The sequence below is a fragment of the Onychomys torridus genome, chromosome 1, assembly GCF_903995425.1.
Source record: "Onychomys torridus chromosome 1, mOncTor1.1, whole genome shotgun sequence".
In the NCBI taxonomy this organism is placed as follows: Eukaryota; Metazoa; Chordata; class Mammalia; order Rodentia; family Cricetidae; genus Onychomys; species Onychomys torridus.
Genome location: NC_050443.1, coordinates 178,764,677 through 178,908,855, shown reverse-complemented (window position 1 = coordinate 178,908,855; position 144,179 = coordinate 178,764,677). Strand labels below are relative to the sequence as shown.

The following is a 144,179-nucleotide window of genomic DNA, read 5'->3' as shown; positions in this document are numbered from 1 at the left end:
TTCTACAACTCAAGTCAATATGAATGATAACATACTCATAAACCTTTCTCAGAAGTCATTGACCTACAGAGGGTCCAGAATAATAATAGCTCTATGTGTTTAGAAAAAAATGTTAACAATTATGTGTTTATAAAATATGAGAAAAAAAATGTAGTTTAAAATGTTAACATTCTGAGGAATTTTAGTCTAAACATGATATGAGAATTCTTTGTATTTTTTTTAGCTTCCTCTAAATTTGAAATTATTTTGGCATAAGTATTTTTAAAAGTCATCAATCTTGCCGGGCGGTGGTGGCACACGCCTTTAATCTCAGCACTCGAGAGGCAGAGCCAGGTGGATCTCTGTGAGTTGGAGGCCAGCCTGGTCTACCAAGTGAGTTCCAGGAAAGGCACAAAACTACACAGAGAAAACCTGTCTCGGAAAAAAAAAAAAAAAAAAAAAAAAAGTCATCAATCTTATCCCCTCAGCTTGATGCATTTTGCTGTATATAGATTATACACAAGGGAGGGAAAGATGTATCACACAAAGCCTTGATGACTATCAGATGCGAGTAACAGATTGGGGAGGGTTCCTTATGCTATCTTTTCCACCTTGTTTGAACGTTTTTTATTATGCATAAGTATTTTTGTTTGTTTTTGAGATAGGATCTTAGTAACCCAGAACAGAACACCCCTGTAGGCTCATAAATTTGGTTGGTTGTCAGTTGGTAGAACTCTTTGGGAAGGACTAGGAGGTGTGATCTTGCTGGAGGAGGTTTGTTACTGGGGGCGGGCTTAAGCCCATGGCACTGACATTCCCAGTTAGCTCGCGCTCTCTCTCTCTCTCTCTCTCTCTCTCTCTCTCTCTCTCTCTCTCTTTCTTTTGGTTTTTCGAGACAGGGTTTCTCTGTAGAGCTTTGTGCCTTTCCTGGAGCTCCCTCTGTAGCCCAGGCTGGCCTTGAACTCACAAAGATCTGCCTGCCTCTGCCTCCTGAGTGCTGGGATTAAAGGCGTGTGCCACCACTGCCCGGCCCCAGTTAGCTCTCTTACTTTGTGCTTGTGGATCAGGATGTATGCTCTCAGCTGCTGCTCCAGTGCGGTGCTAGCCTGCTCCTTGCCGTGATGGTGGTGGACTCATGTTCTGAAGCTATAAGCCCCCAGTAAATGTTCCTTCTATAAATTCCCTTGGTCATGACATCTTAGCACCGGAATAGCACAGTTACTAAGACACTCACTCTGACCCTTGAACTCATTATGTAGTCAAGGATGACCCTGAACTTCTGACCTTCCTGCCTCTGTCTCCTGAGTGCTAAGATTACAAGTATGGCCACCATATCTGTTTCATTCAGGATGCATGCTGGGTAAGCACTTAGCCAACCGAGCTATAGCTCCAGCCCTACACAAAGGTTTGTTTGTTTGTTTTATAATTAAAACAATAAAGAAAAAGTCAGCATAGCCCCTGGCTCCCAGTTGGCTCCCTACCACTTTGGAAAAAGCCTCATCAGAGCTACCTACACCTTTTGTCTGGAATAGTCGAGATATGACATATGTGCCATGCTACGGATGCTGGCATTGCCTGTGACCATTCTAGACCCAAAATGTATCCCACGCCATTTTTCTCTAACCTCCAACTATTGTAGAAACAAATATAAGAGGTTTTTGTTTGTTTGCTTGTTTGTTTTTTAAGACAAGGTTTCTCCTTGGTGTAACATCCCTGACTGTTTTGGAATCGTTCTGTAGACCAGGCTGGCCTCAAACTCACAGAGATCTAAATGCCTCTGCCTCTAGGCCTGCACCACTGCCACCCAGTGTCAATAGAGTCTTTTCTAAATGCCCACTTCAGTGAGGCCCATTGACCCAGTGTCTTCTTCCCATAGAGATTACTCTGGACAGGCAACTCCATAGGATAAATCACAGAGAAGAGATACAATCAAATACTTTGCAAGACTGGGAACCATTCAGGATGGAATTCTACTTTGGCCAAGAAAACATCTGCCCTGAGACCAGAGTGGAAAAGTTGGGGCTGGTAATGACCTTCCAAGCAAAGTGGATACATTTCTTAATGCAGACTTATTTCTCCTAGGGCTGGTGTTGGAACAGGGGTCCTAATCCACAGGCACAGAGACCTTGGCTCCTCTTCCGTCACTCATGAGGACAGTCCATCTTCGTAGTTCCTTGAAACAAAACAGAGTGATAGGGAAGGACTCTAGGTCAGGGAGTGGGTGGCAGGTGAGCTTCAGTGGCTTCCAGAACCAAGGCAGCCTCGGAGTAAGGACACAGACCAACCAGAGGCTGTCAGCAGCAGCCTTGTGTGTTCAATCTCCAAATTCTGGGAAGAAGTGGAAAATTTAGATCCCCCCATACAAATTTCTCATTTACAAATGACAGAACTTATTTTAATTTTTTTTGAAGTGTTATACGAGTCTAAAAAAATGTTAGTTCTCAGGCTGCTTCAGTATGGTGTCACTGCCCCCACCCACCCACCCACCTGAGGTCCCTAATCTTTTTAGATTAGAATTTGGAGGGCTTACTAAGTCTCTCAGAGATCTCAACCTCAAAACTTAAAAGAATTGTTAATGATAAAGACTTTAACCTATTAACTCTTAGAGAAAGACTTTTGGAACATTTTCCATGACCCACTGTAGCAGGTCCTTTTAGGACCAGTGATTACAAACATTTATCCACATATGTGTGTGAGACACAAAGAAGAGATTTGCAGGTAAGTGTTCCTACTATGCACAATGTATGTGGAGCTTTTCTATTCTGTTTCATTTTACTTCACTTGAATACTAGTGACAACAACCCAGTAAGCTGAGTTCACAGATTGTATCGGAACATTGCTTTAGAATCCATATTTATTGACTTCCCATCTGACCCCCTCTCACCTTCTAAGTTCAAGTTTCCCTTCTCTTACTCCATCTGTTTATCTACTTATTTTAGAGTTTCACACAGCTGGCCTCATAGCTGAGGATGGCCATGACCTCGAGACCCTTGAAGTGCTAGAATTCTAGGCGTGACAGCAGGCCTGACTTCTCTTAGTCTTCTCATGCAGAAAGGCAAGAAGGAAGGGAGGAAGGAAACCTCAAAGGGCCAAGTCCCAGAGGAAACTCAGTCAAGGAGAACCTTGGGGACTGGGGCTGTAGCCCAAAGGCAGAACACTTGCCTAGTGTGCCTGAGGCCCTGAGTTTGATCTCCAATCACTGAGAGACAAAAGAGGGAAGGTGTGAAAGGAGGCAGGGGAAGGGAAAGAAATATTTTGTGAAGAACCAAAAATTCAAACCATGGGATGATAGTGATGAATGACAGTGAGGACATGACCACTCCAAGGGGAAGGTTTTTACTGTAGACAGGAGAGAGAGCATAGCCAAAGGCATCTGGAGAAGTCCAGCCCGAACTGGGCCAGTAGACTGATCCAGGCCATGAGAGGAGGGGGGCGGGGGATGAGCAAGAGAGGAAGGAAAGGGAGAGGAAACAAAGAGAGCACATAGAAACCAAGAGACCCAAGAGGCCTCAGAGCCAAAATGGCTGAGTTATACAGGAATCAGAGTAGCTAGGGTCAGGGAAGTGAAGCTCAGGAGATAAGAGAGGTTTAGGGTAGGAGATGGACTGTGTCCCCTTTGCCTGCAATGAGGAGAAGGGCTCCTCTTAGCAAACAGGAACTATCTTCTTAAGTCTCTGAGGGAATGCTGACTTTTGTCTACATGCCAGACTTTGGGAAAATGAATTTCTTGAGAACTAACTATTCATACTACAAGCTTTGGAATAAATAGGCAATGCAGGAGACCCTTCAACCCTTTGTCTCTCTGCACAGTTCCTGTGGGGATTGTGATTGGCATCTTCAAGGAAGTCAAAAGTTATTCATGTGGACTAAGGACAGTCAGAGAGAGCAAAGGTTGAGCCAAAACCTGAGAGGTTGCAGATGTTCAGATCAGTCATGAGCTTGTATGTTCAGGTCCCAAACTTGTTGCTACAGGTGACTAATGGCTGCAGGTGAGAGGGAATGGATGAGTCAAAGCCAAATCCTTTTGACTTTCAAGCCTGGTCTGAGAAACACTATCACTGAACTCTACTGTTCATTGTTGTTAAACTGATGGAAGGTCAGTGCCTTCTCTGTGGGCAGAGATCACAGAGAACAAGTAGAGTTGAACCCAGGGATGTCAAAGAACAATGTTTACTGGATGTATTTGCTTTTTCTGTTTGCTTGTTTGCTTGTTGAGAAAGGATCTCTCTATGTAGCCCTGGATGACCTGGAACTTGTTTTATATAGGAGAAGCTGGCCTGGAACTCACAGAGATCTGCTTGCCTCTGCCTCCAGAGTACAGGGATTAAAGTTATGTCCCACCTTGCCAGAATACATGTTTTATTTCTTAAAATGAGTGAGTGTAGCTTGTAATTGGACCCAGTACAGAATCTAATAGTATGTTTCTAACCAATCTTGTCATAGCCATCAGTTCTGGGGCAAGGAACCTGGCATCCCCAGGCAGGGCCTTCCCTGAGAGCACATTTGGACTATTCTGCCATGGTTGAGTCTCTTCCTGTCTCTTTTCTTTGTGTCCTTTGTCTCCAAATTCATAAAGAGAACCAAGGGAAAATGAGATGCATCTTAAAAAAAAAAAAACAACCCAGCAGTAATTTCAAGCTCCAACTCTGATGCCTTTTTTGCTTTCTTTGAAGTCACTTGTTCCAGTGTGGAATAAATAGTTGCTATGCATTGTGGAAAGCCAGTGAGTCTTAGATTAGCATCACAAAAGTCAATTAACAGAGACAATTTCTTCTTTGATTTATATTTGTATATTATTAACAGCTCTAAAACCTCTTAGTGTAGTAAATTAGCCTAGGTAACCAGGGAGCAGAGTACAAACATATTTTTTTTCCTTTAATGGCCCTAAAGATTTAGCTCATACAGAGAAAACTATATCCAGGCCTAGGGAGGACTCCCTGCCCTTATCCACAAGAAAGCACAGGAGAGCCACTCTGATAAATACGATGTTTGTTTACCAAAATGTCACAGGCCATACTGGCTAGATGCCACCCTCTCCCACCCTGGTGCTGTCTTAATGACAGGACTCATTATGTAAGAAGGAGATATGGGGACCTCAGCTGCCTTTGCTGAAAGATTTGCAAGCTTTCTTTTCTAGATATTAACAATAGCAATAGTAATAATAATGAGAAGGAGGGAACCAGTGTCTTAATATGCAAGGTTTGGTTGCAATGGTGGAAGCTGTGTCCACCTTTAATGAAAGGGCATTCTCTTTGCTCTTATATACAAAAGGATGATAATTGGAGACTATCTTTTTCACTGAAATAACTATCTTAGGAAATTCTGAATGCTACCCCTCAGTGCTGTGTTCTTCCAAAAGGAATGCCATTAAGAATGAAATAGTGTCACACATAAGTTCTAGAATAATAGCATGGGGACATTTACAACTGCTATATAAACTGTATGGTCAAGGGGAAGGTTTTATTGTAGATATGAGAGAGAGAACTGCCAGAGGCATCTGGAACAGTCCAGAGCAGAGAGAGAAAGAAGTAGTAGACTGAATATGGCCAGCAAACTGGACCTAGCCATGAGAGGAGCAAGGGCGGGGGCAGGGTTGGGGGGGAGTGAGAGATGAAGAGAGTGGGGAAAGAGAGGGCATGGGGGAGACAGCAAGGCTATAAAAATGAGTAAACATTGGGAGGGGTTGAAAAGAGCTAGGTACTCATGATGCGGAGGGATCCTGGATGCCAGCATGCACTTTGGTATGCTAATTGCCATCACACATATTTGTCCCTTCTGCCAGTGATAAGAGAAATGGCTCCTTTTGGTAGAGAGGAATTAGTTTCTCAAGTTCCTGAGGAATGCTGCTTTTTTGTCTAACAGACTTTGGAGAAGTGGAGTTTCCTTTGAATCTAACAACTGCCTATTCAGTAAGTCACTCATGGACTCTACCATGCACAAAGTAGTGGGAAAATACCTGTAATCTAATAATTCCATTTACCTATTTCTAGGTAATCATGGTTCAGCCTCAAAGGGTTTGGAGATTAAAATAGAATGCAGATTAATAAGGTCTCTGGGGCAGGGCAGATGGTTCAGTGGATAAGTGTTCATTATACAAGCAAGAAACCGTTGAGTTCAGATCCCTTGCATCCTTATGCCAGGTGTGGGCCTTTGATCCCAGCCCTGGGAGGAAAAGGCAGGAAGATCTCTGAATTTGAAGCCAGCCTGGTCTACATGGCAAATTCCAGGCCAGCCAGGGCAACATAGTGAAAGCCTGTCTCAAATGTAAATAATGTAAAAGATAGGTATGGTGGCATTTGTCTGTAATTCCAGTGCTGATTGAGCAGGGACAGGGAATGTGGGGGCTGGGAATGTAAGAAGTGGAGAGTCTTGGAGGTCTCCAGAATTCACTGGCCAGCCAGTCTAGTCAAATCAGTGAACTCTGGGTTCAATGACAGACTTTATCTTAAAATCTAAGGTGGAAAGCAACAGATGAAGACACCAGGCATCAACCTCTGGCCTCCACACTTTGCACATAGATGCAAGCATATCAACACACATATGAACATATGAACATGTACATATAGCAAGAAATCCACAGAGTCTGTTTAAAGGGTGAAGGAATTTATTAGAGGGGAAAACTCATTGTACAGAATACAATAGTCACAGGTTCTGTAATGTTGTTCCAGCCACCTGAGTCAGTTCCGTATCCAAAACCACGAGGCGGAGAAGAGAGCTCGTCCCAGGGGCATGTACTTCAAGGTCATAGGCAGTTACCTGCTGCATCTCTAGAGCAGTGCTTCAAGGTCACAGACAGAACAGCTATCCACTACATGTACATATGCATATACCATACATACAATAAAAATGTGTGTCCATTACATCAACAAATATTCATTGTATAATTAACAAGTACATGCCAGATGCTAGGCACAAAACATAAACTGAAAAACACAGGTCCCTTGAAGAACCCTGTACCTGTTTGGGAGGCAGACAGGTAGCTAGTGTTTGTTTAGACAAGTAGGTTGTGATGATGTTGATGGGTATTTCCTCCAAACATCCCCTTCTGGAGGGAGGAGGGAGTCTCATAAGGCTTTGGAAGCTAAAGAGACACAAGGATCAGGATGTTCAGGTTATAAACTCAAGAGGCCCCTCCCCAAGACTATATAAACTATAAAAAGAAATTGGGGCAAATGGACAAGTAGGAGGATACTGTCTTCAGTGGAGCTGTCTGCAAGTTGAACAAGGAACTCCAAAGATGTAATTTTGGGAGTCAACACTCATGTTGTAATGGGCCTTAAGGTGATACAACTGCCTTTGCATCATCCACGCTCCTATAACTCAGTGAAACTCATTGGTTCTCTGATCTAGACTTGGATGGAATCATTTGTTTGCTCTGTTGTCAGTGTCTTATGTGAGATAAGTAGACATCTGTTCCCATCCCCTTAAGAAAAGTCACACATCAGATTGGGACATGCACCCTAGGCTTGCTGAACACAGGGAAAGGTGTGGCCCATCAGGAATGGCCAAGATGGTGTCCTAGGGAGAAGTCAGTGCCTCCTACTCTGGGTCTCTTTTTCCACATTGATTCCCTGTGCCCGGGTGACCATTTTTGTCCTTCTGATGGCTTTCTCGTATAACTGGCAGGCCTTAGCTGAGTGGGTTTCAGGTGGATAGAAGTCAGAGGAGAGAGTCTCAGTTGCACATCTCTCTATGCCTAAATAATCCCATCTATTTCCTTCAGTGACAAGACAATATGAAAAATATTTTTTTTCTGACAAAACCTACTACTTTCTGGTTGTTGGACTCTTTAGACAGTCTCTTCATGCATCATGGATAAGGCTAAGCAGAGAGAGCTCTTGGGACACTACTGGTCCCAGGATTCTACTACTTTTCCAAACCTAAAAAGATCTACACATGATTAGAGGCTGGTGGAAAGCCTCATCTACCTGTAGAACCTAACTGTCTGCTGTCCCATCCTTCACAATTCCATGGTCTGCAGGGGCATATATTTACATATTATGGCTATCTGCCTGAATAAGCATCTGCACACAGTGTTCCCTTGACTGGAAAATATCCTTCCCAACCCCACTTCCTTCTTTTACCCAATGAAACACCCACTTACCCTTCAGATCTCAGGCAAGTGTTCCTTCTTCGAGAAGCCTTCCTGGCTGTGGGATGGTTTCCTGTGGTTTTTGCTCCCACCATGTCCAGGCACCTGTCTACCTTGACCTTTTATAGCATGCAATTATGCATTCATTTGTGTAATTTCCTTTCATCTCTCCTTGCTGCCTCCAAGGTCATAAGCCCCATGTGGGAAATACAACGCACAGCTGATTCATCGCTATGACCCTCACTTGCTGGCTCCCTGCCTAGCACTTGGTAGGCATTCAGCAAATTCTCATTGGCTGATGAAGGAACACAGAGAAATATAGGACCCCTTTCTGGCCTCCTATTGTGTCACACCCCCAAATGGCCTGGATTTCTACTTGCTTTGAAACTTTGTCAATTAAAAGCACACTACAGTTAAAGGTAAAGGCCTTTAAATTTCCAATAGCTCAGGTACAACTGGCCTGCAAGGAACTGAGGAAAAACAAGTGTGAACCAGAAATTGTATTAAAGATGTGTAAAATTAAAACACAAATATAATAATAAAAAATAAAAAAAATTTAAAAAGCAAAACAAAACAAAACAATAACAACAACAAAACAAAACAAAAAACATGTAGTATGTCACATTCCTCTCAAGTGTTATTAAAAACATTGTTATTAATCCAAAAAAAAAGTCTAAGTCTTAAAAACAAGGCCAATTCTACATCAATAGTGGCACATATGAGTTGTTTCAGAAAGAAGACAGGAAGAGGTAAGAATCAATACTATTGTTTTCTGGCCAATTGACTTCATGTTTCAGGCAGGAAGAGAATCTGGAATTCTTTCTGTTGCTCTTTACTCATTAGTGATATGATATTGTTACACCAGAGATAAGGACTCAAGGGATAGAAGGTTAGAAAGCCAAGGACTTCAGCTTATTCATGAAAGAAGATTCAAGAATCTTCTGTCAAACTGAAGAATAGGGAGAGCTTAGCGGCTAGCTGACTGCCCTTCAAAACTATCTTTAGCGTTCAAGAAGAAACTGGGGTATCTGCAGACAAAAGCAACCTGAGGTGGTATTCCCTTTTGGAATAAAAAGCACATAGCTTGTTTGTTATTTTACAGAAGCCCACAGGTGTTCCTGGGTCATATAAGGAAGCTAACCAAACAGGAGCTCATGACTGAGCCATCGAGCACATCCCTCCATGGTTTCTGCTGCATTTTACCAGCTTTGAGTAAGTTCCCTGCTTAGAGGTAATACTGTGGGACAACACACAAGCCCATTTTCCAGTTCCTGCCCTGCTTCCCTCAATGATGTGCTGTGACCTGAAAGTATAAGTCAAACAAATCCTTTGCTCCCCTAAGTTGCTTTTGGTCAGGTTGTAGCAATGTACTACAGACCACACTGCTTAGGACAACAGGAACTTTGGTGTCACTATTCTGCAGGTCAGAAGTCTGAGGTCAAGATGTCCACAGTCAGGACCCCTCCCAAGCATCTAGGGGGAAATCCTTCCCTGCTTCCTTCAATGTTAGTTGGTTCTCAGGGTCCCTTGGCTTGTGGCTGCATCAGGCTAATATTTGCCACTGGCTCAGATGGTCCCTGGGGGAAGACTTCCTACCGCTATCATAGTACTCTGGAGGTAGGGCAGAGGTTCAGGAGTTCATGATCATCCTTGGCAAGCTTGAGGCCAGCCTAGGATATATAATACCCTGTCTTAAGAAAAGAAAAGTGTATGGCTAAAGTAGAGGGAAAGGAATTTTGTTTTCCTGGACTAAACACTATTCATAAAAGCTTAGTATATGATCTCTAAACTTGGAGACAAAGCCATTTATGCCAGCTTTTTGGTAGAGTAATATGTAGCCCTCCTTCACAAAGCAGAGGATTCATAACCTTCACATGCCACTGAAAGTGTGTTCATGAGAATGAACCAATTGTGTATAAAGTATGGTAGCAATTGTGCAATTGCTCTTTGTAAAAAAGACAGACAGGAAAGGACTCCTCTGTGTCATTGCCATGGACATTGAGGACATTTGAAAACACAGAGGAAGAAAAGTCTGCTTGCTAAGCACTTTTGTGGTCAGGCCCCAATACCCACCAGCCTGGGGACACTCTTAATTACTTCAGTGCTGACGGTGGGATGCCTATAAAAAGGCACCTGATCTAAAACCAGCAGGATCAATATTCTGAGGACAGTGCCAGGTCTCTTTTTAGCCCAAAGATATTTTGGTCTAAGCCAGAAAGTGAGAAACCTGAAGTATCTTCAACGAATGACCCAGAGGTAGCAAAGGACATAAAGAGCCAAGTGTGGCTTGAGGAGAATGGTTTTATGCAAAGGATACCAGAACTGTCTGGAGGGATGCACAAAAGTCCAGATCAGTTTCTATAGAGCTGCAGAAAAGAGTTTCAACCTGCATGGTTTATCTGCTCAGTGAATCCAAACACTCCAGAAAGTCAGGGCATGAGACGGATTTCTTTTAAACATGCATATACTAAGCTCCATGTGGCAGTTCTTAATAAACTAATGCCTGCCAGTGGTCATCAACTCTTCTCTTCAGTTTGTAAAAGAAAATTTACCTGCTGAAGTGCCTTGTGTGATTAATGTATATAAATTTTGAGAGTATCTTATTTCTACAGTTCACACATACCAAAGTACCCAGAATAAACACTCAACACTATTTCTTTTCTTATTTTCTTGTTTGTTTTGAGATAGAGTCTCCTGTATCCCAGGCTGAATTTACAGGGCCTAGAGCAGATAAGATTATAGTCCCTGCTCTGAGGAGCCCAATCTAGTTGAAGCATATTCACAAACTGGAGGGTCCTGTGGAGTGACAGCGGAAGAACAGAAGTATACCCACAGAATGATGAGGACCACAGGAGAGGTGGTCAAGATGCCTGAATAGGGAGGTCTAGCCTCTTCAAAAACAGGGAATGAGAATACAGTTTGGTCAATGAAGTGTTTGCTGCCCATAAACAAGGACCACAGTTCTGGTGCCCAGCACCCACATAAAAAGTTCAACTTTGCACAAAAGTCTGTAATATCTGAAACACACTGAACAGCCAATCTAGCTGAATCAGTGAGGTGAACCCAGGTTCAGTGAGAGACCTTGTCTCATAAAATAAGATCAAGAATGTTAGAGGTCAAAGACATGGAAGCCAAGGTCGACCTCTTGCTTCTACACTCATGTACATTATGTGCTCTTTCTGTCTCTGTCTCTATCTCTGTCTCTCTGTCTGTCTCTGTCTCTCTCTCTCTCTCTCTCTCTCTCTCTCTCTCTCTCACACACACACACACACACACACACAAAAAAAAAAAAAAAAAACATTATCAGTGGGGTGAAAAAGGGCAATGAAAAAGAAAGACCTCCGCTGTATTTTTCATCTTTTATTCTATATTTTAAAAATAGATGGTCATGAGATTGCTGTAAAGACGGCAGATTGATCTCATGCACCTAATTCTTCTATGAATGCATAAACAAATTGCATATTCACATATGATGGAGCATTACTGGACCATTAAAGGAATCCGATACATGTGCAACATAGTGGACCTTGAAGACACTAAGCTAAACCCAAGAAGTGAGTCACAAATAACCACAGAGCTGGTGCATCCAGATTCAGAAAATCCACACAGACAGAAAGTGATGAGGCACTTTCTGGGTTGAGAGAAACTGGGAAGTGACTTGATGTATATAGGTTGCTTTTTAGGGTGTTAAATGTGTTTTTAAATTTAGACTGTGGCAACTCTGAATATATTAAATACTAATGAACTGTACACATTAAATGGATGAGTTTTACGGTACATAAAAATGTTTTAACAAAACTGTTTAGAAATCTCATTCATGAGATAGATATTGACAAAACAGAGCTACTGCTAATATTTTTGCAACACCATGACACATTTTCCCATATTATGACACAAGACCCTTAGGTACCTTTTCAACTTGAAGTAACCTGCAAGGCATATTGGCCTTCAAGAGATGAAACAAGCCAGCACTCTGTAATTAGAGGTTCTCTGAAGTTCAGCAGTCAGTTTTTTATTCAACTAGAGAAGTAGGTCAGCAAACATTGCTTTATGATGTCTTCTGGCCTGGCTCTGCCATGCATGCTTATTAACCATTCACATGGTGTTAATGAGACTCATTTGTCTCTTGGGATGAACTTGAAGAATGGGCAGGGGAAAGATGACTGGCCAGTGGTCCTAGTGAGATTTTGGTAATGATTATCTGTATCTTTTGAAAGTGAGATAAAAAGAAGCTAATGTGCCACACTGATGACAAGGCCAGTGTCTGTACACAGGTGGACAGGGCAGTAGGCTTGGAACACTGTTCTCACCACTTAGCTGTGTGACTTTGGGCAAGCCACAAAGCCTCTCTATATATCCATTTCCTTCTCTATAATATGAGAATTGTATACTTTTTAAAATGAGAACTTACCCTGTTGTCATGTGCCTATAAATGTATCTTTATTTTTAAAGGGCTCTTCATAGGTATTTATGAGTTGTCTATCTTTGATGATTTTTCTTTTGACTTTAAGAAAAAGTTTGGGTTAGGCGATAGTTCAGTTGGTAAAGTACTTGATGCACAAGCATGAGGAACTGAGTTCAATCTCTAGTATACGTATACACACACACACACACACACACACACACACACACACACACACACACACACACACACACACACAGGGCTGGATGTGGTAGCATGCTTATAACTCCAGTACAGGGGAACCAGAGACGGGTGGATCCCTGGGGCTGGCCTAGCCTGTAGGCGAGCTCCAGGAGAAAGACTCCGTCTCAAGGAAACATAATGGCTGGGTAGGGGAGAGAGCACAGTGGGCAAAGTGCTCACCATGCAGGTGTGACAAACTCAGTTCAAATCCCCGGAACCCACATAAAACCCCCAGATCCTTTAGTCCATGTCTGTAATTCCAGAACTCCTACAGGGAGCCTGGAGGTAGAGACAGGAGAATCCCTGGGAACTTGTGGACCAGCTGCCTTGGTGTGTGCAGCAGTGAACTAGTGACTGCCTCAAGGTGGAAGGCCAGGACTAACACAAAGGTCCTCTGATTACAATACACTCCTTTGTCCTTTGAGAGGAGCATGTTCACACACACACACACACACACACACACACACACACACACACACAGGAAAGATTTTAAGGAAAATAAAGTGGACTGTGCCATAAAAGGGACAGCAGAGAGTGTCTTTTAACATCTAGACACATGTACACACAGAGAATTGGCATTTTCTGGAGAACAGATTTTTTTTCTATTAGTTTGGTTTCATTTTGATGTGTTTGTTAAGTGGCTTGTTGAAGTACTCATCTGAAACTGTTATCAATATGTCAGGAAGTCAAAGACTCAAGTACTTCATTTCTTATCAAGTGTGGCTGGACTGCTTAGCAAGAGTGTATCGAGTGCAGAATCAGCGAGAGCTGGGTGTGTGTCGTGGCCAGTGGCAGAAGCTAGGGAAAGCAAGAGGTGTTAGCCATCTCCTCAACTCCAAATTTGTCCTGTTCATTTCAGAGAGTCTTTGGAGGCTCAGTAATGTTTGTTTACAATGCAAGAGATACCTCAGTGACCACTCTCCATCAGCCAGGGAATTGCATTTTATGTTTCCCACCTCACTCGTGCTCTGGGACTCCACAGTCCGTTTTTCTGTCTCTGTCTCCCTCTCTCTTACTCACACATACACACGTTTACATGCCTTAGCAATCACAGAGGTGCTCCAATCTCTCAGCATCTGCTAACACTGGCATCCACTACTGGGTGCACCACTTCTCAGGCCCTGGGAACACAGCCATGTCTTGTCCATTGTGCCCCACCAGACCCAAATTTCAGAAAGTCTGTGGGTTAATCCTACTGCTGTGAGCTGGACACTGTGAGAGGACACAGGCTGGAGGATAGGTCCGTGGGTTAGCCCTGCTGCCCTCAGGGGGACACTGTGAAAGGACACAGGCTGGAGGATAGGTCCATGGTTTAGCCTTGCTGCTGTGAGCTGGACACTGTGAGAGGACACGGGCTGGAGGATTGGGCACCCTGTGTGAGAAGAGAGGCAAACCACACAGTCTGTTGATTCTTTCCAGAGACCAACCAGGTGGATTTGGGTAAAGTCCAGTATTCATTCCTGTAACACGGAGAATTTTCCTCTTTATCTTTGCTCCTTTGAGTGTTCCTAAAGTGCTTAGGAATTAGCATATCACATAAGTAAGTTGCCTATGAGCAGCTGAGAAATATATAATGCTGTCTTAAAATTCCATTTTATTTAAATATATATAAGTCTAAGGATAGTACAGGGGAAGCACAATACTGGTTATTTAAATTGGCAACTAAATGGAGAAAATGCGCACTAGAAATAGGGATGATTTTTTTTTTCTGGAGACTGAGTCTCATCACATAGTCCAGATCAGCTGAAAACTTGAAATCCTCCAGCATTCAGTCTCCTGAGTGCTAGGATTATAGGCAGGTGCCATCATGCCTGACTACTTTTTATAAAAGTATTTAAGTTTTGACTTCACTGTCAGAAGCTTAAATAATGAGCCCCAAAATGGCTCAGCAGGTAATGGCTTTCGGCACATGAGCCTGGTGACCTGAGTTTGATCCTCATGTTAAAGAGGAAAAAAAAGAAATAACTTCACAAAGTTGTCCTCTGGCCACCACAGTGTGTCATGGAGAGCATGCCCACACACACATCATGGATATGTGCACAGAGCATGCACATACACACACAATAATACTGCATGAAAATGTAAAAAAAAAAAAACAACAGAAATTTTAAGTTGAACTAAAAACCACAGCTTTATTCAAATAACATATTTTATAATTTCTACTTTGATTTTTAATAGTAAGAATTTCATATTTAAAACTCCTTTCACATTTTTTGATGGAAATATATTCAAATTTGATACTTATGAATCAATTACATTTTTTAAATCTTACAAGTCATTACTGTCAGAAACACATAAATTATTTATATACTTGATCATAATTAGTAATTTTTTTACTATGACAAATATTATGGAATGGATAACTCATGAAATATTTTTCATGCACCCTGAATATCCCTGGGCATTTATGCATATGCACAGTAAAACTTAAATTCAATTGTCTTTACTGAATTTACGGACTTTTAGTTGTTTAAACACTACAGCTTCTAATTTAAAAATATTTGCCTTTACAAAGTCATATTGTATTGGTGTTAAGGGAGAAGGTACCTCTTACATTTAATAGTTGGGATGGGGAGGTAACACCATTGTAGAGTGCTTACCTTTCAAGCTCAAAGACCTGAGTTCAATCCCCAGAACCCACAATAACACAAAGGCATGTGACCCGTGTTTGTAATCCCAGCACCAGGAAGGTTGAGACAGATAAGTCACTAGGTCTCACTGGCCAGCTCTAGTTTGACCTAAGTTCCAGGCTAATGAAAAATTCTGTCAAAAAAAAAAAAGCATGAAGCCTGAAGTTGTCCTCTAGCCTCCACACACATGTACACATAATCCACACATACAGGCACAAAAACACATACCTATACAAAGCTTAATGGTTTCATTTATATTACTATCAGGAATATAAAATATACCAGGCTGAGGAAAACACTCTAACTCTACAAATGCTAAACATGAGGCCAAATGCTTTACTCAATCCGATTGTTCTGTTCCTAGGAAACATTAGCTGACAGTAACCATCCTATTGACAGTTGACACATGCCAGGCCATGTGTGAAGCACTGTCTTTGTGTTACCAAATCCTCCCAAGAGGGCTGGAGAGATGGCTCGGCCGTTAAAGGCTAGGCTCACAACCAAAATCCTCCCAAGAGCCCAATGTCACCAGCCCATTTTACATGAATACACCGAGCCTTGAGCATTTGTGTAACTTGTCCCAGGTTGGGCAGCCATCAAGTCTTAGATCTGGAATCTGACCCCAGGGAAATTGACTGTCTTTGAGCAAGGGCCCTGGGGAAAGATGACCTTAGTGGTCACCTCAGTGGGGACCCATTCACAACCCATGAAAGGAGACAGGTGAGGTCATGGTGTTTGGGGAAAAAACGTTGTAAGGTGATGCCTACACCTTGTCCTTACCCCACAGTTTGACCAGAGATCTGCTCTCACATCCCAAGAACACTGCCCAGGTACTAACCTGAAGTGACTCAAAATGAAGACTAAGGAATAGCTTGTGCAATCCTTCATTTCCTCCTCACCTCTGAAACAGGCAGGCAGGAAAAAAATCCCACTGTGCTGCAGCTCCTGAACACTTGGTCATCTGTCTTTTTAACAGGCAAAGGGACTGATGCCCCCTGTCTTCCCTCCCTCCTCTCCTCCCTCCTCCTCCTTTCCTTTCTTCTCTGCCTTCCTGCAAAAGCAAATTGAACTAGTACTATGCAGGTATCACTGCACCCAGGGAGCTTGCTACTGAGTAAGGAGACAGCAAACAATACAAAGTTACCAAAAACTAAAACTGGTGAGTGCAGTGAAGGAGAGGAAGAGACTGCTTGGGATGTGCTTTCTAGGGAAATTTGACTGGGTTGCAGAAGTCAAGGAAGATTGGGTGAGAACATGGCATAGAAACAGTGTTCTGGGTGATCAATTAGAGTTAAATGTATACAAGTTGGGGGATCATGTCAGGCTGAGCTTGGAGACTGCAGTTTGGAGCTTGAAGATTCTGAGAGAAGGCTAGTAAAGCGGGACGTGTGTATGGGCATATGAGTCCAGGCCTTTCACTAGCCACATCCAACACACAGCCTGTATTAGTAAATAAAGTTTTCTTATAACATAGCCGTACCCGATTTTTTACATACTACCAAGAACTGCTGCTTCCTGCTTTAATAGCCAGATTGAATAGTTGCCATGGAAATGTGATGGCCCACAAAGCCCAAAGTTTCTGCTTCCCTTTCAGAAAAAAAAAAAAAAAAAAAAAAAAAACCCTAGGAAACCCCTGACCAAGCAGTAGAAGCCAGATGTTGAAAGCCTGTCAAGGACTTCAGGTATGCGGCCTTATCCTAATGACAGTGGAATCTACAGGAGTACTTGAAGAGGACAGGGAATAATGTGCCCCAATTTCCCAAGAAATATCCAAGAGCCAGGTATGCACTTTTATTGGAAGAATATCCCAGGTAAGAACCCTCAAAAACTGCAAAGAAACCCTGCCACCAATTCTGCTAGGAATGGCCACTAGGTGTGTTCCTTTGTGTGAAAGTGGCCTCAGTCAATTCTGCCTGACCTGCCACGCAAGTCAGAGTCGGCTGGGAGCAACATTTCAAGCAGGATGAAAAGCACACTTTTTCGCTTGGCAACAGAATAGGAAAGGATGAGAGGAAAGTCGGACGTGATTAGACAATTAGGAAAGTCAGCAAGACTTTAGGGGCAAGATGTCATGGGCCAAACTGGCCTGGCTTCAGGGCATGGACAGAAGTGACCCTGCTTGGAGAACAGTTGAAGAAATATACAAAAGCAAGTTAAGCCCTTGTCTATTTAAAGAGGATTTGATTAGAGGTGTCCAATTAGAAAGGGGCAATCAAGTAGACTCCAGAAGTCTCGCAACTCAAGGATAATTTCCGTTTCTGAAGAGGAATGAAAAAGTGCACAGCCTCAAACGAAAGATACGAAGTTTGGGACTGAGCTAGTGCAGTAATTAAAGGCAAAGCAGACAGAATTCAGTTCTCTTGTTAGACTCTTTCCACTGAGAGAGAGGAAACAATCAATCCTGTTCCCCACTGCTCCTTGAAGTGTCCTGTGGTTCTCAGTGAGGGGAACCAAGTCACTTTTTGTCTCCATCCATAAAAGTAATCCCCAATTGAAGGTGACAAACTTGTCCCAGTTTGCTCAGAACTTTTTGGTTTTACTATTGAGGGTTTTACTCCCAGAAATTGTCTAAGCCCAGAGCACACTTGGAAAGATGGGCACATCACACCCAGGACTCTCCTCAGGGAAGACTGTTTTCTGTTGCTATCTCTAGCCACAGAAATGGTCAGCAACTTTAAAGGGGTAGTTTCTTTTGTTGATAACCAAACTGAGGAATAAGTTTGAAGTCCGATGTTACTTGGTGTTCTGCAGTCTTGCCAAGGGAAGGAAAGAGTTTAAGAAAAGGGAAACGATCCACATTGTCAGAGGGTCCTCAGAGCTCTGATGGAAATAGCTACAAAGGAATCGCCAGGAATGGGTTCCTGGAGGTGGGGTGTTCTAGTTTCATCCTGTTACCACCCTGAAGAAAACTATTTCAGGGGAGGAAGGGAAGAGTTAGCTAAAAATTCCAAGTCACCATCCATCATTTTGAGGAAATCAAGCCAGAGCAGGAACTAGTCCCATCACACACACACACACAGTCAAAAGCTAAGAGAATAAACAGACCCTTACTTGTTGCTGCTCAGCTAGCTCAATCTATACAGTCATCCAGCCCAGGTCCCAAACCAGGGCATGGATTTCAAACAATGAGCTGGGGCTTCTTATACCAACAATCAAGAACACCTCCTTTCCATCCCTATCCTGCACACATACCCATGGGCCAATCTGGTCTAGATAATCACTCATTGAGACACTCTTCAGCCTAGTGATTGTGGGTTGTGTCAGTTTGATAATTAAAACTGGCAGCACATGGGGGTATTGTTCAGACAGAAGTAGGACCACTGCGGATGAAGGAACGAAGGGAAGCTGCAATCAGAGTTAACTGGTCTTTTTAAAAGGCTCCACTCTAGGTAAGAGAGTCTAAGAAGGAAGTTGGGGGGCTGAAGGTAGGATGTTCATGGGGGTTTGGTTGCATTTTGTAAGAATGGAGGAAATGGTGTATGTATGGAAGGAGAGGAGATGGACCTGCCGCATGAGCATAGTTTTGCTTTATTTTGTTGTTTTGTCTGCTGTATTCTGGGGTGGGTGGGGTATATGGGCATGTTCTTGTATATGCAGGTACAGGTATGTGCACACACATGTAAAGACCAGAGGACACCTCAGGTATCATTCCTCAGGAGCCCTCCACTTTTGTGCTGGGTGGGGGCAGACACATAGGTGACACAGTGGGACTGTAGAAGTCAGGGAACAACTTGTAAGAGTTGATTCTCTCCTTCCACCATGTGAGTTCCAGAGACTGACCTCAGGTCCACCTGCTGAGCCAACTCATTGGCCCTCTACTTTGTTTTTTGAGATAAACTCTTTTAGTGTAATGAAGCTGGCCAAGTAGCCTAGGCTATTTGTCTAGAGAGTCCCATGGATCCATGTCTATCTCCTCAGTGCTGGAATTACAGGCATGCACCACTATGGCCAAAAACATTTTTTTTTTTTTTTTTTTTTGGCCTCGGATCTGGGGCTTGAATTCAAGTCCTCATGCTCACAAGGGAAGCACTCTATTTACTGAGCATCTCTATCCCATATTTTTGTGATTATTGTTGCCACAGAAGAGAGGATTCTGTCAGTGAGTTGTTGCCGGGGAAGAAGAGAACATGGGCTGGGCTAACCAATGGGCATCTTTTTCTTCCCTGAAATGGAAGGCTTTGTCCTCTCTTGAGCATGGTGGGGAACAAGAGAGGGTGAGAGGCAAGAGACTGGTCAAGACTTGAGGGCTCTTTGTGGGAAATGGGAAAGACATGCTGACTAGAGTATGGGAGGAGGAGGATGTGGTAAGGGCTCTAACGCGTCTAAGGACCACAGTGTACAGAAGCAGAGTGGAGGTAGGAATGGTGTTTGGATTGCTCTGGCATTGACATTTTGCCAGTGGGGATGGAAGGAAATGTATTGTTATGCTCTTGCTTAAAAAAACAAAACTTTCAACACTACAAAGTCAGCAAAATAGAGCTGGACCTCTGCCTACATTTTCACCCCTCCCTAGCTCAGCTCACATCCCTTCCCTACCTGGCCTTCGTCTAATTTTCCACTGGCCAGCCCCAAGCCTTCTTCATTTCACCTTTCCCCAGGCATCCTGTTCCAATTTCCTTAAACTACATTGGATTTTCAACATGGGAGTTTTTGACTCTTTATGATGAGAAAACTCCTCCAAGCACTAAAAGGAATTCTATTTGCCCCCAAAGCCTCCCATATTCCCCAGAAAGAATCCATTTCGGGTCCTGTTTCCTATCAAACTAGAATGGTCCATCATTTTTTTTTTTTCCTTTTGATTTTTTTTTTTTGAGACAGGTTTTATCTTTGTAATAGAGTCTAGCTATCTTGGAACTGGATTTGTAGAAGAGGCTGGCCTCTAACTCATAGAGATCCATCTGCCTCTTCCTCCTGAGTGCTAGGATTAAAGATGTGTGACACCACACTGGACAACCCATTGTTTTCTTCATCCCTGTTGGGAGAAGTTGCCTCACTCTGCACTGGCAAGGCCAGAGGCACAAAGATTGATTTAGTGTAGCCAACTAAGGATTCCCTCCCAACACTTAAGATTGAGCTACAGGGTCGCGCTGGGCACCAGGCATAGGACTCTCTAGATTTAGGTCCATGGGGGCAGAAGACAGGAACTAAGTGCAGACATCTTGACAAGATAAGAAGGTAAGGGTAAAGGAAATGAGAAACAATCGTCTCGGGTGAGGGTTCTGTGCAAGACTCAAAGGAACATCATGCAGCGGAGTTCCTGGAAATATTCCAGTACCATTACCATGAATTACACAGCAGTGGTTAGCCCCAGGCAGTTTCTGTTCTCTGCCCCTGAACTAGAAGGCTCTGCTCCCACAGTATCTCTAGTATGCCTCTGCTAGAGCAGAGGCTCTGTTATCATTAGTTATGTGTGTCTGTGTCTGTCTGGGCCTGGCATCCCTGGGGGCAGGAACTCTGTTCTGCTCATTCATTACAGGTATATGCTGAATCCTCAAAAAAGAGCTGTTAGGTTTTTATCTTCACAGTTCACAAAATGCTTCAATGTATCATTTCTTAGCAGATATTCTAAACTCTCTGCTTTGCCCTAAGTTTTGCTACTGTATTACTTTTCTAAGTTTGTGACAAATATCAAATATGAGCAATTTAAAGGGAGGATTAATTTTAGCTTATGGTTTCAGAGGTATCAATACATCATGTCAGGGAAGGCATGGCACATCAGAGGCAAGCTCATATCCCAAACAAACAGGAATTAGAAGATTTGTGGGGAGGAGTTCAAGACAAAGTTTCTCTGTGCAGCTCCAGCTGTCCTGGAACTCTGTAGACCAGGTTGGCCTTGAGCTCAGAGATCCACCTGCCTCTGCCTCCCAGTGCTGGGATTAAAGGCATGCACCACCATGGACTGGCCAGAAGAATAATTTAGAAAGAGGTCAGGACCTATCTCCAAGGACACTCCCCTACTGACCTACTTCCTCCAACCAGGCCCTACCTCCTCGTGATATTACGGACCCATAGAGGGATGATGCCAGAGTCCTCAAGACCTAAATCATTTCTGCAAATGTCCTCATAGACACCCATAGAAATATTCTCTAGGTGTTCCTTAATCAATCTAATTGACAAGATTTGAATTATTTTACATAATTTTTATTAAATTGGCTTTCATATGGTCCCAGCCCCCCTACCTAACCACCACCACTGCCAAATTTCATAAGCTTTGAATTTCTCCTATTTAGAGTTCAATATAAAGGATTCAGAGTACAGTGATATTAAAAGGCCCTGCCTCCATCTGTTGGTGAGGTTGTGGGTCTTAATAGGAAATCTGTCTTCTAATTGCCTTTATCTCTGAGATGGTTACTTCCCAGGAAAGCTACTGAAAAAGCTTCCTTCATTTTCTTGAAAATAGATTCTTTTCTCAAACACTATATCTTGATTATAGTTTGCCCTCCCTCTACTCCTCCCAGTTCCTCCCTACTTCCCCTCCACTCTGGATCCACTCCCTTTCCGTCTCTCATTAGAAAAGAATGGGCTTCTAAGAGATAACCAAACACAACAAAATAAAATGTGAGATAAAGCAAAAAACATCATATTAAGATTGGACACAGCAACCCAACAGGAAGGAAAGAACCTAGAGAGCAAGCATAAAGGTCAGAGACCCACTCTTTTTCACATTAAGGAGTCTCATAAAAACACTAACCTGAAAACTATATTATATATGCAGAGGACCTGGTGCTGACCAGTGTAGGTACTGTGCTTGCTGCTTTAGTCCCTGTGAGCTCAAATGCACTTCGCTTAGTTGATCCAGAGGGCCGTGTTCTCCTGGTGTCCTCCATCCCCTCTGGCTCTTACACTCTTGCCACCTCCTCTTCAGTGGGATTCCCTGACCTCTGAGGGGGCTTGATGGAGACACCCCATTTAGACTCTCTCTTTCCATGTAATATCTGGCTGTGGGTTTCTAAATCTGCTCTCATCTGCTGTCAGAGAAGGCTTCTCTGATAATGATAAGAGATTGATCTATGCGTATAGCAAAATATCATTAGGAGTTATTTTAATGTTTTTCAAGACAATGTTTCTCTGTGTAACAGCCCTAGCTGTCCTGGAACTAGGTCTGTAGAACAGGCTGGACTCAAACTCACAGAGATCCTCCTGTCTCTGCCTCCCAAGTGTTGGGATTGAAGGCATGCACCACCACTGCCTGGCCACTTTTTTTTCTAAGACTAGTAGTGTTTGGTTTTACCCTAGGTTTCTGGGCTATCTGGTCTCTGATTCTTAGTTACTCAAACAATGTTGGGTATGGGTTCCTTCTCATGGAGTGGACCTCAAGTCAAATCACACATTGGTTGGCTATTCCCACCAGTTCTATGCCACCGTGGGGCAGCTTCATTTCAATGATGTCCTCTGAAGCACATCAGTGGGTCATTAGTGCATCTCCATATCTACTCAGAATCTCAGATTTTCAGAGTCAAGGATGGTGGTCCTCAGACTTCTGAACATTTATAAACTGGCATTATTATTAAGATGAGGGCTGCTGGATTCATATTCTAATAATAGCATTAAAAAGCACCAAGTGTCTATAAATACTGCAGTGTTTCATAAAAGGCATATCACACCCAGATTATTGTGAGTACTACCAACTAAATATCAAATACATTTGACTGTAAAACCATTTTGACTTATAACCTTAAAAATACATATTTTAAAACAATAAAGCATTTAACATTCTGCCTGACACATCAATGCTTTGTTGCATTAGTTACTTTTATGGCCACTATGGCAAAACATCTGACAAAGAAGGAAAGATTGATTTTGGTCACTGTTTCAGAGGACCACCATCCATCATGGTGGAGAGGGCAGGGCTGAGAATGCAAAGTGGCTGTTATGGCGGCTGGTAGGAAGCACAGAGACGAGACAGAAATCAGGGTCCTACTCCTGTGACATACTTCCACAAGTCAAACCAATCTCCTAAAAACTCCAGCCTTCAAAATAATAGTCCATAAATCTGGGAATTCAGTGTTCAAAACATGACCCTATAGCAGTCATTTTAGAATCAAACCACCACATTTGTATTGCTGTTATTAGTGTTTAGCTATTTTTTCCCCTGAATTTTTCTTCCTATTTCCTCGAGGTTTGCTGAGCTCCTTAATAGACTGGAGTGTGCCCTTTGAGGACAAGAGTTACTGATGAATTGGATGACTAATAGACTGAGAAGATACTGGATTCCGAGAGGCATCCTGGGGAGTAAGGAAGATGTAGAGATGGAGTGAGATTGAAGACTCATTTCCATGGGGCTCACCAACCTTGCTAGTAAGGGGAGAGCCACAACAGATCAACACAGAGTCTTTTAGCTTTGATTCTGTGCATGTGTATGTATGTAGAGGCCAGACACTGTCATCAGGTATCTTCCTCACACTCCATGTTAGTTCTTGAATCAGTGTCTCTTACTGAACCTGGAGCTCAGGACTCAGTAAGTCCCAGGAACCTCCTGTCTGCTTCCCAAGTGCTGGGCTTACAGGACTGTGCTGCTGTACCCTGCTTTTTAAGTGGATGCTGGGGATCCAAACTCAGGCTCGCGTTTTGAATGACAAGCACTCTAGTGATAGAGCCATCTCTCCAGCCTCCTTGTTGGAAATTTTAATCTCTCATTAATGTGAAGAACTCCCCACCCACCCCTTAGTGTAATGTTTGGCACAGTAGTATAAGATTTCTGGTGATTGAGAAAGGGCTTATAGTTCTCACTTGAGTTGAACTAATTTATAACTGAGAAGGCAGTCCGGAAGCAGAAGCAGGGGGTGACTATGAAAATGGAAGTTGTCTGAAACTTCTGGAAATGTCAGCTAGGTTGCTGACAGATGTTTGACACAGTCTAAAGAAGTTGTTGACAGCAAACATCTGTCTTATAGACGTGTTCCCATTTCAAAAGCCATTCTGGTCTCAGATCTGGCCACAAATAAGATGAGATCAAAATTGATTCCAAAGCTCTATGCCTGGCCCAGCTGGGCCAGAACTCTGCTTTAATTCTAGAATCACCCAGTCAAGACAATCCTTGGCCTAAATATGTTCAAGGGCTAGAAAGGATACCTGCACTGATGTCTCAGAGCCATCCTGAATCCTTGAGACTTTTAGTACTGGAGTACCTGACCACCCTAGGACTAAAAGGTTCACTACCTGGAAGGGTATGAGTATGATACAACAGTTGAGTTGTCGGAAAGCACCAGAGGAAAATTGTTGCCAGGGAACACAAAGACTTCCAGCTCTATTGGTTTGGTCCTGGTGCTACCCTGTGCACCTCTTTCCCCTGTCTCTGCATCTCCAATTCTCCTTTTTGGAGCATCAGGGACCTGGTCAGTTTCTTCCCCCCAACAACTCCAGCACTCGCCATGTTATTGTACCACGTAGAAACAAGGACTCAGGGCTCTGCGATGTGACCCCAACAACTTCTTTAGACTGTGTCAGTGTTGTCATCTGTGAAATGGGTGGGTGCGAAAAGAAACTGCTTCAGGGATGGGCTCAGTGAGTGGGGGGGGGGGGCGTGAACAACAGTTGGAAGGGAGTCACTAAGGCATCTTCCAATCTGCAGGAAAATTGTTTCAGACCACCTACTCCTCTCAGACCTCTTGTAAACGTCCTTCTCATTTAAAGCCGACTATCCCCTAAGGCGAGAAAGTTCCTTTCTTCCCGCGGCTCTTCTGGGTCCCTTCCCAGGGCCCACCCTCTGCGGACTCAGAGTCGCCGCTGGTCCGAGCGGACCAGCCTTGGCGGTCTCTGAAGCAGTCAGTCCTCCGGCCGGCTCGGGCTCTCTGCGGCGCTGCCCTGCAGGGGAGGTGGCGACACGCTGCGGGAGGAGGGACGGCCGCCGCAGCGGTAACCGGGCAGGGCCCAAGGCCAGCGCGGGGGATGGGCTCGGGATAACGGACGGCCGCGCCAGGCCCCGTCCGCGCCCGGCTCTCCACTTCTCCGGGTCACCCTCCGTTCTCTCCCGCGCTCCTGAGATGACCGACGCGCGGACTCTGCCGTGGCGGCACTCGTGCGGGCGGGCGGTGCAAGCGCGCCCGGACAGGCCGGGGAGGACCCGCGTCCGCGAGCGCCCGGACGCTCGCCGCCGGGGGCGCGCCCGCTCTGACGTTACGCGGCGCCCGCCCAATCAGCGCCGTCTCTGCGGGGAGGCGCCGTTCCCGCCCTCGCCCGCCGCCGCCGGTCGCCGCCGCTCGGGCCGCCCCCGGGGGAGCGTCTGAGGAGGCGCGGGGCCGCGGCGGGCTGAGGCGCCGCACCAGCAGCGCCGGGCTGCGGACGCGCGGGACGGGCGCGGGGAGCCGCTCCTCCCCGACCGATGTCCTCAAGATGGAGGCGGCGGGGGCGACGGCGTGAGGAGGGCGGCGCGGAGAGCGCGGGAGCAGGCCGGCGGGCGGCGGGGGCGGCGGGATGGGGCTGCTGCTCATGATCCTGGCGTCGGCCGTGCTGGGCTCGTTCCTCACGCTGCTCACACAGTTCCTGCTGCTCTACCGCAGACAGCCCGAGCCGCGGGCGGACGAGGCGGCCCGCGCGGGCGACGGCTTCCGCTACCTCAAGCCGGTGCTGGGCCTGTCCCTCAGGGAGTACCTCTATGGCGGCGGCGGCGGCGGCGGCGAGGAGCCCGCGGCCGCGTCCTCCGAGGCCGGCGCCAGCCCGGCCCCGGCCCCGGCCCCCGACAGCCCGGGCCCGCCGACGCGGGAGACCTGCTACTTCCTCAACGCCACCATCCTGTTCCTGTTCCGGGAGCTGCGGGACACCGCGCTGGCCCGCCGCTGGGTCACCAAGAAGATCAAGGTGGAGTTCGAGGAGCTGCTGCAGACCAAGACGGCCGGCCGCCTGCTGGAGGGGCTGAGCCTGCGCGACGTGTTCCTGGGCGACACGGTGCCCTTCATCAAGACCATCCGCCTGGTGCGGCCCGTGGCGGCCCCGGGCGCCGGCGAGCCCGACGGCCCCGACGGCGACGCGCCGCCCGCCACCTGCCCCGAGGAGCTGGCCTTCGAGGCGGAGGTGGAGTACAACGGCGGCTTCCACCTGGCCATCGACGTGGACCTGGTGTTCGGCAAGTCCGCCTACCTGTTCGTCAAGCTGTCGCGCGTGGTGGGGCGGCTGCGCTTCGTCCTCACCCGCGTGCCCTTCACCCACTGGTTCTTCTCCTTCGTGGAGGACCCGCTGATTGACTTCGAGGTGCGCTCCCAGTTCGAGGGGCGGCCCTTGCCGCAGCTCACCTCCATCATCGTCAACCAGCTCAAGAAGATCATCAAGCGCAAGCACACCCTGCCCAGTTACAAGATCAGGTGAGGAGGGGGAGGGAGGCGCCGCCGGGGGCGGAGGCCGGGGCTGGGCCGGCACGGCCCGGGCCGCAGTGCGCTCCCGCCCTGGACAGCATGAAGAAGACGTTTCCTGTGCTGCCGAAGACAGCAGTGGGGGCTGGGAGCCCCTGCCCGTGCCCCTGGCTGCTCAGTGCCTCTGATCCTCGGGCCTGCTGGCACTGTAGACAGACAGACGCACCTGTGTGCGGTTGCTGCACCCTGCGGGCAGCGGCTGGGTCCCTGCCTTTTGCAGCGTCTCCTGGACCAGGTGAAGTTGTTCCTGTGCTCGTCGCGGGCCTGAAGGGCGCGCTCACAGCCCAGGTCTGCTCTGTGGGGCACAGGCTTTAGTGCCCTGGCAGCTCTCGGTTGGGCAGAGGCAGGGGTTGTTGCAGAAGGGTGTGACTTAGAGTTGAGTCCTGCGCCTGGTGGTCTGTCTTCTCTGTGAATTTGGAGTAACTGCCATCTGCACCACAGACAGACCCAGACTCCACTTCTCAGGTGTCTGTTCCTCACCCAAGTCTTCTTGAGGATAGTGTTTTAAAGACAGTGGTTTTGAGTTTTTTAAAGTCCCTCTCTATCTGGTGACCTAGTTTTATGGGGATGCATTGTTTTGATAAATTAATGTATGAGTTTTCTTTTACTGACATGGAAGTGCAAGGGGAAATGGAAATTTGGAAATTTAGAGGCTTCTTCATATGTGGGCCTTGGAAGGCTTGAGTAGAAAGGCTCATGTCTCTTTTAAAACAATTTTTAAACTTCTCTTTCTATCCTCCTTAATTTTGTGTTCACCAAATTGAGCATTTTATATTTTGTTCTTCACTGTGAAACTATCAATCTAGCCCTTTAGTGGGAACTGAATGTCTCTGGACATTAGTTTTCTATCACAGTCTCAAGCCACATAATCCAGAAATAGTGCTGATTTGGGATGAATTTTTGATTTGCGAAGCTTGGACTTCACTAGTTACGTTCTGTTAAACTAATAGACCGATGACAGTCTAAGCTGTTGGTGACAACAGAGCGACTGTGTGAGGCACATGTCCCCGTGGATCTGCAGGCATGGTGAGCTGGTCATCACCCTGCAGGATCTCTAGTTCTGTAAAGTATGTGCAGTCTATGACACCTGCTTTAAGTGACCCTTACATTATGAGTTGTAGGTTTTAGCAGTGATGTGTCTATAACAGTGTGTTGCCAAGCAAGTCCTAAGAAAAAGCTGTAACAAATTTTGGTAATTCATCACAGTTCATCAGTGGATCAGAAACTGCTGCAGTGCATCACTCAATGTATAGATAATTTGGGGGCGTTACTATATCCTCCTTGCTCTTTTCAGTGCTTGAGAGTCAATACTGATCAGAAATAAAGACTGCCACCACCTTCATAAAGCGTAGAGTTTAGTGACAGTTGAATTATCCGCTTGATAACATTTAGACTACTGTAGGTTTGATAGAGGGTGGAAATTACTGGAAAGCTGCTTTTAGATTAGTGAAAGGAAAATGGAAATGTGAGGATGAAACATACCTGCCTGAAGAAGTGCTGACATGTCTCGTGTAGCTACTTCTCCAGAAGTGTGCTACACTGGTGATTCTTGTGGGGCTGATTTCATACAAGGGAATGATTGTAACACATCTAAGATGTGTCATCATTCACATCAAGAAATCGTAGCTAGTATTTATCCTGTTTTATTGTTGAAGGAGTGAAGCACAGAATAGTTAAATAACTGGCTTAAGTCACACAAGCTGTCGGGGTGAAACTCAGCTTGGATAAAGTGAGGCTTCCTTTTAATTTTTTGTAATGTAAAGGAATTTATCTCAACTTCATTTACTCTTTACATTTCTTGGACTGGGAATTAGCCACCAATAAATGCTTATTAGTTTAAATTTTTGCTTCCTGCTTGTAAAAATGTATAAATCATTCTGATTAAATGAAGAGAAATACACAAAAAAGTTTAGAATTAAAAATAACACTTTACACAGTTCAAACCTTTAACCCAAATCCAGAACTAAGTCCCATAAGTGCATCAGAATGACCCCATTTAATTATCTTGATCATTAGTAATGTAAAAAAAATGTAATGGCTCTCAAAGCAGATTTAGCAAATGGGAAAGGTTGTCTTCTTTGGGCACACAAAGTTTGGATTTTGATAACTGTTGTCACCACCACTCGTGGTGCTAGGGATGGAACCTGGAACCTAGAGCGTGCTAGGAAAGCATTCTGATACTGAGCTTCAACCTCAAGAGTTCCACATTATCTGCCACCACCCCCCCCCCCCCCCGCCTTTTCTTGTTCTTAAATGATTTTTTTCTAAAGTATGATATCATAACAGTAGGTTAGATATTTTTCTAAATTAACCTAGATCTCTGAGTAAAATGTAGCTATGAAATTTCCTACCTGACTTAAACTGGAAATTTTGAGAGGATCTTTTAAATTTATATTGTAAGGCTAAATCTTTGGGTGTTGCTCTGCACAGCATTTCTTTTTTAATCCCCCAAGATTGTGTTTATCCGTTTGAACATCTAATCTTCTTAGTAAGAGCTAAAATAGTGAAGAGAAGTATTTTGAGTATGGGTTCTTTGCTGCTTTAGTCATTATATAACAAGCATCTTGTTGGTAAACATTGTTTTTTCTAAACTTTTGTTTTCCTTTTTCATGTTGCTGAAATGAAGTAGACTTTTACAACTGCCAGTTCCCAGTGTTTGATGTAGAAATAGTCAAGCTTCCTAAAAACTCAGATGATGGATGCTAAAATTTTGCCCAACTAATGCAGTCAGTTTATAAAACACTAGATTTTTAAAAATGAATTGTAATATGCTGAAAATATATTCTCTATGGTATTGAAGTTAAGAGTCGTTTCTTAATTCAGCCCCCTCATTGTTTTAATCTTTTTTTCTTAAAATGTGTACTTTAAAATAGTGCATAAAGTAGAAATACTTTTGAAACTTTCAACTTCCAAATTCATCTTATCACTGTTCTCTGGTACATAGAGAGTCTGTCTTATAATCTGAGTTATAGTCCTGGGGTGGCAGAGCAGGGATGTCTAGGGTTTGGGAGTCACATATTTGAGATTCTTAATAATGCACTTGCTTTTAGAGTAGTAGTACTCAGTCTTCCTAATGCTAAAACCCTTCAGTACAGTTCTTCATGTTGTGGTGACCCCCCCCCAACCATAAAACTATTTTCATTGCTACTTCATAACTGTAATTTTGGTACTGTTATAAATGGTAATGTAAGCACCTGTGTTTTCCAATGGTTTTAGGCAACCCCTGTGAAAAGGTTATTTGATTCCCCTTAAAGGGGTCTTGACCAACAGGTTGAGAACCACTGTCTTAGCATGTTCTTGGCCTGTAGCTGGCACCAGTTGCTCACAGGAAGGGCTTTCAGTTTACAGGCACCTGTACTGATTTCCTAATGCTAAAAGATGGGAGATTTTTCATGAAGTCAGTTTCTGGCTTCTGATTTCCTTATCTGCATTCCTCATAACAACAGAAGCAAAAGGAACTGTAGTAGTAACTTTGGGGTGAAACTTGTATGTAAGCGTTGTCCTATACTTCATAGTCCCTACTTACCTGCCCAGACTGAGCTGGTTTGGACCCTTTCTGCAATGGTTGCTAGTGAGACTTAATGGAGGGTGATTGTTTTGCCCTTTTTAAACTACATTTTTGAAAGAACTGCCATTGAGCAATTTTACTTTTGTTAAAGAGTCTATAATGTTGAATTTTAAAAAGTCATTATGCCACAATTAAAAACCTTGAAAATTTTCCACTTGATTTGTTGAGTAGTAATAGTAAATAGTAGTGTCTGCCTTTTATTTGAATTTGGAAAACGTTTTGCTTGAGTGGATTTGGTCGGTAATTCAACAATTCTCAGCTACAAAAGAGGAAACAGATACTTAATTGGCATTACATTTGAGTTTATTGAATATGGAACACATGGGGAATCATTTATAGGTATAGAATATCTTTTGAACATGACTATTTTTGTTGTAACAGATTATTTTGTCCTATCTCTTTATTCCTGTAAACATCCTGAAATATATTTGTAGAAAATTTTCACATATCCTCAGTGACTAGAAAGCAAATGAAGACCACTATATTATCCCTGCTAAGGTTGAGGGACAGGGCTATAAAATCATTGTTTTAATGTAGACACCATTGATTTCTAAGAACTAAATTAGGCTTGGTCTGTAAAACCTCCTACATTATGATGTAGTTTATACATAATTTACCTTTTGGTCTAATGAGATGAAGAAGAAAAGCATTTATTCTTAATGTCAATTACATTAAAATTTCCCCCTAATTATCTGAAATAAAGATGACTTTAAGTAATCCATGCTCTCTTCAAAACTTCCAAGGTAAATTCACAGGAAACTGACAGAGCTGTTTAGAAAGTATATTGTACTTACTCTTTCAATACTTTTCTCTATGTATAAAGATAACTTTAAAAGGTTATTTTCCCTTTAAGGTGGCTACTAAAATTCCTCAGTAGTTGTGATAATCATTAGCTTTACTTACTAATATTACTAGGAAATGTAACTAAGCTTTGATACTTCATGATAATAGAAACAAGGGCATAGTGTGTTACTGAAGCTATCCTGAAGTAATGATGTAATATAATAGCCAATTTTCATCTGCTGTACTTTTTTTCTTGTATTATGACTCAGAGGAAATACGTTTTCATGTCTTTTGTAAATGGAATTTCAAGATCATTTTCTCAGAGATGAATCATGAAGTCATTTAAAAAAGTATTTATTTTTCAGTAAGTGCAAAACATACTGCATATACCTAGTTCTTGTTGGATATTGAGATGATAAAAATATTTATAAGGTATTCATGTTCTTATGCTGTTTGTTTTTCTAGCGCAAACAAATAATCAAGGTTCATAATAGCGGCGGCATTTGGATATATTGAAGACCTTCAGTTTGTGAGGAACAGGAAGAAGAGAGATCAATATCTTTGCTTAAGCAATCAGATGATTAGTTATTTTCTATATAGTATAGTATGTCTAGGGAAAAACTTTATATATAGGGTTCAGTACTATTCAGTTTCATCTATTCACTGGAGTTGTAGGCTGTTGCCTTCATGGATCAGAGAGTTCTATTATGTAAGCTACAAAGAGTAAAGTTCTCTGACTTAATGATAGTTTTATTTCTGGCACGTTGGATTTCTTCAAGATTCTGTTCTTATGGGAATGTATTGATAAGTCTGCTTTAGTAATCTGAGGATAAAAGTGTATGAGGAGGAAGTTAGGCTTTAATCAATAATATGTATTTGTATCCCAGAGAGCCACAGTTTATTCCTGAAATAAAGCATGTCATGTTTGAGGAGTGGCCTTATCAAACATTTAATATTGATATATAAGTATTACTAACAGTTCATTAGATGAGCTGGGCAGTAAAATATGTTTCTTAATCTGTCTGCCAGGCACTGCAGGCAGTCCAGACACTTGCTATTTCTCTCCCAAGTGAGAGAGGAAGGCATCTTCTTTTTACAGATGCAGAAACTCGGGTTTAGAAGCGATCAGTAACTTTCTCAGAATCCTAAATAAATAAATAGGAAAAACAAAAAAAAAAAACAAAAAATCAGGAATCCCAAAGTCCCACACTATATTTCTGTGGCAATAAAACAATCATTACACTAAGTTCAGAGGGCTGTGCCTGCTAGATTCTTCTAGGCCTGAAAGTTCCAATTTGTGTGTGTGTGTGTGTGTGTGTGTGTGTGCGCGCGCACGCGCGCGCACCAGCGCGCGCGCACGCGCCTGCTTAAATTTTAAAAGATGAGGAAACTATCTGCGCCTGAAAATCCTGAACTAGTCACTGCCTGACCTTCTTCAGGAGAGCTTTACCAGTCCCTGATCTTTACCCTCAAAAAACAAAGACTAAACTAACATTTTTTTTCTCAAAAATGCTTCTTAGCCTTTTTAAGGGTCTTTGGGGTTTTGTTTAATGGAAAGCTAATGGGGACTGTGGATAATTTCTGCAGAAAAATACAAAAACAAATTTTCACTTAATTTCATAAAATTAGTTTGTTCCATTGAAGCATATGTAGGGTTCTTAGACTTTGGACTGAAAAGTAAACACTGACAGGAGACAGTTTTGTTGCCATAAGTTAAACTAATAAAATAGCACATAGAAGATACTTCATAGTCTAGCTTAACATCTTAGAATGTACACAAGATTGTATGTAGTTGGAGTTTTCTCTAGCCACTCAGACCCAAGTAAACACACAGAGACTTATATTACTTATAAACTGTATGGCCATGGCAAGCTTCTTGCTATCTAGTTCTTATTTCTTAAATTAACCCATTTCTATTAATCTCTAAGTTGCCACATGGCCAGTACTTTTACAACTCGCTTCTCATGGCAGCATCTCCTGACTCAGCCTTCGTGTTCCCAGAATTCTCCTCTCTGCTTGTCCCACCTATACTATACTTACTGCCTGGGTACTGGCCAATCAGCATTTTATTTATCAACCAAATCAGAGCAGCACATTCACAGCATACAGAGCAATTGTGTGGCTCAGACTTTTCTAAGCAAACTTCTATATAACTCAGTGTTCTCTCTCTCCCTTTCCCTCTTTCCTCCCTTTCTTTCTCTTTTCCCTCTTGGTAAATTTCCCTATAGCTTGCTGAGGCATCAAATCCAAGTTTCTACCCTTCAACATCAAATCCAAGTTTCTACCCTTCAACACAAATAATGACACCATCAACTTCCTTCCACCCATCTCAATAGGTAAATGCTGAATTTTTTGACAGTATTTTGTCAGACTTTTACAGATACTCAAATAGTGTTGAGTAATTAAAAATATTTGTAAGTTAAAAATCTATTCCTGCTATCCCCAATATTATTTTGGAGTATACCTAAATGATCAAACACACAGACACCCAGTCATTTTGTACAAAGTAGATGCCTCTCAATTCTTTCTCTTTCTTTTTTGCTCCTTCCATCTTTTTAATAATAAAGTGTAATATTAATGTGACCCTGCAGATGCATTTATAAATAACATGGATATCCTTCCCAATAGTATGTATGGATGCAGCTCATTTATTCTTCACTCTTTTATTTATTTTTTTAACTTAGGCAGTCTTTAATGAAAGTTGTGCATGAGATTCCTCTACTCCTGCATCTTCTCAATTGTTTCTTCTTGTACTTATTGAGACTTGGCTTTTCTCTCCAGGATCTTTTTGCAGTCTTTGTTCAGCTTTAGCCTGGTGATAACCACCTTGCTGAAGTGGATGCCCACATGGACAGTTATACCATTAAATGCCTTTTCTTGCTGTACTTATTCAATATAGATGACATATTTCTTCCTGTATGCCAACTTGGACCACTTTGCCAGTCTGCTGGCCTTTGTAGCATCCTTGAACAACCTAACTCCATCATCCTTTCTAATGGACATAGATCAGACATTATACTCTGTCTTAGCTCTTTGGCAAGAGGGGAAGCCATGATCTTCCCCTGAATGTAAGAAGGTGACATTTGTGATTCTTGCTTTGGTCAGAAGTCACAAAGGAATTAAACTTCATTTTGGCGGCTGTGGATCCAATGATGGCCACAAAAAGCAAGAGAGCTTACTCTTCATTCTTGATCATTCTCTGTATTTCTGTGGGTTTCTTAACTAGAATATATGGTGTTTATTTAACTCCTCCCTTTTTTAGTTGTATGCACACGCACACACACGTACATTCATATACCTGTGCATGTACAGTCCAGAGTTTGGTGTTTGGCAGGGTTTCTGTGTAGTTTTGGAGCCTGACCTGGATCTCCCTCTGTAGACCAGGCTGGCCTCGAACTCACAGAGATCTGCCTGCCTCTGCCTCCTAAGCGCCTCCCGGCAATACCTTATTTTCTGAGATACGCTCTCTTACTGAACTTGGAGCTTGCAGATTTGGCTAGACTGTCTGGCCAGCTAGCCACAGAGGTCATCTGTCTCTTAGCCTTAGAATCTACCCTGGCCGCTCTTTAATATGTGGGTTTTAGGAAATGGAACTCATTTTCCCATGCTCGCAAGAGCACTCTACTGACTGAACAATCTCTCCAGTCCTAACTTGCTTTTTCCCCCTGAATGGTTAAAGATTATTGTTGACTGCTGGTTTATAAACAAATACCTTTGTATAGTCTCTACAGAGATGTGTGCCCCCTCTTGCGATATACATGAACACTGCTGTGTAGATATCAATCTAGTACAAGGACTTTGAAGTCTATCCTAGCCACATATTAGATACAGGCCCCTCCTTTCCACACACAATGAAAAACTAAGCACAAATGTTTTTGTAACCTTCTCTAACATTCAAAAAGCCTTGGCTTTTAATTTTACATTCTTAGAAAAGTCAATATTGATTAATTGTAGGTTATTTTTTCCTTAGCTGATAGAGAGTAACAATAAGATTTATTTTCATTAGTCTAGTTTGTAATTGCCAACTTTTGTGAAATCAGCAGAATGTTTTAGAACACATTTCTCTTTATTCTGTAGTCAGTACATTGGGCATCATGAATTCTTCATGTATTATAGGGAGAATGAAGCTGATTATATGGTGAGTGGGATATGGAAATAGCTGGGCTCTGATTTCCTTAGTAAAAGAACTAGAAACTTCTATCTCCCCAGCATAATTAGTTCTTGTTGTTATATATTTAAAAATGATGTGGTTACTGTCGTAAAAATAATTGAGGAAGCTTTATTGTTTTGCATTAAGTACTGTCTTAGTTACTTTCCTATTGCTACGATAAGACACCATATCCAAAGGCTTATTAGAGTCCGTGACCATCATGGCAGGGAGCATGGCATGAATAGCACTGAAGCAGTAGCTGAGACCTCACATCTCATGACACAGTCACAAGACTCAGAGCACATACTCCAACAAGGTCACACCTCCTAATCTTTCCCAAACAGTTCTACCAACTGGAAACCAAAGTATTCAAAAGATGAGCCCATGGAGGCCATTCTCATTCAAAGCACCACAAGTACTTAATGTGTTTACTTGGGTCATTGCTCAGATATGTACCAGTTAAACAGGCAATTGTGACAGGAATGATGTAGCTCCTAGAGTAAACTCTATAGCTACCTCTACAACCTACCATGTGTGACTGCAAATTTTTTGCTGGAAAGTTTTTTGTAGCAGTAGTAACTCCATGGCACATGTCTGTATTCCTAGCACTTGAGAAATGGAGGAAAATCATCCTTGGCTAATATAGTAAGCCTAGGCTACATGAGACCCTGTCTCAAAAAACAGGCAAACCAAGGTCTTAGGTAGCAGTAATGAGCTCATCATTTCTGTTTGATGGCTGAAAAAGAAAGATAGAGAGGAGAGGTGAGAGAGAGGTGGGGGTGGGGGATTGTATTATTAAGGACCAGGAGTCTACATCTTGAAAATGAACTTGTATTCTTGTTCTTAGACAAGTGTTGCAGGCAGACTATCTAGCAAATCATGCATGTGGTGTTTGTGTTATATGCAGTGTTTTGTTTGATTCACAAATGTGTTTCTTAAAGTCTGTCTGTCTCTCTGTGTGACACTGCCTCCCCCTCCCCCTCCCCCATGCATGCGTGCATGTGCATGTGTGTGTGTCTGCGTGCATGCGTGTGTGCCATGGTGGGTACAAGGAGGTCAGAGGACAACATCCAGACTATTGTCACCTTCCACTTGGTTTTGAGATACACTCTTTGTTTGCCAAGGCCTATAAGCTCCCAGTGATTCTCTTGTCTGCACCTCTCATCTCACCATAGGAACACTGGGATTATAGACAGATGCCACTGCGTCCAGCTTCACGTAAGTGCTAGGGTCCCAAACTTATGTCCTTAGCCTTGCCTAGCAAGTGTTTTACCCATTGAGCCATTGTAGCTGCCTGATGAAATGATTACCTAATTTGTTCTAGTATAATAAAACCTTGGGAGTCAGAAATTGAGCTGAAGACCCAAAAAATCCAAGGAAAGCAGAGATATTGGCTGACCCACTCTGGTTTACCCTCTCTCCATCTTATCTGGAACCTCCAACCCCAGAAATTTTCCCAACTCCTCCTGTCCTCTCTAGTCACCCTGCAAAGTTCTCCAAGACCTTTATGGCTAATCCCAGTTAGCCAATTCCTGACTCTGTCCTAGATTGAAGTTGCTTTATTGGCATCGTGAATTGGCTGTTTGGACAATTATTTCCCACAATAGTTTTTCATACTTATTAGGTACAATAACACTCAGTATGAAGGATGGTTATAGTTGCTGACTATATACAGTCTTACTACCTCAGTCATTTGGTAATATAAGTAACTCGGTCAGGTCTTTCTGTTCTCTGTAATTTGCTAGACTAAGGTATTCTCATATGGTTGTATGAAAATTATTTTTAGAATGCACTGAAAATCTTTTGTTCTCACTATTATTGAATATATGCTTTTTCTGTAAAAGTTAGCACTTCAGTATTTTGAAAGATTTGTTGTTGTTGTTGTTGTTGTTGATTTTTTCGAAGCATGGTTTCTGTGTGTAGCTTTGGCTGTCCTGGTACTTGGTAGATCAGGCAGCTGACCTTGAACTCAGAGATCCACCAGCTTCTACCTCCCAAGTACTGGGATTAAAAGTGTGTACCATAACTGGTTTAAGATTATTAATTCTTTTTTTGTTTTTCAAGGCAAGGTTTCTCTGTGTAACAGCTCTGGCTGTCCTTGAACTCACAGAGATCTGCCTGCTTCTGCTTCACAAGTGTTTGGAGTAAAGGCATGAACTACCACTGACTGGCCAAGATTATTAATTCTTAATGTCCAACTTTTTGTTTTTTAAGTAGACCATAGTAGCAGACTTTTGACATCGGATGAATTAAGTTAAATATTTGTAGTAAAATGGTTTCCTTTTGTTTACTGATAATGATATGATAAGCAGTATAAACCAAATTTAGTTCAGATTATTTTGAGATGAATAAAGAGAAAAATTTAGATGATCTTAATTTGTAATAAACTCTGAGAACAGTACATCTAAGTTATAGTCTTTTTAAAAAGTAAATTACTTAAAATATCTGAACACTGCTTTAAATATCTGAATAAACAAACAGCTGAGTAAATTACTCTAAACGTGAAATTTTTAATAACTTCAGAGTTAGGATTTCAACTCAATTCTGAGAGTCTTGGAAGTCAGTGATAATTCATTGAACCAGACTGTGATAATAATTGTTGGAGCTTAAGAAAAATCTGTGCTCAGGGTTGGGGATTTAGCTCAGTGGTAGAGCCCTGGGTTCGGTCCTCAGCTCCACAAAACAAAAACAAACAAACAAACAAAAAAACAAAAAAGGATTAAAGGCATGTATCACCACTGTCCAGTGTGGCCTTGAACTCACAGAGATCCAGATGGATCTCTGCCTCCAAGTGATAGGATTAAAGGTGTGTGCCACCACTGCCTGACCTCTATGTATAATCTAGTGGCTGGCTCTGTCCTCTGATCCTCAGGTAAGCTTTTTTGGGGTATACAATATATTGCCCACAGTTAAACATGCTCACTGAAGTGATTAAACCAGACTTTGAACCCTGTGCATTTGGAAGTAGTCTTTCCCTAGCCTCGTTGTTTCACCACCAGAGTCCAAGCTGTATTCATTTCCTGCCGAAGTTATTTACTGCACTAGCTTTATCACTCCTGACACTTTTAGTTCCTAATATGACAGCCAGAATAACCTTTAAAATGCAAATCTAATTGTCACAGGCCTTTTTATCCTGCTTCTTTTTCACTGTCTTCTGTTCAGCCCCTCACTCAGTGTGTCAGCTATGCAGGCTTTCTTTTTTCCCCCCGGAGCTAAGGACCGAACCCAGGGCCTTGTGCTTGCTAGGCAAGGCCTCTACCATTGAGCTAAATCCCTAACCCTTATACAGGCCTTCTTAAGAGAGGGTTTGACAAGATTTTCTATAAAAAGCTAGGTAGTAAATGTTATGGGTACTGTGATTTCCCCTAGTGCCTGCCTTATCTCCCCAACTCTGCTATGTATTAGTCACAGGCAATGTATAATGGATGGGTCTGACATGTATTGAAGTACTGTGCCTATTTTTTAACCACTTAAAAATGTAAAATCTATTGATAGCCCAAATAAAAAAGACAGTTGCCTGGATTTGGACCATAGCCTGCCACTTTCAGCCTAGATGTCTTAAAAGGACAGCTTCTTACTTGCCTGTCATCTGCCTTCTTGGCCCATATTGCTTCATGCTTTTTGAAACCAGCCTGTTTTGGTACTCTCAAAAGCATCCTCCTTAATGTCTGCTCATGATTCTAAATACAGTACACTGTCCTTGGGCTACATTCTTGTGATACTTGATTATACCACTGACTACTTGCCACTTTTAAATTTTATTTCTAACTCATAATACAAATGAGTACTTGAGTACTAGGGTTATATTTTGTACCTAATACACTTGAGTCTTTGCAAATAGATTAAATCTGATTATACTGATTATATACTAACTCATTTTCTCAAGTCCTGTGGTAACTAAGGATTATGCTTCATTCTGTCAGAAAGTCTTAACAGGAGTCTTTAATTGAAAAAAGGAGGCCAAATATGCTGTGTATATCATAAAAGGAACCATAGTGTACAATAAAACAAATACCATAGTACAAGGCTAGGTATTTAGAAAAAAATTAGTTCTTCTGCCAGAATGTTCCTGGAAGAGCTTAAGGGTTGATTATGTGTCTGTTGTGACCATTGACTCTGCCTTTGTTCACAGTCCTGCTGTGCCTAAGCTGCTCCTCACTTAAAAGCCTTGCTAAGGAATCAAAGGCTGTGTTAGGCATTGAGAAAGAATAGGTAGGCATTAATACAGGCCATGTTGAATTGAAATAAATGATACAAAGAAAAGTACTTAAAATTTGTGGAGTATTTGTAACCCTCTGTATTTTAATAAGGAACTGCTTGCTGAATCTCTGAAAGAATGTAGAAGAAACCAGTAGACTTATTCAGGGAAGACTGAGGGAACTGGGGTTTATAATGATGGACAGGGGCCACTGTGTCCCAAACTTTTCACTGTAAATGTTTTTATAGTTCATTTTTGTGACTGTCACTTATTACAAATTAGATTGGAATTTTTAGAGTACAGAATTGAGTTAAAAGGGAAAAGTAGGGAAAATGGTTTATCAGTGTTCTTCTGTTATCCATATTATGCTTGGAATAGTACTTTTAAGTAGGTATCAGTTTCATGTAGATGTAACCGTCTTGTTAAATAAGAAACACAGAACAATTGCAGAGTTAAAAGCCACGAGGTCAGAGTGAGAGCTGAAAACCTTACCCTTCACTGCTGATCTGTGCTCTTAAGGGTTCTCTTAAAAGTAACTCAGCCTCTGGCCCTAAAATAGTAGGATTAGCAAGCAGATAAGGAATTTGTGTTCTGTTTCTATAATTAGTATTGATTTCTTGGTTTAGTTTATTCTAGGACAAATCATGCTGCTTATTGTTTTTGAGACCAAATAAAATGAAAATCTAGTTTTTAAAGTTGAGAGAATGAACTACATGAATATATGATTTAGCAATTGCTTCTCTGTTTTGTAGTTTGCATCTTCTCTTAGAATAGACTTCAGGTAGATTTCTCAAAGTGCAGACAGGAGGTTGTTAATCTTACAAGTATTGTTTAATTAGTTCCAGCTTGAATGAGTGATTATTATAAACAGACATGGAGATACATGCAATATTAAAACCAGTTATACTTCAGAAAATATTTTGCTTTTACTTGAGAGAGAACAGTTAAAAGGCTGGGCGCTTGGCTGGACAGTGGTAGTGTAGTACCTTTAGTCCCAAGACTTTGGAGGTAGAGACAGGTAGATCTGAGTTCAAGGTCAGTCTGCTCTATAGAGTGAGTTCCAGGACAGCCAGAGATCAGCCAGAGATACACAGAGAAACTTTTTCTATTTAAAAAAGGAGGAGGAGGAGGAGGAAGGAGAAGAAGAGGAGGAGGAGGAGGAGGAGGAGGAGGAGGAGGAGGAGGAGGAGGAGGAGGAGGAGGAGGAGGGAGAAGGAAGGAGAAGAGGAGGAGGAGGAGGAGGAGGAGGAGGAGGAGGAGAAGAAGACTACTGGACAGTTATAACCTTAGGGTATAATCTTCTCCTCATTGCTCTGTTCATATCTCTCTGCCTTCCTATCTGGAGTGTAGCTTGTTTTCTGTCTGATGTGCCTAGACTAAACTTTCATACTCATACTTTATTGTCCCTGTCTTTTCCACAGTTGGGAGGTGATAATTTTCCCTTAGGTTGTTTTCTCTCTCCATTCCACAAGAGTTTAGTTTATTCAATAAAATTTAAATACTGCCTTGCCAAGGATACTGTGCAGTCCAGAAATAATTTGTGATAAAGGGAATAAATCAAAACAGTACTTTTTAGAAGTTCTTTTTTTTTTTTTTTTTTTAATCTAGTAGTGAGAAACGTTGTAATTAGTAAAGTACCTCTCTAGTGCAAGCATGAGGACTTCAGTTGGGATCCCCAGCACCCATGTAAAAGCTTAGTATGTATGGTATCAAGTACCTGTAATCCCAGCTCTTGGTCATAGACTGTGTGGACAGGACAGAGAAAAGGTGGATCCTTGTAGCTGGAGAGTTTCTCTCCAGCTCCCGCCAAGCCCCACAGTCCCATAGCCCATGTATAAAGTAAATACACAGAGACTTACATTGTTTACAAATTGTGTGGCCATGAATTCTTGTTATCTAGTTCTTCTATCTTAAATTAACCCATTTCTATTAGTCTATAAGTTGCTACGTGGCTCGTGGCTTACTGGTATCTTAACATCTTCTCATGGTGGTGGCTGGTAGTGTCTCTCTGCCTCAGCCTTCCACTTCCCAGAATTCTCTTCTCTGCTTGTCCTACCTATACTTCCTGCCTGGCTACTGGCCAATCAGTGTTTTATTTATTAACCAATCAGAGCAATACATTTGACGTACAGAACATCCCACAGCACTTCTCTTTTTCTGTTTTTCAAAAAGGAAGGTTTTTAACTTTTACATAGTAAAATTACAGATAACAAAACAATTATTAAGCAAGAATTACAGTTACAATATCTAGTCTATTTATAATAACTAGTCTATTTGTATTGGGCAAAATTAAAGAAGAAATCTATCTTATATTTGTGATTTTAAAGTTTTATATCTAACTTATTTCTTATCATAACTAAGGAAAATACCTGAGAAATGGGAGAAGGATGTAAGCAACTTTTGGGAGTCTTGTATGGTACACAGAGACAGCTGGCAGCCTAGACAGTCACCTAATGTTTTTTTTGTAAAGTTGGGGCATCTATCTTTAGCCCACAGGCCTAGAGTCTCTCAGTCACTTTTTTCAGTGTCCTGTAGAATGTCTGGCAGTTTCCTCTGCAAAGCAGGAACCTGAAGGGATATTTTGCTAAGCAAAGTTCAGTGGTCACCTTTCTATGGGTCCTGCATGTCCAGTTGATCAAGCAGTCCAGGCAAGAATAGTTCCTTGTCCAAATGGCTATTTTTGTCAAGAAGATAAACTCCATATGGAGTGTCTTCGATGCCCATCCTCCTCTCTGAAATAAGTCAGTACTGCCAGGAGCAGACATGTCTCATTGTCTATAAAGTCTAAATTTTTAAAACATTTTAAATGCCATATTTTGCAGGTCTTTGAAGTATTTGAGGACTATCTTTCTATCTGAAACATATCTGTGTATACCTAGAAAACTTAACTAACATGGCTACAAGTATGATTATTATAGATGACTAATTATTAAACTATTTTTAATTATCCATTACAATTTTAAATGAGCTGTACAAACTTAATACCTTAAACAAGAATAGAAATATACATACAGTATAACAAAATTAAGTTTAAACTTGTATCAATAAACTAAAATCTATACCAATGTAAAAAAAACATTTTAAACAAGTTGTTCTTTAAAAGCAGGTTAATTAATTTACCCTTTTATCTTATTATATCTAAACTATCTCCTTATTTTTTAGAAAGAGATTGTATTTTTAATCAACCTGATTTAAATAAAAATATTGGTTTTTCTCTGTCCCACATCAGAGGGCTCTTTTGATATGGGACAAAAGAATCTCTCAACCTTTTTTTTTTTTTTTTTTTTTAAGCAATATATTTGGGTTTAGAGAAGGAGTGAGCCAGTTTTATCTCCAAAGCCAGCTTGGTATATTTGGGAATTTGGGTGTAGCTTTTTTTACTACTTTCTCTTGGAGGGGGGCACTGTATCTCATGGAGACACAGAAAATTTTAGGATTATAGAGTAGTCCATGAGGGTGTATCATCTGAGCCAGTTGCCTTGAAACTGTTCTGGATGTTGTATCGTCTGGGCCATGGTGTCAATGGAGACCTTTCAGGGGGTCTTGGTTGGTCAAACCTGATGTATCTTAATCTGGTACAAATCTATAGCCTCTTGTTTTTTGTGGAAACAAAAGCAGAGCCTCCTTTTTAACGCAACATATCCATAGATCTAAATTTTGAAGTTAATTTATCTTTAAAATATACATATTGGTTTAACTCCGCTGTCTTTCAAATTTAATGTCTCTCTGTAGTTAAAGATCCCAAAGACAACACAATCCAGATTCTCTGTGTGATATCCATCTTTACATGGCTTATTTTTATATTACCTTTATTGTCTCTTTAAAGACTCTATTTTTAAGAACTATTTTTTATATAACTGTATATATTCCCTTTTTTCCTCTTTTAAGCTTACATACATTTTACACACATTGTAAAGCATTTAAAGTCTTGTTTTATCTGAATCTGTCTTATTGTGTAACTATTGCTTTAAACTTCAGCATTTGTAAGACCAAAATGTCTGCTGTGGCTGGTGGCTCTGCCCACCTCAGCTTCCCAACATGGTGGTAGTACTTTTATCACCAGCTCTGGGAGCCATTAACTCTTAGCAACAGTGGTTCTATGTTTTTATCAAAGCAGTGTGTAGCCCAGAAACCTCTTTTTTTTTTTTTTGTACTAGCAAAGGCTAAGTCCACCACGCACTGTAATGTGCTACTTGCAGACCCCTCATATCTGCCATACTGTTGGTCAAACACACACGCCAGGAACCCGCCAACTTGAGAGAGACAACTAGCAAGCTGTTTTTAGCTCCATTTTGAGTTGCTTATTAAATATTCTCAGGTTTAAGGTGGAAACTCAAGCTGTTGGGTGCCATTTGTAGCTAGAGTTTTTTCTTTGTAGTTAGAGTTTTTCTGCCTGGCCCACAGTCAGGACAAATCTCTCTTACCCGCCAGTCCCATAGCCGCTCAGACCCAACCAGGTAAACACACAGACACTTATATTATTTAAACTTGTTTGGCCTAATGGCTCAGGCTTCTCGCTATCTACTTCTTCTATCTTAAATTAACCCATTTCTGTTAATCTATGCTTTGCCACATGGTTTGTGGCTTACCAGTACCTTGCTTGTCATGACAGCAGCTGGCAGTGTCTCTCTGCCTCAGCCTTCCACTTCACAGAATTCTCTTCTCTGCTTATCCCGCCTATACTTCCTGCCTGGCTACTGACCAATCAGTGTTTTATTTATTAACCACCAGAGCAACACATTGGACATACAGAACATCCCACAGCAGATCCTTAGAGCTCATTGGGTAATGCTGAATCGAGTTCCAGATCAAGTGAGAGACTCTGTTTCAAAAGATAAGGTGGAGGGGCTGGAGAGATGATGGCTCAGCAGTTAAGATCACTTGCGGTTTTTTTCAGAGGACCTGAGTTTGATTTTCTGCACCCACATGGCAGCTTGCAACCAATTGTAACTCTAGTTCCAGGGGATGTAATGCCCTCTTCTGGCCTCTGCAGGCACAAGGCATGCACATGATGCATAGACATACATGCAGACAAAATACCCATACACATAAAATAAAATGAAAAGATTTAAAAAAAAAAAAAAAGATAAGGTGGAATGTGATAGAGGAAGACAACTAACATTGACCTTTGGCTTCCACAATCATGTTAGGTATACAATACCTAACGCAAATGGTAACACACACACACACACACACACACACACACACGAGTTAACTCTTTTCAAAATGTAGTTGAGGTACTCTTTTGGCTCTCCTAGATCTTTATGAAGATGCCCTACCAAGTCAAAACTGTACTTATAGTAATTTGCTTTTCCCATTTAGTCCATTACAATGGAGTTTTCCAGAAGTCAGATGATATGACATCATTACCCTGACAGCTAATGGAATGCAAACTTAATTTCTCATGGGAATATTAATGGATATCACCCCCCCATAAACAACAGCTCTTTGGGGTCCTCAGTAATTGAAAAACATATGAGAATCATAAGAACAGTGTTTGCAAACCACTAGTTTAACCTAATGTTTATTTTCACTGTATAAAAAGGAACTACTGTTCCTGTTTGCTCCTTTCTTAGTCACCTTTGATGAATGTTGATTATAGACATTATTTCCAATTACTGTTTAGTACTGATATGTGGTGGTATTGTGTTCCCCAAAATATTGTGCACCCTAATAAACTTATCTGGGGTCAAAGAACTAGATACAGAGGCTAGAAAATGGTGGTACTCACACCTTTAATCCTAGCATTCCAGAGGCAGAAATCTGTCTGGATCTCTGTGAGTTCAAGGTCACACTGGAAACAGCCAAGCATGGTTACTCACGCCTTTAATCCCAGTAAGTGAGCCTTTAATCCCAGAAAGCTGAAAGGTGTATAAGACATGAGGACTAGGAACTAGGGCCTGGTTAAGCTTTTAGGCTTTTGAATAACAGTTCAGCTGAGATTCATTTTGGATGAGGACTCAGAGGCTTCCAGTCTGAGGAAACAGGATCAGCTGAGGAACTGGTGAGGTGAGGTAGTTGTGGCTTGTTCTGCTTCTCTGATCTTCCAGCACTCACCCCAATACCTGGCTCCAGGTTTGTTTTTATTAATAAGAACTTTTTTTTTTTTTTTTTTGGTTCTTGGAGACAGGGTTTCTCTGTGTAGCTTTGTGCCTTTCCTGGATCTCACTCTATAGACCAGGCTGGCCTCGAACTCACAGAGTTCTGCCTGCCTCTGCCTCCCGAGTGCTGGGATTAAAGGCGTGCACCACCACTGACGGGCAAGAACTTTTAAGATTCATGCTACACTGATAGTTCCTGTTGATGGTGCAAGACATATAGGAATGGGTAGATCTGCTGCAGTTTTGATGGTGCCATTTGTTGGGTAATGGCAAACAAGACATTTGAGTGTCTCATTTTTTTAGACTCCACTTACAGAAAATAAGGCTTATTAAGTTCCATATATTGTTATGAGTTGTGAGAATCAAGGATACATGTGAAAATACAGTGTGATTTACAGAAGTGCTAGGAATGTATCTAATGATACTTTTGAATTCTCTTATTCAAAGATATGTGCTGGAGGGACATGGTCTAGAGGAATAGGAGTGTAGATTTGCCAACTATTTTGCTTTGTGAAAGCTGAAAAATTTAGACCAGAAATTTTATTAGGGATACATATGTACAGGGCTCCCTGTATGGAAGTCAGAGGACTACCTGTGGGAGTTCTGCTGTGTGGGTCCCAGAGTTTGAGCTTGGCTTGTCAAGCTTAGCAGCAAGTGCCTTTATCTGGTAAGCCATTTTACCAGCTCTAGATTGATTGATTGATTTATTGCTTTTTGTTTTAGTGGCTGGGAATGGAACCCAGAGCCTTGCCCATGCTAGGTAAGCAGTGACCACTGAGCTCTATTCCTAAGACTTGACACAATCTTGATTATATTTATGTAGAATTAAGAGTTTGAAGGTAACTAGGTAGAGAACACAAGGATGATTAGTGACGGAAGGACTTGTAACAGTATTTGTGACTCTTGTTCTTAGTATCATAACTATTTAGGAATGCTTTTTTACTCTGGTTGTAAACCCAGCCACATGACCTCCTCGTCACTGCCTGTCTGTACAGACCTCCAGGTCTTCTATGGTTGGTATTGAGATTAAAGGCATGTGTCGACATGCAGGCTGTGTCCTTGAACACACAGAGATCTGCCTAGCTCTGCCTCCCAAGTGCTGGGATTAAAGGCATGTGCTACCACCACCCAGCTTCTGCTCTGGCTTGCTCTGACCCCAAGACAACTTTATTAACATCACATTTCAATACAAATAAAATATCACTATAGTTTCGTGTTTGGAATGAGTATACCATCAAAATAACTTTCTATGCATTGTTTCTTGTAAATACAAACATAAAAGTTAGCTTTATGATAAATGTTCATTTTAATTAAGGATTAATTAAAATGTGTTTTTTATATAAAGCAGAAAATAAGGTGTTATTCTCAACTCAGCCTAGCATTTTTGGCTTCATATTGAAGCCTAACTATTCTTTCTGTATTGTATCACGTAGGAGTCTCTAGAAGAGCAGAACAGATAGTATAAATATATATTAGAAATGGAGTTTAAATGTTAAAAGATTGGCATACACAATAGAAACTAGTTAGTTCAACAATGGCTGGCTGTATGCTAGAGATTCTGATTTGGGTGGCTTCTCAGTCTGTGAGACTAGATGGCACTGAAGACCAGAAGACCTGGAGAGCCACTGGTATTCAGTCTATGTTAGATTAAAGAAGCTGGCTTCTGATGTCAGCAAAGGATGATAGCAATAGGGTAGATATTCTCACCAGTAGGGAGTAAAGGCAGGCAGGAAACCACAGTGTTATTTTTCACCTGGATCTCTTTACATAAGAGCTGCTATGGGAAGATGTTCCTTACCCTGAAGGGAGGATCTTCCCCACTCAGTCTTCCAGGAAATAACTTTATAGACCCACACAGAAGGGTGCATCTTAGTTGATCCCACATTCAATTAAGTTGGCAGCCAAGATTAATTATCATATGTGTTCTATTATTTTTTAAAGATTTATTTATTTATTTTTATTTTATGTTTGTGAGGATTTTGGCTGCATGTATGTAAGTGAACTGTGTGTGTGTCTAGTGCTGGCAGAAGCCACAAGAAGGTTCTGGATCCACTGGAACTGTAGTTATGGACAGTAAGCTGCCGGGTGGGTTCTGGGAACTGCGGTTTCTCTTAACCACAGGAGCCATCTCTCTGTGCACCTCCCATTCTTATTAAAGCTTATATTGTTCCTTAGTATATGATTCTTTTTACTTAATATAAAAATAGAATTTCCCATTCAGATAGGGTTTATGTGATTCATACTAAAGAATTTCTCATAATGTTTTAATTATCTTGTTTTGAATATAAAAATCATAGTTTATTATCATCTCTGAAACAGAAAATGACAGCAGAAGGGACAAAAAGGAAAGAACAATAAAAGTGCATCTTTGTAGAAAGCCCAGAAAATACTTATAATTTTACGTTTTGGAGATGACGTAAAGGCCTAACACCTTTTGAGATAATTTTCGCCATAATGACTTAGTGATATGAAAAAGTTTGTAATGAATAGAATATTCAAAAAATTTTTCAAATGCAAGACAATTAAAAGTGTTTTTGTAGCCATTTGAACATAAGTAGGTAAAGTTTTGAATTGTCTTGCTGTGATGAGCTGAAGTTTGCTAGGGTTTTAGTACTTAAACATACACACACACACACACACACACACACACACACACACACCAATAAATAATTAAAATAAATACTTTAAAAAAGAATTCCAGTAAATTTCTTCCAAATATATGAAATGGAATATGATACTCATTATCTATGGTCAACCATGATTATTGTGAGGACTTTATTTTTTAAACTGTTCATTTTGAAATAGTGAAAAAGTTGTGTGAATAATTCTTAAACATTTTTAGCTATTTGTTTTGAAGTAATTTTAGACTTAAAAGCATGCATGAAGGGTTTTTTTTTTTTTGTCAAACTAGTATGTTAAACGATTTTGAGAATGTATTTTCTCAATGAAATAAATTTTTAAGGATATATTTATTTTTTATGTGTATGAGTGGTTTGCTTGTATGTACACCATGTGTATGTCTGGTACCTGCTGAAGTCAGAAGAGGGCATCTGATCCTGTTGGGACTGGAGTTAGTAATGGTTGTAACACTCAAGTGTAGTTAAGAAGGTAAGTTACTAAGGCCAGAGAGATGGCTCAGAGGTTAAGAGCACTGCTGTTCTTCCAGAGGTCCTGAGTTCAATTCCCAGCAAACACATGGTGGTTCACAACCATCTATTATGAAATCTGGTGCCCTCTTCTGGCAAGCAGGCATACATGCAGACAGAACACTGTATATGAAATAAATAAATCTTTAGGGGGGAGAGAAAAAAGAAGGTAAATTACCTAAAAAAAGCTATGTAGAGATCAATTTCCCCACTACAAATGAAACTTAATGAATTTCTTAGTTTACTTTTTTAAAATTTTATTTTAACTGACAAAGTGTGTTTATCTTATATAACATACTTTAAAATATGCATACATTATAGAGCTACTATATCAAGGTAGTCATTTTCCTAAGGTTCACATATTTTCTGATAAATTACACATGTTGAAGAGAAAATGATTCTGGCCCTACATTCTAAGAGGGATTTTTCATATTGTTATATGAAAGATACTGGGTGATGTAATAGATACATTGAAGGGCTGATTTTATCAACCAGTTACATTTTGCAAAGCAAATTAAGAACATGATCAGTAAAGTTTTTGTTGTGAGGGTCCTGTACTCCAAAGTAATCCATTCAGGCTAGTCTGTTCTCGTTTTAGGTGGATGGTGCTGATTCAGGTCAGATCTTCACTGAGTTACATTTGTTCTGTTCTAAGGCCTGTGTTCTCTCAGCAGCTTTTAGGATGTTGTTTTGTTTATTGGGTTCTAAAAATACATCTTTAAAAGTTTGTTGTTTTCGATGTTAAGTATAATACATATACAGAAATCCACAGGCATTGACATTCTCTCTTTCCAAGTCACCTCCCTTACCCCCATTTATTTCTTATTATTATAATCGCAAGACTTATAGTTTTTCTCAGCAGTTATAATTCTTTACTGTCTGTATTAGTTCCTGAGAACCAAAACAATCTCTTCCTTCCCTAAGTTGCTTTGGTCAGACATTCTATCACAGCAACAAGAAAAATAACTAATACAGACAGTAAAGAATTATAATTGCTGAGAAAAACTATGTTTGAGGGTCCAGTCCATCATGGTGAGGAAAGCATGCCTGTGGCAGGAGTGTGAAGTTACTGATCACATTGAATCAGCAGGTAGAAAGCAGAGATGAATGATATTTGTCAGCTTTCCTTCTCCTTTGGCCAGGACCCTTGGCCTGTTGATTGGTGCTGCCCATATTTAGGGTGGGTTTTCCTTTATCAATTAACCTAACCTAGGAACTCCCTCATAGTCATGGCCATAGTTTCTTTCCATGGTGATTCTAAAAACCTGTCAAATCTAACAATCAAGATTAATAATCTCAGATCTACTTTTTGTCAACTTGACATTCAAGCACAATACTTTTAAGCTATAATCTTCCACCTCTGATCTCCATCTCACAAGGCAAAGTGTATTCAGTCCAACTTCAGAAGTCCCCCCTAGTCTTTAATTTTAATCCAACACCGTCTAGATGTCCAAAGTTGAGTGATAGTTATGTAAGCAAAAAGACCTGAGTTTTAATCCCCAGCACCCACTTAAAAGCTGGGCATAGTTGCATGAACCTCTAACCCCCTCATTGCAGTGTAGAGACAAGCAGATCCTGGGAGCTTGCTGCTTACTCAGCTTAGCTGAAAAAGAACTTCATGTTTAATGAAAGATTCTGTTTAAAAAAATAAGATGGAAAGCAATAGAGGATGACACCCAAAATATCCTCCGGTCTTCATGTACATGCTCCAGAGTGTAAGCACCTGCATGTGTGTAGCACACACACAAAAAAAAAAAAGAAAAAAAAAAATGAAAAGCTCAGACAAATTCTCCAAGGCCCAGATGCTAAACATATGCTTGGTATGTCTTGCTTTGGTCTGATCATTTCTTACTATGTCTGGGCTCCAAAGGGCTTGGGTAACTCTATCCCTGAGTTCTGTTACCTGTAGCACACAGTTCCTCTATTAGGCCATCTCTGCTCCTTGCCTTCAGCTTTTCTCAGCAGATGACCTATCGAATGGTTCTGGGTCTGCAGCATTCTGAGTATTCATTACAGCTTAGGCTTTGCCTCCAAAGCTTCAGGCAGGATCCTCTTTGCAGATACTTTAACTTTGCCATATATTGCCTGACCTCAGCAGCTCTCTGGAACCATGATGCAACTTCTTTAACTCCCTTAATCTTGCAGCTTTCATTCCTGAAAAACCAGTGCCATGTGGATCACACTGCCAGGTTTTACATTCACCTGGGATGAAGCCTGGTCCCCTTGGACCACAGTTCAACTACCTTTGTGTCTGACCTAATGAAATAGTTCCTTAGGCCGAGAACCCCTTTAGCTGCATATCCCCTTAAACTTTTCAAATTAGCATATTTTTACAAAACAGAGCCTTTGATGAGTGAACACATTTGTAGTTAGAGTTTTTCTGCCAGGCCCAGTCAGGACAAATCTCTCTTACCCGCCAGTCCCACAGTCGCTCAGACCCAACCAAGAAAGCACACAGAAACTTACATTGTTTAGAAACTGTATGGCTGTGGCAGGCTTCTTGTTATCTACTTCTTCTATCTTAAATTAACCCATTTCTGTTAGTCTATACTTTGCCACATGGCTTGTGGCTTACCAGTGTCTTTACATGTTGCTTCTCATGGCAGCGGCTGGCAGTGTCTCCCTCCAGTCTTCTACTTCCCAGCATTCTCTACTCTCTTGTCCCGCCTATACTTCCTGCCTGGCCACTGGCCAATCAGAACTTTATTTACACAGAGCGATATCCACAGCACTTCCCCTTTTTTTTTTTTTTTTAAGGAAGGTTTTAACTTTTACATAGTACAATTATATATAACAAAACAATTATCAAGCAAGAATTACAGTTACAATATTAAAGAAGATATCCTATCTATCTTATATTTGTGAGTCTAAGGTTTTATATCTAACTTATCTTTTATCATAACTGAGGAAATTATAACTATCTAGTCTTCAACCACATCAAAGACCTCAGAAGGATATAATATTACCTGAGAACTGGGAGAAGGATGTAAGCATTATTCAGGAGTCTTGCAAGAGTAGACAGAGACAGCTAGCAGCCTGGACAGTCACCTAATGTTCCTTTGTAAAGTTGGGGCATTTGTCTTCAGCCCACAGGGCTAGCTAGATCTCTCGGTCACTATTCTCAGTGTCCTGTAGAATGTCTGGCAGTTTCCTCTGCGAAGCAGGAACCTGAAGGACCATTTTGTCAAGCAAAGTTCAGTGGTCACCTTTCTATGGGTCCTGCCTGTCCACTTGATCAAGCAGTCCAGGCAAGACCAGTTTCTTGCCCAAATGGCTATTTTTGCCAAGGTGAAGATAAATTCCACATGAAGTGTCTTCAATGCTCATCTTCCTCTCTGAAGTAAATTGGTGCTGCCAGGAGCAGACATGTCTCACTGTCCAGAAAGTCTAAATTTTAAAAGTACTTTACATGCCATATTCTGTAGGTCTTTGAAGTATTTGAAGATTGCCCATCTATCTGAGATACCTCTATGTATATTTAGAAGACTTAACTAACATGGCTATGAGTATGATTATCATAGATGACTAATTATTAATCTATTTTTAATTATCCATTACAATTTAAAATGAGCTATACAAACATAATTATCTTAAACACGAGTAGAAATATATACATAGTATAACAAAATTTACTTTAAGTTTGTATCAATAGACTAAAATCTATACCAATGTAAAACATTTTAAACAAGTTGTTGCTCTTTTAGAAGTAAGTTCATTAATCTACCCTTTCTTCCTATTATATCTATATCATATCCCCTTTTTATCTTTAGAAAGAGATTGCATTTATAATCAACCTATTTTAAATAACATAGTGGTTTTTCTCTGTCCCACACCAGAGGGCTCTTCTGATTTGGGACACAAGAAGCTCTTAACCTTTTTTTTTAACAATATGTCTGGGTTTAGAGAAGGAGTGAGCCAATTCCATCTCCAAAGCCAGCAAGATAATTTTGGGCAATTGGGCGTACTTTTTTTTACTACTTCCTGTTGGAGGGGGTGCTGTATCTTATGGACATAAAGAAAATTTTAGGATTATGGAGTAGTCCATTAGGGTGAACCTCTGAGCCAGTTGCCTTGAAACCATTCTGGATGTCAGATCATTTGGGCCATGGTGTCATTGGAGACCTTTCAGGTGGTCTTGGCTGATCAAACCTGATGTATCTTAATCTGGAACAAATCCACAGCCTCTGGCTTTCTGTTGCAGTTAAAAATCCCAAAGACAATATAAACCAGATTCTCTGTGTAATATCCATCTTTGTAAGACTGAAATGCTGTTGTGGCTGTTGGCTCCGCCTACCTCAGCTTCCCAACATGGCGGTGGTACAGTTTATCTCCAGCTCTGGGTCTGGAGCCATGTGTACCATCAACTATCAGAAGCAGTCCTATCAAAGCAGCGCATAGCCCAGAAACCCCTTTTTTTTTTTTAACTCGCAAAGGCTAAATCTACCACGCAGCAGAGTAAAGTGTCGCTTGTAGACTCCTCATTCCCGCCACACTGCAGGTCAGTCGCACACGCCAGGAACCCGCCATAGTAGCTCAAACCAGCAGGCTGCCACTAACTTGAGAGAAACAACTAGGAAGCTGTTTTTAGCTCCATCTTAGAATCTTTTTTCTCAGGTTTTAGGTGGAAACTCTTGCCCCATGTTGGGCGCCATTTGTAGTTAGAGTTTTTCTGCCAGGCCCAGTCAGGACAAATCTCTCTTACCCGCCAGTCCCACAGTCGCTCAGACCCAACCAAGAAAGCACACAGAAACTTACATTGTTTAGAAACTGTATGGCTGTGGCAGGCTTCTTGTTATCTACTTCTTCTATCTTAAATTAACCCATTTCTGTTAGTCTATACTTTGCCACATGGCTTGTGGCTTACCAATGTCTTTACATGTTGCTTCTCATGGCAGCGGCTGGCAGTGTCTCCCTCCAGTCTTCTACTTCCCAGCATTCTCTATTCTCTTGTCCCGCCTATACTTCCTGCCTGGCCACTGGCCAATCAGAACTTTATTTACACAGAGCGATATCCACAGCACACCTTTCCTCTTGTTTCTCTTTAATGATGCTAGTAATATCTAGTTATAGCTAGTTTTGAACCCACCTTATCTATAACTTTAAATTCACTCACAATTTTCTTTATTAAACTGTACATTTTTATAACTTCCTGCTCCACTTTTTGCTCTTTTTCACTGTAGACTTGGATAAGAGTAGAAAACAATAACCATGGCACAGCCTGAATGCTCCCCCACCTTAACATCTCCTATGCCAAACAAAATAGTCCATTGTTTTGTAATTCAGCCTTGCTCAAGTTCTCAGGATATTGGTCGAAGGCAGCCACACTCTTTATCAGAATGTAACACACATGGCGTGGAGCCCAGTCCCTGATACAGTTCTTGTTCTGAGGCTGAAACGTCATGATCTGGTCCTCTTACTGTCTACATTTTCCTCAGTATTCTGGTCTTCCAGATTCCTAGCAGAATGGCCCATTTAATTGCTTACTGAACTCTAAGTCTTTTCTAACCCAGTGTTCCAAACTCTTCCACATTCCTCCTTTAAGCCAGGTCTAAGAGCTCTGCAAACCACATAGTCAGATTTATCACAGCAATAGCTCCATTTCTTGGTATTAGTTACTTGTTATTCTGATAGAATACTCGATAAAAGGAACTTGAATCACGTTTTGAGCACACAGTGCCTCATGATTTAGCATCTATATGCAAATGTCTCACAATATGAAGAATTTGCAAATCATGAGTTTCCTGATAGGTCCAGTTCTAGTCTGTCCTCATGAAATTGTTCCTTTTCTAGTTTCTTCCCCCCTTTTATATTTTATGACTCTCAACAGCATCAGCACTTTGATTCATTTGTTTAGTCTAGTAATAGATCTCAAGTAGTCACAGACTTGCTTTGTTGTACAAATACAAAAACACACTACAAGGAGTCGAGAGTCATTTGCAATTCTGGCACCATCCAAGCTTGAGGGTGTGTAGTAAGTACTATGTTTGTCAGTTATCTCTGCTGGCTTTGTAGTGTCTCCTTTTACTTAACAATCCTTAAAACTTCAGATTCCTTCTGCTTGCCCCTACCACTATTTTCCTGCAGCCATAGTTCTGAACTAGGGTCAAGTTGGATGGTGTTGGTAGACTAGGGGAAAAAAAAAAACAACCCACAAACTGCCAATTTTTTAAGATTAATTATTTATGTCAAAGCAGGCTTCTGTGCTTGGTGGCTTTCATTGCCTGTAAGCATGGCTTCCACACTCTTTTTACCGAGCTCTTGTCATTGCAGTGCTGTGCGTTTCACCGCGCTCACGTAAAGTGCTTATTGTGCTTGCTTTTGTTTTCTGGTTGCATTTTGGGCTTTTATGGGGGAGATTGAGAGAGTCAAGCCATGTCACCACTCTGACATCCTCCTAGAACAAGTAGTTGCCTTATTGTGTTTTTCATAAGGCAAAATAAAGTGTTTAATTATGTGAATAAAGTCTTTTTAAAAATTATATTACCTGGTTTTTGTTTCGTCTGGAAGAAATTTCCAGACAAAAGTTTAATAGAAAGGGTTTGTGGTTTTTTCCATATATTTGCAAATTTTATAATAAAGTTTATAAAATAAATAAGCACATAAATATAAGCTCATTTTATCTTAAAAATGTAAAAAAGAGAAACAGTTTATTCTTTGGATAGCATTATGTGCACATTTATGGTAAAATGTTTAGTTCCTCATGGAAGCCTGCTCATACAGAATTTCAAAATTCATTTACAAGAGGAGCTGGTTTAGATGTTAAAAAATTCTATTTTGCATTTGTTTGTGAATCCTCCAAGACTATTGAATAGGAAAAAATAACATATGGATAAATTCTCATTTTTAAGAATGATGCTAAATACTTAATGATACTATCTTTTAATATTTTAATGATTTTCATTTGGCACTTATTTTCTATACTTTTAATATATTCTTTTATGTCTATATCAGGTAAATAATCATTTTATATTATTGAAATTTATCTTGTCTCAATATTATAATGGAATATAATAATAAGTCAAACGTTTGATATATCTTCAGTACTTGACATATCTTATGATTCTGTCTCAGAAAAGTAATTATTTATTGTTACAATTACCCATTCTTTTTTTTCTTTAAAACAGCCTTTTCTTTTAAACACTTTTATCCTTCTCTCATATATTATATCCTAACCATGGTTTCCTCTCTGTCCACTCCCCCAGTTCCTCCCTCCACCTTCCCTCTTCCCCAAATCCACTCCTTTTCCCTTTCCCTTCAAGGGAAAAAAAAAAAAAAAAGCCTCCCAGGGATATCCACCAAACATGGCCTAGCAAGATACAGTAAGACTGGCTACAAACCCTCATATCAAGGCTGGACAAGGCAACTCAGTAGAAGAAAAGGGTCCCAAGTGCAGGCAACAGAGTCAGAGACCCCCCACTCCCACTGTTGGGAGTCCCACAAGAACACCAAGCTACACACCATATGGTATATGCTGAGGACCTAGCTCAGACCTAGACAGGGTCCATGATTGTCGCTTTGGTCTCTGTGGGCCCCTATGAGCCCTACTTAGTTGATGTATAATCCTGATAGCATGCAACTTATCATTTAGAGTATACAGTTCAGCCTCATAGTGTAGTTTACATCCATCCATATAACTTCACTCTGTACACTTTCATAACCTCATGCCCTTATGCTTCATTCTCTTCTTGTTTTACCCTTTCCTAACTCTAAAGTAACCACTTGTCAGAAGACAAAAGTATGCTAAATATAGTTAAAGACCCTGTTAACATTTATTTGCAATTCATTAACCTCCATTCTGTAAAATGCATGAGCATGTGCACTGGACACTAGCTGAACAGTGGGTTTTGTAAAATTGGAACAAAACAATAGTGGAAAAAAAGCTGATCAATTAACATCAGGTTACTTTTTTTAAAGTTTTTTTTTTTTTTTTCCTTCTTTATGTGTGTGTCAGAGTGATTATGGGTGCTCCATGGAGGCCCAGAGAGTGTCAGATGCTCTGGAGCTGGAGTTAACTGATGTGGGTGCTGGAAAATGAACTTGGGCCCCCTGGAAGAGCAGTAAGTGCTCAGAACCCTTGACCCATTTCTCTAGCTTCAGGTTATATATGTATTGTTTTTTATTTTTATTTTTTTTAAAGATTAAAGCAGAAGGGGTTGTCTGAAATCTGTTTTCCGCACAAGTTGGTCTGTTTGGGATCCATTTACTTCCTTAAAGTTTCAATTTGATTATGTGACATTGTGTATAGTGTAGGGGGTGGGTATGGTAGGGTGGACTTATTTTTTGAGACACTCTCTTATTCAATCTGGAGCTCATCATTCGATTTAGAGCCAGTGAGCTCCCAGGTTCCATCTGTCTCCACTTCCCACTCCAGCACTGGTAATGTAGGCACATGCCACCATCCCTGACTTTGTTTGTTTGTTTGTTTGTTTTCGAGACAGGGTTTCTCTGTGTAGCTTTTTGCACCTTTCCTGGAACTCACTCTGTATATCAGGCTGGCCTCGAACTCACAGAGATCTGCCTGCCTCTGCCTTCCCAGTGCTGGGGTTAAAGGCATGTGCCACCACTGCCCGGCTCATCCCTGACTCTTTAAGTGAGTGATGGGAGTCCAAACTCACATTCTTATGCTTCTGTAGCAAGCAACTTAACAACTCATGGAGCCATCTCTCTAACTTGGGAGATGTGACATTTAACAGGAGTAACTCCGTTTTGGTTTAGTAGTCTCTTCTTTTGTGGCCTAGTAGAGGAACTCAGTCCAAAACATTGGCCTCTTATAATGATTCTGGTTTTTGCCTGTGAAGTTTCTTATTCTGAAAGTTTAATGTGTACAGAGTTGTGTGTGCATTTGTGGCTGGCTTCTTTGACTTAGCGTCCTTTCATTTTGTCCATACTGCAGAGTGTGCTCTAGTAAGTAATTATTTTATTGTCAAATAATATTTCTTTGGAGTAGAATTGCTAAGTCATGTGTTAACTTTTTAAGCAACTGACAAACTATTCTTCAAAGTGACTGTATTTATATTTAAATAGCTCCGTAACCCCACCAATGTCTCTTGATGCCTTAAAAAGTTCTTTTTAAAGATTATAGCCATTCTAGTGGACTTGAAATGGTTTGGGTTTGTATTATTCTCATGGTTAATAACAATTACACCATGTGCATGCAGTGACTCTGGAGGCCAGAGAGGGCTTGGTCTTTTGAAATTGAAGTTATAAATAGTTGTAAACCTCCATATTTAAGTGTTGGGAACCAAACTCAGGTCTTCTTACAAGAGCAGCAAATGGTCTTAATTTCTGATCCATTTCTAGCCTGCCTCCCTTGCCTGTTCTTAAATTGTGTTATTTTGCTTTTAATTCTTATGTCAGTAACTTTTTTCCTCCTAAATACTTGACCTTTATCTATTCTGTGAGTTGTCTCACTTATTGATGGTACCCTTTGAAATATAAAAATAATTCACTTGGGGTTTTGTTTGTTTTCTCTCTGTGCCAGGACCTTATACCTGTTTGGCAAGTGCTTTGCCATTGAGCTAGAGGCCAGCCTTTTGTGGATCTAATTTTATGTCTTTTTTTTTTCTTTTGGTACTTACACTTTGCATCATTATAAAGCATAGCTTAGTCTAGGACAATATTTTTTTCTTCTGAGTTTTGTAGTATTTTTATACTTCACACTTAATGTGACTGTTTTGAGTTAATTTTTTGCTATATGTTATTTTAAAAACATTTTGAAATCACTGTAAAAAATGTGGAATAACTTATGATCTCAGAAAGAATTCCTGAGAGCTCTGATTTCTGATTCTTGACTCCTGATCATTAGCACACATCTGGAGCCTGGCACTCCAGATGTTACACAGTGCTCAGATTACTGAGGAAGCCTAAGGCAGTTCACTCTTTGAACAGATGATGGCAGTAGAGCTTTAGTGAATGAAAATTCTTGTTATCTAAAAACTGAACATTTTTAAAGTTATGAATTTTTTTAATGTGTTTGACCAGACTTCTTTTTGGTAATAGCTATTAGACATAAGTTTAAAGTCTTTTTAAAGATTCTTTAATATTTAAATTTAAGGACTTTCTCCCCCATCTTCATAAATTATTCACAATTCTTAGTTTAAAAAGCCAGTTTATGAGATGTGGATATGATCTGGTGATCTTGCTCAGTGTCTCCAAACTTAGGACTGTAACTGGATGTTTCTCCAGTCCTGCCTGGCCCTGAAGTCTGGACGAATCTCTCCCACTTGTGGTCCCACAGCTGCTTATAAAATAATTACTCAGAGGTTTATATTAATTACAAACTATATGGCCTGTGGCTCAAACTTCCCCCTAGCTAGCTCTTACAACTTAACTCAACCCATTTCTATTAATCTCTGTCTTGCCATGTGGCTTTGTGGCTTATCAGTACTCTCACATCTTGGAGTAGCAAGACCAGTAATGCCATGGCCATGTGGCAACTTATAGATTAATAGAAATGGGTTAAGTTTTAAGAGCTAGCTAGCAAGAAGCCTGTCATAGGCCATACAATTGGTAATTAATATTAAGTCTCTGAATGATTATTTTATAAGTGGCTGAGGGAACATGGGGCTAGGCGGGACCAGCTGGGGCTTGAGAAACCTTTCAGCTGCATAAGACATAATTTTCTCAAATGTCCATGGTGTATTTTTCCACTTTTCTTTCATTATTTCATTCCTACCTGCGCTCTTTATGTAGTGATAAAGAGTAACAGCTAAAATGCTGGTAAATGCTAAAGCTATTCATTTGCTTATTCCAGAGACAAACTGCCAGGTTACAGTCTGATTTATGAGGGCACATAATATAGAAGTTGAACATATGGATAATCCCTTTTATAATCCAATAATAAAAATTTTTATGTCATCTCAGAATTACAGCTGGTGCCTTTATAACTGAATTAAGCATGCTTTCGGTGTTTTCCTTATTTCTGTGACTGCTGTTTTCAAGATAGGGAAAGACAGTCTGAAGAGATGGCTCAGTGATTAAAAGCACTGGATTATCTTCCAGAGGGCCCTGGTTTGATCCTCAGCACCCACAACTGTCTGTAACTCTACTTCTGGAGGATCTGACTCCCTCTTGGCCTCAGGCATGCACAAGAAAGATATGCAGATAAAACATTCATACACATTTTTTAAAGGAAAGAAATAACAAACATTGAGCACTTATTTGCTTAGCACTATGCTAAGTATTTTGTGTATATTGTCTTTTAATTTTAAAAATAATTCTTCCTGAAAAGTAAGTAATGCTGTTTTTGTTCTATAGTTTCTTGAGGGGGAAAGAAATTAGGAAAGCAAATAATTTAACTAGGGTCACATTAGGTGGTGAAGTCAGTATGTGTGCTGATACTCAATTGCAGTAACCTTCTGCATAGCAAATTCTATAGGAATGATATACCTATATGCATCACTCTGTAACTTGTTTTGGTTTTAAAATCCAGCAGTCTATCTTGAAAATCTCTGTCTTGCTTACTACAACGTGGAGATATTTGGCCAATTGTTTTACCTCATGAATACATGATTCTGTTTGTTTAAGTCACTGAAAACCAGCTGCCTTGGAAACTTCTAACTTGAGCCTTACTTGGCTTTTCCACTAGAGGGTGTAACAAATGCTTCTTTTTTTGTTACTGTTATTAAAATAGTAATGGAGTAATATGTTACTTCTCCTTACGATTATCAGAAAGGAAATATTTATTGCACATAACTGGTATAGTACCCTGCCTGTTCTGTCTTTTTCTGCAGGTTGCTCATTTTTGGATCCTATGACAGAGAAGCAAATGTTCATTGCACACTTGAGTTGAGCAGTGGTGTTTGGGAAGAAAAACAAAGGAGTTCTATTAAGACGGTAATATGGGTAGTTTTACATTTATGTAAGATTTATTCTATAAGCATGCCTTTATTAGTATTTCTGTATTCCTAGATTTATTGTTGGTCATAAGCAAATAGTTGTTATTATTTGTCTGGCTAACAGTAACCAGTACTCACTAATAAAGTAGATCACCTGTAACTAGTATTAGGCAGACTGAACAAGAAGCAGTCTGTTCAGCTTTCTTTTAAAAATGTTAACACTGGCCAGGCGGTGGTGTCGCATGCCTTTAATCCCAGCACTCGGGAGGCAGAGCCAGGTGGATCTTTGTGAGTTCAAGGCCAGCCTGGGCTACCAAGTGAGTTCCAGGAAAAAGGCGCAAAGCTACAGAGAGAAACCCTGTCTTGAAAAACAAGCAAACAAACAAAAATGTTAACACTGTTTCAGGTAAGGAATCAGAGATCATAATTTGTATATGTGTGTAGGTGCACATACATGTGTGAGCCCATATGTAAAGGCCAGAGCTCCATGCGATTCCTTAGATGCCATCTACCTTTGTTTATTCAGACAGGTCTCTCACTGGCCTAAAGTGTAACAAGTAGGTTAAGTTGGCTGGCCAGTGAGCTCAGAAACCCACCTATCTTTTCCTCTCTAGTGCTACCATTTCTGACTTTAAAAAACAAAACAAAACCCAAACAAACCTGGGTTCTGGGAAAGCTAACTTAGAGTTCTCATGCTGACAAGGCAAACACTTTACTGACTGTCATCCCAGCCCCTAGCAGGAATTAATTTTACTGAATGTCTCAGAAGGCTTGTGAGTTCATGGCATTTATTTACTTAGTATTTTATGAACAGTTACTTTGTGCCAGGTACTATTTCTGATGCTGGAGAAACAGTTCAAGACAAAAAGTTCCTGTAGGACTAATGTCAGCTACAAGTGTGAGATAGTAGAAGCCTGGGACAGAGGAGTAGGAGCTGTCAGTAAACCAGAAGAGTGAAGATAGCTGTCTCCAGAGCTTGACAACTACTCCAAAGAAAATAGGACTGTGAAAATGATGTTCTTTAGATCTTACTATAGGGAACATCCTTAAATTTAAACGTGGATGGGATAAAATTTCTTGGAAGAAATACATTTTTATCTGAGTGAGAAATAGAAATGAAATTAAGCTGGCAAAGGAGGATGGGGTGCTTCACAGAGCTTGATTGTGAGAAAGTTGCAAGAGTTGTTGAAGATTGTGAATATGGTAAAATAGAGGATTAAATTTTTCATTCGTGTGTGTGTGTGTGTGTGTGTGTGTGTGTGTGTAGAGGTGTAGGCATGTAGGCCAGAGCTCAGTATAAGGTGTCTTTCTCTGTCACCCTCTACCTTATTCTGTTTTGAGACAGAGAATCTCACTGAACCTGGAGTTCATGTTTTGGCTATACTAACAGGCCAGGGAACTAAGGGATCTGACTCTCTCTGTCCCATCCTCCTTCCCCACCTCCCATCCCCAGCACTGGGGTAAAATTAGTACTGCCATGCCTACCATTTATTTAAGTTACTTTTAGTTTTTTAGACAGTCTCACTATGTCATCCTGGCTGCCTTAGAACTCACTATATAGATCAGGCTGGCTTGAACTCATAGAGATCTGCCTGCTTCTGCCCCCTGAATGCTGGGATTATGTGGTTGTTAGGAACCTAAATTCAAGTCCTTGTGATTACCCATCTCTCCAGCCCAAGGTAGGTAGGCAGATACTGATATCTCTCTCTCTCTCTCTCTCTCTCTCTCTCTCTCTCTCTCTCTCTCTCTCTTCCTCCCTCCCTCCCTCCCTCCCTCCCTCCCTCCCCCCCTCTCTTTCTCTCTCTCTCTCCCCCTTCTCTGTGTGTGCACACACATCTGTCTGTCTGTATCCCTTCCTCCCTCTCTCCCTCCCTCTCTGGTCAGCTTGAAGTTTTGCCCCAACTTTAAGTTTTCATTTTCAATCAATTTGAAGTAGCTTCTCCAAGAAATGAAATAACCAGTTTTAGAGTTTGTGCTGAAATACATAACTATATAAGAAAGCATTATTATTGTGTCTGATTAAATTTTGACTTTGAATTGCTCATAATTTGCAATTGCTGCTGGCATTTTCAATTTCCTATATTTTATTTTCAGAGATATGGGATTAGACAGCTTTAATATTTTGTAGCAAAGGTTAGTAAGACTTTTAATTTTGAATCATTTTAGAACTTAGCATATGTCACAGGTAGTTTTCAAGAAATAATTTTGTTACTAATTATACCAGGTGTTGAAAATGTCAACAATAGTATCTACAACCAATAAACTGAAGTTATGTATATTTAATAATTTTAAGAAGGCAAATTGCTATTTTCAAGGCAATTTCTACTAGGAGTAGAATTTGATACTTTGGGATACATTGGAAATTTAAGTATTAAATCTCATATCCTTGAAAACAGATATGCTAAATCATTTGATGGTCTTAGGAAGCAACCTGTGTATAATACAATTTTCCAGTTTAGGTCCATTTTTTAATGTTGAAATTTATTCAGTGAATTTGGTCATTAATTGCAGTGAATATGAAGAATGAAAGGAAGTTCCCCTAGCACTTGGGATTCAACCCAAGGTGTCACACATACTAGACAAGTATTCCACCATTGGGCTTATCTTCTACCCTTTAACTTTTTATTTTGTAATTTGCGGTCTCTAAGGCTGGACTTAAACTCGGTGCCCTCCTGCTTTAGCTTTCTGGAAAGCTGGGATTATAAGTCTACTCCACTTGTCTCTTCTTCCACAGTTTAATGTGCTTTTGAGTTTTTTAAAGCTTTACAGTTCTGTAACCAAGGATCTTCCTGGCTGTCTCTTCATCCTTAGTATGAATTTTTGTTTTCATGACTGTACAATTTCCAATGCACTCGTAATTATCCCTTTTGTAAGAAAAATGATGAAGTCCAAGGCAGCCCATTGATGGGCATCAGCCAAGGTGGTGGTATGGTTGGGTTTCTTTGTTTTGTTTTGGGGTGTGTCAAGAGAGGAGAGAGAGTGTACATTCAAGTGAGCATAAGAGCTAGTCGAGGCATATATGTGCCACATGGCACAAGACAACTTGGGAACACGTACTACCCCTGTCCTCTCTCACCACTGCTGCATGTGCTAGATTAACTGCGTGTTAATCCCTGTCTTTCATCTCTTGGGATTACAGGAGTTTGCTGCTGCACCTGCCTTTATGTGGGTCTGGGGCAAACTCAAGTCCTCCTGCTTTTGCAGCAAGTGCTACCTGCATCTCCTCCTTCAGTGCTTTTCTAGACACTATTTTCAGGGATTTTTCACCTAACAGCTCATTGGCAGAACTGAGTCATACAGTATGGGAAACTTGTACATGCGTGCGTTTGTGTGTGTCTGTGTGTGTGTGTGTGTCTGTGTGTGTGTGTGTGTATGTATGCGTGTGCGCGTGCATGTGTTGGTATATATTTGTGTAGAGACTAGGGGCCAACCTTTTCTTCTGGGGCTATCCACCTTTGTTTTTTCAGGTGAGATCTTTCACTGGCCTGGAACTTACTGAGTAGCTAAACTGGTTGGCCAATAAGCAGTGAGCTCCAGGGATCTACCTGTCTCCCCCAGCACTGGGATTACAAGTGTGTGCCAGCAGTCTTCTTGTTTGTTTGCCTTTTGTTCTTTTACTGTGGGTATCAAGGGTCAGATTCAGAACCTCATGCTTTCATGGTAAGCACTTTTACCAACTGAAGAATAGAATTGTGAATGGTTTTTAGGTAGCTAGTCCACAAGAAAACAAACCTGTTTGACTGATGACTTTTTTTATGTTAGTAGAAATAGAAGGGGTCGGGGAGGCATTCCAGAAGTGAGTGTGCGCTAATGAGCTGGAAAAAGGCATATACCCCAAAGCACTGTGCTAGCAGTCTTAGGGCCCATTGTAGGTTTTTTACTAGCAGCTGACTTCTCTAGCATTTGTAAGTCTTAAGTTGTTTTCATGGTATTCTTTCTTGCATATAGCCTCATGGGGAAACGTTTCCTATCCTCTGCCAACTGGCTTCTTTTGTATGATAATCTTATGGTGTTTTCTCCTGTTACTATTCTTACCACAACTAACCCCATAAAATGACTGGGTAAAGATAAATAGATGGGGGAAAATTAGTGTTACCAACTGAAAAGATAGTGGGGTGAGTAATAGATCTAGGAACTCAGTAAGGAACTCAGTCTGTGGAGCTATGAAGAGAAATCTCATGCCACTGATGATTAATGCTAATAGAAAGCTTAAGAAGTCTTTGGTACTGCTGTAGGCTACACACATGCTGATACAAATATTAATATGCGGCTGGGTGGTGGTGGCGCACGCCTTTAATCCCAGCACTCGGGAGGCAGAGCCAGGTGGATCTCTGTGAGTTCAAGGCCAGCCTGGTCTACCAAGTGAGTTCCAGGAAAGGCGCAAAGCTATACAGAGAGAAACCCTGTCTCGAAAAAACCAATATATATATATATATATGCTTCTTATGCTGTCTGTTTTGAATGTTCTAGGAGGGAAGAGGAGGCTGATTAATGATCTTTAAGATCTGATTGACAGAAATTATTGTGTCCCATTGCCTGATTAAATCCCTGTGTGATTCCTTATCACTCTAAAGATGGGGACAGATTCCTTGATATGGCCAAGAAGGGGGACCTGCCTAGCCTGGCCCCTGTCTTTTTTCTTGCCCTTTCTTCTTCCCTCCACTCTCAGCTTAAGTCATGCTTGCTTTCAACCCTTCTTACCAGCCTTATTCTGTACTGTGCATCTCTGATAATTGTGCACCCTTCCTAAAGTGTGACATGCTTGTTTCTCCGTATACATTTATATTTTTCAGAGTTCTGCTTGTGCCAGCTAGGCCTTAGCCTGCTTACCCTTGTTCAGATATATTTCAGGACTTTTGTCCTATTTCATTCCTGGAGAGGGCTGACCTCAGACAACTGTTATTTTAAGTTTTCAATGTCAGTAGCTTTCAGCTATAGTTGATGAATGTGAAACACTTATGGGAAGTGAGAGTGGACTGGAGAAACCAAGGTATTCTTCCTCTAACCTTAAACCTATTTGGCAGCTGGTTTGTCTTCTTTGGCCCCCCACTTCTCAAAGGACAAGCCACCATTCCAGTTTCTACTTGATGCTCAGCCCCAATACCACTTCTTACCTCTATCCTTCAGTCTAAGGTTGATAGTGACCTCTTTGGCTGGTATCTGAGTTTTATCCTGTTACGCTGTTTGGAACTCAGTCCTTCTGTCACTAATTTTTATTCCCATTTGTAGATTGCTCTTGCTTTCAGATTTATAAGAATCTTCCCTTTCTGTACCAATGTCATCTGTATCCCACTGCCATTACTTCTTCTGGAAAACTTTTCCTAACTAGCACAAACCTGTTTGTAAATACTTGTCAAAGCTGGAGTATTACAGTCATATTTGTACGATAATTTGATCGGGTTATCTCCAGCAGTATCTTCTATTACTGTAACTACCTTGATTGGTTTTGTTCTGCATATTCAGTAAATATTATGGGAAGACTAAACATAGCTATCTGGACATCAACCTCCAAGTACCCTTACCAGTTTTCTTCCAGATCTTTAGGGTTTCAGCATGACTTTTAGTCATACTTTGATCTCCTTTCTCCTTCCCTAAAAATTTCCCATCTCTTGTTAAGCAAATAAAAATCCTTATGATTAGGAACTCTATCAAATGAGATTTACTGTTTAATATTGCTTTTTGTGAAGAGCTGTTTTTAAAGTGTGAGACTATTAGTTTACAAATGTAGTATCTGGTGATGTCTGTTTTCTTTCTGGCAGTACTAAAAACATCAAAAGAATGCCTCATGAGTGCTGTGGGATGTTCTGTATGTCAGATGTGTTGCTCTGATTGGTTAAAATAAATAAAGTGCTAATTGGCCAGTAGCCAGGTAGGAAGGATAGGGTAGGCAGGATGAGGAGAATTGTGGGAAGCAGAAGGCTGGGTGGAGACACTGCCAGCTGCCACCATGACAAGCAACATGTAAAGACACCGGTAAGCCACAAGCCATGTAGCAAAGTATAGATTAATAGAAATGGGTTAATTTAAGATAGAAGAAGTAGATAACAAGAAGCCTGCCACGGCCATACAGTTTGTAAACAATGTAAGTTTCTGTGTGGTTGGGTCTGAGCGTCTATGGGCCTGGCGGGTGAGAGAGATTTGTCCTGACTGTGGGCCAGGCAGGAAAACTCTAACTACACATGAGTGTATTGCTGAAATAAATTACTTGGTGTGATTTAAAATTGAACTGTCTTTACTTCCTTTTTAATTTTGGAGACTTTCAGAAGCCTTGTTGGGTAATAATAAATAAAAATCTACATTTCCAGATCTGACAATGCCTACAAAGGGTTTAAAAGAACTCTGAAAAACTGTAATTTTAAGTGAGAACATTTGAGCTGAAACAGACAGACTTCTGAATACATTAGGCCAGATGCCTAGGACTTGGCATTTTGGTGTGTTTACTTAAGGCTGCATGCCTGGCAGGTCGAATTTTGGTGTGCCTATTTAACCATTTGCCATTTGCAGTCTTAATCTTATCAAAAGGAAGAGAAAGCTTAAAGCAAATAAAGCTTTTTTGAAAATGTCAGTCTTTTATGAAAACTTTGGTTTAGATCAGCTTGATAACATTTGAGAATACAGTAGGGACTCAATGAAATTTTAACCATATGTAACATTTTATAATTGGCTTCTTAAAGTCAAGTGCCTTTCAGCTCTAATAGTAAATACTCCATAGCATTTCCATTCTTAAAAGTTCATCTTAGTTAAAAATAAAGGATGAAGTTCCTGTCTCAGCTTTCTACACTCTGGTATGATTGTGAAATTCTAGGAAGGAGTAAGAAATTATGTTAAAATATTATATACTTCAAATCAAATTAGTCTAAGACACTAAGAATGAGGAGTAAGAAACAATATGAAGTATTATTCACTTTATGATCCCTGTCAAGAGAAATAGATCAGCTTTCCTGTGTGTATCATATATTGCTATTGTCAGTTCAGAGTATGTCAGTTTCGGTGTAAAAGTACTGAGAGCTTCTAGTGAAGGAATGTAGCATTCGTAAAGAAGTGACAGATGAAAGAAATGTCAAGAATAAAAGCTTTAAATAGCATCTGAGAAATGTAGCTATTACTTCCAAGACAGTAGAGACTATGAGGTGTAGCATGAATCTTAAATGGTCGTAATAAAAACAAAAACAAAAACATGGAGTCAGGTATTGGGGTGAATGCTGGAAGATCAGAGAAGCAGAACAAGTCACACTACCTCACCTCTCCAGTTCCTCAGCTGATCCTGTTTCCTCAGACCGGAAGCTTCTGTGTCCTCATCCAAAATGAATCGCAGCTGAGCTGCTTCTCACAGCCTGAATGCTTAACCAGCCAAATGCTTCTAGTTTCTGATCCTCATGCCTTATATACCTTTCTGCTTTCTACCATTACTTCCTGGGATTAAAGGCATGAGTCACCATGCGTGGCTGTATCCTTCAACAGATGGATTTCTGCCTCTGGAACGCTAGGATTAAAGGCGTGTGCTACCACTGCCTGTCCTCTATGTTTAATATTGTGGCTGTTCTGTCTCTGACCCCAGATAAGTTCATTAGGGAGCACAATATTTTGGGGAACACAATACCACCACATTTCCCCTTTTTTGTCTAAAATTTTATAAAGCTTATAACTAATACAAGAAAAACTATCCAATAAGTATATATGATATATACAGTCAAGATTACAGTAACGATGTCTAGTCCATTAACATTTGACAGATTCAGATAAAAACTCCATTAATATATAACAATGTCCAGTAACATTTGATAAACTCAGACAAAAAAATTTTCATTACTTATCCTATTTAAAACAAGTAGTTCCTTTTTAAATGTAGATTCAATAATTAACCTTTTTATCTTATATCTATATTCTTTTTTCTTTTCATAATAGATTCAATAGTCTACTTTTTGTCATTTTTATATCTTCCCCTTTTTCTTTTTTCAGTAGATTCAGTGATCTACCCATTTATCCTATTATTCTTTATCTTTTTTTCTCATAGTAGATTCCTATCTATCTCATGTCTATATTCTCTTTTTTCTTTTTCTTTTTTTTAAACAAAACCTCTGAATATAATCTCCTTGTTCAACTTTTTTCCTGACCATTAGCAATTAACTTGTAACCAACCATCATAAACAATAACAATTATCTATAAGCCATTGAACGATCAAAACACACCCACCCCACCTCTTGGGAATTATGCTTTCTGGGGGTGAAGACATCTTTAGGTGAATCCTGAAAAGAAAAATTTGGGGGCTAATTGTCAAGTCCTAAGAGAGTTAGCTGTATCATTTGTCCTGTCTCTGTGTAATGGGAAAGTGCAGGGCTTGTTTCAAGTCCTTGTTCGAGTAGTCCGTCAGGCTGGATCATCTCAGCTAGCCATCTTGAAATTGTCCTGAGCAGTTTGTAGTCCAAAGCTCTTCCTGTAGTGTTAATCGGCTTAATGGCTTTACCATACTCCATGTGCTATCATCATTGTGGCGTCCCATCATCCTTTTGAAGATTTCAAAGTCACTGTTAATCATGGTCATGGTTCCCTTTAGTGTTTTTTGTTTTTTGGTGTTTTGTTGTTTGGTGTGTGTGTGTGTGTGTGTGTGTGTGTGTGTGTGTGTGTGCGCGCGCCTTCTCTGTGGTTTGGAGCAATCACAGTCTGATAAATGTTTGTTTCTCGGAACCATGAATGTTCTTCCCTAAAAGAGAAAATCTTAACAGCAATTTCTCCCCAGCATTTGTCTTGCCAAACGTTTCCAAACTAACCTTTGCCGATGCTTTCTTGTAACACGCTGGTCCTGGCAATTCTTCTCTGAACAAGCAGCAGTAAACCCTTTGTCCCAGGTAGCAGCATCACCGCAGTCACCAGCACGATGAGAAACAGCCTGCAACTTGGATGAGCGGTCACTGCCTCCATGGCCCCACCACCACTGTTTGTGGCTGGCCCCGAAGCTTCTCCTAGGTTGGCCTCAAACTTGGGATCCGCCTGCCTCTGCCTTCTTAGTAAATCCAACCAGCATGCTCTACCACAAACCGGCTGAGGGTAGCTCAGGTCTGAGCTAGGACCCACAAGGCCACAGGCAATCAGCTTTTTCATGAATTCGTACCACGAACTTTGTACGCCAATGTAAGGCATGAGGACCAGAAACTAGAAGCATTTGGCTGGTTAAGCTTTCGGGCTGTGAGAAGCAGTTCAGCTGAGATTCATTTTGGATGAGGACTCAGAGGCTTCCAGTCTGAGGAAACAGGATCAGCTGAGGAACTGGAGAGGTGAGGTAGTGTGACTTGTTCTGCTTCTCTGGTCTTCCAGCATTTTTTTTTTTTTTATTACGACCATTTAAGATTCATGCTACAATGAGGCTTTCAGAGTAAAAGTGTTCTTAATCTGAATCTCTCTTTAAGGAAGACTAAGAGGGGTACTAGCCAGGCCTCTTTTTGACAGCATGGCCATGCCAAAGTCTAAAGCCATCCCATCTACAAGTATTTTATTATTCTGTAAATAAGACTGATATTGCTTCTCACAATCCCATGAGAGGCAGGTACTTCTTCATCTGTAAATTTCTGGCATGAAGTAGGTCATCAACAATATGTGCATTGGATCTGAGTAGAATCACGCAGGCAAGGGAAAGACTTGAAATAATAGAGGAGAATGAACATCTAAACTAGGTTGGTGATTATGGAGATAAAAAATGGAATCAGAATGGCTTTGGATATCTCTGGAAATGGAAAGAGTTTTAGAGAGAGGTAGCCAGAAAGAACAGTCTTCTTGAAGGTAGACAGAAAAGGAAAAAGCAAATATTCTGGAAAACTTAGGTTTAAAGTGATAGTGACCAAGAAAAGGCAGTCCAGAATGGATTTTTTTTCAGTGAGAGAGCCTGTCTCAGAAAGGAAGATGAGGATGAACAGCAGAAGACACCTGACATTGATCTGTGGCCTGCACATACACAAACATGTCTGCAAAAACATGCAAAAAAGAGCTGTTGAGAGAAAATTAATAGTCACAAAACATAAGCATTACTTTTAGAGTCTATTTTTTAAGACGTTTTACTTCCGTGAGCCAAGAAGAACTGCCCAGCTCAATCCATACTCGGGAACTAACATGCTTTTCAAAGCATAGTAGCACCTTCTCATTAAATATTTTTTCACCAGATAGCTCATTTCCTGAGTTATACACAGATACTGGATGTAGAGTTGGGTCATAGATGGTTCAGAAATGTGTTAAAGGTACTGCCAAGGTTCATGCAGTTAAGTGGGATCCTCCTTACTGCCCACATGTACCCACTCAAAGAGAAAAGAATGCCCAATTAGCAAGCATCAGAGGCATTTGCAAATCCAGACTGACTGACCCACATTCTGTTTTACTGTTGCTGTAACAATTTGGCTTCAACAGAAGTAAGAAAATAGGTTGTTCTGGATCAAATGTGAATGACTGTGATCTGGAAACATGGATTCAGGCTATTCTGAATGATACATTCCATCATGAAAGCAGTTATACAAAACTTTTACAGTCACAGAACAAAAAAGAAAAGTCATAAATTAGTGTACATACATGTACTTACATTGGTTGGAAACATCAGGCAACTGGATTATAACAAGTTTGGGGGAAATTTCTTCTTTAGATTTCAGATTGTTATAGTATACTTGGCATTAGGATTGGTAGAGGCTCTAATAATCTTACTGACACATCCTGAGAAGTTTTAAATTGAAATAATAATCAGGAGGGTGTTAGGCAAGATATAGAAAATTAAGACAGGCTTATAACATTCATAGAATTTGGTTATGTATCTGCAACATTGCATCTTTCCATAAATTATGTTCTAACTAGTCAAGGTCAAGCAAGCAATCTATAGGTATGTAATATAGATATAGCTTCTTCAGAGAATATCATTTCACACTACTGTATCATCTCCACAAATGGCATCCAGTATGCCTGGGTTCAAATCCCCATTCTTCTATTTTAGTTCTATGATGGTAAACATTTATTTCATCACCTCTAGAGAAGAGGAGTCACTACTGCCCAAGTCTTTTGCCCCATGCCTTCAAATTCTTCCTGTAACAAGGTAAGGAAGGCAAGAGAAGTACTTCCTTGGGCTATGAGAGAAAGTGGTGCTATTTCTTTGTTTTTAAGGTAAGAGAGCCAGGGCTGGAAAGATGACTCAGTGGTTAAAAAAAAAAAGCACTTGCTGTTCTGGGAGAGAACCTGGGTTCACTTCACAGCACCTGGTGGCTATATAGTGTCTTAGAACTATCCATAACTCCAGTTCCAGATACCACTTACATATACCTTTCCTGATCTTTAAAGACAACAGGCATATACATGGTACACATACATACACGTAGGTAAAGAATTCATAAAATAAAATCTAAAAATGGTTATAAATTTAAAAACTTTATTTTTTATTTTTATTTTTTTTCCTCCTTTTTTATTTATTATATTTGTGTTGTAATTTTACACATCAGCCATGGGTTCCCCTGTCCTCCCCCCTCCCGTCCCCGCCCCCACCCCTCCATTCCCATCTCCTTCAGGGCCAAGACTCCCCTGGGGATTCAATTCAACCTGGTGGATTCAGTACAGGCAGGTCCAGTGCTCTCCTTCCAGGCTGAGCAAAGTGTCCCTGTGTAAGCCCAAGGTTCCAAACAGCCAGCTCATACACTAAGAATAGGTCCGGGTCCCACTGCCTGGGTGCCTCCCAAACATTTCAAGCTATTCAATTGTCTCACTTATCCAGAAGGCCTGATCCAGTTGGGGGCTCCACAGCTTTTGGTTCATAATTCATGTGTTTCCATTAGTTAGGCTATTTGTCCCTGTGCTTTTTCCAATCTTGGTCTCAACAATTCACACTCTTACAGTCCCTCCTCTTTCTCAACAATTGGCTGGAGCTCCACCTGGGGCCTGGCTGAGGATCTCTGCATCCACATCCATCAGTTATTGGATGAGAGTTCCAGCACGACCGTTAGGATGTTTGGCCATCTGATCACCAGACTAGGTCAGATCAGGCTTTCTCTCGACCGTTGCTAGTAGTCTACAGTGGATGGATGTATCATTGTGGATTTCTGGGGACCTCTCTAGCACTTTGCTTCTTCCTGTTCTCATCATTTATCATGGTCTGTTATTCCTTCTTCTCCCTTTCTGTTCTTGATCCAGGGAGGCTACCTAGAAAACGGGACCCTAGGAAAGACACAGGGATCGCCCAATGACAGAGAAATGGATGAGATCGACATGAACAACCTGGACGACAGTGGGAGTAATGAAGGGCAAGATTCGAGGGAAAGAGAGCTTAGGGGAGCAAAAACTATTTTTAAAGATAAGAAAACCAAGTGGTGACTCTTAACATAAGCAGGTTTACTATAACAAGGAGGGTGGCCTATTTGAGAGAATGTCCTTGTTAGGGAATATTTAAATAGTTAGCAAAAATGGGAATCATGTCTGTGCCTTGTTGTCAAATAGTTCAGGAAAATATATGCAAGAGAAAAACAAATGTGAAACACTGGTCAGGAAATATGGCTCAGGATAAATAGGAAAAAAATTTGTAATTTTGCTGTGTAGATGTAACCATCTTGTTAAATAAGAAACACAGAGCCAATTGCAGAGTTAAAAGCCAAGAGGTCAGAGCAATAGCTGAGAGCTGAAAACCTTACCCTTCACTGCTGCTCTGTCTTTCCTCTCTGCAAGAGACCTACTTCCTATGCCCTGTCTTTATATAGACTTTCTGTTCTACCTTCTCATTGGTTGTAAACCCAGCCACATGACCTCCTTGTCACTGCCTGTCTGTACAGACCTCTAGGTCTTTTATGGTTGGTATTGAGATTAAAGGTGTGTGTCTCCATGCTGGCTGTATCCTTGAACACACAGAGATCCACCTAGTTCTGCCTTCTATGTGCTGGGATTAAATGTGTGCACCACCACCACCGCAAAGCTTCTGCTACAGCTTGCTCTAAAGGCAACTTTATTAACATACAAATAAAATCACATTTCAATTCAAATAAAATATCACTACATTTCTGTTATTCCTGAAATTATTTCAGTATAAAAAGTTAATTTTTAGAAAATCATATTTCCCTAAGTCTCCCCACAGACTTTGTAATATCTGAATCACTTTGCAAAAATATACTGTTAATATGTAAAGGTGAAGGTTGATTTGGTGACTCAGATTAAGAGCTATTTCTCTGACAAGAATTTTAAAGGACATGAGTATTCCATGCTATTGTTTCCATAACAACCTCAGCCTTCACCTACTTTTCTTAGCATTTTATTTCATTAGAATGGTTGTATAAAATTTAAATTTGTTTGAAGTCAAAGCATTAATAAAGGCTTTAATCAAATTTAAAAAGAGGAAACCTTAAGTGTATTGATTATTCATATGGAATTATTTTAACAGCCTTTTGAACCTAAGCAGAAGGCCATTTTTATTCCTTAGATGTTTTAGGTCATTTGTATTTATATAATGAAGTTTCTGTTCTCAGTGCATTTCTATGTCTTTGTTGTCTCTTTGTGACTGAAGAATACAGTCCTTATTTACCATTCAGTTACTTTAGAAGCTAAGTTACCTGATGGCCAAGCTGCCATTCTGTTGCGAGAGGTCTTACTTGTTTCTCATCCAAAAGAAAGTCTTTCTGAGGAAAGACTATGGAGGTTTCTGGTTTGTGTTTGACATTTATGCCTAGTTTCATTTAATCATGACAACAACCCAGTATGCTAATAGAGGCCCCTTCACTGTGACTTAGATATGGTTTGTTTCTCCTAAAGGTTAATGTGTGACAAGCTTAACCCCAGTTTGGCAATATAGAAGATGATAGAACCTTTAAGGAAGTGAACCCTTAGGGGAAGTCCTTGGGTCACAGTTATTTTCAATAAACTTAAAATAGCTCTCATAGGACCCCTGAAGCTCTCTAAAGAACAAGTTACAAGGGAGCACAGCAGAATCACTCTGGCCTCCTGCTGTACTGTGTGTGCTCTTAGACATGTTCCCATTGTAGTATGCAATCCTCATAAGAGCTGAGTAATGCCATACCAATGAACCTCCAAAACAGCTAAGTAAACGATTTTTCTTCGCAAATATTCTGCATCAGGAATTTTTTTGTTTCAACAAATATGAACTAATATATTCTCTTTATAAATGAATCCCACAAGCCAAATGTAACAGCACATGCATTTTAGCTCCAGCATTGGAGGCAGAAGCAGGTAGGTAGATCTCTGAGTTTGAGGCCATCTTGATCTACATAGTGGGTTCCAGGACAGCCAGGGCTACATAGTGAGAACCTGTCTTAAAAATAGAAAAAAAGAAAGAAAACAACAACAAAAAAAGTCCCATAGGACTAAATCGCTTTCCAAATTTGATAAACTAATACTTAGAGTCAGAATTCAAACCCAGCAGAGTACAAAACTATCCCAGCTAACATTTTAGTTGTTCAGAATTTTTTTTCCCATATACCATAACCATTGGAGCTTGGAGGACTAAGCTAATTTTGATGAGTTTTTAGCTATTTTGAACATTAACTGCTTAAAAGGTAAGCATCATTCTGGTAAGGAAAATGTTTATAGATTGTGTGAGAAAATTTAATTTAGAATTCATTCTTATCCTATACAGATCTACCTATTTAAGCACCACCATGGCATGTGAGGAGGGTGTATTGGGGGCAGGGGATGCAGAGATCGTCATCATTGAGACAAGGACATAAAAGTTTTCTTTTGCAATTTTACTTCATAAAAATTTATGAATAGACTGTAATGCTATGAAACTATGGGCAATTTAATTCTGGATTTCAAGGACTTAGACAGTTATTATTATTAAACATTTATTAAGCTCTGAATTATAATTAAGAGGTCATGATTTCTAAAACTAGGGCTAACAAGATGGCTCTGTGACTAAAACCTGACAACCTAAGTGTGATCCCAGGACCTCCATGGTGCAGAGAACTGACACTCCTGGAGTTTTTCTCTGACTCCACATGTGTATCACATCTACACACACACACAATGAATCAATGCAATAAGAATGTTAAGATTTTTGAAGCTAGAACAACTTTTATATTGCATAAATTTAACTATTTGCAAGGTAAACATTTATATTCTTGGCAAACAAACGTGTTAGAAATGTAACTGTTTGACTGAATACCAGTTGTCAGTTCAGTTTGCTCATGATTACAGAGGACAGATTGCAACCAGGCTAGGAACTAACTGCTGTCTATCCAAATAGAAAGCAACATGCCTGCTGAAAGATCTGTATGGATAGATTTTGTTTTGTTTTGTTTTTATCACCCACTGCCTTTAGAAGTCATAACCATAATTGGTAAACCTACTATCTCCATTAGTGTACTCATAAAGAGAAGCATGTTCTTGTCCATGTTCATTTTCTATACCCCCAGTATACAGGTGTAAGATAAACAAGAAACATAACTCAGTTAGAAGTGACTGAGTTAGATGTATTAGTACTGTTACTTAGTTTTTAATGAGTTAAAATTCTATCTTTAAAAAAAAAAAAAAAATGAATCTCCAAGGATCATTCTGGTGTTGGTCTAATCTACTTCTAAGCAAATATTGGTGGGAGTGCTGGTCCAGCTTGGATGAGTTAGTATCCCTAGACCATCTATCAAGGCAGGGCAGTAGAACTGTGTTATGTGATATGCATAGCTGTGCCTACTACACAACCATTTGTAAGACTGGAGGATGACAGAAATGATTCCCTTAGCTGGAAGTATTGGAAATATTAGTATCTACAATAGGCATATAATGAGCATTTAATAATGTTGATTTTATTCCTTCTCATTCTTTAAAAAAACACTGAAATTTCATAAACATAGTTAATAGGTAGACTTTGTATATTCCATATATTTATTGAAAGATAATGTACTATAGGATCTTTTATTAGATTAAACAGAATTGTAGAATTTGATAGGTCCATTGAAGTGCTGCAGCTTTTCTCTAGTAAAAGCCAACTTGGTTATAATCAGGATTACAGTCTCAAGTCAACTGATATCATCTAGACAATTTTAATTTCCCAGTAGTGCCAAAACTGTAACCCTAAATTATAGACAACTTGCTAAATGGTCTTATAATTAAAAACCTGGAGCCAGATATTGGGTTAAAACCGAGAGATCAGAAAAGCAGAAAGAAGCCAGCCACATTCTCACCACTTGGAAATCCTCAGCCAAAGAGACCTACTTCCTATATACCCATGCCTATATGTTTTTCTGTTCTGCCATCTCATTTTTTCTCTCTGCCCAGCTACATCACTTCCTCTTCCTCCAAACTCTATCACTTCTTCTCTGTCTGTACAAACCTCCAGACCTTTATGGTTAACTAGTGTTGGAATGAAAGGTATGTACCACCATGCCTGGCTTTGTTCCCATTGTGGTCTTGAACTCACAGAGATCCGGATGGATTCCTGCCTCCCAAGTGATAGAATTAAAGGTATGTGCCACTATTGCCTGACCTCTATGGTTACTATAGTGGCTGGCTTTTTCCTCTGCTCCTCAGATAAACTTTATTGGGGTACACAGATAAAATATCACCACACTAAATGATGGCCTCATCCATTCCAATTTCTCATGCTTTTAAGACATAGCCAAATGCCACACCATCATGTAAGGCGGCCGCCGCCTCCTCCTCCTCCTCCTCCTCCTCCTCCTCCTCCTCCTCCTCCTCCTCCACGTGTACTGGGATTGAACTCAGGTCATCATCTTTACAAAGTTAGCAGTATGATTGTTTAAATATATATACATATTAATTATATACTATAGTATAATATATAACTAAACGTGTATGTTAACCACATAGATGTCTTATAGACACACACACATAAATAAAAATAAATCCTTAGAAATTTGGAAGTTTATTTTAAATATTGTCATAGCAATAAAATAGAAACTTAGAATGTATTTTTGTGGACTTTTTGCTTTTGATACAGTGTTCTTTTTCCTAGCTATATCTGGTTTAATCTAGTATAAATTAAATAAGTAAATTAAAAACCTAGGGTTCATCTGAAATAGTGCTCTGTGAGTAAGGTATCTTAAGACAAAATTGACATATTTGGAGCTTATCCATGAATAAAATCTTGCTACTGGCACATGACAGGTTTTCTCCTCCTTTCTAAGCTACGTACTCCCCACTTTTCTTTGTTATGTGTGGTCCCTCCAGTGTAGTGTTGAAAGTGGCAGTAGAGACATTAATTCTCTCAGCTTTGAGTATTGTGTTGTTTATAGATTTTTTTTTTTTTTTGTAGTTTCTCACAATCAAGTTTAGGAAGTTTTCTTGTATTTGTAGCTGGCTGAGGGTTCTTATGAAAGGATGTTGGACTAAATGGGCTTTCTTTTGTGTTTGTTAAAATATTTGTGGCTTTATCCATTATTTTATTTCTGTAGTAAACTAACTGATTCCTGAGTGGTCACTAACCTCTAATTACTACAGCGAACTCCATTTATAGTTATTATATTTTGTTATATGACTGAAAGATTTTTTTCATTCATATTTGAATATTACAGATACGATTCATAGTTTTGTTTTCTTGATTTGTCCTTATCTGTGTTTGGAGTCCGTGTAACATTAACATCTGGTTAGATAAGCATGTTTTTATTTCTTCATGAAAAACTGCCAATAGCTAAGTATGTGCACACTTGTAGTCAGGAGTTCATGGCCTGCTACCTCTACATGGTTTGAACCCAGCTTGTGTTACAAGAGACCCTGTTTCAAAAAATAAACAAATCTCTAAAAGTTTACAAAACCTATCAACACAAAAACTAAAGAACAGTTTTTAATAAGGTCTATTTTTTACCAACTACCAATCACCAGTTAGGAAAGTGAATTTCTAACTAAGGAGGAATTATATATTAAAGCTCTAAAAAATTAGCAGGAACTTTAGAAACATATCCTTAAAAAACAAGACTGAGAAATGTTGACTAAAGAATAATGAAACTATCGATATTTCTAATTGAGCAACAGTTGAATTATTGTCATCTTGAGGGATGTAGTGTTTTCTGTTCTCCTTTTTTAAATCAGCAAGTTGAATGAGAACAAATTGAGTATTACTCTTATTTCAATTCATAGGAGATGATATTCTGTTATATACATTTCTGATAAATTGAATGACAGGTGACAGATTTAGTTAAGGAAATGCTCTAAATGAGATAAATGGCATCTCATTCACCAGATAAGTCTTAGTAAAATGTATTTGTAAACTCCCTTCCTTTATATCCTTACAGAAAATTTAGCAATACAGTCATCTTTCTGCAGCAGATTAGTTCTTGTCCCTAACTCCTCATACCTCCTTAATATAAAATGCATTATTCCTGCATTTAACCTATACATATCCCTCTATATACTTTACCTTCTTCTCTGGGTTACTAAAATCATCATAGTGTGTTACTTAAGGAATAATGATAAAGAAGAAAGTTTGTACACTGTACACTGCCAGTACATATGTAGAGTTTTTTCTTACTATCTCAGCCTCCGTCCCTCCCTCCTTCCCTCCCTCCTTCCCTCCCTCCCTCCCTCCCTCTTTACTTTCTTCCTCTTTTTTCTTTCCAGGGTTTCTCTGTGTATCCCTGGCTATCTTCGAGTTCACTATGTAGACTAGGCTGACCTCAAACTCAAAGATCTGCCTGCTTCTGCCTCTCATGTGCTGAGATTAAAGAAAGGCATGTGCCATCATGCCCAGCTTTAAATTTCTTTAAAGTTTTTATTTGATGTATATAGGTGTTTTGCCTGTACCTAGATCTGTGTTTGTGCATTGTCTGCAGAAAGCCAGAAGGAAACATCATGTCTCCTGGAACTGGAGTTACAGACAGTTGTGAGCCACCATGTGGATGCTAGGAATCAAACCCTGATCTCTGGAAGAGCAGCCAGTGCTCTTAACTGCTGAGCCAACTCCCAGCCCCTTAATATTTTTGATGCATTGTTGCTTGGAAATAGAAATCCAATTCTATACTATAAAAAGTAGAATTCCAAAGCCCGTCTAATGACATGGATTACTCCCACTGAATTTGAGAAAAGCAATATTCAGAATTATATTCACAGTATATGATTGTATTCATCATGTCTCAGTTTTGACACAATCACAATTTTGTATTAAAAGTATAAGCAAATGCAAATTCTTTTTTGGTTTTTCGAGACTGGGTTTCTCTGTGTAGCTTTGCACCTTTCCTGGATCTCGCTTTGTAGACCAGGTTGGCCTCGAACTCACAAAGATTCACCTGCCTCTGCCTCCCCGAGTGCTGGGATTAAAGGTGTGCGCCACCACCGCCCGGCATAAATGCAAATTCTAACAGTAGTTCCAGATCGTATGGTTAGGAGTGGTTTTCTTTTGATTTTGTTTCTTTACTTCCAAATGTTTTACTATAGGTGTGGTTACTTTAAAAAGATATTGAATACATTGTGTTATATATTGTTTGGCAATTTCATGAATATATATTTTGATATTTGATGTATATATTTTGATCATATTCAGCCCAAATCCTCTCTCCCACTTCCCCCAGGACCACTGTCTCCCATGCTTCCTTCCTTCTCCCACCTTCATGTCTTCTTCTTTTTTGAATATATTTTTATTTTTTGAGAATTTCATACATGTATATCAGATATTTTGATCACATTCCCAGACCCTCCCCAACACATCCTCTCTCCCAACTTCATGTCCTCTTAACTTTTAATAACTCACTGAGTCCAGTTAGTGCTTATCATAAGTACATGGGTGTTGGCTATCCACTGGAGCCTGGGTAAACTACCATGATGGCCACACACCCAAAGAAAACTAACTCTCTCTCCCCAGCAGTCAATGGCTCCTCACCCAGACTGTTCCACAACATGTTCCTATCCTTACTTCATTGTAGCTTAATGTTTTCCTGTGTCCCACCCGGTCCACAGCTGCTTAAACACAAGTAAACACACATAGGCGTATGTTAATTAAAACTGCTCAGCCAGTAGCTTAGTACCACTGACTAGCTCTTACACTTAAACTCAGGCCATTTCTGTTCATCTATATGTCACTATGTGTTCTGTGGCTTTACCTGTGTGTCATTACATTGATGCTCCCTGGATGGTGGGCTGGCATTTCCTGACTCAGCCTTCCTCTTTCCAGAATTCTCCTTGTCTGCTTATCCTACCTATACTTCCTGCCTGGCTTCTGGCCAATCAGCATTTTATTTATCCACCAATCAGAGCAACACATTCACAGCATAGAGAGCACCATCACCCATCATTTCTCCTTTTCTTTCTATTTAAAAGGAAGGTTTTAACTTCAACATAGTAAAATTACATATAATAGAACAGTTGCAAGATAAAATGGTCCTTTAGTTTCCTGCTTCACAGAAGAAACTTCCAGACATTCTACAGGACACAGAAAGAAGTGACTGAGAGACTAGGTCTATGGACTGAAAATGGATGCCTCAACTTTATAGAACTTTGGATAACTGTCCCTCTTGTCATTGTAGATTTTTGGAAGTTACTTACAATGTTCTTCCTATTTACTTAGGTAATATTATATCCTTCTGAGGTCTTTGATGTAGTTGAAGACTAGGTAGTTATAATTATGGTTTTCCTTGGTTATGATAAGAGAGAAGGTAGATATGAAACTTTAGACTCACAAATATAGGATACATAGAATATTTCCTTTAATTTTACAAAATACAAATAGACTAGATATTGTAACTGTAATTCTTGCTTGATAACTGTTTTGTTGCATGTAATTTTAATAGGTTAAAGTTAAAACCTTCATTTTGTTTAGACAGAAAAGGGGAAGTGATGGGGGAATGTCTTTCTGTATGCTGCAAATACATTGCTCTGATTGGCTGATAAATAAAGCTGTTTGGCCTATGGCAAGGCAGTTTAGAGGCAGGCAGGAAATTCCAAGAGAGAGAGACAGAGAAAATGGGGAGAGGCGCTAGTGAGCTGCCTAAGGAGCAACATGTAATGGAATGCAGGTAAAGCCATGGAACTTATCAATTCATAGATTAATAGTTTAATAGTTATGGGCTAATTTAAAATATAAGAGCTAGCTAGTGAAAGGCTTGAGCCATGGCCATGCAGTTATAATTAATATTAGCCTCTGTGTGTTTACTTGGGGGACACGAGTGGGAGATATTTGTTCTGACCACCAGCAGTCTGGGACACAGGAAATCATCTGACTACACTTCATTATCATCTCCTGTTCCTCCTTTTAAGAATAATCTACTTGGTCCAATTGGTGTTGCTTGCTTGCACATCGGTATACAGCCATACACTGGAGCATAAGCAACCTATGTTTATAACTACATTTAAGTCATAATCTGGAAGTATGTTAATTTATATTGTTACACTAATGGCTTCATCTCTCACCTTCAAAAGTCATTGCTGACTGGGATGTTCTCAAATATATTGCTGTTATCTCAATGTTTTCTTTCCTTTTTTTTTTAACCCTTTATCAAAGGTTGAATTAATAAAAGGGAATTTACAAAGTGTTGGACTTACACTTCGTCTTGTGCAGTCAACTGATGGGTATGCTGGGCATGTCATAATTGAAACTGTGGCCCCAAACTCACCTGCTGCAATTGCAGATCTTCAGCGAGGAGATCGTCTCATTGCTATTGGAGGTACTTACAACTGTGAAGTATAACTTATGTGTACAGAAAAACTACAAATTAGGATGGAGGGTTTTCCTTTTTTCTTTCTCCCTATATCTGAAACAAGCATCTGCTAGTTTTATAACAGAAGAACATCATTATAAATAGAATTGTAAAAGATACCTTAACATGCTTGTAAAATGTTTGCCATGTTAGTCCTAATCTCTAAATCTTTAATGTATTTTAGACTCCTTTAACTAGAACTTCTCTAAATTTCTTCCCCTTCTTACCTTCACCTCTATGCTTATTATTGAATGTAAAATTAAGAACAAGTCATCCCTTCTTGTATATCCATCACCACTGTGACCCTAAATATGCTGATAATAGCACCACTCACATCTTATTGTAGGAATATAAAATTAATAGGAGAGAAACTAATATTCCTTGCCTAAGGGGAAGGGTACACCTAATACTATTCTGAGGCTCCATATTATGTGAAAGGCCAGTGGTTTGTCATTATGCTCTTATTCAGAATCCAACCCAAATCTGGGGTAAATATGTAACCTATATATTGCATACCTTCCTGTCAGCTGGATTGTTGTGAATAATAAAAATAAAAACTGAGGCAAGTTATTTGCTTAAGTGTATATACCTAGCAGTAGAACTCAACTGTGCACAGCAGCACAGAAGTAATCCAAGTCTTTTCAGACTTCATAGTACGTGGCCCAGCTATTGTGGGCTTTGAACACGTAAAACTAAATATAATTATTATTTTTTTAAGAAGAATACAGTGCATTTTTTCACAGCTAAGACAATAAAGTAGAACAGGTCTCAATAAAAAAGTAGTTATTCTTGGCTTTATTAGAGAAACTCTGCCTTTGCTTCAAATCCATCTTGACATTAAGATAATGAAAACAATTTAGTTATGCACCTGGAGGCCAGTAAAGTTAGCATTTTCATGTGGGAATCCCTCTTCTTGTGACATGCACAATGCCTTTCACACCACAGTCACCAGGCAGTAGTATTCAGAAGTCATTCTGATTCAGAAAACCTGGAGTAGAGTTTAAGAATATGCATTTCTCTCTACTTTTTTGTTTGTTTGTTATGTGTTTTTTGTTTTTTTGGTTTTTGTTTGTTTGTTTGTTTTTACCCCCAAGACAGGGTTTCTCTATGTAGCCCTGGCTGTCCTGGAATTCACTCTGTACACCAGGATGACTTTGAACTCAGAGATCCACTTTCCTCTGCCTCCCAAATGCTGGGGTTAAAGGCATGCACCACCACTACCTGGCAAGAATCTGCATATCAAATATGCTTCCCAGGTCATTCTAGTCCTCCTAGTTCATGGACACCTAGGAGGACATAAAGTAGACATCATCCATTACATAGCTCTATATATAAATATAAAAAGTTTGTTTCCCACAGCTAAAATCATGGTACAATATAAATGATTTTTTTGTTAATACATGCTCTTTTGGTCTTACCTACAGGTTATTTTTAATTAATTCTCTAACTTTTAAATGTGCCTTTTAAGTTCTGTTTTCAATTACACAAGTAGAAAATACCTATTATCCAAAATAAATAAGTCTAAGCCATACAGATATTTACAGAGAAAAAAGCAAAAATTACCTTTTCAAGATATCCAACATTCATAAAAGTACAAACATTTTATTGGTTAAAAAGTCATATTTAGTACATATTTGTTGCTAATGTTTCAAACATAATAGAAAAAAACCTTTATTTTTTATTTAATGTGTATGCATGTTTTATCTGCATGTATATCTATTCACCAAATGCATACAGTGTCTGCAGAGGCCAATAGAGGGTGTCACCTTTCCTAGGACAGGAGGTACAGAGGATTATGAGCCACTGAAAGAGATGTGCTCCTAAATGCTGAAGCCATCTCCCCAGCACCAGAAAATCTTTTTTTAGTGTCCCTCCCTATATAAATAAATATATACCCCTCGTCCAAACTCTGGCACACAAACTAAAGTCCTACAATATATTTTTAGTAACTCTTTATTTCTTTTAATATGTCATAAACCTTTGCCTTATGTTAATAGGTATTTCTTAAATAAATTAATTGTAATTCACTTGGATTTACAATAATTTTAGTAATAGGAGATTGGTAAAAGTGGAAATAAGATTGGCAAGATGTTATGTTTAGGTTTAATAATAGAATTATTTTTGCTGCTTTCTAAATTTCTGAGCATGTTTGAAATATCCTGAAAGATATTTGAAATATCCTGAAAGAAAGATCCAGATTCTAGACTGAGGAGGGCAAACCCTGGAATAGTGACCACCTCCACAAATTACCTGAGATGAGGTGAGGGCAAGTTTCCCAAAGCACAAATAAAGAGGTGGGATTGGGGTGATGCTTTTGCATGCTTACTATAGAGCTCATTAGATGATGCTTCACTTGTGCATATGTCAAGCTACCATGCTTCTGGGATGTAGTATTCTTGGATAGAAGCAGTAAAGCTAAGCTAACTTAGTCAGGAAGAACACTTTGAAGAAGCTCAAAATTCCACTGGAAAACCTGACAGCATGGCACCAAAGCAGAACAGGTCTGTTGAGACCTTGCAGTTAAAAGCTGCTTATGACTGTAGTTGTGGCCAGTGGTCAGAGGGAGGAAAATCAGAACACCAAAGGCCAAAGGACCAAAGCTCTGAATTAGGACTGACAGATGAGAGGACATGGGAATCTGCTGTCTCCAGAAATGGGTTAAGAGAACAGTAGCAAGTTGATTTGAAGTCAAGACAAGACAATGTGCATTGTAATCAACTTGTTTAACTATAAAGCAGCTTACCTCTTATTCTTTCATTCTTAAAAAGGTTAGTAATCATGTATATGTCTAATCAACAGGATCTGTGAAAGGGTCTGTTATTTATAGTATAGTATTTTGTTACATTTACTTCAGATTTGGTTTCTGAATTTGAATCATTTGCTTGCAAACCCTGGAGTTATTTGAGAATTTCCTTCAGTAAAATGACTGCTTTCCATCATTCAAAGTGTGGTTTATCCTTTAGTAAACCTCTTTCAATGGGTTTCTGCTCACTTCAACCATTCAGCTGAGATACACTATTGTTTAAGCAAAGAGAGAATGAGAAGCCATTAGAAATTAGCAGCTGCTCAGGGTTTTTGTATTGTCTAGGTAACAGAGTATTTCCAGGCCATCATGTACTGATCAATTCAAAATTTAAGTAAAATTTTTTTTGAGATTTTCTTATTTCTTCCATTTATTAAATAATCCTGAGGTAATGACAGTGCAGGCAGGTTTTATTGCAGGAATTTATACATGCTTTCCTTTTGGAATCTTAAACCAGGTGTGAAAATCACATCAACACTGCAAGTGCTAAAGCTCATCAAGCAGGCTGGTGACCGAGTCCTGGTGTACTACCAAAGACCTGTTGGGCAGAGTAACCAAGGGGCGGTACTACCACAAGACAGTTTGGGCCAGTTGGAAGAAAACTTTTTGTCAAGCTCTTGCCAGCCAGGTTATGAAGAGGAAGCTGCTGGGTTGCCAGTGGATACTGAAAATAGAGACCTTGATTCTGAATTTGAAGACTTGGCAAGTGATGTCAGAGTACATACTGAGTTCAAAGAGGAGGCACAACCATTAAGTCACAGTCCCAAACGTACTCCGACAACACTTTCTATTAAACCCCTTGGCGCTATATCCCCAGTTTTAAATCGTAAATTGGTTTCAGGAATCCATCCACCACCACAAAAACTTCCATCTAAAGAAGGAAATAAACCATCAGCCCTAAAAGTTTCAGAAGCCACAGAAGCAGCATCAGTGTCCAAACCCCAAGGACCCTCTTTCAAACCACCTGTGCCACCACGGCCACAAGTGAAAATCCCTTTGCCTTCCACTGACACCCCAACTCAGGCAGACCCGGACGCTGTTGAAAAGCCAGAGAAGGTGCTGCTCCCTCCTCCTCTTGCAGAGAAACCTGCTGAAAAGCAAATGAAGAACGTGGATCACGGAGAAGATGTGGCAGCAGGTAAGCAGTCTTCAGCAAAGCAAGAAGTAGTGAAAGATCTTACTTCAGAAAGTTCTGGTCCTCCTAAGGATACTTCAGATGACCATCAGATGTGGGAATCATCAGAGGTTCTTTATCGTAATAAGGTAGGAAAGTGGTCAAGAACCAGAGCATCCTGTTTGTTTGACATAGAAGCCTGCCACAGGTACCTGAACATTGCACTGTGGTGCAGGGATCCTTTCAAGTTAGGAGGCCTCATCTGTTTGGGGCATGTTAGTTTAAAACTTGAAGAGGTGGCCTTAGGATGCCTAGCTACATCAAATATGGAATACCTTTCAAACTTCAGACTGGAAGCCCCTGATCCTAAGGCCATGGTCACTAGAACTGCACTACGCAATCTGAGTATGCAAAAGGGCTTCAATGACAAATTTTGTTTTGGTGACATTACTATTCATTTCAAATATTTGAAGGAAGGAGAACCAGACCACCACATAGTTCCTAATGTAGAGAAAGAAAAAGAACTCCATTTGGTTGAAGAAGTTTCTACACTCCCTAAAGAGGAGCATTTTGTGGGACAGATGAGTTTGTCAGAAAATAAACATAGTTTCCAAGATACTCAGTTCCAAAACCCAACTTGGTGTGATTACTGTAAGAAAAAAGTCTGGACAAAAGCTGCTTCCCAGTGTATGTTCTGTGCTTATGTTTGTCATAAAAAATGTCAAGAAAAGTGTCTAGCTGAGACGCCTCTTTGTGGAGCAACTGAGAGGAGACTAGACCGGACCCTGAAAAACCTCAGGCTGGAAGGACAGGAACCACTTGTGGGCCTTCCTCCTCGTGTTGAGATGGAAGCCAACAAGTCAGTTCATAAAACAACAGGTTTGACAAGGCACATTATTAATACTAGCTCTCGTTTACTAAATTTGCGTCAAGTCTCTAAAACTCGCCTTTCTGAACCAGGAACAGATCTTGTGGAACCATCACCAAAGCACACACCCAACACATCAGACAATGAAGGCAGTGACACGGAGGTGTGTGGTCCAAACAGTCCTTCCAAACGAGGGCACGGTGCAGGAATAAAGTTAGTGAGAAAGGAAGGTGGGCTGGATGACAGTGTTTTCATTGCAGTTAAAGAAATCGGCCGTGATCTGTATAGAGGCTTGCCCACAGAAGAAAGGATCCAAAAGCTAGAGTTCATGCTAGATAAACTGCAGAATGAAATTGATCAGGAGTTGGAACATAATAATTCCCTTGTTAGAGAAGAAAAAGAAACAACTGATACAAGGAAAAAATCACTTCTTTCTGCTGCTTTGACTAAATCAAGTGAAAGACTACAAGCTTTGACACTTCTGATGATCCACTATAGAGCAGGCATTGAAGATATTGAAACCTTAGAAAACCTGTCTTTAGACCAGCACTCGAAAAAAATAAACAAGTACACAGATGATACAGAAGAAGACCTTGATAGTGAAATAAGCCAACTGATAGACTCTCAGCCATTCAGCAGCATCTCAGATGACTTGTTTGGCCCATCTGAGTCTGTGTAACAGACAAACTAGTTAAACTTTAAGGTGGTTGGGGACAAAATGCATCTGGAGTGCCACAGGTACAGCCATGTTTCAGTTCTCTCATGGTGCACTTTGGCCTGCTTCTCCAGTTACTTGTTTAAGAATGAAAGTTGGTTTCCCAGCAGAAACATGACAAGCTCACCAAATTGGTTGTTTTAGGTTGTGCTAATAGTTAATGGTTTGGGGTTTATACTTGGAATTGGGTTTTATTAATTTATTTTTAACCTTTTCTAATTATGTAAGCTAACTTTGTGCTTATGTGTGGGTGATGTCTCATTGTCATTTTTCTTTTCATTTTCCTCCTGTTTTTTGAATTAGTGTTAAGTAAGATCCTGTCCAGATTCCTGAAATATTTTCATTCTTATTTTCATCACGGTTATAACAGCAAATTTGTTGCATGCCTAAATTGACAACAGTAATCATTGAAGGAACAGGTTTGAATCTTCTTTCTTCTATGTTTTGAGGTTTGTCAGCTGTACTTAATTGAGGTTTTTGTTATACGGGGTTTGGGGGATTTTTGTTTTATTTTGTTGTTATTGCCAAATATAAATGAAAGCAGACCCTACAGCTTTAAAATGTTATGCTGATTTAGTTTATTATATATATTGCTTGTTTCTTCTGCTTCTGTGATTTTTTTAAAGCTCTTACGCAGTTGAAGTATAGTAAAATTATAGTAATTAGCTAGAAGAGCTTGCATTGAATAGAGGATAAATACAAAATCTAGTTGGTCAAGAATTTTGTAGAGAGGATAACAAGATTTTATTACTGAAGAACAGTAACCAGTAGGATTTTGAAATACCTTCCAAATACTGATGCTTTCCTTTTAAATGGAAGTTATGAACACTCATGATTTTTCATCTTTGGTTCTTTCATAGGCTGTTTAAAATTTCACAGGACTTGTTCTGAAAATGGCTGCATTGATAACTGGCTTTGTTTGAAAAAAATCTAATGTAGGAATATGATATGAAGGACAATTATACAGAATATGTTTACTACATCATTTGGTATCTTGTGGCCTTAAAGGAATGTTAGTCATTCTGAATACTTCAGTAATTCAGACCATCTTCATTCATTGTAAAGAAAAATAAAAATAGACGGTATACATAGGACTTGGGACTAGTTCTCTAAAAATGAAGGCCTGCTGTGGTACTGGGTTCATCTAATGGATGCTGGTAACACACAACTGAGAAAAATATATGAGCTTGGCCCCTGTTGATGTATCTTTAATCTATAGAATAGAAAAGTTTTCCCTTTTACAATAACTACTATGATAACACATAAACCAACTGAATTTAAAACTATGGAACAGCTCTTTGGCTGCAGGAAAATTCATAGTATAATAGTAAAGAAACTAGCCCAGTGTGTAGTCCAAATTGCACCAGGAGTTTAAAGTCAAGCTCTTTAGTGAGCTCTGCAGCTATAGGCAAGTAACAAAGGTCACACAACTTCTCCATCTCCGAAGGTACTTACTCTACCTCATGGGGCTGTTGTGAGAAAAACAGGAGCATGATTGCAAAAATGCTTTAAACAGTAAAAAGCTGTATAAAAGGTATTAGTTACATGAGAAAAAACATTGTTGAGTGTAGAAAGTTACTCCAGTTTTAAACTCAATAGGTAACTCTCATTCCTGTTATTAAGTGAAATATTAGGACACTAGGACACAAATCTTTCTTTGCCAGATTTATAGAAAAGACTGTATCTGTGTAACCCCACCCCACCCCTGCTTTTTTTACTGTTTATTTTAGCATGCTCACAGTTTAAAAGAACACCACAATAGAAGACTTTCCACAACAAATCCCAGAGCTAAAATGCTGTTTCACATCTTATGCTTGAAACAATCTGCCTGATGTATAGCCATGTTTCATCTTGTAAACAATAACTTGCCATTGCTACCCTGAAGGTGATGTGTCCATAAGTGGCTGGTATGTTTATGGATCAAACCATGGAAGTTTTAGTGATGCCCAAGCATGCTCCTGCACTGATTCCTTTGAAAGAGCTGTAGAAATAATGCAAAGCTTTAGTTATAAGAATCTACTCATGCTTTAAAGTGTTAATCTCTGTAGAACCACAATCATGGAAAGCTCAACAGTGCTGCTAATTATGTTTGTAAAATATACCTTTAATGTAGTGCAATATTTTTCTATTGGGAGAGACAGTAGAGGCATCACAATTGTACTTTAGAGCAGGGAAGGAGGGGAAACTCCAAATACCCAATAGTAAGGGATAAGGCGTCAGTTTAAAAGATTGTATTATATTACATTACTCATGTAATCTTGCTGCCATGCTATGTTATCAATAGCTAAAATAATAATAAAGACTACCACGGAAAGTAAGAATATCTTCATTTGATGACATCTAAAAACAAAGTGATTGGTTCATCTGTGTGGCATTATTGCCTGGTATAATTTGGCCATGCAGACAAACTACCAATTCACCTTTACTAAACAAATTTGCAAAAGCATTCAAACTTTTACTATTGTTTTCTTACCTTTTGAAATAGATATATGGATTTTTTTCTAATGCTGTATGGTAATAAGTAGGTTATTCTTAGTAAGACCTGTCTCAGGAAAGAAAAAATTAGACTATTTAAAGTGTATTCTCTTCATTGGTATTTAGATGAATGACCGGGTTAGACAAAATGAACAACATTTTAGTATTATTTTGCAATCACAATATGCTATATTTCTTTTTTATTTATTGTGTTGGATTTTTGAGATTGTCTCTCTCCATAGGTCTGGCTGTCCTAAAACTCAACAGATATCTGCCTGTCTCTGACTATGGAGTGCTGGGATTAAAGGCATGCTCCACCACATCCAGCTGTGCTATATTTCTTAGTAGCAAACTTCATTCAATAATACTAGAATTTATTGTGTAGATACTTTCTCATTCTAAGAAAAACAACAGCCTAAAACTTTGAGAGTAAAGTCTATCTAAAAAAAATTTAAAAACATTTGAACATATTTGGTTCTAATAGTAAGACAATAGAGTTTAAAACTTTTAAGTTCTCTAAAGTATGGTTGAAATCACTTCAATTTTTAAAAGATATATTATCATAAGTTCTAAACTGAGGTGATGGTTTTCGTTACCTCCCCCAAAAGGGGGGGATTGCCTTCATCCTTTTTGATCCCTTGATATTCCTTAAGTTCTGAATAAAACAGCAGGCCACCCTAATCCCGGAAACTACCATGTGTACGCCATTCAAAATATTCCTAATTTCTAGATCTTCCAGAGCAATTTGTCATTGTTCTGTCAAATGGCTAGGTATTACAGCTCTCTTCATCAGATAATTATTATCTCTTCATGGCAATTAGAACAATTTTTGAGTTAAACTCCAGGGCAACTCACTGTTTTCCCAGACTGATAGAATGTAACAAGTCATATGTTTCATTTAAAGCAAAGAGTGGAAAGCCAAAGATGATGGTTCACCCTAGCCTGGAGTAACTTTTGCCTGATGCCTGCAAACACAGAGAATGCTTTTTAATTAAATATCTATAGCCAAAACAACGTCTATGTATTTTATTCCAACAATAATATTAATGAAATGGTTTATGAAAGAATAAAGGCAGGCACAGCACAGTGTTCAAGAAGGTTTATTAAGTAATGTAGCTAAAGTGCAACCAGGGCAGATACACTTAGCAGTCAAAAGAAAGTTGAGTACCCATTGCTACCTCACTAAGACTTTTGTGTCTTGAGTTACTAAGTACAAACAAGAGCCACCTCTACCCATTAAAAACGTTCTTTTTCTGGTACATGCACAGTATGTTTTAAACACCCTATTTTCAGGCTTGTGTAACCAAGATATTAGTCATATAAATGTCTTTACTTTCCCCTTAGAAACAAGTTAATCTTTTGCTCTCCAAACAGTCCTAAATTTTTTATTTTATCTTTCCCTTGGAGTTGAGTAACTGGCGTGCCTTTGCTGGTCATTCTTACTGAAATGACATCAGCATCAATTACTGTATATGGTATTTTGGGCAAGGAAAACCACAAGCCCTCTCTAACCACATTACTTCCTTCTAAAGCTGTCCTGGTGAAGTCTAAGTCCCGCCTTCTGATTTTAGTCATGTGAGAGTTCCTCTAAGGCCATCTTTCAGAATTGCAGACCTATGTGACTGTTCAGTAGTTTAATGAGTAGAAAGCCTGTTTCTTTCAAACACACCAGACTTCAAATCACCAAGGTCCCATCAAAAGCTTCATAAAGCAAAAGAAGTATTGGCCGCTTTCCTAAAGAATATGTAATAGCCAGTAAGGTTGAGGGGTGGTTGTCCTAAAGTTCTCTTAATGTTCAAGGTCACACAAACACAATTAAGCTTAGCAAAACTGACAGGTTTGTTTTTTTTTTTTTTATGATTTCACAACTGCAGAATTAACAAGTACTATTTGAGACATATTCTATACTGTGTGTATTCCAGAAGGTTTTAATCTCATACAAAGCAATTAAAGATAATGTTCAGTAATATTAGCTGGCACACTGAAAAGATACATCAGTGTTGTCATGCTTAGAAAAATTATTCTACCCAGCACACAAGATGATACACATACACATTTGTAGATTTTTTTTTTTCTGCTTCAGAAAGGGAAAGTGTTCTGACCACCCTATCTTTCTTAATATAATCATGTTAGCCATGAACAGTTTCATTCCTTCATCTTTGTTTGAAATTCTTTTCTACATTATATGAACAACTTTCAGGAGTCTAAAAAATAACAGCAACTCAAAATTAACAAATCTCTAGAAAAACACTTGGATGACCTGCAAGCAGGTGAAAGATGTAATAGTCTGATTTTTGACATAGCAGCTTGATAGCCTCATTTCCTTTTCCAAAACATGAAGTAGGTTTGATAGATCATACCATGCTTAACCTTGACAATGTATAAAATACATACTTTATTTTCACCCAATGGGACCATCAAGTATATATCTTTCAAAGAAAGCAACATTTGGGTTCTTTTCTCTGCTTTCAGAACATTTACTTTTTACTCCTTGTTGGCTTTAACGATTGCTGCCAATGATACAACACAGAAAGCAATTTACAACCATCCCTTTCCAGGTGGGTGGTTATAATAGAAAACTAATGCCAGCAAAGGTTTATGAATAAGTCTGAAAGATGGCTGACATAATTTCTTGTTCTCTGCGCTTGAAATAACTAGCTTTTAACTCATAAATACATTGATAATAATTACAAGCTAAATAACAACACAGTTAGTGTTGCTACATAACGGCTCTGTCTTACATGATTCTGTTTCTCAGACTTCTAGTTTCTTATTGGAGAGTCTCAGATAATGTGTGCTTTAAACACTCATTACCAGTATTCAGAAAAAAATATAAGATTTTTTTGGTCCAAGTGTTCATTAATGTAAGTTAAAAAATTATATTTGATTTGGATTCAAATATTTATACATTTACATTATACCTATTTCGTCAAAATATATTGTATAATATTTAATAAAATCAAATACATAAAATAAAGTTTTCAACACTATTTATACAAACCCCTAGAAAAGCTGCTTTTTCTTTATAAGGCTGTTGGCAGTCGATCATAACCATGGAAAAGAAAGTATCACCTTTGGTTGTTTTACTTTTTGCCAGGAATGGATGATGTGACTAAGACAGCTCTGCTCGAGTCGTTTCACTGGAAACACTGCTACATAGTTAAGCACTTGGCAACTTTAGAGGGTCTCAGTCACTTTCAGATTCTTCATCGTCACCGATGGGATATGACTGAACATTATTCTGGGTGTACATTTTTGTTTTAATGGGACAGTTGTGGTCCATGAGGATAGCCTGAAAGCAAAATGCAAGTACATTAACTTCTGTTTTGTAAAGATAAGATGGTTTTAACCCACTGCTGTTAAGGGTTACTATTTTGAAAGCAATTGCCATGTCTTGGCCTTGAAGATCTCAAATTCTCCACTTAGTGAAAAGTTTTAGGTAATAGGCAAGAAGTGAAGTAGTCTCTAGGTATAATGTTTTCTTTGTGCCTGTTGGAGGTAGGAGTTGAGTCTTGTGAAAAAAGGATGGGTGGATTAAATTTAAGAAAGGTTAAACTGAGAGTCTTATGAAGGGAGGGAGCTATGGACCCCATTGCATGCAACTTCCATTTTATAGACTGCCACAACAGGGTACTTCATGAAGATGTTTAAATGGAATTCTTGTTGGAAATAGAAGGAAGTCTGAACTGAAATCCACTCTATTATCTCCATTTGTGGATCTTGTTCTGATGGTAACCATCTACACAGATTGTTTTACAATATGTTCAGGCCACATTTTGCCATGGCCTTTTAGATAGTTTCCCAGGTTAAACATTCCAGGGCTTTGTTCACAAATGTTATGTTTAGACTATATCTCTTCAGATCCTAGCTGTCCTCTTTTAGCACAAACATACACATAAAAGTCCTCTGCACTTTTTTGTTGAAAATTAAACCAAAAATAAGTATAACTGCAAAAGGAAAACAAAAATGATACTTTCTTTTCAAAGCACTCTCAACGAGAAGTGCTTGTAGTCATTATTCCTGCTGACAGTGTGCTGAACCAAGCAGTAATCTGATAGATAATACAGCTGGCATCCTGTCAGGAACATGGCTACAAGTAGAGGAAAGCCTTAGCTTCACAATAAGCCTAGATGGGAAACTGAGAAAATGGGCATCCAGGCTTAAAGAACTTGACCAAAGTGTATACACCCCCAGCCACCAAAATCTACAGATGATCAAGTCCTTTATGTAGAATTGTGTATTTGCATGGACCATATCTCCATGTATATTTCAATTCAGCTTTACAGTACCGAACACAATACAGTGTAAATGGGTAGTGTGACTAGAGGATGATTTAAAATGTACAAATTAGTACAGATAATTGTTTTTAGACATTTTGGATTTAAACTTGTTGAGTACAGATCAGAGCTGGTGGTAGAGAGCAACAGTGTAGCCAGAATGGTGCAGAGGAAGAAGCCCAGGCAGTCCCAAGACAAATCCTACTTTTTTTAAGCATCCATGGCAGCTGGAGAAATGCAGTGTGCAAGCCAAATGAATCAGGTATGTCTTAGTCTCCCTCTGTAGGAACCATTCCCCTAAGATGTGTGTGTGTGTGCACGTACACACAGTCTGGAAATTTGAGTGGATTAAAATGTTGTGATCCTGCCTGTGGCAGTGGCAGTCTACCTTGGTGTCTGTTAGTTATTCCCAGCTCTTGTCCTGCAGATCTGATAAGGCTCCACTCAGTGCTTAACCCTTTTATCATTTCCCAAGAGATTCTCAAATGATCTGCTGTATGACACAAAGATAAGGACCCTAGTCAGGCTGTCATCTCAAACTGCCAGCTTCAAACTCAACTCCCTTTCCAATTATGCTTCTTGCTGAGTGAACTGATAATTGTACTTAAAGGGTTTGATTACTAAAATAATTGAAGCAACAGACATTGTATATTTGAACCATTCTCCCTGTGTTACACAAAGGGACAGTTAAAGGTAATCTCCCCAGATTATGTACCCAAAGATCACTTTGGAGATGGTTTGGGGGTAGAGTAGAGCAGCTTAGAAATGAGATCCCAGGTTCCTGCCTTCACAGTGACAGTGCTATCAACAACCTCCAGAACACTGCCTTGGTTACCATACATTATGTAAGACTGTAGCAGTCATCAGCTGACATGGATTTCTAGGGCACTTACGTATGTGCCCTTACCCTGAAGGTCTTACACCAATGACTTAACTCCAAAGTTATGGACTGGTCCCCCAGGATCACAGGTGGAGGACTCACTTGAGGTCCAGGGTTAGCAAAAGTTCTGCAGAGGAGATGGGAACTTAGGTGAATCCTGGAAGATGGGAGGATTTCCAGAAGACAGGTTTGAATGAGCAAATCATAGATTATAGAGGGTAGTAGGTAAAACACACTCAATCAACATGGCCACCAGAGGTCTCAGGAAGCAATGGAGACACCATTTGGAAAGCTACACCAAAGCCAGGAGCACCAGACATGAGCCTTGGCCTTTACTTGGCCCACAGGCAGCAAGACCACGTCAAAAAGAGTGGCCAGCATTGCTTTGTTCACAATCACCTTCATTTCTCCACTTCCCATTCACTTCTATAGGTAATCTTTAGAACTCCAGTGTGTACTCAATAAAAACTGTTCTGGTGATTGCTAGGTGTTGTGGCACATACTTTCCATCTCAGCACTCAGGAGGCAAGGCAGGTGGAGCTCTATGAGTTCGAGGGCAGCCTGCTCTATACAGAGTCCTAGATGAGTCAGGGATATATAGTGAGACCCTGTCTTAGTGAGACCCTGTCTTAAAAAGCTGCACTGGGATTAGGGAGATACCTTAATGGATAAAGAAAGTGCTTGCCTGGTAGGCATGAGGACATGAGTTCAATCTCTAAAGCCCACATTTTAAAAACTCAGGTGTAATGATGCACACTTGTTACCCCTGCACTAGAGAGATGAAACAGCCAACCAGATTCAGCTACTTAGTGAGCAAGAGACTCCAAAACCAAGGTAGATAGCCCCTGAGAAACAACACCCAAAGTTTCCTTGGGCCTCTACATGCATGGGCACTTGAACATGCACACTTTATGTGTACCCACACATACAGCCATGTTCTGCAGGGCTCATTACAACTGATTCTATCATGAAGATATAAGTGATCAGAATTTTTCAATTCGGCCGATAGCCTGTGTGTTTCAGGTAGCTTTCGTGAATATTGTTTCATGGCTTCAAAACCTAGTTTCATGTCCTCTGCCAAAAGCTTTACTGGGCAGTAGTTTTACTTTAAAAAAAAAAATTATGCATGGTTAAATATGCCAGATAGTGTGCTGTGAAAAGAGGAACACACAGCAGAGCAGGTAAGTCCATGGGGGACAAGTGCTCAGTGGCTCATGAAACAGGCAGGAAATTTAGGCTAGCACACCAAACACCATTGGGGGACAGAACTGGAGAGAAGGAGTTGGCACCAAAGGCACAGCAAAGCCCAGATATATCCAAACCCCTGCTAAATACCTAGCTCCCATCACTGCACACAGAGCAAAGCTGGGGTCTCCAAGTGGTTTAAAAAAAAAAAAAATCAGACCAAATGAAGTAAAGAAGTAATAAAAATTCAGTGCTGGGCTGATGAATCAGCAAATACACTTAGAAGGTAGGTGCTCCAATCTCAGGCTTAAGAAGACATGCATTCTAGTAGAAAAGTTTCATTCACTGTATACACTATGTAAGTGCCCAGAAAAGGGACAGGGGTCTACAAGTAGATTATAATGTACACCTCATGTATATTCTTATCTGCCACTAGACGCCCCACCTTTTCTTAACCCGTAGACAAGAATCCTTTTTTAGTGTGTTTTATGTGTGATGGGGTGGTGTGCATGCATATGTGAGTAAACTTTCACATTGTGTGTGTGTGTGTGTGTGTGTGCGCGCGCACTTGTATAGGCCAGAGGCTGACATTGAGTATCTTCATGCCTCACTTTATATATTGAGGAAGTGTCTCTCACTTGAACCCAGAGCATGCCATAGCCAGTCAACTTGTTCCAGTGATCCTCTCTCTGTTCTGCCTTCCTTATAGGTGGGCCACAACATCTGCCTGACATTTCCGTAGGTGCTGGGGATCTGAATTTGGATCCTTTGTGGCAAGTACTTTTATTAATGAAACTATCTTCCTCAGCACTAAACTGGGGTCTAAAAAGGACTTTATACAGCCATGCACTTAAAGGTGTCTGCTGGCCACAGTCCACTTCCTTTCCTGCCTTGGCAACAGAAACTTGGCACATCCTACCTTTTAAAAATAATTCTTTAAACTTGAAAACCAAAACTTGCCTCAGAACTCAGCTATTCTCACTCAGGTGTTTTAAGAAGTGAGGGTCCTGTGTCATTGTGTCATTGTCTTATGGGAGCAATTTTCCTCAGATGTCAGTATTGATATGCCTTACACGTTTACAGAGACTGAGCAATATAGGGTTTTCCCCTTTGCCTTTATCAGTAACATTATTTTTAAAAGCAGAAATAAGAACGGAAGAAAAGCTGTAGTGCTCACAACCAATTCACAGCCTGCTGTGATTTATAATCCTATAAAACACCATTGCATAGGCCACTAGTCTCTCACACAGAGCTGCAGGTTGAGTACTTGCAGGAAGTACTTAATGAAAGAATTCTTTGCTTAGGGTGGAATGCCTTCTGGCCCCCATGTCTCTGACACTTGGTGGCTCATGATCTTGCATTGTGTGATCAGCACTTGTATGTGCTGGGGTTTCTCAAGTGGGTGGTGATCTATTCTCTCATGGCACCCGTCCTGCCACAGCCCCCCCCCCCCCCCCCGCCCATTGTTAGAGGCTATCGATTTCCACCCACTTTTCAGATTTGCTTGCACATTCAACAAGCATCAGCTGCTGGGCACCATCTCAGATGCTAGAACTGTGCCTGTCAAATGGCATTCCTCCAATTATATTAATTATAGACATTAGAGACAGTTACTGCTGAGACTCTAACTCTCACAACACTCCTGTGAAGCGCTATTTCCCAGTGCAGTAGAGAAAACGGAGAATTGCAGACTTCTGTGGGGAGCCAGCACAGCTGCCCTCAGGCCCTTCACCGTGCCACAGAGATGGACACAACCAGTTTGGAAGCAGGAAGTCAGAGAAGGGGTGGTGCTCCTACCCAAGGATCTCCACAGTACCCCCTCCTTTCCTAGGAGCCCAGCCATGAGTAAAAGTCTCTAGTTAAATCTTGTATAGTTCAGGGCACAAAGTCAGCGGCTAGAGACCAATGTGTTTTTAAGATATAGTAAGTGGATAGGTGAATGCAAAATGCCTCATACAAACATTGGTTACACAACCTAAATTTTGGTTCTGTTTTTAAATTTGCTTTTGGAGGAAACCATCAAGAGGAGTACAGGTCAGAAAGCACTTCTGTGCTGGACTTAGTGGCACAGGCCTGTAATGCCAGCTACTCCTGGAACTGGAGTGGGAAGATCCTAACTTTGAGGCCTGTCTGGTTTCCCACAGAGTAAGATTAAGGCCAACCTGGGCAACTTAATGAGACCCTGTCTCAAGATAAAAACATTTTTAAAGGTAAAAAAGAGGGCTAGAAATCAATAGTAGAATGCTTTGCCTGGCACACACAAAGCCCCAGATTCAGTCCACAATATCAGAAAGAGGAAACCTACAGAAATCTTGTCTGATGTACTCCAAAAGAACATGACAAAGAAGCCTTAGATCTGTCCCTGAACATAATACTACCACTTCCTGTGGGCTTTTCCTTCATCCTAGTCCAGACAGTCTCCTTTCAGCTAAACTACTTTACTTTAGTCTGGGGCACCACTGCCAGGACAGACAATGAGCAGCAGCAGTGAGCCTTTTTGTTGGGTAAACACCTTAGAAAGGGTACAAGACTTACACATATCCCACTTCAGATTTAGAGCCAATAATTTGAACTTGTTCTAAAAAAAAAGAACTTTATTCTCTATAGCTTGCCCATGGCCATGATTCTAGTCCTGAAGATAAGAACTAAATAGTCCTTTGTCCTCACATGTGTGCCCCAGGATGTAAATATGATGATCTTTCATAGACTCCTAAAAACATCTCCAGATTCTTATGCCTGGTGAGGACCAAGACACCAACTATCACTGAGTGCTATAAGGCTAGAAGAAAAGCAAGTAGAACCATAGCCAACTAGATTGAATTGTCCCAGGGTTATATTTGATTGGCAAGAATTATACAATGTTAATCTAAATATGAAAATAATTTCATCCTCAAAATCATGAACATGAGGCTTAAAAGAAACAACTGTGAAAATAACATGAATAAGTGAAGTTACTGTATAGTGACTAAAAAGGAACTCTATTTCTGTTTGGAGGTTTCTATTGGAAAGGAACAGAAATATAGAATGTAGTAGAATTGAGCTATGTAGAAACTATCCAGATGGCTATACCAAAATTATCAAAAGCAGATTTCTTACCATTTTTTCTTCCTTAGCAGGTGGACTTCGAAGAAAAAAGCAGAGTGGAGCAAAAACAATATCAATTATTCCAATAATTGTCATGAGCCAAGGAAAGCCAATTGCCTTTGCAATGGCACCACCCGCAGAGGGACCTTTGGGGAAACAGAAAATCAGCACTTTCTCCAAGTGTCTTATTGTGAGAAAATGTAAAGATTAGTGTATTTCTAGGTTTTATATCTCCTGCATTGAGGTAAAGGTTGTCTTACCAATAGCATACCCCATACAAAAGGCCACATCCGCAATGGCATATACACTCCCATAAACAGACACGTGCCGTAGGTCGACCAGGTAGCCCATGATAGGCATCATGGAGGAATCCACCATCCCTGTAGATAGTCAAGGAACAGTGTATGGAAAAGTGGTATGAAACAGAAGCAGGTTGAATGTCAGGGACTGTGTCCTAAACTCAGTCCATTGCCAGCTCTTCCTCTCTGACATTGCCACTTGCTCATCTGTGACAGACCCCCGACAACAGACCTTTCATTGTGGATAGTAAGCAAAAGGATTCAGAGAGGAGTGGAATTCAGGATTCTGTGTCCTTATTAGGTCACCATTTGTAGGCTGTCTGACCTCACCTTATAATCTCTTGTAATGGGCCATCTTTTGTGTCAGGGGAAGGTACCCAGTCCTCTGGCAACTCATCTATTACTGTCTTCCAGGTATAGTATATTACAGGCCACTGGAACCTGGCCTACTAACTGATGCCTTCCTGATCCACTATTTTTCTAATCACTTTTCCCTTGCCAGTTAGCACACATACAAAATCAGTCAACCTCTTTCCCACTTTCCACCCCGCTCCAACACCAGGCCTTAGACCATGAGAGTTACCAAGCTGGAAAGTACTCAAGTACTAGAACTCAATGGGGGGTGAGAGAGCATCTCTTACTGCTCAGAAAACTAAAACCTGAAGAGCTCCTTAGTTGGCTAAAACCAACAATGACTGAGACCAGCATCTTACTGCTCAGAAAACTAAAACCTGAAGAGCTCCTTAGTTGGCTAAAACCAACAATGACTGAGACCAGCATGACAAGCTGTGGCTTCTTGACTACCAAAGGACAAGGATCAGAAAGATGTGTTCAGAGTTCTAGGTGCAAATCCTAGCTGAATGAGCATGGTTGTGCCTAGCCTCAGAACACTGCTTCCCCCTGTCTAAATGGGGTGCTTTGAAAGTGCTTTTAGTGACTGATGCCTGTGAACACATGCCGAGGGGCTGGTGCACAGCAGCAGGTGGATAAGAGAAATAGCTTTCATTTGTTTAGTATTTGTGATCATCTGATGTGTGCAGCCTGCTGCAGAGAAAGAGTGGACCAAACCTAAGAGGTGGTTGTTAAGCACAGAGTTGAAGAATGAATTACAGCAGGATTGGTGTAGAGGTCCCTGAGGAGACATAAGATGCCAGGGCTGCCCAACCTCCTGTAGAGGGTCAGAAGATATCCCATTCATTCTTTCTGCTACATCACTCAAAGACTAAATTCCTGACACTACTGTGTAACAGATTTGACCTTTACTTTATCATGTTAATCAGTATTTTATAAGTGAGAAACAAAAGCATACCATTAGTCCAGACTTACTCTAATGTTTTATTTCCCTTTGCTTCTGAAAATCCCTGCAGTGCACAACATGGTACCTTACCAGCCTGTATTTTCTTTACCAAGCCTCATAAGAAAAGCACATAGGAAGTCTGTCCCTAGCCACATTTGGGAAGGTCTGCTCTTAGACTTGAACTAAATCGAATGTGCTACAGATGAGGAAGCATGTGTTTGCTGGAGTACAGCCGTGAAGCATCAGTCTGCTTCTGCCAACACCACCTGACTTTCAACAAGCATCTTCATGGATCTAGATTACGGGTTGTTCATGAACAAATCTCATTGCAGCCTCCACTTCAGCTTCTGGAAATCTGAGCTTTGGTACCTATCTATAGGCTGTACACTCTTCAAGAAGAGAATCTCTGCTAGAGAGAGTGCAGCTCCAAATTGAGGCCCACGGCCCATGTGACTTACCAATTGCAAAACCAACTCCAAAGTTCGGAGCGATGAGTCCATAGATATTTTTTGCAAAAGGAATCTGTAAGAGGAAGTTAATATGCTAAAATAAAAGATATTGACTCTAATAAAATCATCTTGAAAAGAAAGCCTAAAAATACCTTTTATCTGGGCCTAATGGACCTGTCCCCTTTTGAAAGAAATAAGAGCAGAGAAAGGAAGGGGGTTGCCATCCTAATCTTTAAAATCCAAAGCCTAGATTGAGGGTGTAGTTTAGTGGTAAAGTGTCTGCCTACCATGCATGACACCCTTGGGTTCAATCTCCAGTGCAATCAATCAATAGCTGTATGTCAAAGCCTGAAATGTAAATTCTGACTACTGTGAAAACTTCATTACATGGCTCCTTTGAAAGATGGCTTCATCCACTCTCTTGACAAAGAGAAGACAGCCATATTTGGGGAGATATTAGCCACTAAAATATGTTTATTCTAGAGTAACATCTTGCTGTTGTTCAGAGTAGCTGCCATAAAGTATTTAAGACACTTGCCATGTTTAGTGGTTCATGCCTATAACCTAGCATTTGCAAGAGCAAGGCAAAGAGGATTATCGTCAGTTCTAGGCTGGCCTGGGTTACATAATGAGACCTTAAGAAAACTACAAAAAAATTAAAAAATACAAAAAAATAGAAAAATAACTTGGTAAACTACATAATAAATTTGCTTAAATAACATCTGATCTAAAGTGAAATAATATGCCCATCTTTCCAGAAATGTTTGAAATGACTTTTAAAAACTGGAAAAAATGAAGAACATAATAAAACCAAATATTAGCAAACTCAAACTGTTATAAAATGTTGCCTGGTGAGTCAAAACAAGAGTTTCAGTCTCATATCCCCACCCCCCCACTGCCTGTCAAATTCAATCTTTCACTCACACATAAAATGCTGATTCCAACAATTATCATTCCCAGAAGAGCACAAAGCCACCTATCAAAAGAAAAAGCATGTCAATAAATGAACACTTAGGGTGTTTTTCCTAAGACACATCTTCAGTGAAAATCATAGCAGTTACTTGTAGTAGCTAAGACAGAAACACTGAATTTCTTCAAAGAACCACATTATTATCAAAACAATAGAATGAATGCTTTCATTTAATCTTACCTTCCCATTTTGTGTGCCAGTATCCCAAAAATATTGGTTCCAATGAGATAAGAGATACTTGCTGGCAAGAAAGCAATGCCTGTGGATTTATGAAAAGGATACCTTATCAGCACTTCTACAAGTCACATGTCAGAAAAACTAATAATCACAGACACTGAAGCGATGATTCGAGAAGATGAAATGAAGTCTGGGGCCTGCACCCATGCAGCTAATATCCGGTTTCAGTCTGGACCCCACATGGCTTATCCATTCCAGAAAGCTGCCGAGACACTTCAGAAATGGAAACCATTTTTCTATCAGCAGCTACATCTCACCTCCATCTGAGTCTGGTGACAATATTACTTGTGGACTGACAGAGACCATCCCCAGCTGTGGGAGTCCAGCAATGGCCACCCATGTGTTCTGGGCATTTGCATATGTGTTTTCACCTCAGAAATTCTTGACAAAAGGCATAGCCATTGAAGAATTCAGGGCAACTAGGAACAAGTGAAAAGGAAGCAGTGGAGACTAGCCAAAGCCCATAGTTGCTTTCCCTTGTAACTTTACACACATGTATGTGTGCACACAAGGCTTTGCCACACAAAGAGGACTATGGAACATCTACTGCTCCATACCCTGTTTTTCTCAATTAACTGTGAACATCTTCCTATCTTAAAAAAAGAAAAAATAAAAAACTACTTGGTCATTTTTCATGGTAAAACTGTGATTGACAGATTCGTCATGCCCAAGACTTAATAGCTCTCCAAGGGGAGACAATGAGCCAGAAGCAATTTCCAGCAGGCAAAGGCAAAGTTGCCTTGAACACGGCCAGCACTGAACAAAAAAGCCCGTCAAGATAAGCCATATGAGTATCCAAGAGATCTGTCCACTTCAGCCCTTCTGCTCATTATTAGGATGAGATCTATACAAGAGACCACTTTTCAAAATGTCTTAATTTCAGTATTTTTCCCTGAAGTCAGATATGCTAGATTTGATGCCAAGCCTTGCCCTCAAACAATAAGAGCTGGTTTGTTCTGCACCATCTTTGTGTGTGCTAGCTATGCATAGTCCACAATTGCCGGTCTAGGCAGGCATGATTAGTGCCTTTAAGGATTAGACCCTAAGAGAAGCTGTCAGAAGTCTGATCCTCTAACACAATAGAAATTTCAGGTTAATGGGGTCTATGATCAAAACGCAAAACAGAATCATGTCAGAACTAGGATTCTGGGAAATGACAGTAGAGAGCAATCATATGTTCCTGGAAATCATTTCCATCACACCTAATGATATGCAGAGGCCAAACAGTCACTCAGTATAATCTGATTGGGCAAACATTTACTGACAGCCATATGCTCAGTACACCACCAGCTTACAGCAAAAGCAATGAAAATATGAGTCCTGTCGCCATGGAAGTGTCTTTGAGGGAAAGAATCAGATGGTGTTTGATCTGTGACATGGCTTTGCTAAGAACATCATAAGATACAGTTCTGAGAACCCTGAACCTGCAGCTGGTCACACTCTCTAAAGCAGACAGGATTAAAACCTGACCACAGAAAGTCTGTGGTAAACCTCCCACACTCTGCAGACCAGGTTGGGCTGGGTAATAGAAATCATGTTGACTTTGCCTCAGTATCAGTTGGAACCAAGGGCCATGGTTGTATAAATGCAAACTGTGAGAAAAATAACAGCAGGACAAATAGCCACTGGCATATGGCCTCAGGATCAGAGAAACAAAATGAAACTGAAGGAACTGTTCTATGGGAACTCTGAGGACCAGATCCCATTTGACAAGGGAGCTGCCACTCTCATCACTGCCCTGGAAGGCTGCAGTCCAACATTAGGGGAGATATCCTGTAGATAAGAAGGAAATTGGTTTTTGCATAAATTTTTGCATAAGATTTCATTAAGATGAAATGTTAAATGTTAACAAAACTAGAAGACCCTCATGTACATCACTGCTGACTGCACCCATCAACCAAACAGTCTACTTGACCTTGGCCCACAGACACCCTTTTGTTTCTAGTCAAAGAAGACAGCTCTGAGGGCCCAGCTAGGATCCAAGGACTCCTAATGTACCTGACTGCAGTTAGAACTTCAAGCAGGGACACAGACAGGCTCCTCAATGCCAGCGAGCAGCCCAACCTACTCAACCTGAAAGGGAGGCCAGGCTCACACAGGACTGAGAAACACAAGGACCTTATTTTCCATGGGCAGCAAGGCCATCATGATTCTAAGCAAAACTGCACTGGATTAGAAAGTACAAAACAAGGTGTTGGCTTGAACTTACAGCTTTCTAGCTGAACTCTGCAAGGTTCAAACCCTGTAAAGCCCTGTGAGAAGCCATTGTTCCCATCCTGTATACTCAGAATGTGGGGGCTCAAGTGACACACTGTGTCATGTGGCTGTGAACAGACTTTTTCCAGAGTGACTTCAGTGACATGGTTCCATGCAAATCCCCTTTCCCCATTCTCCACCCTGGCCTGCTGGCCTCCCACCCCACTTTCCCCATGTCCTAGCTCCATTGTGGCAGGCAGGATGTGCCCCCAGAGCATGGCTGGCCACCTAAAGAAAAGGTCCTATCTGGGTGTGCTAGCAAATGCCTTTTATCCCAGCATTCAGGAGGCAGAGGCAGGAGCATCTCTGTAAGTGAAAGGCCAGCCTGCTCTACATAGGGAGCTCTAGGACAGCTAGGACTACATGGAAAGGCCCTGTCTCAAAAAAGAAAGAAAGAAAGAAAGAAAGAAAGAAAGAAAGAAAGAAAGAAAGAAAGAAAGAAAGAAAGAAAGAAAGATAAAGGGGGATGTGGAGGGAGGAAAGGTTCTGTTTGAGGGTACCCACTTCACAGAACTGGAGAGACCACTGTCCCTCAAAAACAGGGTTTCCACAGAGAAGTCACAGGCAGAAACTGGCTCTGAACCTCATAGACTTCCCTCAGAACTCTCCCCACCTGAGTGAGAAGTGTTAGTTGCACCTGGTCTATACACAGCATCCAATGTCATATGCTTTTGCTCTAAGAGGAGCTCCCACAGGCTCCTCCCTCATCTCCAGTCACACCAGAAAACCTCACAGGGACCAGTCCACCTCCGTCCTGAGCAGCAAAGCAGGGAGAGGCTTGTGCTATCATAAAGCATCAGGGAAATGGATGCTGTACATGTGACCTGAGAGGTGGCAATAGTGAGTCCTTGAGACTCTTATGTGCCTCCGATGATCCACCCCGATTGTTCCTAATACTGGATTGGCTAATACTGGAACTAGAGTGTAGGCCTTTGTTGCCCTGACCTAAGTAAGAAAAGCCTGCAGGCTCAAGTCCTGGCATCCCCAGACTACACATGGTTAGCAACTCATTTGTTCTTCATCCACTTGCCAGGCTAGCACAGGATGTCCTATGAAGTCACAACTGGTTAGGACAGAATGGGCTCCCTGCCTGGCAGACCCATCCTCGCCCCACATCCCATTCAAAACAAACGTGCCAGAATAACCAGCAAATGTGTTTGGCTCCAACCTTGTCTAGGGCTGTTATACAGGGCCTGCATTTATTTCCCTTGGGGAGTTACAGGCCTCACCCTGAACTCGGCCCCTGTGCATCAAGCTGCCTGGGAGAAGTCATTGGCTTTGAAATGGAGGTGAAAAGAAAACAACACAAAGAGTTCATCCTCAGCAGCTGCAACTCAGGACCTGTTCAACATGGGATGAGGAGGTACTGGGAGCAGGTCAAACTGAGGCCTTCTGGAATAGTCATCTGCCATCTCTTCATTCCTGAAAACTATAGCCAAAACCAATTCATGAGAGCAATTACATGCCACTTACATAGCTAAAATGTCTGTTCGGCTCTGACTTCCAATCTTTCCAAAGATGACAGGGAAACAGTCAGTCAGAGACCAGATTTCTGAGGGACAGCTCCAGAGCAAAGGCCACTGGCTCCAGGCTACTCCACACTACTCATCCCACAGTGCCCTTTGTTCAGGGCCAGATTGTTACAGGAGCCACTAGTCCCAAGCTGTAGACACCACTAAGAGGATCTTTCCTCTCACACTGAAGATGAGGCAAGAGTTAAAATCAGATTCTTTCCAAGAGACAAAACTACCTCTGAGGTGAACGGCAGGTGGAGCCTGAGGGTAGGTCAGCTAAATTCTAGGCATCAGGGAGCCTGAGTTCTAGCTCATGTGGCCCTGGGGCTCCTCGCTGACCTTAAAAACTTTAAAAAGAAAGCCTCAGGCTCTGTCTGGAGAAGACAAGAGCAGAGCAGGCTAAGTGCCCTGCACATGGCCAGGACACATTCAATTAGGGTCATAAGGCTGATAAGTGGAGATACTGGCAACATCAGAAAGCTTCCCAATTGAGACGTGAAGTAAAAGCATGGTGTTTGACCAAGCCATGCAATCCCCAAGTGGACGAACGGTGCCTCCTGAGAACAGTTTAGCTGCAGGGTGCCAAGGACCAGAGGGAAGGAGACATTGGAACCTCCCAAAAGGATCAGCTGTGGTCTCCACACATAACAGCCTGTTCACACTAAGAGGGGCAGAAAGTATGCCTAGCAGTGGCTTTCTCCAGGAGCCTGGAAACTCCTTTGGGAATCCACTTCTGCCCTGACAGGGAAGGTCTGAACTATAGTGATTAAGCTAAGAATCCATCCTCTACTGAACAGCACATGTGGCTTGTGTTTGGTTTCGCCACAGAATTCACATCCTATAAAATCTACCGTTTTCAGTGTTTCCAATTGGGTGGTTTTCAGCATATTCCCAAGGCTGAGCAACCATTATCAGGAACAGAATCCATGAGGTTGCCACCTTCTTCAAAAGAAACTTCCCACCTGCTACAAGTCCCTCACCCATACCCTATCTGGGTTGTTTGAGGCCTTTTTGGGACTGTTTGATGGACAGACACAGCAAGCATTACAGAACCTGAAGGGGCTGGAACTTTGTTGAGACACATGTCCTGAGTTAAGCAGAGTCAAGTAAGAGGTCAGTCCAAGCTAGGGCTGGGTTAGAGGAGAGATGAGTTTGACCTGAGTTTGATCCCATAGACTTACATGGTAGAAGGAGGCAAGCTGTCCTCTGATCTTCTCAAGTATACTATGGTACACCACACACACACACACACACACACACACACACACACACACACACACAGAGAGAGAGAGAGAGAGAGAGAGAGAGAGAATATAATGAAGTCAGAACTAAGCATCTCCATATGAAGATATCCATGTGAGTTGAAGGAACTAAGAAAATAAAATTCATCTCTAAGACAGAAAATACATATCTAAATAAAGTTGGGGGGCGGGGACACTAGCTTCCCAGAACGTTTAAAGTTACAGTGATTCAAGAGGGGGTCACAGCACAGGGACAATGGCAGATATGTGAGAGAAAAGAGAGAATCCAGAAATGGGCCCAAGAATACATGGCCACTCAAAGAGAAATGGAGATGGGGATCAGATGCTCCCAGAGACATGGCCCAGGCATGATAGCTGGCCACATGGAAAATACATCACATCCCTATGCCAAAATTAGAGCAAAGTTAATTCCATGCAAACCTAATATTATAAGGCAAAAACACATAAATGCATTAAAGGAATACAGGGGCTATTTAATTTTTAAATGATCTTGGCAAGGGAAAGGCCTTTTTGAGCTAGACAACAACATAAAAACAGAAGCCTGTCAAATCTGACACAGCATTTTAAATGTTCTGGGACGTGAAACACATCACTTATAAAGTAAAAGGACACAACAAAGTGAGGGCAATATTTGCAAAATTTCTCATAAAAGGTTAATACCTGATACAAAAAGAATATTTTATCAGTAAGAAAAGAACAAATAGCTCAATGAAAAAAAATGATAGAGATTATCAGCAATAATCCCACACTAACCAAGTGTGGTACATACTTGTGATCCTGGTACTCAGCAGGCTGAGGCAGGAAGATCAGGAATTTTTGAGGCCAGCTTGAGTTACATAATGATCTCTCTCTTCTCTCTCTCTCTCTCTCTCTCTCTCTCTCTCTCTCTCTCTCCCTTCCTTCCTCCCTCCCTCCCTCCCTCCCCCCTCTCTCTTGTGTACATACGTACCTACCTACTACATCAGTTTAACTTGGGGAAGGTACCCTGCAGATACCTGTCCTAACATGAGGGAAAGAGGGAAAGGCATGAGCATTCCCCAGTATGGACTGGTGTAGTGGGTAGCCATTCCAGTTGCAGATGCCGGGGCTCTCTTGGTTCCTGGACACTGGAGGTAAACCAAGCAGAGTTCTCCAGAGAACACCGCTGGACTGCACCATACCTTCCCCAGACCCTGAAACCTATCCCTTCATTTGTAAGTTACCCCACAAAATAAACCTTCCTTTTAACTACATAGAGTGGCCTTAATAATTTCACCAATAGACCGGTGGTAGAAATGAACTATGACACCCTTCAATAGGGACTGCTTGAAAATATATATCACTGAGATGGGGTCATGGATCAAACCATAGGGCACACAAGCAAGAAGACCAGAATTCAGCCCCTAGGATCCACATAAAAAGCTGGGCATGGTGGGATACACCTGTAATCCCAACATGGGGAAGTGGAAACAGAAGTGCCTTGGGGCTCCCTTGTTCTGCGAGCTTAGCTGACTGATGAGCTGCAAGTTCAGTGAGTGTCTCCAATGGCATTGACCTCTTGCCTTCACATACATACACATGTGTACAAGTATCTGCACAGGAAGAAGGGCAATAAAGGAAGTTATAGGGGATGCCCAGATGGCATGGAGGAAAGTCCCCATGTGGCCTAGACTGTAGCATGTTTAGACTGGAGAGCTAGGAGTGATATCCATAATGAGCAAAACCACAGCAAACTCAGCTCAGGTGATAGACCTAACCACACTGAGAGGCTCGCTCATCTCTGCCAGAGAGTTCAAGGAATACATTCATAAATGCTACACAGAAAACTGAGAATAGAGAAAGACAAGGTAATGACTAACTCAAGGAAGAATGAATTGGAAAAGAGTTAATCAATTGTGGTACAATACAGAGTTCAGCTTGGGGACAATATTCACAGTCACAATAATGTCAATAATAAATTCTACTCTAACAAAGAAATGTGCCGCAATTATAAAGAGTCTACCAGTATCTGTGGATGATACATTCCAAGACCTCAGTAGATACCTGAAGCTGGAGAGAGTACACAAATCTATGCATATCTACCTATGATACAATGTAGTTTATAAAACAGACACTAAGAGATTAACAATGACAGCGATGAACTTATAACAATTCTAACAATGTCCTGTAATAAGATCAGTGTGGATGTTTCCTCTACCTACTCTATATTTCATTCCCCTTTTCACTTGAAGCATCTGTCAGGAATGATAAAAACAACAACAACAACAACAAAAACCACCAGAGCTAAAACTGACCCCAAAGTCCATTTGGGACAAGCAGTAGTGATCACTCTATCACCTTGCAGTAGGTGGTTCTGAAGGGCAGGCATACAGACAGATAGGACCCATCCTAGTCCTTACCCAGCTGCCACTTTCGGGAACACATGGTCTCCATCATCCAGATGGGCAGGGCAGGCTCCAGCATGGCTATCCCCATGTTTGCAAAGCAGATGGAGCCTGCATAGGAGGAAGAGTGTTAGTGAGCTTCCACCTTCACACTGAGTGTCTGTGATCACTCCAAACATGGACCCCATGTGCCCCAGCTCAGAGACCCTTCTTCCGTAAGATAAAAGCTAAACACTGAGCCAAGGGGATATCAAGGAGTATTAACTTTAATTTTGAGCAAGTCCAATCCCAGAGTTATAAAGTCTGTAACTGGAGGGATTCATCAAGCTCTTTTGGCTTAACCCATCCTTCTCACAAATGAAGAAAAAGTGTTCCAATTCATTAAGGAAGAGAGCTGCGTGCAGCAGCCGGCAGACCCACAACATGGGGCATCCTGAGGCTCTTGTGACTGGGTTTTACTGTGCAATGGGCTTGGATAATTTTTTCTTTTCTTTTATTATTTTTTTTAAGTTTGGATTTTTTTATTATTAAATCTTTAAATTTTATTTTACATACCAACCACAGTTTCCCTTCCTTCCTCTCTTCTCATCCCATCTGCCCACTTCCTTTCTACCCCCTTATGCATTCCTAAGAAAGAGTAAGGCCTCCAATGGAAGTCAGCAAAGCATAGCATATCAAGTTGAGGCAGGACTAAGCTCCTTCTCTCTGTAGCAAGGCTGAGCGAGGCATCACCCCCCCCATAGGAAAAAGGTTCCAAAAAGCCAGCTCACAGGCCAGGGACAGATCCTGGGCCTACTCCTAGAGGCCACAATCAAACTACACAACTGTCACCCTTATGCAGAGGGCCTAGGTCGATCTATGATCCCTGAGGAGTCAGAAAATCCAAGGGTCATAGTGCACTGTGTACACGTGTGCTGGGGACAGGTGTTTTTCTAGCCATATAACAGCGAGTATCCATACAAATATTCATCATTCATCTGTTAACCAAGCTCTTTGTAAATACAGAGCCATCTGGAAAAAGACACATAGAATGGCCCTCCATCATTCTAGAAGCTTCCTGTGTTGTGTTCCGTGGAACCTGTAATTTGCTAGAACAAAGTCAAAGAAAGCTGTGCAATCATGATGACAGTGTGTACATTTCATTCCTGGTGACATTTAACAGCAGAACATATGAACAATCGTACTCTCTCTCCATTCACCTCACCCCTAATTGCCTACAGCACCACCACAACCACATGTAACACAACAACTGTAGCTAGTTTAATAGTGTGATTAATAGGTACATCTGTGATTTTCCTTTCATCACTGAGGTTCCAAGAAGCAGTGAGGGCCTAGACTGCACTGCCTGGCCCATAAGTGCTCAATTAAGGGAGTTTACATCTCGAGGACTCTCCCCTCACAGACCCCTTTCCACCTCATCTTGGCTCTAGAGTGTCTCCTGCACCCTGTAGAGCCCAAGGCATGAAGAGCTTGGGGCACTGGCTTCCCAGTCTTTACCCTATATGCTGCCTTGGTTAAATCTTACAGCAGAAGAGTTCAATAAAAACAGTCCAGACCTGGGCGGTGGTGGTGCACACCTTTAATTCCAGCACTCGGGAGGCAGAGGCAGGTGAATCTCTGTGAGTTTGAGGCCAGTCTGCTACAGAGTAAGATCCAGGAAAGGCTCCAAAACTACACAGAAAAAGCCTGTCTCAAAAAAAAAACAAAATAAAACAAAAACAAAACAGCTTGATTGTTTCTCTGTCTCTCTGTCTCTCTCTGTCTCTCTCTGTCTCTCTCTCTGTCTCTGTCTCTCTCTGTCTCTCTGTCTCTCTCTCTCTGTCTCTCTCTCTTTCTCCTTTTTTCTTTCTTTCTTTTTTGAGACAAAAATTTCATATAGCCTAGGCTGGTCTTTCCTACACAGCTGAGGACCTTGTATTAGATTACAGATAGGCATTACCAAGCCAAGTTTATACAGTGCTGGTAAATGAACCCAGGTTTTGTGCATGACAGGCAAACTCTATCAACTGAGCTATATCAGCAGCCCCCAACTTAAAGGGCTAAATATAAATCTTCTATAGAAAACAAGACCTGGTTGTCTCAAACATTCTCAGTTTTTCTATAATGTGGGAGCCCTCCTTAGACAAATTATCCCCTCTCCAGTTGAACCACTCTACAGGGTTGCCAGAGGGCTACTTGCTGGTCTCAGTCTTGTATCTGGGCACTGTAAGGGAGGCCCAGGCCCAAAAGAAAAGTGAACTGCCTCCCCTGGGACAGAGCCACAGAACCCCAGAGTATTGTTTGTTTGTTTGTTTGTTTTGTTGTTGTTGTTGTTGTTTAGTCAATCTAGGCCTCATGTCACTCTGCAGGCAGAGAGGTGCCCTCTAGGGCTCAGTTCTCAGGCCAAAGGCCCACCTGAGACAACTGAGGTGAGGTAAGCAAGCCTTTCTATAAAGTTCAAGGGCCAGTAGTGAGCCTTTAACACAAAGACAAGAAACAAAGGAGGAAAATGCAGGATATCCCACATCCCTGAACGTATTTCCAGCAGGCAAATGGAAATCATCCCCTACTGCTCTTAGAACTATTCTTAACTTCAAGAACTCAGGAGCCCCACCTGCAGCAATGAGGATGTATGGATCCTTCAGCAGGGTGGTCAGGGGTGTCCCCTTCTGACTCTGTAAGGCAAAAACAGGGGTTAGAAAGGGTTACCTGAACTACCCTTTGGCCTTGACCTCCCAGTTGCTTACCTCTGGCTGCACTCGGGATGGCTGGAGCACAAAGAGTTGAATAGCTACAAAGGAAAACCACAGATGATCCTCTCGGAAAGCAGATATGGCCCAGGTACATGCCATTATAGAGGCCAAAGCCACAGCCACTCACCTCCATCTAAGAGCACCAAGGCAGCCAGAACCAGGAAGGGAGCTGTCTTCCCCACAAACTCATAGAGCACGCTCCCAAAAGGAGGTCCCACTACAGGAAGAGAGAGATCCACAAAACAGCCATGGTAAGTGGGTACCTCTCTCCATAGGATAAACACCCATTTATTATGTTTTGTTCCATAAAAGATCTGGGGTGCATACTCTACATTCAACTTAGTATAATGTTGAACTTCTCCCAGGGTACATTTTCACCTAAGAAATGGGACAAGCACACAAAAGCATCCTCAAAGACCAAGGGCCTAAAGCAAAAGAGGCAGGTCAAGAGCTGTGTTGGTTCTGTAGCACAAAAGGGTCTACAGATCCACTTCTTTGCTACCAGCAGACAAGGAAACCACTGGCTCCAATGAGAAGGGGAATGCCAAAGACAGGAAAAGATCCAACTCTCCTTCAGAGAAAGCATCTGTCTCCTGGCCTAGGATGTTAGCCAGGGCAGGTGTAATGGCAGACACAGAAGACTGGAAGTTTCTCTCAGATTAAAACTCAAAATTTTTGAGAAGAATGGATTTGACAGACCATCCTACTCAATCCTGTGTTATATACTGGAGCCTATACTGGAGAGAGAGGCCAGGGAAGCCCAGATCCTTCCTGTAAGAGACTCTGCCCACCATTCCCCAAAGGCTCTATGGAGGTAAAACAAACAAACAAACAAACAAAAAAACACAAAAAAACAGAAATAGGAGGCTGGTGTCTGTTTGTTCACAGGATTGTGGATGTGGGCTCAGTTTGGCCAGGACTAATGAGCAAGCACAATTGTAACCCAATGCCAAGCAGGTCCCACCTGCAAGTGACTATTACATACCTAAAACCCCCATGGCCAGGCCCCCCAAAGCAATCCCCATGGCGTTACCCCTCTCTTCATCATCTGTATACACACTGGCCAGCATGCCCATTCCTAAACAGAAGAAGATCCAGTTAGTAGTGCCCATGCTCTGGGGAGCACCAAAAACATCCTCCATGACATCCTTCCTTCCCCAGCAGGCTCACTATCTTCCTGAGCCAACAAGACTAACTGATATATAAGGCTGGGCAGAAGCCAACAGGAAGGTGGGCATCTTCCCCAAGAATCTTCCTCCATCCTTCTCTACCTCCAGTTCCAACATTAGTCCTCCCAAGTGCCCAGCCAGGCTCCCCACCCACTGGCATTTTCATACCCACCAGCCACGGATGAGCAAGAAGAGCCGATTCCCTGCAAGGACCTGGCGATCAGCAGGAAGGCATAGCTGCTGGAGAAGGCAAACACTGCCAAGAGAAGAGGCCCAGGCCCTGGTGTCAAGGCCATACCCTGCCCACAACACAGGGATGTGACAACATTGTGTGCGGTTCAGGAATCCACCCTTAAACTATGAGAATATCCATACTTGAGGCTGTGGGCTGCTCCATGAAGCCCTCTCTTTCTGTATTGTTGCCAGTACAACAGCCCCTCCTCCCCCAGGTCTAGTCCAATTCCCAGCTCACAGGAGACAGAGCTCCTTCCAAGACCCAAATGCAGAAGGCAAACAGCAGATACTTACTAACTGTTGAGATAAACATAATGCAGAATCCAGCAAACATGGGAATTGGATAGCCAATTCTGAAAGACACAGACGTGAAGAGTCTGATGATGGCTGGCTGTTTTTGTAAGGCTTTATATTGATTTTTCCAGCCATTATCCGTTTGGGATCAGCTGGATAAGTGGTCTGTCGACTTGTCTGAAAATTCATATACTCAGTGTTTCCTACGTGACCTTTTCGTGTTTGACTGTCTTAGAATATGAATACACTTATGGGCTGCCACTCCGAATGGAAATTTCTTTAGAATAAATGTTAACACAATATTGGCAAGTAACCCCAAATACATCTAAAAGACAAAGAGCCTATTTCTGTTATTATTGTTATTATTATCTTGAATAAAGTTTTTGAAAGAACTTCCCCAAAGGGACAACCATGGTTAGTCAAAGCAGCTTCCAGGCACCTCTGCCTGGAGGTAAGGCCACTCCACTTGGATAAAAGCCCATCAGTTGAGTCACCTGGCAAGAGAAACAGCAGCACCATGTCTAAGATGCTCTAGAAATCAAGATGTAAAGATCTGCCTTCCTGCTAACCACACTGAAGCGAGCCTAGAAAGGCCATGTGTCTCATGCAAAAGTCTACCAAGTTGCTTGGAAGGACCAATGTCCACTGAGGGTCCTGGCACCAGGCCAAGTTGTATCAGGAAGACATATGTCTGGTTAGATACCCATCCTCTCCTCCGAAGCAAGTCTCTTTTGGTCTCCACAGAGAGAAAAGGCTACCTATCACCTTGAACCCAAATAAAGAAAGGTGTCCCATATGCAACTGTCTACCAGAGTACCTGAAACAAAAGATTCTTCAGAAACTTCATTTGCGTGTGTGTGTGTGTGTGTGTGTGTGTGTGTGTGTGTGTGTGTGTGTGGTGTCGGTCAGAAGTCAACCTCTAGTGTCATCCATGAGAATGCCATTTACCTCCTTTGAAATACCTTCTGTTGCCCAGGAGCTCCCTAAGTAGGCTAGACTTGCTGACCAGCCAGACCCAGGGATCCTCCTGGCCCTGCTTCCCCAGCACTGGGATTACAGCTGTACATCACCAGGCCAAGCATTTCTACGTAGGTTCTAGGGGGCAAACTCAAGTCTGCACGATTGTGAGGCAACTGCTTCACTGACTGAGCCACCTCCCCAGCCTCTCCCCTCCATCCAGGGACCTGGAGAGGGACCAAATGAACCTCAGAAAGAAGAAAGCCAAGCATGCCACATTCAGGCCTGCGGAGAAGGGCTCTTCTAGTCCAGATCATTGTGCAAAGTGTCCCATCAGCACCTGCCTTTGAAGGTTTTATATCCAGCCCCATGAGCAGTCACACAGCTAGCTCAGTGACTTCCTGCGAGTGGCCAACAACCTCCTCATTTCACAGATGGGGAAACCAAGGCATGAAAAAGTGACTTGTAGATGTCATTTGGGCTAACTGCTCTTGGGCTATGCCCTCCCAGCCAGGCTTTTCCTTGTAAATTTGACAACCTCATTGGACAGGCAGAGGCCATAGATGTGGTTTTGAGTTCTTTTGTCATAGATTGTGTATGTGTGTGCACGTGTGTGTGCATGTGTATGTGCACGTGTGTGTGTGCGCATGCATGCATGCATGCCTATAGAAAACCCAGAGGAAAGTGCCAGGTGTCCTGTTATATAATTTTCTGCTGTAGTCCCTTGAGACAGTCTCTCACAAAACTTAATACTCATAGTCTCTGCTAAGATGGCCTGCCAGTGAGCTCCTAGGAGATACCTGTCTCTTTCACAGAGCCCCTGGACCCCACAAGCATCCCTGCAGCCACTTAAGACATCTGTGACCCCTCTGCCAACTACAGGTGGAAGCTCTTGGTAGTTTCAGGACAAAACTTGAGAAAACACAACAGCCTTTGCATGTGATCCTTAGACAACTAGTGATATCACACCTAGTCTACAGACTAGCCAATTGCCCATGCCACCTTTTAGGGAACATCTGCAGATGGATGGGACCCTTCTGGTGACTGCAGCCAGGGACCAGCAATCTGATGGCCTGAGGCTCTTACTTCATTCCTCGAGGTAGCTGATTTATATACCTGCTCTTCAGGTGACCAACCCTAGAGCTCAGAGAAGCGGAGATAGGAAACAGGACTACGTTGAGGTGGTAGGTTTCCTAGGAGAGGCAGGGTAGGAAGACATGAAACATGAGAAGGGAAAGGAGTCCTTAACTGCAGGGTCCAGTTGGGGTCTCTCCCCGGCTCAGAGTCAATTCCAGCACAATTAACATTTGCCCTGAAGGTTGCTATCATAGAGAAAATGTTCTTTTTATATACAGGAATCCCAAACAAGAATGTAAAAGTAGCAGTGGTTACTCTTATTCTCTTTTTCCAGACATGAGCCTGACATTGTCTGGGACCTCACACACAAAAAAAATCACAAACTTGTTTCCAGTAAACTTAACTTCCTGTGCAACGCCACTGAGCTAGGGTTCTGCCCTGTCAGCCATCACCCTGGCCAGGGTACCTGAGGAAACTATGATATCACTCAAGCTCCTAAGCAACCTCTTGATGATTTAAGAACCTATCAAAATTGTACATAAGGCTATTGTAAAGACAGCTGAGTGCAACAGTCTCTCAGGAACTCCTCACTCACCCCCACGTAGGTGTATCTCGTCTTTTTCTTGACCACCTCTCTATTAAGCTTAAATCTATGTTACAAATTCTTCTTAGTAAATCCCAATTCTGCTTCATATCAGCTCATCCTGAAATTCCTTTTTGCAACAAAGTAAGAATCCCAACTCCACCTGAGTAAATTCTGGTAAAGGACTCCTCAGGATGTTGAGGCAGCATCCTGGAGTGGTGTTTCTGGCACACATCCACTACTGCAGACAGCTCCACTCCTGTGAGCCTCAATGCCAGCTGAGATGGAGGGTACAGGGTCTCATTACAAACCTAGGGTTGTGTGCCTAGACCTGGGTCTTCTCACCAAGCTTGGAGCTATTGTGTTGGATTGTTTATTTGTTTGTTTGTTTGTTTTTTTAGCAACACTGCAGCTACTGTCTCTAAAAATTCCTTGGGGATTCTAGCAAAATAAGTAGTGGATGACAGAAAGGCCAAGCTGGAGGGAACCACAAAAGCCACTTCAAAAGCAGTGCACACACCTGGGCTCAGGGCATTCTTTGTGGTGGTATTGTGTTCCCCAAAATATTGTGCACCCTAATAAACTTATCTGGGGTCAGAGAACAAGAAAGCCACAATATTAAGCATAGAGGTTAGGCGGTGGCACTTACAGCTTTAATCCTAGCATTCCAGAGACAGAAATACCTCTGGATCTCTGTGAGTTCAAGGCCACATTGGAAACAGACAGGCATGGTGACACATGCCTTTAATCCCAAGAAGTGAGGCTTTAATCCCAGGGAGTGACGGCAGAAAGTAGAAAGATATATAAGGCGTGAGGACCAGAAACTAGAAGCATTTGGCTGGTTAAGCTTTTAGGCTTTGAGCTGCACCGTTCAGCTGAGATTCATCTGGATGAGGACTCAGACGCTTGCAGTCTGAGGAAACAAGACCAGCTGAGGAACTGGTGAGGTGAGGAAGCTGTGGCGTGTTCTGCTTCTCTGATCTTCCAGCGTTCACCCCAATAACTGGCCTCAGGTTTGATTTTATTCATAAGAACTTCTTAAGATTCCTGCTATAATTCTCTTTTCTTTGCCCAACATACATGTGCTCCACACTCCACACTGGCCAAGCTGCTGGTAGAATGGCCAAGTGGTTACCGTGGCAACACCCTTTGCTGGTGCTCAGTCCCAAGTGAAAGAAGATTGAAGGGTCACCTCTTGGGGACTCCACCCTCAGACTCTCTTAGCTCTCTGTACACCCCCCTCAAAGAAGAGCTGTCCTGTGCTCAGAGCACTGAGCAATGAAGGGGACACAACCTTTCTCCTTCTCCACAAAGTCTCTGAAATGGACAGGGACTCAAATGACACTAGTCATCACTGGCTGAGTTTTCTCTCAATGTGTCTCAACTCAATGCCATCTCAAAGTATTGCTAGCAAAGCTAGATCTGATTCAGCAAGCCTATATCCAAATGGCCTGTTATCAACCCCTTGTGAGTCATGCTGGACCACAGTCATTCTCTAGATAATACCATGGAACAACTGATCCAATTTGAATGTGACTAAAAATCATATATTGACTCCCTCAGAAAACATCTAGAACAATAGATGTTATACTGGTTGCAAAAACTAATGAGTTGAGAAGCCTCATGCCCTAGTTTGCTTTCTAGCCCTGTGATGAACACCATGATCAAAAGCAACTTTTGGGGGGAAAGGGTTCATTTGTCTCACAATCAATGTTTCAATCAATGAGGGAAGTCAGGACAAGAACTCAAGCAGGAGCAGAGGCAGGGACCACAAAGGAATGATGCTTACTGACATGCTGTCCATGGTGTGCTCAGCCTGCTTTCTCATACAACCCAGGACCAGAGGTGGCATGACCCTGGGTGCTCTCACATCAATAATGTATCAAGGAAATGCCCCCAATGACTTGTCTACAGGCCAGTCTGATGGATACAATTTAACGGAGGTTCCCTTTTCCAAGGTAACCCAAGTTTGTGTCAAATTGACAAAAACTACTCAGCATGCCCTTTGACATTTGATACTTCTGCAATGCTAATTGTTCCTTTTTACCAGAGAAACTAACACAGACTTCTTCTCATCTCACTGAGCCCATAGTATAGTCCCTTCAATCACTGCAAATGACAGAGGAGAAGGATATAAATAAGGGCCCTGTAGAGTGTGATCTGTCACCAGCAGAGGCACAATCTCCCTTTCAATATTCTCTGCACACTCCTAAAAGGTACAACAGGAAATGAATGTCAAGAAACAGGAATATCTTAAATTCACTCAGCTATAACAGGAAGTTGGTTCAGTGTTTAGGAAATGAAATTCTTAAGTCCAGCCCTTGGGTCTTCTGGAGTTTGGGCTAGATGTGTGTAAGGACTTGTGTGGACCACAGACTGCCTGGGTCCCATGCTTGCAGGAGAATGCTCTAATTCTATGCCTGGTTCCTTCTGGCTTCAGTGTGAAAAGCCCATTGTGAGCCCATTGTCCCCTCGCTGGCCATCCTAGTGATGTCTAGGATGGGAGATCCCTCTCCCAAACCGCTGGTTTCCCTGTCTGCAGATCATCTGAAAAGGTCACTGCTTCTTTCTACAAAGCCTACTTCAGACCGAGTGGCTGAAGCTGGAGGAAAAACAAATAACCCCAGAAGATTTCAGAAAGCTTTCATGCCCTGTGGCTTCCTGCTTGTCATTCAGATGTTAGCTAAGGTCTGCAAGGAAAAATAACTGCTTTCAATATACTAGGTAACTATGGAAATAAATTAAGCCACTGACATTAGCTTGATAAAAAGCAGACCACCCAGACAATGACAGGCTAAGAAGGAAGTGAAGGGAGCCGGCTCCCAGTGACTGAGTGACTGCTCCCAGACCATCTGCTGGCTTGAAACAGCACTAGGTTCTGAAGATGCAACTACTATTTAAAGTGGATGCTGAACACATGAAGAAGACAGAGCAACTATATCATGGACTGGGGATGTAGCCAAAAGGTCGCTCATGCTTAGCATCTGAACTTTAACCTTTTCACTAAAAAAGAGAGGAGAGGAGAGTGGACAAGAGAAGGAGAGAGGGGCAGACAGAACATACCTTTACCTGATTTGTGAGAGAAAAAGGTAATGATGTTTTCATATTGTTTGTCTCTCTGGAGCATCCCTTTTACACACATACGTGCCTTTTAAGTACAAACGATTGCGGGGGTCACTAGTAGAATACTGCTGTCTCCTTTGATACACAGTTACCGTTACGGAATGAACAGTTCAATTAGAACTATAAAACAATCCCATGAGCCTCCATTATGGAAATGGATCAAACCTGAGACATTAGGAAATGTTACTGGGTATGTGAAAGTAAGTACATGATCCAAAAGTCAAGTGTCCCTCCTCTGTTCTGCCACACAGTGGCCCCCAGTATAAATAAAACAAGAAAATGTGTAGCCAAGGCTTGCCCCAAATGGTCATTTCGTGTTCTTATTCTGTATGAGACAGTATCCCAAAATTTCAAACAACAGACAAGCAGCCTGTTATTGTGAGTCACCACGTGAAAGCCACTGTGCTGATACCACCTTGGTCAAGAATACCAAAGTGGAAGTGGAGACTGTGATGTGGGGTATCTGGGCTCCCAGGGGGTCGCCTTAAGCTAACCCAAGGTAAGTATTAGAGAAGAAGCTCCAGACAGATTCCTCCACACATCTTTAGGGATGTCTAAGACAGCTCACTTCAGGAGCTGAAAAGAGACTATTTTTCCAGAGCTGGGGAGGTTCAGGTGGGAAAGACTCAGGCTATCTTAGTATTTTAAGTTCTCCATACAATGATTAAAAAGTATGCCTTTACCCATTCAGCTTGGCCCAAAAAGGACCCAAGGAGATGTTAAGAGTAACAATTTTAGACCTGTGTTTTTTTCTTTTTAGTAGCTAAAGCTGTATCATATGGGAGCAGGAAAGAATTGGAGGGGAAAGAAGACGGCTTAGAAACACCATGGTGTGTTTAGTATGTGTGAGTAGTTTTTTCTCCTGTGCCATAAACTCCTTTACTTGTAAAATTCTAGGACTGGAGCAGTGGCTTCTGGTAAAGCTGACAAGGTGCTTTTATAGCTTTGTAACCAGGAATCTGGGCAATGTCATTTAGGTATGCATGTTTACAACACAAAATGTGAGTTATACACAACATTTTTAGCTCTTCAATCAGAAACAAGTCTGTCAATGTTAAAACGCTGTTTTAAACACATTTGTTTACAACTCTGAAAATGTGAGTCATACCTCTTGTTGGTAACTAAAATGGGATTGGAACAAATTACATCAAGACTGTTTGCAGTGCCTCCCGGGGAGACAGTGAGAGCTACAGGAATGAACTCGCCCATCTTTGTTACTCGCCATCAGAACAATAGTGGGGAGCAGAGCCTGTGAGTGACTAGAGGCATTAACTGCAAATCTCTAAATCTGCATCTCCTGGGCTTGGAAAGTATTCAAAAAAATTTACAAACTACAATAATTTTGAAAGGATAACAGACTTCACCTGATTGCTCTGCATCAGTCAATATTAAAATGTTTGTATTTCAATGTTCCCAGAGAGGAACCAAATAAATAAATAAATAACAATCACGTTTTAACTTTAATGAATAACCAGGGCAACAGTTGGGCTTGCTCTATCTCATTTCCGAACTGGATTGCTCACCGTGGGTTAGACTGCAACCCACAAACCCAAAGCAAAGTTGGGATTTTCTTGGAAGATGGTCTGAGACACAAACCTAAGAAGCCGTAGCTTCAACCTTAAAGCTTTGGGGCAGTGGTTCTCAATCATCCTAACACCACAACTCTTCAATGCAGTTCCTCATGCTCTGGTGACCCCAACCATAAAATCATTTTGTTGTTACTTCATAACTATAATTTTGCTACTGTTATGAATTGTAATCTAAATATCTGGGTTTTCAGATGTTTCTTAGTCGACCCCTGTGAAAGGGTTGTTTGACCTTGGGGTCACAACTCACAGGATGAAAACCTCAGCTTTAGGGTGTGTTTAAGAGGGGAAAGTCTCACTGACTTTAAACAAGCTGCTTCTTAAATACATAAGTAAAACATCAAAAACAAGTTTGGAATTTTGAAAGCTGTTTGTTTGTGACTCCCATTTGGAAGATTGGAATAGTCACCTTATTTCAGCAAGTTGGCTAAGTATTACCTAGTGCCTAGTCATGTTCCTGCCTAAGTGATTGGCAGGGCATTATTACGATAATTTTCTCAATTTTCCCATATAGTATTCGAGCTGTTTGCTCTGTCAGAACACAAAACCCTGAGCCGTTTTTCTGTAATTATACCAGATGCATTTAAAGAAGTGCTCTTAGTTTTGAAAAGGAAAAGAAATAAGCCTGTGACTCTGGATCTCTGTTTGGTTTTGTTCTGGAGAACAGAGGAGGGGCAGAATGTCACCTCCATAATGGGGCTTCTCAGTGGGTTCTCAGCCATGCCTGGGTTCATTTACTTAGCATGCTTTGTATGGAAGCCATGCAGTCTTGCCCAGAAGATAGGAGGGCTGGCTGGAGCCTGGGTGGTTAACACAGGCTCAGTGGCAGTATCCAGCCCACGATATCATACTGCAACAGGAAGTGAGCTCTCTGTGAGCACAGCAGCAGCAGCTGTCTAAGCACAGCGGTGCTGGGGGACAGCAAGACCTGACATACTCTCTCTGGTCCCTCTGAGGTCATCTCAGGCTTTCTTAGCTCACACACCTTGAACCCCAGAGAGGCACAGGGTTCTATTCTTATTGGGCCTTTGCTTAGCAGAGAGCTGTAGTTGATATCTTCAATGCTTTGTAACATTTGAGCATGGGCCCCCCATTTTCACTTTGCACTGTGTCCCACAAACTATCTGGCCACTCTTGCTCCCTACTGCTGGGTTCACAGATTCTTCATTGTGTGGCTCTGGGATCTGAAATAACTCAGTGGCCCCACAATAAAACCCCATATCTAGTCTAGCACTAGGGGCCTTGTAGCTTTGCCTCAGGACCCCTCCCTGACCACTCCTCAGCCCCTCCTTCTTAGCATCACCCCATCCTCTAAGCTCTTGTCCTTGCCTTTTCTAGTCTGTGTTACAGCCATGGGCTTAAAATGATGGTCACTCCCCTCTCTGCCATTGTAAAAAAGAGACAGAATCTTGATTATGTAGCTCAGACTAGACTACTATTTACTATGTAACCTGGACTGGCCTCTATCTCAAGGCAGTCCTCCTGAATCAGTCTCCTAAATGATATAATTACAAGCTAACTCCACTACCTCTCGATCCTCACAGCTATCCTGGGCTTTGAGTCTCCAAGTATAAGACAGACCCAGGCCACCTTGGCTGTAGAAGGACATTTGCTGGATGGCTGCCAACAATGGAGACGAAGGTGCCAAACAATTCATAACTTCTAGGTTAATTCAAAATCAACTTCAGCAGCTTGGATTCTCAGACAATAGTCTCCATTCTCTTCCCTTTGGGTGTGAGAACAAAATGGAGTGACAAACAGCAGGGAAAGAACCTAGCCTAGGAGCTCCACATCATCTCAAGTTTAATCTGTGCAGCAGGACCATTGACCTCTCCCACACTGCATCTGGACAGCTATTAGGTCTTCCACCATGTAAACCATAAAGTAAAGCCCCTCGGCTTTCAGCTTTCTTTTCTTGTTTGTTGTGTGTTTGTTTTTGTTTTTTGTTTTGAGGTAGGGTCACATATAGCCCAGGCTGGCCTTAAACTTGCTATGTAGCCAAGGATGACCTGGGACTTGTTATCCTTCTGCCTCCCTCTCCTGAATGCTGAGATTACAGTCATGGGTTACCATGCCTGTTTATGCAGTCCTGGAGATTGAACCCAGGGCTTAATGTACTCTAGGCTAGCACTCGACTTGCTGAGCTACAGCCCCAGCCCTAACCCTAATTTTCTTTAATCAATCACACAGGTGGTAAGCCACCTGACCATAATGGCTATGACCACTGAAAAGCCCCCTCAAGAATAGCCATGACAGATGTAAACTGCATTTAGAAGAACCCATGTTTTCTTCCTTCTTCTGTCAGGCTTTCTATATTAGTATCTTTTTTTGTTTGTTTGTTTGTTTTGTTTTTTGAGACAGGGTTTCTCTGTGTAGCTTTGTGCCTTTCCTGGAACTCACTTTGTAGACCAGGCTGGCCTTGAACTCACAGAGATCTGCCTGCCTCTGCCTCCTGAGTGCTGGGATTAAAGGAGTGTGCCACCACCGCCCAGTTTTATATTAGTATCTTTAAGGCAGCAGAGGGAAGGATAGGTGAAGTGAATATGGAATTCTGGTTACCGAGGATGAACAGCTCAGGTATTTGGTTTCCCTGGCCCACCATCCACCAATTTTCTACATTACTACAGATGAGTAAGCAGCAGGATGCAGGGAAGTCAATTGGGAACAGTATGACCTCACACTTTTCATCTGAGGCACACAGCTTACCTGTTGGTCAGCAGTCCTATGAATGGGTTGGTAAGGAGCTGGACGGTGGCTTTGGAGGCAAACAGCAACCCAACTTGCACATTTTCATTCAGGAGGTCTTTGTCTTCACTCGGACAGTCAGAAGGGATAATGGATGTATTGGTCACCATGTGCCGTGTAGTGGTAGCCTTGTATGGCTGCTCCCCTGGGAGGCCCCCGGTAGCATTCCCGGTGATATTCCCAGTGATGGGAATAGTAGAGTTGTCATAGTATGAGAATATGCTCTGGAAGCTTCCAGAGGTGGAGGCTGTGAGTGCTGGTTTAGTAGTCTGGATTTCTGTAGTATTTTTCTCATGCTTAATGCTGTACAGGTAACTGGGAATGATAGGAACTGGAGACAATGTTGGAGAGAGAATTAATGATCACATCAGAACCTTTTCTGAGACAAAAGCCATCAAAATTAAGGTCATGTGAAAAGCCAAATGAAACCAAGAAAAGTGGGCCATGTACCCCAGAAGAGGAAACCATGTTCAGAGGCCATGCTGGAACAGTTTCATATTGCTTAGTCTGAGATAGATAGATAGATAGATAGATAGATAGATAGATAGATAGATAGATAGATAGATAGATAGAAATTCTGAGGGTCCCACCATGCCTACAGGGTAGCAGCTGTGCTCACATGACTGGCCACAGAGATGTCTGTCATTTATAGGGTTTCTCATTACAGCATTCCTTCAGAGGAATATGCTGGAAAGGCAAAACACTGTCTGAAGTAAGTCAGTGCTGACCGGGCATCAGAGAGGTTTGACAGGCTTTGAAATGGACAAAGCAAGCAAACGGACATCTAAATTCCATTATGTACTTTGGGAGTTGGGTGGGGGAACCAGCCCCTGCAAGCAACGATAAACGACATTCTCAGCAGACCAGCTGTCCCATGTGAGTGGGGAATCTGCAGATCCCTTACACTTCTATCATGGAAAAACAAAGCTGCTCAATGTGATAGAAGCGCTGTGCACTCCAGGAACACGGGACATTGAAGACAAAGGCCAGCGGAGCGTCTGGCTCCCTGTGAATCCCACAGCTGACTCTCCTGAGCTGAAGCTATCATGGAAATCCTCTCATACTCTGCATGTGGGGAGGGAGGAAATGACTCACCACCTGAATGAAAATCCAATTTTTCTGTTTCATTGAAAACTGGTTTTCAAAAAGAGCATTAGGTCTTTCACCATGTTACCTAAAGTAAATCACCTTGGCTTTCCGCTTTCTTTTCTTGTTTGTTGTGTGTTTGTTTTTGCTTTTTTGTTTTGTTTTGTTAAGATAGGGTCACGAGTAGCCCAGGCTGGCCTTAGTCTATTTGAGGGACTAAGCGGCTTGGTTTTGAACCATTTGGTCTGAACTTGTCATGTTAGGAGAAAGTATCAGACGAGCTCATCCACAGTTGCTCTCTCACTGAGTCCTGCTTCCATTACAAGGAACCCTGAGATCCAACGCTTGCTTTACTTCAGAGCTAGATGGCGACTCACTCACTCAGTCCTCCACCGACTATTAACCCACCTTTCAGTAGCCTAGTAACTAACTGTCCTAAAGGGCGGCAGTGCATTGCTCCACTTTGACAGAAATCTTTTTCATCGCAGTGAACTGGGCAAAGGGAAGTAGGCAATTATCACGAGGAAACACAACTTCTGGTGCTTATCGGATGGTCACGGGTTTTGACCTGACCTCCAGGAAAGCGAAGCCACAAGTGCAGATCCCAGAAGCAGGGGCGAGGCTGGCTGGTATTCAAGGATTTTTTTTTTTCCCCACAGCGCTTTACTCAACTTTTTTGGGCCCGCAGAGCTACTTAGATAAACTGGGGTATGTGGGGTGCGGAGGACAGGCTGTCGGGGATGAGGTGCCTGGGCTCCGGGGGCTAGATGATGGGGACAAGGTGTTGGGGACCCAGTGCCAGGGACAGGGTTGCTGAGGACTGGTGCCAGGTGCTGAGGACAAGGTGCTTGTAACCCAGTGTCACGGACGGGGATGCTGGGGATCGGATGGCTGGGACACAAGGTCCATACGTACCCACGACGGTGAGCAGCATGTTGTCCAGCAGCAGCGCGAGGAACACGATGAACAGAATCAGCTTGCGCGAGCGGCGGCTGTCCCGCAGCCATCGTAGCAAAGCCAGCTCGCCCAGGGCCATGGCTCTGCTGTGCTGCAGGTGCGGGTGCGGTCAGTGGCTGGGACAGCCAGGAGTCCCGCGCCACACAAGCACAAGGAGTCGCGTCCACCAGCGGTGGCCCGGGACGACAGGGAGCTCCCGGTTTCGCTCACGCGTCCGGATAACGTCCCTAGGAGCGCCTCCTGAGCCGTCGGGGACCAGACCTAAGACCCGGAGACGCTGCCCCTCCCAACTGCACCCAAGGTCCCCGCTCAGCCTGAGTCCGGGGATTCCCGGACCCCGCCCACTGCCTTAGAGGATCCCCAAGGGGTCTCTGTCCTCCCCAGCCTCGCGTACCTCCCGGTCGCCTGCGAATGCCTGCTAGGTTCTTGCGCCACACTGCCCTGGCCTCAGTCCGTGCGTACCCCCCGGCTCCAGGTCGCCTTCTCCGCCCCAGCGCCCCAGAGCCCTGCTCAGTTTACCCAGTCCGGCTCTGACGTCACGGACAGCGCTGAGCGGGGGCGGGGGGCTGAGACGCTGGCCTCCGCCCACCCAGAGCCGCCTCTTGTCCCCAGTCTGGACTTCAGTCACGCGCCCACCGTGGCAGACCCTGGGGATCTGTGCAGGAAAGGAGTGGGGAGGGGAGTCAAGAAGGCAGTGGCAGGGGCTCCAGAGGACAGCATCAGGAGCCTAGAATAAGGAGTCAAGAAGGGTCCTGGAGAAAGAGTCAGGGCCAAGGGTGTGCAAGTACTCAGGATTTCTTTTATCCCCAGGAGAGGCCAGAAGGAATTGTGCGCATCTTTGAGCCACCACGTCCATAAAGTTGCCCAAGATGACATGCATGAAGGCTGTGGGATGTGCCCCAGGGTCAGAGTGCAGCTGGGAGGCTAGAGCTCAGGGCTCTTCCCAGATGAGCTAGAAACAAAAGAAAGGAGGACAAAGGGGATGGAGGCATGCGAAGACCCCTAGAGTTAGTGGGACAGCCGGTTTGGGACTCTGTGGCCACCAAAAGCACCTGTGGGTGGGCAGGAATGCCTGGAACTAGGCAAGAGCGAGGCGAAGTGTACATGACACCTTGACAAGGGAGCTTTCTGCCTTCTGTGCTATGCCTGGGTGTGGTTTCCACCGTTAACAGTGGCAGAGCCCCTGAACGACTGACCTGCTCTGCGAGGTATCTTTGGTTAGGGATATACCTGTGGTATACAGTAAGGAAATGCCTCAACACACACACACACACACACACACACACACACACACACACACACACACACACACGGGGGCAGGGTGGCTTCTGAGGCCCTTCTGTGAGGTGTGTTTTTAGCCACTTAGCATCCCTGTTACTTGTCGCGGGCTCTCAGCAGAGGAGTCTGGCCTTGTTTTATTAATGTTCGTCTGTTGTCAGCAGGAGCCTGCTTGGAGCAACCTTGTGATGTGTGGTCCTCCTCACTCACTCCACTTCTCTTTCCTTTGGAGAGAGACCCCCTGCGCTTCCCACAGTTACCCTTCCCCCATGATAAAAGATGTGTGTTTGGGAAAAGTAGGTCAGTGACACGGGTCTGAAAAAAAAATCTCAGAATGTGTGAAACTTAAATATTAAACAGGGAGGGAGATGCAGACACACTCAGGAGGAGAAAGCAGATGGCAGAAAACTAAACTGTGGAAGTATGGAATTTATGGAGCACCCCTGTGTGTTGGCTCTGGAAATTAAGAACTCAAGGGCTCTGACCTGGGCCACAGGGTCAGTGATAGGTGACATGTAAGCACTCTCACTAGATGCTGGGACCCCAATCTGATATTTCCTTGATTATTAAACTGTGGCAGGCTATATAGACTTGCCCCAACTTGTTTCTCCCAGCTCTGAAATGAGGATATCCACTGAACCTCCTGCTTGGTGGTAGTGACAATTAGTGCCATAGATGTCTGAATAGTAGGCCCCAGCACAGTGTGTGGAACAAAGAACCCAGCCATTCATTCAGCCAGTTGAGTGCTGCCAAGACCAGCACTATGGTGGATTCTGGAGAGACATTAATGACCAGAGGAGACCAAGTCTTTCCATTCAGATATTTATGAAGTAACCACTTTATAGTGTGTGTGTGTGTGTGTGTGTGTGTGTGTGTGTGTGTGTGTGTGTAACATGCAAGAAACAATACAAAACTCCAGTCCCACTAACTGGAGGAATGTGGTTCCAGGGAGTATGCTGGACCCACAGGACTCAACCTACACAGGGTTTCAAACTTTTGATATCCCTCAAAATCCCTTTGTTAAGATTTAAAAATGTTTTTTCCATGTATGAGTATTTTGCCTACATGTAAGTATGTACACCACACACACATTTGTGGTACCATAGGTGGCTAGAAGAGAGCATCAGATCTCCTGGAATTATAGTTAGTGATCCATCATGTGGGTCTTGGGAACCAAACCATGTGCTCTTAACTGCTGAGCTCTATCCAAAGTGCCCCAAGAAAATCCTTTAAAAAAATAAAGTTGCTTTACCCATTTTTAAATTGGTATCTAAAATGATCTCTTGAATCACAAATTAAATATTTTGGGATATATTATAAATATTACCATTATATATAAAGAAGGGGTCAGTCACCCAGCTACACAGCTAGACATGGAATAGGAAGGAAAGAAAAGATATACAGAAATAGAGAAAGGTAAAAGCCCAGAGGCAAAAGGTAGATTGGATAATTTAAGAAAAGCTGGCTAGAAACAAGCCGAGCTAATGCCCATCATTTATTATTAAAAAAAAAAAAAAGCTTCCATGTGTATTTATTTGGGAGCCAAGTGGTGGGCCCCAAAGAGTTAAAAAAATAAACAACTATAGGCCCTTAAGGTGCCTTTGTTAGGGTGGCTTATCACAGTGACAAGGGGACTAAGAGAGCATATGCTTTACAGCTTCAATATGTTCTTGCTTCCTTTCCAACAAAATTGTATCCTCCTTTAATTTCTGAAATTTAATTCCTTTGCTCATTACCTCATCTACTATGTGAACTGAAATATATGACTAATGCATTGACTTTTTTTTTCTTATGGTCATAAGGCTCTAAACATCTTAGTTCCCTTCATTGACAAGAAGTAGAGTTATGATGGCAGATCTTTGTTGTAAACCTGGCTAGGCTTAGAGTCACCGGGGAAGCACACTCTGTGTGACTCGGTGTCTAAAGTGTTTCACTACCTGAATATGGATGGCATTGTCATATGGAATGGCATCCTAGCCTGAATAAGAGAAGGCAAGTGAAGTATCAGCGTTCATCTCGCTCTTCTCCCTGCCTATGGAAGCGACGGATACTTCATGTTCTTGCCACCTTGCCTTGCCTATCATGATGGAGTTCATTCTTCTGGAAAGAGAGCCAAAATAAACCTTTTCGTCCTTAAATTCCTTTTGTCAGACATTTTGTCAAACAATGGGAAATGTGACTAACATATCCTCCCACCCACACTGGTTCTTCTCTGTGTTTCTCTGCCTCAGGACCTTTGTACATTCCTTCCCTTTTCTAAGGTCTTTTCCTAGTCACCTTCTAGTTCTCTGATACCAGCCCTAATGTTACCTCTTTGGGAAGCTGTTTTCACAGACACTACTCCATAAAGGTCCCTCTGAGGGAAACACTAACCATACTGCCACTTCCTCTCAAGCACTTCTGCCCATGGTTACTCATCATGATTAACCACCTCTGTCTCTTCAGGTGTGGTGCCAGGGACACCGTTTGCCTTTTCACCACTGATGAGCACAGTCCTTGCTTACTAAGCACCCACAAAGAGGCTGGCTCAGCACCCCACTTCCACCCAACCTCTCTTTACTCTCTCATCTTGTCAGATATCAGAGACTAAGAGGGCACAACAGTCCTGCCAGGGTTGGCTTTTCCATTCCACTTCAAGACTGAGGGATGGTAAAGCACATTGCCAGCTGGGACAGAGCGGTATTTAAATCAGATGTTATTTGAGATCTGCTGACCTGAGTTAGAGCTGCAGAGAGTGACCTAGCTAAGGTATTTTTTCAGTCTATATGAATGAACTTTCATGTGCTACCAATCTTATGTGCCTCAGTTTCTCATCTGTTCCTGCTCAGAACTGACATGGAGAACTAAGCATGATGATCTCCCACCTATGTCCCAGAAAATCCTTGCAAGCTGCCGTGGGAGTGTCCTAGTCACTTTCTCATATTGTGACTGATAAATAAAAAGAAGCAACTTGGGGATGAGATGTTTATGTCAGCTCAGAGTTTGAAGGAATATAGTCCATCATGGCAGTGTCAGCTCTGTGGCGGTGGGAGCTTGTGCTAGCTGCTTGCTTATGTGTGCACAAATCAGAAAGTAGAATTCAGACAGGAAGTGAAGCCAAGCTATGAAACCTCAGCCCCCACCCCACCCCCAGGACTCAGCATATACCAGAAGAGCTGTATCTCCTAAAAATTGCACAACCTCCAAAAGCAAAGCCACCACCTAGAGACCAAGGGTTCACACACAGGAGCCTAGGAGCAGAAGAGCCTCTCATATTCAAGCCACATTTCCACAGGGGACATTTTCTGTGGAAATGGAGAGCTGAGCTAATTTTAGTTTCCATGACAATACATGACAGGGGTCCCTCCTAATGCAAATCTTCCCTTGCAGGGGTTTTAGCTGTCAGTGACCAACTTTGGTATGAAAAGGTTCAATGGAAAGTTCCATAAATAAGCAACTCATACGTTTTCAATTGTCCACCATTTTGAGCAGTTTGATGAAGTCTTATGCTAAGTTACCCCATCTAGCCAGAGGCATGAGTCATCCCTTTATCCAGCATGTTTATGTATGCACACTGTCCACCTGATGGTCAGTCACCTAATAGACATCTCAGTCGTCAGATGGGCAGAGGTAGCCTTGTAGTGTGTGTTCAATGGCCCCAGGGTCCAAGAGCAGAGGTGTCATGGATTTCAATACAACACAGAGACACCACCGGGCCTTCCCAGTGACAGCATCTCCTTCTATATAAGAAGGATGTGCATCTGCAATAAGATATTTTTAGATTATGTATGATGAGTATTTGTCTTGATGTTTCTATTTTGTCATGAGTTAATGTTGTTAATATCTTACTATGCTTAATTTATAAAATTGAACTTTATCAGAGGCACACATAGACAGGAAAAGACAGTAAATAGAACATTATTTTTCTATTAGTTTCTTTTCTTATCACTGTACTGACAGCTTATGGAGGAAGAATTATTTTGATTCACAACTTGAGGGGAAGGCATGGATTTGGGGATGTAAGCTCTGCAGTAAGAGGGAACTCTTGGGGATGAAATGGGGTACTCACGAAGAAGCACCATGGAACTAGGAGAAACCACACACCTCTGCTGGCAGTTTAGAAAATCTTGAGTATGGAGGGAAGAGTAAAGAGCACATTCTAACATATGAAGGAGAGAGGTCCAGTGGGTGCCTCCCCAAAGTCTCCAGGCAGGCATCTGTAAAGCATGCAAGACACCACTGAACAGTTGATCAAGTACAGAGGGACCTACCTTTGTGGAGGAAGGGCAGCAAGATGGGCACATGGAGTGAGGTTTGAAAGTGGAGAGGAGTAGACAGAAGAGGCAGGCCTTGGTCACAGTGGGCTTGGAACTGAGGCAGGTGGTCCATTCAGCTGTCTGTCTGTGAAGACAGCCCCACAATGCTTCCACCAAAACAGCTGTTGACCCTGGATACCCAGTAAGGGCATTATGTGCAGAGTGGGCAGTGCTAAGCACAGGCCACACAGGAAAAATCTCCAAGGGGTGGGCAGGCCTTGCTGGGTCAAGTCAGATTAATGGGAATGATAGCAAACAAAACAGACCCTCAGAGAAGAAGGCCAGTATCTGGCCAAAGGCAAAAGACTCTTGGGTAGAGTTTGTTCTTTGTTTCTGTTATAAACATTTACATATTTAAAAGTGAAATTCTGAAATTATCTGGGAAGTTCTACACTATGTAGCTGTTTGAACAGATGAACTACAACTGAAGAATGCTATAGGCTGGCAGGTGGTCATGTTTCTCTTGCATGTAAATGTGTGGGTATAAGTTTGTGTGTGAGTATGAGTGCATGTAAGTGTGGGTACATGTGTGGGTGCATGTGCAAGTATGGGTGCATATATGGGTGCATGTGTGGGTATGGGTACCCATGTGGGTATGGGTACATGTGTAGTGCATTTGAGGAGACAGGAAAACAACCTAAGGTTTCAGCCAGTCTTCAGGGACCTTCTACCCTTCATTTGGAACAGAGTGTTTCACCAGCCTGGAGCTCCCATCTCACATGCACACATTACAGGTGTGAGCCATTGTGCCCGGCTTGTTATGCAGGTTCTGAAGACCCAAATTCAGGCACTCACACCTGGTAAATACTTCCCTGAACACACATCAGGCTCCCTTGTACAATTTGGCTGTGCTAGTTGCTCTAGGGCTTGTAGTCTCCAGCCTCAGCACTTCTCCATGCACTCATAGTTCATGAGAGACCATCTCACACGAGTACAGAAACCACCTGGGCCCGGGAAGAAGCCAAACTGTCTTGGAGAACAAAGGACACTAGAGAGAGAAGAAATGTATGGGAAAGGAGAGAGTAGTGCCTTATGGGAGCATGTGATCAAGGGACATTGTATCCTTGTGTGAAAATAACTTATGTAACAACTCACTAGTATAATGAAACAACAGTACAACAATAAAACATATTTTTAAATGATTTCAACACTATGCCATCTCTAGGAGACTTTTTTTTTTAAAATAATTGCCTTATATTCTATTTATTTCAGGGAGTGGTTACTGTGCCACAAAGCATATGTGGAGATCAGAGAACAGCTTCCAGGAGTTGGTTCTCAACAAAGACAATATCCGAACAAAAGATCTACAGTTGTAGATGGAAATGGCGTCAGCTTCCTTGGCTTGGAGGAGTTTATTTTCTCCAAATGGTAGCCAACTTCACTTTTCTTCAAGGCACCAGAAGGTCTCGGCCATTCTCAGTCCCATTTAGCTAGAATGTGTTTTGTTTTATGACACCAACGGAAATAAAGAGACTACAACTTTAAAGAGTGTATTTCTTATCCTTCCACTTTTCTGAGGCCTTTACACCAGGAAAGAAATCTTGTGTATAAAATGTAACCAAATCAATTGTTCTGACTTTAAGAGGAACAAGCAAAGCAAATGTCAATTTGCTTGAAGGATGCCTCACGGATGGCCAATGAAATTAAGCCACAGGTGCTGTAACATAATAATCCAATCACCCGTTTGGTGCAGCATTATCTGCAAACTCGGGTCTCTAGGTTTGATGACTTTAACAGCATCACTAACCTGTCTGAGGCTATTTGCTGGAATTGAGTTCTGCAAGGAGCCACAGAACATCACTTGGGCTGTTGGCTCCCTCCTCCACCCTCTCAGAAGCTGTCAGAGTCACCCCGTGTCTGCCACAACAGCCACCCAGGCTTTCTGCATGTATCTCCTTACCCAGTCAAAAGAGCATCATGACCTCTGGTAGCTAAGCCACTTGTCTAAACTCTTTCAGTGGCTTCACTTGGGACAATGTCAGAATTCCAGGCCTCACTGCCGTCCATCCTAATCTACCGCCTGTCACTGTCTCAACTCTAAGATCAGCTCTTTGGGCTCTCACATGGCTTCGGGGGTCTCTACAAACCCCAACATGCTAGCAGGAGGAGCTCAGGCTTGCCAGCCCCCCCCCCCACCCCCGACTCTGCCTTTGGCTTGCAGGCTCTTGTTCTCCTCTGCTTTCTGTGTTCTCACTTCCAGGCTTCTATCTATCCCTGCATCCTGCTCCTCTGGCCACCCCAGAACCCTGTTTCACACCATTGTGACTTTCTGTGGTGTCTGTCTTGTTTCCTCCTTGCCAAAATGATCCACCCTTATCATTTTTGTCTTAGATTAAAATACAGATGCATTGAAATAAAACAATGGACACATATGACCATTTATGCATATGACCTGGGTTGTGCTGACCACCCCCTAAACTTCTAAAGTGACTGCTAATGTTTGGTTCCTGCACCCCTTCCCTCACCTTGGTAAGGGCATGGCCTTCTCTGTTCTGTTCACAGCTTTGTTCCCAGAGCCTTAGGCTACCATGAACAGAATAAGAGTTCTAAATGTCACTAATGACTCAAGTTCCCTGGTCACTTAGGCAAGGCATTTGCCATTTGAAGATGACTCACTGGATCACTGGCCCCATGGACCCTTGCCATGTCCACTCCAGCTCCCTCTCCATGTGTCTAGGACTCACCCAACCGGGAGTAACCATCTCCTTCCTTCTGCTTTCAACCCTCACCCCTCTTGCTTTTGTCTGGCCTTAGAAAACGTCACCTACCCTGCTGCTACAGACCACAAGTGCCCTCAGTGACTGAGGCCCCACGAGTTGCCAACTGTGTTTGCTAAAGCCTTGCACAGTGGAATAGCCAGCATGCCTCCTTTCTGCAGATCCCAGCATTCTTGCCCTGGTTACCCCGTTCTTTGTGACTCTGGGTCAGGGACGAGCTGACTGCCTCCAAGAACGTCTTCCTGCCCTCTGTCAGAGGAGCACTGCCTGAGGCAAGTCCTGGGTGCCATCTCCTGTTCATAGCTTCCTTGTCCAAGCAAAGGGTCACAGCTGCCACTCTGGTGTCCGCCATGTTGAATGGCCCCTCCTTTCCCTGCATCTGGTCACCTCCTCCTGTACCACTGGTCTCCTACCCAGCTGCCATCTCTAATAACAACAGAGATACAGTCCCTCTGCAGGAACCCTGCTTTTCTGCAATGAATGCCAGTTCGAACCTGATATGACTCCCTAATACCTCATGTAAGTTCTTCCAGCTGGCTTTCAGTGTTACCTGTGATGTACCCACTCCTAATACCTAACCTTGGCTCTACCAGACCGGACTCTTGATGCCCAGAAACCATCATCGTTCCTGCCATTTTCCTCTCCCCTCTCCCTTTACAAATCCTATTCCTAACAATAGAGCCCAACTCAGCCACAAAAGTCAAACCAGATAACACATCTCTGCCTGGGCGGGTTGCACTAAAGCATCAGGCAGCCAGCACTGCTCACCAGGGCCATCTGGACACACTTTTGCCTATCTTTCCCAATCCCCAACAGACCAGCCTTGTTCCCTGAAGGCAGAGGAAATGGTGCCTACCTGCTGAGACTCTCCTGGGACTTCAGGCTGTGCTGCCCACAGAACAGACACATATATCCATAGACAGACTCATCGTGGGACAGTCTGGGAAGCCCCCAGGACAGTGCAAGCTTGCCCACAGATGTGGCACACCTGCACAGGCCAGAACAGAGCAACTTGCCCCTGTGGCCAAGAAAGCCTTGAAATAACAAGAGGGCAAGCTTGAGTTGCACCAGAAATAAAAATAACATGTTAGACTTCAATGACTTAGTAAAAAGCTGTAAAATAATTCATCATTTTTGTATCACTCATTCTTAATAGAGTTGAGTTAAGCAAAATATTATTAAAACTAATTTCACCAGTTTCCTTTTGCTGTTTTCCCCACAGTGCTCAGACATGAACTCAATATCTTGCCCATGTTAGGTAAATGCTCTACAACTGAACTACATGCTCTGCTCTTTTTTTATTTTTTTAAATGTGGTTTCTAGAAAGTTCTACATGGCTTGTGTTTGTAATTCACATTATACTTCCATTACAAAGTTATAAGGTCTCATGACTATTTTTGACCCCAAAAATGCAGACCCAGAAAGGAAGAGTACAGTGTCCTGGTTAATATGGGTCAGTGTGAGGCAGTGTGAGGCAGTGTGACCCAGTGTGAGCCAGTGCTCTGCCTCTTGGACCCTGGTGGCTTGACAGCGTCCAAGGTCCAACACTAGTGGTACCTTTAGGAAGGTCCAGCAGGTGGGTGCCAACTGGTGGTCCTGAGCTGCAGAAGTCTCTGAGGGAGGGATCTCAGCCTCAGGTCACTCCTGGGCAGAGTCCCTTCTCAGAGCTGTCTTTACCCACTTGTGATGCTGTCTGCACACCCAGACATCTGCAGGGCAGGAGATGGTCACAGACGATCAATAGTCCGGCAGGGCAGGCTGCACGACCCAAACCCAATTATGTTGTTCAGAAACTTGTCTGTAACTAAACGGCATCTGAGAAATCACTGTCACCATCTCTAAAGGGGAGAGAAAGCCGGTCATTATGTCCAATTGGATTTATATTGACTGTCGTCTGTTGTTTGGACACAGCAGGGCCATACAGGCATACGTGCACACAGATATGAACACAACTCTCATTTGCTGGGACATTTAGGGGATAGTTCCAGGTCACCCTCTTCACATATGTGACTAGATTCTGTAATAAACAGGTTGGCTTCCTGTTTTTCATCTTGTACTTTTTTTTGTTTCAAGACAGAATCTTGCTACATAGCCCTAAGTGGCCCGCACTCCTTGTATACAGCCTAGGGTGGCCTGGCACTTGTAGCCCACACAGGCCTTGAACTCTTGACAATCTGCTTCCTTCTGCCTCTCAACACTAGGATTACAAATATGTGCTATCTCTGGTTTCATCTTGAACTAGATTTCACAGCCCCAGATCCTCACAAAAGTGCATCTCTAAAGGAGAGCAGGAGACCCACCATCTCCTCTGACTCCAGGCTCTCAGCAAAACCCCCAGATGAGAGAAGGCACTTGGGTATGAGAAATCACTTGGTAATCCCTGAAGATGTCAGTACATCAGACATGAGACTTCCAAACTTCAGTGGGGCAGCCTGGGAGCTTCCCAGCCATCTGTGTGGGAGCTTCCCAGCCCATGGTGGCCACCTGCACTCAGGACATGAGGGACCGGAAACTAGAGTGAGCCCAGAGCTCACAGGACAGCACACCACAAATGACCCACTTCCATCTAACATAACCACTTCATTCAAAAGACTCACAGGCCACTACAAAACACAGACAGGTGAGTCTGGAGGGACACCACCAGCTCATAGTGTGTCAATAGATATGGGAAGATAAAGACTCCTACTTCCCAAAAGTCATTTTAAAGGTTTAACTGCAACAGATTCATATGGAACTTTTCATATTTTTACTGTGAGGTAGATTGCACATAGTGAAGACAGCAAATACATCTTTACCATGTGAAGAATAACTATGCTGTAAGTGCCAGTGTGGCCCCTACCCAATTCAAGGTACAACTTGCAGCAGAAGCCTCCTAGGGCCCTGAGGACATTCCCCCCCATCACAGTCACTTCTGTCTTATACGCAAGTTGTTGAATTTTGGTAATGCCATCCTTTGTGGCAAACCATAACAATAATTAAAATTTTATTTTTTGTGCGCTTTTTCCACTACAAAAAAAAAAATAGATGTTGATTGTAAGTGTTTCATTCTCATGGAACTGGGCAGGGGGTGTGCCTTTGTGATAGAACACTTGCTTTCGATTGATGAGGACCTGGCTTCTATCCTAAGAACCACAAAATTAATGAATTGTAATTGTTTGGGCCAGCAAAATGGCTCAGTAGGTAAAAGCGCTGCTCTGCAGGCCTGCACACCTGACTTCAGTTTCCTGGAACGCAGTGGAAGAAAAGAACTCACTCCTAAAGTTATTCTCCAGCCTCTACCTGTGTGCTGTGGCTCCTCCACACACATGTGCACACATACACACCGTGCAATATCAACAATTTAATTTTGCTTTCAGGGATTTGAAGCAATGTATTAGTCTCATTAATTTACTTTGTTCTCTTATAGACATTGCCACTACTTGGCCCTCAAAGATAATGCCACAGAAGCAAGCCCTGTGGCCCTGTGACCCTATCTGTGCCCTCCAAGAATCAAGCATTAGTGAACAAGTAGGAGTCGTTATGGTTGCATCAAAGAGCAGAAGGCTGCCATAGTGGATAGAGCCTACTCCAAAGGCCAGATTCTCTGAATCCCAGAACCGTGGTTGGCAAGGCTGGGGGAGGGACTGACCAGTGACCAGAGTCACTCCTGTCTATTAGCTACATGACTAGTAGATAGTCACCTCTCTTCACCCCTTAAGTCTCAGGGTTTTGTCCTCTAAAAGGAGGCGATGGTGCTGGGGATGTAGCTCAGTGGCTAAGGAGCAGGCTGAGCATGCCAGTGGCCCTGGTTCAATACACAGCACCCTCTATAGGTCTGTAATCTCAGGCACTTTAGAGGTGGAAGCTGGAGGATCAGGATTCTTCAGTGTCATCCTCAGCCTCAACCAGTTCCAGGACCACCTGGACTACATTAGATTCTGTCTCAAAACAACAAAAGAAAGTGTAGCTGTGACCCTGTCACAGTTGCCCAATGTACAGCAAGGTCCTGGGGCCTCTGGCTGGAAAGCAGTCCCCACTCTGGCTATGCCTGGTCAGCTATCCATGGCTTCAGAGTCCTGCTCAACTCAGCCTTGAAGGTTCTAGAACAGTGGTTCTCAGCCTGTGGGGGTCATCTAAGACCACTGAAAAATACAGATATTTACATTACAATTCTTAACAAAATTACAGTTATGAAGTAGCAATGGCTTTATGGTTGGGGGTCATCACAACATGAGGAACTGTATTAAAGGGCTGCAGCACTAGGAAGGTGGAGAACCAGTGCCCTAGAGGAACACTGGAACTTAGCAGAAAGTCAGTCTGTTCTGAATGGGCTCTCCTCAAAGGTGTCCTCACCAAGGTTTCTCTCCCTAGGCATAGAACAGGTCCTTCCAACCCCAATCCTGACTCAGCTTTCAGACATAGAGCAGGTCCTTCCTACCCCAACCCTGGTTCAGCTTTCAGCCCAGTCACAGAGGTGCACCTAGTTTTTGGAGACATTTCTGTGTCCCATGATCAGGCTCATAATTGAGACCTAGCTTGTGCTGTCTAAATCGACTAATTAGAATTTACCAAGCACATACTATGTGCTAGGAGTTGTGCCAGCTTAGGAAGACACAGCTGTGAGTGGATCAGTCACACTGCCCTATGGAGGGGACAGGCATCAGACCTGGCCACTAAACAAAGTACAATTAGAACTGGGGCTGGGGAAGTCTGACATTTAAGTCTACAGAGTTATGTGGTACTTAGAGAGCAACAGAGACACTGGGGTTTGAGACACTGATACCCACTACCCCTTATGTGAGGACAGGGAGGGAGGGAACAGAGAGCTTGAGTTTTGAGCGCTGTAGTGCTGACTGGTGCCCTCAGACAGTGGGCCACCATAAGCCAGGGTCACTGGCGCCTGCCTGACATGCCTTTCCAGCTCTGTCATCACCACAAGTGGGGATCCTGTGGTGACTGCTTGCCTCTGAGACTGGGGTGTCTGAGTGCTGACTGTAGTGCACAAAGGTGAGGAGGAAGGGCCTCGATTTGCTGGAGCCACCACCCAGAGAGCCGGAGGAAAAGATCTTACAGCCATGTTCGGAACCTCGGATCCAGGCTGTTTCCAGTCAGACTGTGGGCTGAGTGTTCGGGAAAAGAAGGATGTTTACCTCAAATAAACAAACGTGAGAAGATTAGATTAAGCCGGAAGGGGAAAGTGACAGCTTGAACCCAGGGGGTCCTGACTGCACAGAGGCTGGGAAGGGGTGCCCCCTGCGCACGTGTACACACACACACACACACACACACACACACACACACACACACACACTTTTTACAAACTAAGATGTTACAGAGAAGCTGAACATACAAAACAGAGCAAAGCAAAACAGGGATAGGAAAGAAAGCCCTTCACATATAAAAAATCCCATGGGCCACTGCAACAGCCTGATACTGGTGTCCTAGTCAGGGTTAGTATTGCTGTGATGAAACACCATGACCAAAAGCAAGTTGGTGAGGAAAGGTTTTATTCAGCTCACACTTCTAGGTAACAGTTGGTCACTGAGGGAAGTCAGGGCAGGAACTCAAGCAGGGCAGGAACCTGGAGGCAGGAGTTAATGCAGAGGCCATGGAGGAGTGCTGTTTACTGGCTTGCTCCCCATGGCTTGTTCAGCCTGCTTTCTCATAGAACCCAGGGCTACCAGCCCAGGGATGACACCACCCACAATGGGCTGGGTCCTCCACATTGATCACTAACTGAGAAAATACCCTACAGGCTTGCCTGCAGCCTGATATTATGTGAGCATCCTCTCAGTTGAGGTTCTGTCCTTTAGATGTCTATAGATTGTGCCAAGATGACATAAAACTACCCAGCACACTGGGTAAACTGAGACATAGAGATGCAGTCCTGACCGTAAATCCTCAGTTGTCCTAGTATGTAATAACTGTTTAATAAATCTGTGTTGGCTCAATGATGTACCAAGGATGCTGTTTATTTCACTCTGTCCTCTATGTTTTTCTACAAATACTTTTTGAAGAAACCAACCTAGGCTTAAACCTCAGAGAGACTCCGTAAAGGCCTATAGTTTGAATTTATAGCACTTAAAAGGATAAGGATTTTATTCTGTAATCTAAATTGCAAGGCTCACAGCGAGGCAGTCGGAGGACGAGGAGGAGAAGCCACAATTAGCATCCAAGACAGACGTTCTGCACTCAAATCAGCTCCCAGGTTCTCATTGACTAGAGGTGAGCATCCATCACCAAGGCAACAACCGAGCTACTCAGGCTACCCCACACTCAGTGTGCCTGCTGCTGCCTGCCTCGTTGGATGCCAGATCCCAGAGAGCTGGTTGGAGACATAAGGGTCTCAGTGGGCCCAGCATCATTCCAAAGTCGAGGCGCATATCTCAAGGGTTCTGCTTCCTTAGGGAAAGAGGAGTCTGTGTCACCGCTGTGAAAGGCTGTCTCTCACCTGCACAAGCATAAGAATGGGTCCTATAGGCCGAACACCCCAAGCTCGCCCCTTTAGGACTGTATTACAGGGCCTGGCACACGGCACAGATGAGCTACGAGCCTTGAGTCCTGAGTGAGTGAATGCCACCAGACTAACCCAGAGCTTTTGAAATGGATAGATGCCGGCTGTACTTAAAACCAGCTGCTTGGGACTTTGAGGACAGAAACTGAAGCCAGAGCGCAGAAGCCGCTGGCAAGCTAGAGTTGCATTCAGATGGGAGATGAGAGGAATGCAGGGTTGGGAGGCGTTATTGGGGGTGCTGAGGATGGAGTCTAGAATGCCAGTGGGAATCAGGGATGTAGGTGGCTCTGTATCCTGTTCCCACGTCATGAGGGTGCACTGGGGAGCAGAGGTTCCAGGGTAACCTGAAGTGTCCAGTGTAACGCAGAGGGAAGTGTGCCAAAGCAACAAAGCCGATGTTAGAGAGCCAAGTAAGTGGGGGAGCTACAAGTGTGTTGGGGCACTAGCAGCTAAAGGTTGAGATGTAGATCTCCAGTTCATGGAGACCGAGGCCTGGGACAATCCTGGGAGTCATGGAGCCACTACTAAATTCAGACTCACACCTTGCAATTTCCTTTTCTTCCCCAGCGAGACAGTAAAGGAGTGCTGCCAGGACCAGCCCCCCACCCAGGTTCCCCAGGAGCCAAGAGAGAAGTTGTTTTTGAACAGTTATTACTAGTGCTAGGACAACTGAGGACTTGAAATCAGCACTACATGAAATGGAAGCGACTCGAGCGGTAACACATCTTTCGTATACTGCAGACGTGCAGAGTGGGGACAGTGAACAGAGGTCGAGAGAACCTCTTCCCACTTCCCGGGAACGCTACAAGAGTCGAAAACGAAGCCACAGCGGAAACCAAGGCTGGGAGGCTGCTCTTTATCAAGTGAGCGCTCCCACCTGAAGCCATTTCTTTGCAGGTGCCTGGAGTAGCCAAAAGGCAGCAAAAAGCGAACACGCCACCTGCTGGCTCTGGAGCGCGAGATCGGAGCGGTCTGGCTCGCCACCTGGTGACCATTTGAGGTTTCGCATTCTGCATCTGGTGGGGCCTCGCCTAGGCCTGGCAACCCAGAAGACAGAAGATTCCTCCAAAACTCCCACCTCAGCAACCCGGGAAGCAGCCGTGATCAAGCCAGCTCTGCAGTCTCCGGGGACTCCCAGGACTGGATCTTCCGAGTTATCGCCATCTATTTCCTCACCCTACGTCATTGGCTGTGGCATTTGAACCCACCTCTGAACTCACCCAAACTTTAATCCTTTGCTTACACCTGGCTAGTGTCAGACTGCAGGACAACTGGGCAGGATGACGTCACAGCCCCTGCACTAATATGGCCCTCAAGTCCTTTGGTTCTGGTACAGGGAGGTCAGAGATGAACTGTTAACAGGGCAATGGGACTTTTTTGTACCCCTGGGTGAGGGCCACATCAAATGCTCCCCCACTCCTGGGCCCAGGAGTTTATGGGTAAGTTAAGACCCACCCCCAGCTCCCACAGAGCAGTCTGATAGCGGTGCACTGAGTTCAATGTGTGGCGGACTGTGCAAAGGACACTGGTTTACTCAGGTGGTTCCGGGTTTAGACAGGAGACAAAGAACTATAACCTCATTTTAGTCTGGAGATGGGATCCACTTCTAGTGATTTGGGCACACCAAGGAAACTACAGGGAACTGGGCTTAGAGGGCAGCTCTTCACCCATCCCACAGGGAAAAGGGCACTTGAAGTGCTGAGAGCCGCTAATAAATGCTCTGATCCTCAACCCTGGCTGCAAATTGTACCCGTAAGAGATATTTGAAAACTCCCCTGCCCAAACCAGTGGCCCCTGTGCTATGGGCTGAATGCATCACTCAGAGTTATGTTTTGAAACTAACTTCCAGTGGAGAAGCCTGTTAGGGCTAGGTGAGGTCACAAGGGTAGAACACTCAGGATGGGATCAATGCCCGTATGACAAGAGAAAGCCACACATACATCATACATCAGCTAGGATGTATATACAGAACCTGAGAAACCTATCATTCTGTTTGCAGACTTCAAGCCTCCAGACCCACAAAAAGTAAATGTGTGATTAGCTCATTCAGTTGTGATGTAGTATAAGAAGGTGTTTCGGTATGCAGATGAACTGTCTCCCCTAAAGGTTCATGTGCTGAAGGTTGGATCCCCAGCTAGTAACTCTATGCAGAGGCTATTGGTTCCTAAAGGCTATAACTTCATCAATGAGCTAACTCATTGATGAGTTCATAGGTAAGTGTGCTAGTAGGGGATAAGGCTTGATGGGAGGAAGTGTGGGTCACTGGAAGGCATGCCTTGAAGGGTACATCTTGTCCTCGGTTCCTCCTCCTCCTCTTCCTCCTCCTTTTCCTCCTCTCTCTCTCCCTCTACCCTGTCCACTTCTTCCTTTCTGTCACATTATTCTGCCTCGTCACAGTCCCAAAATGCATATGCATCCAAGAGACCACTAACTAAACCCTCTGAAGCCATGCACCCGAAACAGTCTTTCCACCTGTGAGTTTTCTTAAGTATTTGTCATGGTAATGTAAAATATAAATACATAGTCCAAGCTGGTAGTAGATAGTAGATGTCAGAGGGCAACAGAAAGTGCTTTAAGGCGAGGTCTGGAGCTATCAGGATAGGCTTGGCGGCATGAATTCATATTCTTGAACCTGGACGTGGAAGTCTGTTTTCTGGAGTACACATGTGGAGATGCACTGTTGCCTATGGGCTGCATGACACAGGATAAGAAATGAGGGCCAGGAAGACACACGGAT

At 41.9% G+C, this 144,179-nt stretch overlaps 2 protein-coding genes and 1 pseudogene across 4 annotated transcripts; 1 reads left to right on the top strand and 2 right to left on the bottom strand.

The window, feature by feature from the left end:
* Window positions 1–25,714: 25,714 nt before the first annotated feature.
* Window positions 25,715–92,958, top strand: Pdzd8 (PDZ domain containing 8). Its single transcript, XM_036179371.1, has 4 exons — window positions 25,715–26,643; window positions 60,370–60,472; window positions 81,873–82,035; window positions 85,329–92,958. Exons 1-4 carry the CDS (start codon window positions 25,760–25,762, stop codon window positions 87,530–87,532), a joined length of 3,354 nt encoding a protein of 1,117 aa, XP_036035264.1. The 5' UTR covers window positions 25,715–25,759; the 3' UTR covers window positions 87,533–92,958.
* Window positions 33,761–34,172, bottom strand: LOC118573735 (annotated as a pseudogene).
* Window positions 92,959–92,980: 22 nt separating the features above from the next.
* Slc18a2 (solute carrier family 18 member A2) lies at window positions 92,981–127,179 on the bottom strand. 3 transcript variants are annotated; one of them, XM_036174050.1, is made up of 16 exons: window positions 127,054–127,179; window positions 126,618–126,750; window positions 124,578–124,947; window positions 114,546–114,604; window positions 114,190–114,273; window positions 113,834–113,926; window positions 112,976–113,065; window positions 112,843–112,886; window positions 112,710–112,770; window positions 110,132–110,227; window positions 102,665–102,743; window positions 102,439–102,490; window positions 101,524–101,587; window positions 99,730–99,849; window positions 99,482–99,615; window positions 92,981–93,335 (listed from the first exon to the last, which is right to left on the bottom strand). In XM_036174050.1, the coding sequence occupies exons 2-16, from the start codon at window positions 126,736–126,738 to the stop codon at window positions 93,231–93,233; spliced, it is 1,572 nt and encodes a 523-aa protein (XP_036029943.1). In that variant the 5' UTR covers window positions 126,739–126,750; window positions 127,054–127,179; the 3' UTR covers window positions 92,981–93,230. The 3 variants fall into 3 exon arrangements, with proteins under 3 accessions (XP_036029943.1, XP_036029958.1, XP_036029950.1); XM_036174065.1 differs by having other exon boundaries at window positions 126,618–126,745; XM_036174057.1 differs by lacking the exon at window positions 127,054–127,179 and having other exon boundaries at window positions 126,618–126,922.
* Between the last annotated feature and the right edge of the window lie 17,000 nt (window positions 127,180–144,179).

Excerpts from the sequence above, each read along its gene's own strand:
- Pdzd8 (XM_036179371.1), top strand. The coding sequence starts at position 25,760 with ATGGGGCTGCTGCTCATGATCCTGGCGTCGGCCGTGCTGGGCTCGTTC. Across the intron at positions 26,644-60,369 it reads CTGCCCAGTTACAAGATCAG|GTTGCTCATTTTTGGATCCT; the intron begins GTGAGGAGGGGG and ends CTTTTTCTGCAG. Across the intron at positions 60,473-81,872 it reads AAAGGAGTTCTATTAAGACG|GTTGAATTAATAAAAGGGAA; the intron begins GTAATATGGGTA and ends CCTTTATCAAAG.
- Slc18a2 (XM_036174050.1), bottom strand. The coding sequence starts at position 126,738 with ATGGCCCTGGGCGAGCTGGCTTTGCTACGATGGCTGCGGGACAGCCGC. Across the intron at positions 114,605-124,577 it reads ATAGGACTGCTGACCAACAG|AATTGGCTATCCAATTCCCA; the intron begins GTAAGCTGTGTG and ends TGTGTCTTTCAG. Across the intron at positions 102,744-110,131 it reads TTCCCGAAAGTGGCAGCTGG|GCATTGCTTTCTTGCCAGCA; the intron begins GTAAGGACTAGG and ends ATAAATCCACAG.